Here is a 117905-nt window from a genome sequence, read left to right as displayed (position 1 = left end):
TTGTTGAGACAGGGTTTCTCTGTGTAGCTGTCTGTCCTGAAACTCACTCTATAGACCATGTTAGCTTCAAACTCAGACATCTGTCTGCCTGTATCTCCCAATTCCTTGGATTAAAGGTCTGCACCACCACATATGGCCCCAGTGTATCTCTTAATGAATAGGACTACAATCACTGCCATACAATCTTCGGGTCTTCCAGTTTCCCTTGAAAATTTTGTTGAGGAAATTGAGTCATTTATCCAATTGAAGTTCTGACTATGGATCTTACATGTTACATCTTCCCTTTCATCTCAGTTTATTCAAACTGGAACCAAATATGTATTAGTTCTTAACCAGAGAACCCAGATATAAACTAGACCAACAAAACACACTTTCCAGGGCTGGAGAGATGTCTCAGTGGTTAAAAACATTTGCTACTCTTTCAGAGACCTGAATTTGGATCCTAGCACCCACACCAGTTCTAAAGTGCCTGTATCTCCAGCTCCAGTGGCTCTGACCACCTCTTCTGGGAGAGGGAGAGTCAGTTTTGTTTGTTTGTTCGTTTTAGAGATGAGGGTCCTGAGAGGGTACCCAGGTTCCAGACAATGATCCTATACCCATGCACAACTAGGCAACATTAGGTGAATTCTGTAAGTTTTTACAGGTTTTCATTTATTATTTTTATTTTCAAGAGGAGTTGAAACAAAAATTTAAGGGTGGTTTTCTTTTCAATGGGTTCTGTAAAAAAGAACTCACAAAATTCAAAGGGAAAGTGGGGGGCATGTATGGGAAGAATTAGAGGAAGGGGAACAGGGGGTGGATTTATCAAAGTACATTATATGTATATATGACATTCTCAAACACAAATTAAGAGGAATATGTTAATGCATGCCTATAATACTAATACTCAGTTAGTGGAGATAGGAAGATCAAGTTATCCTCAGCTGAATAGGGAGTTTCGGGCAAGCCTGGATGACATAAGATGCTGTATCAAAAAAGCAACAGAAAGAGAAGAAAAAGATTCACACATACACACACACACAAATTAGAACAAGTAGAAAATTTAAAACTGAGCATAAGCTGGGCCTGGATGCACAGGCTGGTAACCCCAGTCACTCAGGAAGCTAATGGTAAAAGGACTGGATCTAGATCTGACTGGCCACTCATTGAGGATAATACTAAATATTTTAAGAAACAAATGTGTTAACAAAGAAAAGATACATGATTAATTTTAATTTCTAGCTAAAAATATTTCTTTAAGAAATTAAGGAAATCAGTTTGACTATGTCTGGCTACATCTTTTTCTTATAAGTGTGATAGCAGCGATCTTTTTGTTTGTTTGTTTGTTTTTGGTTTTTTGAGACAGGGTTTCTCTGTGTAGCCCTGGCTGTCCTGGAACTCACTCTGTAGACCAGGCTGGCCTCAAACTCAGAAATCCGCCTGCCTCTGCCTCCCAAGTGCTGGGATTAAAGGAGTGCGCCACCACCACCAGGCGATAGCAGCAATCTTAAATTTCCTAGCTTTTTAAGTGACTGTATTTCCAGTAGGGGAAGAAATATCTGAGGCCTGTCTCCTTTAGGTGTTCTCATAGTTACCCTGTTACACATTAAATAACTTAATATTGCTGGACACACTTGATCAAAAGGAGTCACCAAGAAAACTGATTAATCTCAAATTAATGTAAAGACTCACGAAGAGACAATTTTTTCCCTTGCCAGGTACATATACAGCTCTAGATTTATAAGTTTATAAGTTCATTCTTGCCTTAAGTAGTCATTAACTGCACAATATTTTGTGTTCCATTTATGCTGTCTTTCTATATATTTTGGCACATTTTTATAAAGTATTATACAAACCTACAATAACAGAATACCTTACATAAATTTTGAATAATGTTCTACTAATAAAATTAGTGTAGAATATCAATAAATATTATTTATCTTCTGATGATTAGGACTTACAAATTTATTATATATCATTATTATAATCCAAATACTTTAGAAAGGAACAGAGATATAAAAAGTAAATATGTTTATGGCATTAAGAAATATTTCCCCAGACTGAAGGCTCTGAGGTTAGGAAGACTACTCTTCTAGACGTCCGGAGTTCAGTTGCCAGAAACCACATGCTAGGTTCACAACCATCTGTAATGGGATCTGAGGCCGTCTTCTGGTGTGTCTGACGACAGCTACAGTGTACACAGATACATGAACTAAACTAAATAAATCTTTTTAAAAAGGAAAAAAAATTAAGAAAATGTGTCATGTAATACTGACTTGTATTTGAAAAACAAAAGAGAAATATTTCCCCCAAACAAGAGAAAACAGTGACAACACTCAGATTAACATAGCTTAATTAATATCAAATCACTATTGTTCTTCACACCATGTGTCTATAAAAAAAGAAAATGAGGACTAGTGGGGAAGACAGAAACGGAAACCTACCTGTAAGGCAGAATGGCATATAAGGTAAATAAATATAAAGTGGACATTTTAGTAGTATCTGGAAGAAATACATCCTAAAATATATTAGGGTTACCTTAAAATAAACTAGACCAGAACTTCAGACATACCTGCATATGAGCTATAACCAAAACGGAATGAAGCCTTTACTGATTTTTAACAAACAGGCCAAATGACCGTGTAGAAAGGTCTTCCATTTAAAGAAATGTGTCTTGGTTGTTTTGTGAGACTCTGAAAACCACTGCAAAATGCAGACTGTGGTTTTGTTTACCACTCGTACACTGGAGCTGAATACAATGCCTGACATTTAGTAGGCATTCTGCAAATATTGCCAAATAAATGAATAAGGAAGCAACATCTGTGTTTCCCTTTGGGGAATGAGAAAAATCTGACAGAAAGCTGTTTCATTTCTATTCCATAAATGATGTGTTTCAGTCACCTACTGCCGAATAACATGTTCTCCTAAAATTCAAGACAACTTCCATATTTTATTATAGTGGGGTTTCTATGAGTCAGGATGAGCTGCTGAAATGGGTACTCTGCTTCAGGATTTCTCACAAGGCTGCCATCATCTGTAGGCTTCACTGGTAAGTATCCACTTCGAAGCTTACTCACCTGACAGCTGCCGTGGTTCTGTTCTCCACAAGATGTTCCCACAAGCTTCCTTCAGCCCTCTGCCCATGTGACCTTCTCCTCAGAGTATCACAGCATAGGAAATTGCTGTATCAATGAGCAACAGAGAGGAAAGGCCAAAGTGCCAACAGTAACAGAATAAGGAATACAACAGTCACGGCTTTCCTCCCATAATCTAATCACAGAGTCACAACCAAAAGGTGATGACTTTTGCTGTTTTGTTGCAGACATAGGTTCTGTAGCCCAGGTTGGCCTGGAACTCAAGACAGTATGTGACTTGTACCAATTTCCCTGTCTCAGCCTCCCAAGTATAGGATTACAAGGTAGGTGTGTGTGTGTGTGTGTGTGTGTGTGTGTGTGTGTGTGTGATTATATAGTCACCAGGTCCAACACACATCCCAGGGAAGAAGAGTATAGAAAGCCATTAATTGTCCTAATCTTTTGGAAAACACACTAGAAGCTGCACAGGAGAAATGTATAGTGGATGTGTTGGGTTGAACATGGATTTAAAAAATGCACAGAAGCTAAACTAGGGAAATAGAACTGGTAACAGGCAGATGATGGACTGAGCAACCTCCTGTGTTTTCTGGACTTTGTTCTACTTCTTGATGTCAGTCACCTGCTCCTGGATCACTGGATCAGTAACATTCAGACCACCTGCGGATTTGTTTAAGAGTGGTGTGGTTCCTTCCACAGACTCACTGAATCAGCATTGGTGTTTTACAAAGAGCAAACAGCTTTAGTGAACATTGAACCAGAAGGGATGAAAGAAAGAAGGCTCCAAATAGCATTTACTCTAATTATGGAATTATCCTTTTCTGCATTAGAATCACCTGAAGCTTTGAACAGGGAAGTTCTCTCCTGTGTGTGCTATAGCACTGTTTAAAGGGCTCAAGAAATGAAAATAACCTGTGTCTATCAGTGAATGAATAAAGAAAATGTAGTGCACACACATAATGGGACACTATATAGCCATAAAAGAATGAAGTCCTGTCATTTGCAGCAGCAAATACAGAGAACACAATGTCAAGGGAAATAGATCAGGCACAGACAGACAGGTATCACAAGGCTTCATGAACTGGATGTGAAATTTAATGTTTAATAGGATGATTGTTACTAGAAGTGGGAGAAAGTTGGGAGGCACAGCATGCCAAAGACTTGATCATAGAACTAAGATAGGAATACATTCTGGTATGCTCAGTAGAATGGCTATGGATAATAATATATTGTACATTTCAGAAAGGTAGAAAAAAAAGGACTTGGTGTTTATCATAAAAATGTTTGATTCATATATATTTACCCCAATTTAAACATTTATAATGTATACAGGTATCAAACCATAACAAGGTACTCTATAAATATGTACAATTTTATCAGTAAATTTCAATTAATTCTCGGAATGTAGCTGAGTTGGTAGAGCACTTGCTTACCATGCATGAAACCCCGAGTTCCCTCTGCAGCATTCAGGAGGTAGGGGCAAGTGTTCAAGGCCAACTGGGGCTACTTGAGACCCTTTCTCAAATAAAAATAAAATGTGGTGTCCAAAGATAACAAAGTAAATGACATAGTGCTGAATCATAACCAACATTCAAGGAACCAGGGGCTCAGGAGATGGTTCATTGAGCAAAGTGTTTACCCTGTGAGTGTTAAGACCTGAGTTTAGGTCCCCAGTGCCCATATAAAAGTTAGGTGTGGTAGCATATACATATAATCCTATGACTGGGGAGGGTAGAAACAGGCAGACTCCTGGAACTTTCTGGCTAGTTGGTCTAGCTATAAAATGGAACTCCAGATTCAATGAGAGGCCCTGCCTCTAAAACTAAGGTGGATCCTGGCACTGAGAAGGTGGAGACAGGCTGAACTCCCTGAGTTTGAGGCCAGCCAGGGCCATAAGGTGAGACACTGCCTCAAAATAAATAAAAATAAACAAGGTGGACAGAGGAGAAGCTAGCATCAACTTCTGGCCTCCACATTCGTATATGCATTATCACATGTACCTCACTGACTCATACATGGGAACACACATGTAGACACTCTACATGCACACACACACACACACACACACACAGGAGAGGGGAAGAACCAGTATTTTCTAAAAGATTCCTATATAATTCTGAGTTTGGAACAGGGCTATCCCATAAGCTGTTGTCTGCCTGTGCAAGGATATGTTCCTCTAGCTGGGCTGCCATGTCTGGCCTCACAGAGACTTGGAAGTGCCAGGGTGGGGGAGGTATGCAGTCCCCCCCCCCACTCAGAAGAGAAGGGGGAAGTATTGTGGGAGGGGTGACAGGGGGAGTAAGCAGGATGTAAAGTGAATAAATAAAAAAATAAATTAAAAAAATAATTCTGAGTTCAGGGGGGAGAGAGAAGCACTGTTCCGGTGGTTCTCAAATTTAAATATGCATCAGAATAATCTCGAAGGCTTATTACATCTTATGCGTGCTAGGTTGGTGTTCTACCAGTTCAGCTAACATACATTATTAGGGTTTGATTCCCAACACTAGATTTAAAAACTCAGTCCTAGAATTTATTACTCAGTAGGTCTGGGATAGAGCCCGAGCATCTGAGCCTCTCACAAGTTCTAAAGTGATTCTGAGTTTGCTAGTCCATAGGCTTGTGTGTGTGTGCATATCTTAGTGTGGAGGTATATATATGCGTGTGGATATAAGTGTTTACATATGGGTGAAGACGCCAGAAGTTGATGCTGTGTGTTCTCCTCAATCATTCTCTTATTATCTTGTTTTCTGAAGACGGGGTCTCTCACTGAATGTGTAAGTCGTCGATTCAGTTAGACTATCTGGTCCATCTGTCTGTCTGTCTGTCTGTCTGTCTGTCTCTCTCTCTCTCTCTCTCTCTCTCACACACACACACACACACACACACACACACACACACACAGTTCTGAGATGAGAGTTCTGTGCAGTTGGGCTGGATTTTTAAAATGTGATTTTAGAGGCTTGACCTCAGATCTCCATAACTGTCAAGCACCTTACCGTGCTGCGTCTTCAAGGCCAACAATTTCAACTCTTGGTCTAGGCAGACGAAAATTGACCATTCCCCCTCCCCCCAAAAACACCCCCAAATATGTTGAGGAGCCTGAGAATAAAGCTTTTTTGGATTTTGAATGGGCTATGTTTGTGTTACTCATAGGTTTGTAGCAGACCACTTTGTCTAGTTGTAAATGAGAGAAAAGGGGTTTCCTTGTTAACTACAGCTGTTTACTTGGCCAAACAACACCAGCATCAAACAGGAATTTTTAACTGGGGTAGAGAGATAACAACTAAGATGGCTGTTTAGATGAACTGACACAGTGTGAACCCCTCCCCCAAATACCTGTTTATACCCAGGGGAAAGGCTACACTCAGAATGAAAATAAAGGCAAAGACTCATGGCTGCACACAATGCTGAGAAAAAAGAACTGTCAGGGGCTCAGACGTAGACAAAACATTTATACCACTTGTTTAACGCTAACAGAACATTGTAAAAAAAAAAAGGGGGGGGGGAAGAACGTAAGAGCTGGAAGAGAGGGAGAGGAGCTGCAAAATAGCATTCTCTAAGCAGGATACATACATGGGAACCACAAACTCACAGCAGCTGTACATCTGGTGCAGGGTCCACAAAAGTGAGGCTCTCATAACAGTGAGCTAGGGACCCAAAGGGGTCAACAATAGATTCTGGGAGGAGGGGAACATGGTATCAAATAGTGTACCCACTTGTGAGTCTACCAGTCTCTGATGGTTGGTTCCAAACTCAGGATTCCACAGACAGTCCTGATTAAATTTCCCACGGGACACAAAAGAACAAAACAAAAAGGGAGATTTACAGAAGGTGCTGGTAAGGCCCAGAGAAAACTGGGAGAGTGTGGGACCAAAAATACAGAGTACATGTATCAACAGGTAAAAGAATAAAGTTTCCTAACAGAAAGAAAAAACAAAACAACAACAACAACAAAAGAGAAATTCTTAAGCCAGCCCTAAACCTACTGGCAACTCCAAGGCTGGCCTACCATGCTGCTGTAATAAGTCTTCTGGAATTACAATGTACTCTTTAAGATTATAAACCACCATAGTGGACAATCTATGAAATCCCTGCGAACTCTAAGCTGTATCACTTAACTGGTAATAATACACAAAGGGGAAAAATTCTCCATTTTCTTTTATGTTCCTATTTAATCTTAATGAAATTCTTCATAATCAAATCTTCACCAGTTGGGGTAATTTTCACAAGGAAATTCTGTGTGTGATGTGCACGCATGTATGTGTACACATGTAATAGAAGGGATGCGTGTGCTTCTGAATGCTTGTATGAACGTCTCAGTTTCTATCAGCTATCTTCCTTGATTGCTCTCCTCTTCATTTACTGAGGCAGGGTGTCTTGTTGAGCCCCTAAACTCACTGGTTCTAGCATCCCACCTCTATTTCCCTAGTTACAGTCTTTATGCTTTCACGACAAGCACCTTATCCACTGAGCCATCTCCCCAGCCCATGAAAAGAGAACTCTTGGGATCTGGAGGCACAGTAACTTGGAGTTACTGTGAACTAGTATTCCCTTCCTCCTGCCTGGGGACTTGAATCATTATAGGGCTTTTAACAAAGTATTGAGGAAAACAACCAGAATTTATTTCTGGATAAAAACAATAGACATACTTTACACGAGGGTCAAGGGCCTGGGGCTATAGCTCAGTTGGTAGAGTGCTTGCCTAGCATGCATGATAGTCTGGGTGCTGTTCCTGGTACTGCGTGAATCAGGTGTGTTGGCACATGCTTATAAGCCCAGTGCTTAGAGGTGAGGTGGAGGCAGGAAGAACAGAAGCTCAAGGGTAGCGTGCACTCAGAGACCTTGTCTTCAAAAGAGAGAAGAAAAGGTGAGAGAGGCCAGAGGCCAGGATACCACCAGAATGCCTCAAGTAATAAAAAGTAACCATTTTAGAGCAGTGCCAAGAAGAGACAGAATTATTTTTGAAATTAGTAACAATAGTCATGGTTTTTATTTCAAATCCTTGACATCAGGATTTATTCATGTATATGCATGTATATATACATATGTATACATATATGTATATATACATACACATATATGTATAGATATACATATATACACACATACACAGATATAACAGAAGTATACTTATCATTTAAAAATGCTTTAGAGCTCACTCTGTAGACCAGGCTGCCCTTGAATTCACAGAGGTGTATGCCACCCAAGTGATGGGATTAAAGGAACCACTATGCCCAGCATTGTGGAACTTCTTAGATCCTATGCTTTCCAAAACAAAAAGTAGTCTAATATGTCTGGTGCCTACCATAAGGACAATACAGCTATGCAGTACCTTAAGAAAAGAAACACACACATGCATGTTTTACTTAGTATCTAACTCACATTTATTAAAAATGAAAGGTTACAGACAGCAAGAATAAGACTGCCTTCTTCATTAAACAAGCTTAATTAATCTACCGTTGACTAATAAATGAACATATTTACTCACACAAAACATTTTTAAGTCTTGCCAATCTGTAAAACTAACAACAACAAAAAAGGCTAAGAGTTTTTCCCAAAGAAAAGAATCACCGATGTCCCTCTAGTGGCAAGAAATAACATTGTTGATCAAGAAACACCAAAACCCAAGGGAAAACAAAAACAAAAACAAATGCCCCTACACATACAAAACCCAGAATGGCACCTGAATCTATACATACAACTGATCATAGACATTTCTTTTCTGGAACCTTAGCTTTAAAAGATTCCACAGCAGAATCTTTTAAGGAAAATAGATCATTTTTGTCAACAAAAATTTGACCTAATTTTCACTAACTGTGTAAATGATAATTTCTCTAGAAATCTGATCTCTTTAGAAAAAAAGTTTTGCTCGTGACTTTTGGGAAACTGAGACCCTCACAAAACAAGTTTATAGAGCGTAATCAAACTGTGAGCCAAAGAAAATGGCAATTCTCTGTTAGTAGCAAATATTCTGGGATGGAAGTTTGAAAGGAGCTGTTTCAGAGTAGAAAGTTATAAGCAGCAGTGAAAGAGATACACTTAGGATAGTATGAGTACCTAATTCTTAATAACTAAAATGACTCTTTTAATTCTGATACTAGGTTAAAAAAAAACAGCTCCATCACAGCCAGCTTCAGTTACAACCACACAACCTCATTTAGATACACACCTGCTAAAATATTTTCATGTGCAAAAAGGAACTCAAAATAAAAACCAATTGTGTTATAACTATTGTTATCCCCTCACACAGCTTCAAGAAAAAACAGCCAGTTTTTATATACACTGTAGTAGGTACAGAATGTACAGAAGACTGTCATATATACAAAAGTGCATTAATTTAGAATACATTTAGCAGGAATATAGGAAAAAAAGTCCTGGTTGACAATCTGATACTTTTACAGTATCTACGACTACTTGTAGATTCTCCAAGCCAGTCAACTTCCTACTTGCTTTGGTTATATTGATTCTACAGAACTACTTTTTGAAAAGAAGGGAGTGGAAAGTCCCACAATTTACAACTCTTAACCATCTATGAGGTGTTTTATGTATATTTGTGATTATTATTAACTTCTTTTGGTAACAGTCCTATTAAATTGCCAACACAAAGATTTATGTATTTTTTTAATCTAAACAGGAAATTAAATTCACCCACTACAGGAAGAGACACTATCAGTCCCATTTTCCAAAAGCCTTGAAATCTCAATGTAAACACAAGAGATCAGCTTCAATTTAAGAACAAGCAACTTCTCAGAGCAAGCCATGGCTGTCCTTCTAAACAATTCAGCCAGCTTAAGTATGTACCTGTCATCTGTACATGGTCACTCCACATTTACATTGATTGACATAGTCAAAACAGATATTAGTTAATTAAGCCATTCTTCCCTTTTCCATCCCATCCAACACTACAAAAAAAGAACACAGATTTCCACAAGTTCCATTTGCCACAAAAATGTAATAAAAGAAACCTGACTAAAAAGAAAAATTGCTAAATACTGAGATTAGAAAAGATCACACTGATTTTTCTGAGTTTGGCATGAATGTCAAAATAAAATGCAATTTGCCATTGTCTGGTTTAGGCTAAAACATCAATAACCTCAATTCAAAAAATATTTGGGCAGTGAGACACAAACAAATTTTAGCATTTAAGAGATGGAAACTTAATTGTAGTGAGCCAGCTTGTATCTTAGAGCTTCCTTTGTCTTAACAGTCAGATACAGGAATTGCCAGAGTTTGTTCTAAGTCTCATAGAGAACACAAATTGTTTTTCAGAAACCAAATTCAAATATTTCAAGGTCTATCTTCCAAATTATATACTTACAGAAGAAATACCTAGCTCAAAATACCTCAAAAGGCTTCTTACTTAATAATGTTCAAATGTGAGATAAAATTCATCTCACTTTACCAAGCCTAAATCTACTACAAATCTATCATAATCGATTTTTGCTCAAAAAGATGGAATCTATCTCTAATGTAAATTAGTTGAATGTCAGTGCATTCAACATCAACACTGCTATGGAACACAAATGAACTATACTATCAGCAACCAAAATTAACTTTATCCTCCATCAATTCCCAAGAAGAATTCTTGAAGACAGTGCTAAGAGGTAATTTGTTAAAGCAAGGAGAATAGGGCACCCAACGATTACACAAATGAATCCAAAGAATCCTTAAAGTTAACGGAAGAAACACCTTTCTATATAATCTTGGCTCTTCAAGTGTTTTTGTACAGACCCCAAAAATTTTCTTTCCTGGTAAACTCATCTAGTTTAAAAAGATATATTCCCCAGGTACATCTGGGTCCCAAATACCAGGGAAGCTAAGGAGAAAGGATCACAAGTTCCAGACCAGCCTGGGCAACAAAACAAGTTCAAGGCTAGCCTAGAATGTGTAAGGAGACCTTGTTTCAAAAAGAAAAGGGAAATAAAGAGTATCCTAGCTTCAGATTTTTTTCAGTGGGACAAATATTTTAAGCAAAATTTTATGTAAATGCAAGGCCCTTCATTAATCTGGTGTATCAAAACTAGTTTTAAGCAAATGAATCTAAGATCTGAAGGTTTTTATTTTGTTTATACTCTATTACTACTGATTGATAAGTTTTACTAATATCCAAACACCATGAGCATATGAACCAAATAACATTCTGATTATTTGATTTTGACAAAACCTGATATAGACGCAAATGACAAAGTGCACCACCTTTAAGGCACATGAGGCTACAGAGAAGCCATGAACAAAAAGTCTGCTAAGAGAACCCAGAACAAAAAGACTGACATAGTTTATGTTGTGACATTTTTGGCTTAAATATGAAGATATATAATAAATTTTACAATGCTTAAAGCTCATCAGAATCTGGATACCTTTATACAATAGTTTTATATAATTTTTCCTTTTTGAGGGTATTTACTTTTTAAAAGCTAGAAAAAATGAGATGACCCACACTATAGGTCATTTTTTTATAAATCAGTTTCTGGAACTTAATTCAGAAATGTCTAACCTACCCAAACAACAGAGAAAGTCAACTAAACTGTCACTATCTACCAAAGAATGAAGAAAAAGTGTCATTTGACTTTAAGTTCTTGGTAAGATAGAATGAACTAGCCCTTTACAAATTACTACATTCTAAAACAACACCTTCCTTTAATCATTTGCAAAACTGTATAAAAATACATGCCATTTTGCTTAATTCATTGTTCACACTTCTAAAAGCTGTAATAAGGACTGACATACGCTTACAAGATCTCTAATAAAACGTCTCTGGATAAATCTATAAAGAGAAGACTTATTCACTCCACTGTCAGTTATGGACAGAAGATAACCAAAACTGGAACAAAATCTGGACTTCTGTTCATTCATTTATCCATACATATTTATAATGTACTTTGATCATATACACCGACTGTTTTTGCTCCCCTTTTCACCAGAGCCTTTCCTCTTCCCAAACAGTATCTCCTTCTAGTTTCATGTGGTGCATTTTATTGAATCTATATTCCACTTGTAAAAAATGCAATGTTTGTGTTTCTGAATCTGACTTCCTTTGCTTAACATGATCTCTGTCTAGTTCCATCTCTTTTCTTGCAAGTGACATAATTCCAGACTCCATTATGGCTGAATACAACATCTCTGCTATCTATATATGTTACATTTTCTTTATCTATCTAGCTGCTAATGGGCATCCATTTATTGGCTATTGGGAGCAGTACTGTAGACATGGAAGGGCACACATAAATCCCTGTCATATGCTGAGTTCATTTACTTTCAGCATATACCAAAGAATGGCATAGCTCCATCATAAGACAGTTCCATTTGTATTTTTTTAAAAAAGAACTCCTATACTGATTTCCACTGACATAGCCAGTTTATACTATCATTAGCAGTATATACATATTCCTTTCAGCCATTGCAACTGGAGTAGGATAGACTCAACACTTTTGATTTGGGTTTCCCTGGTTTTCCTTTTAATTAACTGATTAGGTATGTTTTCCACTGAAAAGGAAAAAAAAAAGATGCTGACTTGAAGTTGTTTTAAATATACCTCATGGAGATACCAGATTTAATAAATCACTACCTATTTCAAACAATTCTCTCTGAAATATCTACACAAAACATCCTAACAGATAACAGAGCACAGATAACAAAGAGACGAAGAGACTTTTGCCCTTTTGCGATAGTTTGTTTTGGAGGGAAGGAGAAAGATTTTAATCTCTCTCCCTTTCTCTCTTAGATCATAAACAACTCTAGGAGTTCCACTATTTGTTTTTCCTTTTCAATGAAAACAGTATTTTCAATCTCCACCAAGTCGACACCTCACATTCCAGTTCTAACATACAGAGTGAATCTGGACTTACAGAAAATGTCACGACATACTTCTATAAATACTCAAACCTTTATAGACATTAAAATCTGCCCATGGCACTTTGGTAAACTTATTTAATAGTGACTTAAGTTAAATCTAAGTTAAGAAGATTACATGATTTTTGGGAGAGAGACATTAGTTTTAAATTATATCCTGAACCAAGTTTTGGATTTTCTTTTACTGAGCATCAACAAATAAATAGTTTGCAAGTGGGTGATGAATAAATGTTGCCCTGTATCTCGATGTGGATGTGGCCCACCTTCCTTAGAGAATAGGAGGAACATGTGGATTATTTCCTCTGTGGGATTTTGCTATGACTAAGGGAAGGTAGAGAGTTTAGATGTATTTGTTTCTCTTCTTTTTCTATTTCTGTACTTAGAAGGGAAAAAGGAGCACATTCTTTAAGTATTCTAGGATCTGACCCCAAGATCTCTTTGGTCTCTCTAAACTAGGATGGAGTACCAAAGGAGGTAGGAGGAAAGTCAGAAATACTACTTTAACTGAAAGCACACATATTCATGTTTTTTTTTTTTTTTTTTTATCTTCGTAGCACTTTAAATTCTGATCTTAGTAGGCATTCAAAAGTTACAGTCAGACCACAGGCCTCAGCAATGCTGCAAGGTACTAATTTTTACCCTCAGTTTCAATTCTTTAGCCTTCAAAGAAAAAAAATAAAATTTAAAAATTTTAAATGTATACAAAATTTGAGTAGCACTATGTAGCCCAGACTGGCTTTGAACTTACAATCCCACCTCAGCCTCCTGAGTGCTAGAATTAAAGGCATGTGACAACATACCAGGATTAAATCTTCACTTTTCAATTCAGTAAAATTTAAGCCTTTATAGCAACTAAAAATTAAGAATTTTAAGTTGCTAATCTTTTTGAAGAACTAAAGTTAGATAATGTTGAAACCCTATTAACCTCTGAACTCTGTAGCCTTTTCAAAAGATTACACAGTTTGCTTTCTAAATGCAAGAGTAAAAGTGAAAATCATGAAAGTCAGAAAACAAGTTGATTGTCAGTAGTCTTAGTTTGTATCCTCTCCAGCTCATGTCAATGCTCAGACACATAGAAGAAAAGGAATCACGCTATTTCTAAGTTCATGATAAGGAATTCTTTGAAAGCATGATTAAAGAAACTCCATGATTTCACATTTAGACTTGAGAGTCCTACTAGGCACCAACAAAGGTGTGGGTTTTTTTGTTTTTGTTTTTGTCTTACAGAATACTGCTTTGTATATCCGCAGCAGTCTCTAAAGTTTGTTGAACTCCAAGTGGTCTATCAGTTAATTTGAAGCATTAACCTGTCCACATGTCAAACATGTAAAATTGGAGATGTACATTTAAAATTTTTGATAGATAAATGTTCTAGTTTGGAGATTACTTAAGGAGCCTAAAATTTAAGGATACAATGGGAAACTTTAATTGGTATCATTGCCTAACTGGATTCTCCACTTGAAACTTAATCAACACACAGCGTTAAGTTTAAAATTTCACTAATGTAGCATTATTTTCTCAGTAGTTATCACTTGCAGAAATGATTCTCACTTGACATAAAGTAGAGAAAAAAACAAACCCACATCTAATTGGAAAAGATTAGGGCCCTACTTTATACCTTTGCATTAGTAATTAATGAAAAAATAACTAAACCTAATGAAGGCACTATTGTAAACAGCAATGCATACCTTATGTGCACCCTCACCTCAAAAAAGATTTGCTCCTAGGAACTAAGAATTATACTATGGCCCTTTTGAAAAAGTAAACTAAAAAAAAAAAAAAAAAAAAAGTATCATTAATAAGAGAACTGAATTACGGACCCTAAATATATACTGACAAAATAAACTACTTGTCATCAGTACTTTGAAATCTTCCAAACTGTAAATGCAGTAGTCTTTAAAAAGCCTACTTAATCACCATAAAGTTAAAGTAGTTAAGACATTTACCAGTGGTCCTTAAGTGAGAATGTACATGAGAATAATCTGGCATTAGTTAAAACACAGTGCTGCTCCAAATCCACACTGCCTGTGGGTCTGGAATGGGGCCCAAACACAATTCTAAGGTCTTTTAAGGTGATGCTGAAAGCTGCAGATGCTGGCGCTAATTTCTGAGAACCACTGGCCTAAATTATTAATGGTATATCAGTACAACCCTAACCAAAATTTTGGTCAAGATGTATGTAAACTAATGAAGAGAGAATAATGCTTCGAAAGAACACAGATTAATTCACCCTATTACATCAGAACGTCAACATCTGCTTCATGGTCTTCCTCAGTCACTTTCAAGGAGAGCACCTCTTCATTGAGGAAGAGCCCACTGAGCCTCTCCTTCCGAGCCTGCCTTTGCTCCTTCAGCTGCCTCTTGCGGAAGGCCTTCTGCTGTAGTTTTCGCTGCTTGGATCGCTTCTGTTAAAGAGACAAAGGAAAGGTCAATGAAGTTTAGACATTGCTGTATGCATCCCAGAGTTGGTGGATCTAATTCGCTACTTTCGAAATTTTAAGTTGTTCAAATTTCTCTACAGAGTGATTCTCACACCAATAAGTAAGCCATTGGCTTAAATGTTTTTTAAAAAAAAAAAAAACTTAAGATTCTATTTTTAGGGCATTAGAGTAGTTACTCTTTTGGCTAGGAAGGGCTGATGATTGGTTATTTGGGCTAGCTATAGGTAACAAGATACTCTGAAAAATGTATTTTTAAATAGAATTATGGTATACTGGTATTAACATAGCAAAAATAAAATACTAGAACACAAAACTAAATATAAAATGCAGAAAACATTGCCTAAATTCCTAATGCTCATGCTTTCAAGGTACCTTTTACCCCACAGAACTAAAAAATTTCCTGGTGGCTGTGAAAGAATCGTGCCTTCATAATATTAGGCAACTGCTATCTTAAAAGCCTGTTAGGAACCCAGTGGCTATTCAATCTTCATCACTGCTAAACCTAAACCAAAAGAGAGCTGCCACATAGCCAGTGAAATCCCTTGGCAACTAATAAGGATGCCTTTGCTTCTTCCATTTTGACACAAACAAAACAAAACAAAATAAAAAATAGTCAAACAAAATGAAGCAAAGTGGGGGAGGAATCATTGTGTATCTTCTGATCACTAATAGGTTCCCAAAGAGATTCTCCTTTTATCTTTAAATTGCTCTAGTCTGTGCCATTGCAAGGAACCATACATACTCCCATGCTAAGCCACGTAACTATTCCATGTACACTTTGACTTTCTTTTACAAGTGCTCAACAATGAGTTTCAACTATGGAAGATGAGAACAGAATTATATAAAGCCTTATTATAGTTTTTGATTAGTCAAGGAACAGTTAAGATTGAAACATCAAGAAATCACTAAATACACACACACACACACACACACACACACACACACACACGCACGCACCCCAAAGGCCTACACAACAGTTTTAGGATCCAATAAACAGAAGTTTAAGCCAAGGAGTACTGATGCTAATAGTGAAAGGTAAAGTTTTGTATTAATTAGACATTTTACTTTTGAATCCCGAATCCGCTCTGCTGCACTTGCAGATAAGTTGCTGTCACTGTGTGCTCGACTCATGTTGGCACTGGAGTTTGAAGCAGAATTTCCAACACTGGACCCACTGCTGCTTGCAGAACTGACCATGCTGGCACTGCTGCTGCTGGCGCTGGCACCGCTCACTCCACTGGTGCTCGCACAGCTAAAGTTGCTTCTCTTCCAGGCCTCCCTTGTAGGCCGCTGACGAAGGCTATGCTCCTTGATATAGTTTCTGACCTTGGGACACACAGGCAAGCACTGGTGAATATTGCACCTTGATATTCTACCCTCAAGATGCTACGCCCAAAGTGCTTTAAATGTATAAGAGATATCTAAATATAGAAATAAATACAAAGTCAGATACATTAATTCTGCCCAGTCTAAGCTTAATATTAGATTCAAGGCCAGTCTGGGCTATAGACTAAGACTTTGAAAACAATACCCAAAAGATGAGCAGAGGGGAACAGCATGAAGGAAGGGAAGGGAAGAAAGGAAAAACTAAAAAATTAGCAGTATTCAAAACTCTGGCAAGCACATAGACCTATATTTTAAAATTATAAAATATTATGTAGCAAATGCTACTGGCTTTCAGAATTTGAATTTTAAGAACACTGAAATGAAAACAACGAAAATAAAACAGATGTGGTTATACATTTTCAAATGTTTCCACTAAAGATTTAAGTAAATTTATGATTCTGTCTCTCATGAGCGTGCATTTCCCCCTTAATTTTAGTGAGGGGCACAATGGTGCCTGATTTTAAATGCACTACATCAACTTTCCATACTAGAGAAAACTAGCTGAAAGGAGAAAAACTATTCCTGCTGTGAGAAATGAGAGACTTTTCACCAATGCTAAACACAAGACACCAAAAAGAGAGAATTTAAAACATTTCTATTAGTGCCAAGCAGGGGTGTAGTAAAAATGATGAGAAATGTACATCTCAAAGCACCTGCCCAGGCTTAGTTATTCCAGCAGTGTGGCTCTTGTTGAGTAGGGCTTGGGAGTTTCCTGTAGGAGTTCATGTACTCTAGGCTGGCCTTGAAGTCCCTAACTGGTCGAGGAACTTTTCATCCTTCCAGCTCTGAGTCCCAAGTGCTAGAATTACAGGTGTCTGTTACCACTCCAGGTTGTAGTTAGTACTCTTCACTGACCAGAACAGTATTACTATTTGAGACACACAAAACATCTTAAAACTATATGTTCTCAAATACTATTGTCATTTTTTTTTCTTGGCAGTACTAGGGGCTGAATTCAGGGCTCTGTGCTTGCTACAGTGTGCCACTGAGCTACACACATCTTAGCTCAGCAACATTTTTTTTGCTAATGTTACATTTCCCAGCAGTGATTCTAGCCTTGACAGCCTTTGAGTACACATATGATTACGTAAGCCTACACTTTATAAGCTGTTGGTATCTTCAGTAAATAAACTATATTTACTTTACATACCTGCTTCAGTTTTTCATCTGTGAGACAGTTAAGTTCAATAATAAACTCACTGTCTGTAGGGGAGATCTGAGCAGAAGGATCAATGATTTTAATAATGTCAAGTTGCTCCCGAAGGCCCATCTCAGTACTGACTTTACGGCTCAGATACTCAATATATTCCACCTATGTGAAGAAGCACAATAAACAATGTCAGTTTGAAAACCTGACCTTTGCTATGTGAATTGTGACACGTTTTAGGCCTTAGAAGAATTGTTTTGCCCAAGGCTCCACTAACAAATCAACCACTGTCTAAACAAGAAAGCTGACTGTTCCTTAAGGATCATTGCTAAGACGTCATAATTTCACTTGTTACCTGGAAAAAAAGTTGAAGCTCAATTTTAGATTTATTAACCAATTCACTGGCTACAAAGAGGTAATAAAGGGGGGCCTCACATCCTCTCTACATGTAAGTTCTTTTCCACATACACTTTTAATTAAGAATGTCAACATCTAACGATGTCAACAAATTTACCTGCTCATCATTTGTCATTGCACTCCAAGCAAGCTCATCTAGATTCCGGTGCTTGTTTTTCTTTTTAGAAACCAGGCAAGGTGAACTTGGAATACTGGGTATAACGTCAGAAAGTACATCGCTTCCACTGGCAATGTCACTGCCTGGTAACTTATAAAAGGAAGAAAGACTGAGGTTAAGAAAATTAAACATGGCAAACTGCATTTTAAATATGGTATCACATTTTATACATCAATTAAAAGTTACTTTACGCAAGCATAGTTGGTACACATGCCTGTAATACTCAGAAAGTAGAGCAAGGATGACCAGTAGTTTAAGGACAGCCAGAGTAAAATAATCAACCTCAGGTCACCCTCAGTATAGAAGATTACATGTCAAAAATAAAATACAAGATGAAGGGCAAATAAATATATAATTGGAGGATCTTTAAGGTAAGAGTAATACTGAGATACCCAAATCCTGCTGGGAGAGAGCTGGTCTCCCAGGAGTGCACACACACACCTGTGAGCACAGGTAAAACCACCGCTTCTCCTCCAAGGGTCCAGCCTGGAACCCTCAGGGCACAGAAACCAAGGAGCAGCCTGGAACAGGATCCTTTCAGTTTCCACCTGCACCCAGAGCTAACCTTGTACTACAGCTCTCCGTATCCAAATCCCACCAGGAGTGAGCTGGTCTCTCAGGAATGCTGACACACCCAAGTTGAACAGGTGAGACCACCAATTCTGCTCAAATTCCTGGCCCAAGAGGGACCCACACAAAGCTATCAGGACACAGGAACCAAGGAAGAGCCTGGGGCAGGATCCTTCCTGTTTCCGTCTGAGCCCCAGAGCTGACCCTGTACCACAGCTCTCCACACCCAAATTCCTCCCAGAGAAAACTGGTCTTCCCGGAGTGCTGACACACAGACTTACTTCTGTACGTGACAAACAACAGAGACAGCAAGACCAGCAAATACCAGAGATAACCAGATGGCAAGAGGCAAGGGCAAAAATATAAGCAACAGAAACCAAGGCTACTTGGTATCATCAGAACCCAGTTCTTCCACCACAGCAAAGCCTGGATATCCCATCACACTGGAAAAGCAAAACTCTGAGTTAAAATCACAACTCATGATAATGATAATAGAAGATTTTAAGAAGGACATAAATAACTCCCTTAAAAAAATACAGGAGAACACAGGTAAACAGGTCAAAGCCCTTAAAGAGGAAACACAAAAATACCTTAAAGAATTACAGGAAAACACAACCAAACAGGTTGAAGGAATTAAATAAAACCATCCAGGATCTAAAAATAGAAATAGAAACAATAAAGATATCATAAAGGGAGATAACCCCGGAAATAAAAAAAAAAAAAAAAAAAAAAAAACCTAGGAAAGAGATCAGGAGTCACAGACACAAGCATCACCAACCAACAGAATACAAGAGATAGAAGAGAGAAGAATCTCAGGCATAGAAGATACCACAGAAAACATTGACACAACAGTCAAAGAAAATGCTAAATGCAAAAGCTCTTAATCCAAAACACCCAGGAAATCCAGCACACAATAAGAAGACCAAACCTAAGGATAATAGGTATCAGATGAGAGGGAAGATTCCCAACTTAAAGGTCCAGTAAATATCTTCAACAAAATTACAGAAGAAAACTTCCCTAACCTAAAGAAAAAGATGCCCCAAAAACATGCAAGAAGCCTACAGAACTCCAAATAGATTGGACCAGAAATAAAATTCCTCCGGTCACATAATAGTCAAAAGACCAAATGCACATAACAAAGAAAGAATATTAAAAGCAGTAAGGAAAAAAAAAGTCAAGTAATATATAAAGGCAGACCTATAAGAATTATACCAGACTTCTCACCAGAGACTGTAAAAGCCAGATGATCCTGGATAGATGTCATACAGACCCTAAGAGAACACAAATGCCAGTCCAGGCTACTATACCCAGCAAAACTCTCAATTACCATAGATGGAGAAACCAAGATATTCCATGACAAAAATAAATTTATACAATATCTTTCCACAAATCCAGCCCTACAAAGGATAATAGATAAAAAATTCCAACACAAGGAGGGAAACTACAACCTAGAAAAAGTGAGAAAGTAATCTTCCAACAAACCAAAAGAAGATAGCTACACAAACATAATTCCACATCTAATTTAAAAAATAACAGGAAGCAACAATCACTTTTCCTTAATATCTCTTAACATCAATGGACTCAATTCTCCAATAAAAAGACATGACTATCAGACTGGATACATAAACAGGACCCAGAATTTTGCTGCATACAGGAAATGCACCTCAGTGACAAAGAGAGACACTACCCCAGAGTCTAGCAGTTCCTCAGAAAACTGGACATAGCATTACCTGAGGACCCAGCTATAACACTCCTGGGCATATACCCAGAAGATGCTCCAACATATAACAAGGACATATGCTCCACTATGTTCATAGCAGCCCTATTTATAATAGCCAGAAGCTGGAAAGAACCCAGATGTCCCTCATCAGAGAAATGGATTCAGAAAATTTAGTACATTTACATAATGGAGTACTATTCAGCTATTAAAAACAATGACTTCGTGAAATCCATAGGCAAATGGGTGGATCTAGAAAATATCATCCTGAGTGAGGTAACCCAGTCACAAAAGAACACACATGGTATATACTCACTGATAAGTGGATATTAGGCAAAGAGCATGGAATACCCATGATACAACTCAAGGACCACATGAAGCTCAAGAGGAAGAAAGACCAAAGAGTGGAAGCTTCAGTCCTACTTAGAAGGGGGAACAAAATAATCAAGGGAAGTAGAGGGTAGGAGGAACTTGGCAGAAAGAGGGGGAGGGGGAAAAGAGGAGACAAATCAGGTATGGGAGGAGATATACACAGGGTCAGGAAATTGAACAAAGGTGTGTAACAATAGGGGATGGGGAACTGGGGGTAGCAACAAGAAAGCCCAGATGCTAGGAAAGCAAGAGGCTCCCAGGACCCCACACGGATGACATTAGCTAAAATACTCCACTAAGGGGAGGAAGAACCTGAAGAGACCATATCATGTAGAGACCATGCATGAAAATGAACTTTCTAAAAAGCATGAATAATAACTAACAATTACTAAAATGCTAGTCTAAGTTTCAATAATCACTAAGGTTTTGAATTTATAGCCACAGTATTATCAGGCCCTAGGACACGAATAAGCAGGAGTTAGGGATGTCTACCACAGGAGACCTGAATGATCTGCCACTTACTGATGTTATTCAAGACAGAATTCTATGAATTCTTCTTCTCTAGCATATAGTAACAATATAAGAACAACTGAACAGGCAGTGGTAGTGCACGCCTTTAATCCCAGCACTTGGGAGGCAGAGGCAGGCAGATTTCTGAGTTCGAGGCCAGAGTGGTCTACAGAGTGGGTTCCAGGACAGCCAGGGCTACACAGAGAAACCCTGTCTTGAGAAACCAAAAAAAAAAAAAAAAAAAAAAAAAAAAAAAAAAAAAAAAAAAAAGAAAGAAAGAACGAACAACTTAAGTTATTTAAAATGTGCTGTTAATATAAAGCAAAAACTCAAGACAGAAATATTAGAAAAGGAAAGGACAAAATAGAAGACAATGTATAGACAAAGGAGAAAAAACTACATCTAAAACACAGAAAAATGAGATCATATCAGAAAGTGAGACAGATATCAAGAATATATCGCCTCTAAAAAAGAGTGGTTTATACAGCTTTATTAATATATACCTAATAAACAAAACTATACAATACGTGGATCGTTTGATATATTTGAACATGTACATACATTCACCCATGAAACCAAAACAGTCACATCAAGGTTATAGGCACATAAATATCCTCCAAAAATTGTTAATTTAATGTAGGATTCTAAGATACACACCAAGAAAAAGGGAAAATCTTTTCTTAGCAAATTTCAAAGGATATTTTCATGATGACAAGCTATGCCAATTTTCCTTTTTGGTTCTCTAGAATTTGCAACTATATTTGATTTGATGATTTCAAGGCCTTGAAAATTTCCAAAACAAGCAGAGTTTTAGTACTAAACACCATTGCTTTCCTATGCATTTGAATTCTAATACATGCATAGCACTGTAATAGGTATAGGGAATTCAACAGAGTGGAAATCATGATCACTGCATGAAAATGTTATACTTTGGAAGGTAACACAATACCATCCATGTACCACAACATAGCATGTGCTGGATGTTAAAAACAGAGACAGACAGATCCTTGGGGCTCACTGGCCAGTCAGCCTGTTTAACTGAAGAACTTCAGGTCAATAAGGGACCCTTTCTCAAAGGGTAAGGTGGATGGTATTCCTGAGTATAACACCTGAGATTGGCCTCTGAATTCTACATGCAGGTGCGCGCGCGCACACACACACACACACACACACACACACACACACACACACACATTAAAATTAGCATGAACACACACAAACAAACATATACTAAAAATACCTATACTTGGGCTGGAGAGACCTGGGCTTGATTCTTAGCATCTACATGATGATTTGCAACCATCTGGAACTCCAGTTCCAGGGGATCTGATGCTCTTGTGTGGGCACCAAACATGAACATGGTAAACAGATTTACATGCAAAACATTCATAAACATAAACTAAATGAATCTAAAAGTATAAAAATACCTATACTTTCAAAAGTTAAGAAAAGTTTCTTTTAATATCTGGAGACTATCTGTTTCGGGGGAAAGCTATATGATATGCACTTAATTTCACCTTTGCTTTGCTTTTTTGTGAGAGATAAGGTAATACAAAAAAGTAATGAATAGTAGTTTTGGTAATTTTTTAGGGGAAGTTAAAAACAGCCTAGAATTAATTGATCGATTGATTGATTGATTGATTGATTGATTTTTGTACACAAAATATCACGCTATGTGTACGGAAATGTGGAGCTCTCAATATATAGCCCAGGCTGCCTTGTCCCTCCTGCCTCACCCTCCCAAGTACTGTAGGTACAGGGATGTGGCATCATACTTGGCTATCTTATGAAGCAGATTCTTGAGCAAAAAAAAGTGGTTGATGTCACCAACTTCAAAGGAGACTCAGAAGCTTACAAAACACAAGTGACACTTAGTAAAATGCACTGTCTTTTTTCTGTCTTTTTCCATTCTTTGTCATGGTTTCTGATCACTAAAAAGGTAGTAAAAGCCCTTAAAGAATGTGTCCTATGTTGCGAAATTGATTGGCTTATTTTTTTTCTTAACAAGGAAGTATTTAATGACGTCAGCGAGAAAGAAAAGACGTTTGGGAAAGAAAAATAATTTAGTAAAATCACAGATTGCAAGAACACAGGATGAGGTTAAGAAAAGAACGTAAGCTTTTCGCCAAGATGGCGCCGAAAGCGAAGAAGGAAGCTCCTGCCCCTCCCAAAGCCGAAGCCAAGGCGAAGGCTTTGAAAGCTAAGAAGGCAGTGCTGAAAGGTGTCCACAGCCACAAAAAGAAGTTCCGAACGTCACCCACCTTCCGTCCCAAGACACTGTGGCTCCGGAGGCAGCCAAAATATCCTCGGAAAAGTGCGCCCAGGAGAAACAAGCTTGACCACTATGCTATCATCAAATTCCCGCTGACCACTGAGTCAGCCATGAAGAAAATAGAGGACAACAACAGGCTTGTGTTCATTGTGGATGTCAAGGCCAACAAGCAGCAGATCAAACAGGCCGTGAAGAAACGCTATGGCATTGATGTGGTCAAAGTCAATACCCTGCTAAGAAGGCGTGTGTTCGCTTGGCTCCTGATTATGATGCTCTGGATGTTGCCAACAAAATTGGGATCATCTAAGCTGAGTCCAGATGACTAATTCTAAACATACACTTTTTTTTTCACCATAAAAAAAAAAAAAAAAACAACAAAAAAAAAAAAACCGACATACGCCAGGCGGTGGTGGCGCACGCCTTTAATCCCAGCACTTGGGAGGCAGAGGCAGGCGGATTTCTGAGTTCGAGGCCAGCCTGGTCTACAGAGTGAGTTCCAGGACAGCCAGGGCTACACAGAGAAACCCTGTCTCGAAACCGCCCCCCCCCCCCCAAAAAAAAACCCGACATAAATAATAAAAAAGGACACCATAGCATGCTTTTAATCCTGGCACTTGGGAGACAGAGGTGCCAAGGCATACAGACAGAAGCAGAGGCAGAAGGATCTCTGTGATTTCAAGGCTAAGATGGTCTTCATAGGAAGCTCCAGGACAGTCAGTACTATGTACAGAGATCCTATCGATCAACAGACAGACAGATAGACAGACACAATAAATAAGAAAGAAGGAAGTAAAGAAAATCAGCACTGAGGATGTGAACAATAGGAGAACTAGAAGCACTCCTGTGGCATGTTAGGAATAGACACAAAACATTTTCTAAGTGACAGAACTTAATGCAACAAAGAACGAACAAAGATGGAACTGGGCATGAAGCTTTTGTTGTAATCTCACAGACACTCTGATACGCATAAACAGAAAAAAATGGGTGAGAAAGTTTTGAAGGAAGAAAATAATTTATAAATTGTTTAGGAACATTCATTGCTTTCTACTTACTGACTTCTCATGCAGAAGTAACTTCCTTGAGAGTCTGCTTCTAGGACTTACACAGCACAATGGACTGTACCCCCAAAATATAAAAAAAATAAACCCTTAAGAAGAAAAAGACCAATTTGATAACTAAATGGTTACCAAGGAGTCAAATATTAAGAGTATTGGAAAATAATTCATGATCACATAAGCCACCCAGGATGATATACTTAGGTTTTCAAGTGTTAACCACGTCTAGCTTAACACATTCATTCCCACAAATAATGCTATCCAAAGAAATTCATATAAGTAGTGACCAAATTCAAAATTGAACACAAGTGCAATGTTTTCAAATATGCCAGGCAATCTGGCCTTTAATGTAGTATGAAATAAGACTGCAATATGGATACAGACAACAGGGAAATGGGAGTGTGTGCAAATATTCTTTGAATAGACAACATTCATTATTCACTATGCTATAAAACATGCCACAAATGCTCATGGACTTTGTCCATGGAACCATTATAATTTGAAGTAACATCACGGATCAAGGACTCGGCATCAGATAATGGGTTACCATGGAATAACAAGGTCATTCAGGTAAAAATGCCAAGTAGTCAACTGAACAGAAGGGGCTACAATAGCAGTTATACAGCCCAATTAACTGTATTAGCGCCTATATATTAGGCCAACAAGTTCCCACTTTATAATTGATAGAGTATTTCAGAATTAAAAAGTACTTAATGAGTCCTATATTTTTTGTAGACTGTATTCAATTATCTTTCTACCATAATCAGTAGCTGTGACACATGGAGAGAATTAAATCAAACCTCTGTCATATTTTCTGCACGATACAGCAGAATTCTGTGAGTAACCTTCATTTCTACAAGAGCTGATGTGTAACTTCAGATTGCACTTCTAGATTTAAAGTGTGACAGCAGAATTACTCACTCTTTGAACATTCTCTAAGCTTTCCTGCTCAACAACAGAGATAGTTTCTCAAAGTATGACTCGTCGAATATAACTTTCCAAAGAATAGATGAACCACTTATGTTACCAAAACATTTGCTCAACAGTTTAAACAGATGCAGATTTTCAGCCTGACAGTTAATGATGTTTAACCTCTAGGTACAATGATTTTGCTCTGTTAATCCTAACAATAATTTGCAATCATCATCATCTTGCATGATTTTCTTAATATTAGTTGATACTTAATAATAATTAATATTAATAATATCTCACAAAGATAAGGAAGCATTTCCTAACATATTTAAATGTTAAATATCTGTGGAACAGATTACCTATACTCCAACATAACTAGTAAATCTGGCTGTAGAGATGGCTCAGCAGCTAAGAGTCCTTGTTGCTCTTACAAGTGGATTTCTGGAAAAAAGAACAGTAGCTACTCTAAAAGGCAAAATCTTAATCTTTGGAGGAAGTAGCATCTTAGCATTTGCAGTGCTTTAGTCATTAAATGCATACGTAATAAGTCAGGAAACACTTCTCTCTTTGAGAACATTTCATAGTATTGTCATTTGACTTATAAAACCTTTGGTCATCTACATAACACCTTTATGATCACATATATCCCTGGTATTAGATGGGCTACAACTTATGAAAGTGCTTACCTTGTTTACATTTGCTTGCTTGCTTATTTCTTTCTTTATTTGATCTGTTGGGAGGACAAGGTCTCATTATGTAATCCTGGCTGGTATGAAACTCACTGTCTAGAGCAGGCTGATCTTGAACTCACAGAGATCCACTTATCTATCTTGGCACCCTAAGTGCTGAGATTAAATACATGTGCCACCATGGCTAAATCTTTCTAAGAGACCCATATAGCTCTGATAACCGAGCCTAAAATGCTTGAATCTTGTTTGTTAAATTGACTGGATAAGGAATCGAGTAAAAGGCAAGTCCCTAGGCACTCTTGTGAGAGAATTTCTTTATTGGACAATTTAAAGTGGTAAGAGCCACCCTATATGTAAAAGAAAGAAAAAATTTAAAAGCTAGAAGGAAGCTTTCTTTTAACCTCTGGACTTTACTTTTACTGGCAACTTAATTTGCTCTGTTGCGGTTGCTGCTGCCCTGTTCCTTTGATGATATCAGAAGCCAGTTTTGGGCTTCCAACATGGGCTTAAGACTAGTGGCTCTGTACAAACTCTCCAGACCTGCAGCACTGGATTGAAACTACTGAGACATCTAGCTTAATACACTGGGCAACTACAAGGTTTTCAGCCTCCCCATTTTGAGACGACTACTGTTGGACTACCCAGACTATACCATGTAAGCCAATCTAATAAGTCTCCATTTAATATGTACTTATTCTTTCAGTTCTGTTCTTCCAGCAAACCCTGACAGACACAAGAAAATTAGAGACTGGTGTCCCTTACAGCTATGAATATAAATGTAAAATTCCTTAACAAAATACTGTAAAACTATACTCCCAATTAATTTAAAGGGATTAAGTAATATGAAACATTAGGGCTTATTTCAGAAATATAAAGGTAGTTAAACATAAAAATAATCAATGTAATAGTATCAAGTCTATTAATAGATCAACTTTAATCATTCTATTAACAGAATGAAGAAATCATCTAACATTTCAATAAAATAGAAAAGGTTTGACAAAACCACTTTTGTGAAAAAAGAATATACTGACTAAACTAGCAATAAAATTAAAATTTCTGGTGATATAATTGGTGTCAGAGCCTCGTTCATACTTCTTCTCCAGACCTCCCATCGATCCATGTTGATGGCCCAGGAGGAAGAAAGTGAGGCTAAGTGCCTGGCCATCATGATGATGAAAAAGTGAGAGAAGTACCTTTACCAAAAGGTCATGTTTGGCAAGCGGTGCAAAATCCGAGAGGCCAACAAGCTCACAGAGAAGAGGAAAGCTGTGAGGTCTGAGAAAAAGGCCAAGAGGACAAGGCCTGTGTGAGCTCCAGTCGTCCCTCACTGAGATCTGAACTTGGCAGAAGCAAGCTAGTGAGGCACACATCCACACCAGTCAGCACTCCCATACTTTTAGTGGTGTGTGGCCAGCCCCGTCCTCCCGTGAGGTTCAAGCCAGTGTCCGGGCAAAGAGGCCTCTACCCAACGCAGTTCTTAATCCAGGAGTCCATCCGACATCCTCATTTTCCTTGGCTTTCCACAGCCTCCTAATAGTGGGGAGCTTTTGTTATTAAATTGGATCTTTGCAAAAAAATAAATAAATAAATAATAAAAAAATGAAAATTTCTGTTTGATATATAGCATTTGCTTTAAAAAGTCTACTTTTATCATTATATTAAATGGCAAAAGACTGAAAGTACTCTTCCTAAGAACAGGGGGGAAAAAGATAAGCTTTCCCCAATGTTATCACCTTTTCTACCTTTTTTTAGGTAGGAGGATACCTAGAGTCTCACCCAGGATCCCATCCAGGGTCTACCCCAGTCTGGCTTCCAACTGCCTCGGTGTCCTGAGTGATGGGGTGATAAGCATGCATCATCATTACTAGGCCACTTCAAAACTTTTACAATTAAAACACTTTAATGATCTAGGTAGAACGAGTAAGCAAGAAATAGACTGAAAGGAAAGAGAAAACCATTCACTGATAGCATGATCTTAAATAATGGGAAAGACAGATGAATCCACATAGAAGGGGAAACGCAAAGCTAACAAACAAGTTCAGCTGTATAATACAAACTCAATATTAAAATGGCTGCATTGTATATTGCTTTATACATAGCAGTGAGAAATCTGAAAAATTAAGAATACCACATCCAAAGGAAAATAAAAATTTATAACAAATTTAACCAAAAAAAATTTTAAGATTTGGATACTGAAAACTGTAAAACATCATTGAAAAAAATGAATAAAAACAGTCCTACCTTCATGAATTGGATTATTTAAATTAAGACAGTGATTACAGGCTTAGTGTAATCTCTATTAAAATCTTAACTGCCCTAGCTTGTAGAAATAGAAAAACTGATCCTAAAATGTGTATGGAATTGCAAGGGACCCCCAAAATCCAAGTAATCTTAATAAAGAGCAACAACACTGGTTGGGTGTTAAGATGCAAGCCTCAAATCACAGCAATTGAGAGGCAGAGGTAGGGGGATCTAGTTCAAAACCAGCCTGATCTACATAGTGAGTTCTAGATCAGCCAGGACTACATAGAGAGACCTTGTCTGAAAAATACCAAACCAAACCAAAGAACAATAACATGGAAGAACACACACTTCCTAATTTCAAAACATACTATGAAACCACAATGAAAACAGTGTTGTGCAAGCATAAGAACAGATATTGACATTAAGCGAATAGAATTGTGAGTCCAAAATAAACAATAAACAAACTTGGCAACACCATACCATGAGAAACAAAATAAAGTTTTTAGCAAATGATGCTGAATTTAAAAAAAAAAAACTAGAACTTGGGACTGAAAAGATGGCTCAGCAGTTAGAACACTGGCTGTTCTTCCAAAAGACCCAGGTTCAATTCCCAGCACCCACATAGCAGCTCACAACTGTTTGTAATTCTAGTTGCAGGGGATCTAACAGTCTCACACAGGCATACATGCAGGCCAAACACCAATATACATAAAATTTTTAAAAAATCCTAAAAGTCAATATTTAGAGGAATGAATTTGTATAATACAGGGCATTTACTGAAAAACTACTAATATTACACTCAATGGAAAACTTTGTTCTCCAAGTAGGAAAAAAGATAGACTTTCACCAGTTTCACTTTTTGAGGCAGAGGGAACCATATGCAAAAAATGAAAAAAAAAAATCAAAATCCATCAAAGACCTACTTATAAGAATTAAATCTCTAAAACTCTAAGAAGGAACAGGTAAACAGGTAAAGCCAGTAAAGCACATGCATAGGACTTATCTACATTGATCATCATTTGCTGAACTTAGTAGCAGAAGCCTAAAAAACTAGAACTGACTGAAGAAGGTCCTGAGTTCAAGGTCAGCCTGTGCAATGTGGAAAGATCCTGTCTAAATAAATAATTTTATCAAAGGGTGTTATCAAATTAAAAAACACAATTAAGTAAAAAGACAATTCATAATAGGGAAATTTAATAAATTGTATATTTAGTAAGAAAAATATAGAACAAGGATTTACAATTACTCAGACATCAATAAAAGTGGGCAAAGGACTTAGACAGGTCTTTCTCTAAAGATAATGATGTAAGCAATGAAAAGATACTCAACATTAGTCACCAGAGAAATGTAAATCAAAACCAAAATATGACACCACCTCGCTATGATGGCTAAAGTAAAAAACATGAACATCACGTATAGACAAAGGAGAAACTGAAATCAGCTACAGAAAGGAATAAAGGACTGTTACATGCTACAATATAAATGAACCTTGAAAACAGTGCAACAATTAAGAGGCCAGACACAAGAGCCATATATAATTATGTAAGCCCATTTATACACGAAGAAAGGCAAACTGAAAGTTGATAAAATAGCTCAGTCAAGCCCAATAATTTAGGTTTGATCCTAGGGAAACACATACTTGAAGAAGAGAACACACTTTTAACAAGTTGCACTCTGACCTCCACGTGGATACTATGGCATGTGCACTTGCATACACACAACCACTAAATAAAAAAACACTGTTCTTTGCATTCACCTGTGTACAACCACTAAATAAAAAAACACTGTTCTTTGCATTCACCTGTGTTTCTCATCCTCTCTTTCAGGTGATCTCCCTGATCCCTGTTTAGTGCCCTGCTGGACGGAACAATTTTTCTTCTATAAAACCTCTTAATTCAGTGTAGCACTCTTTTTTTCACTTGGTTTTAATTAATTAGTTTATATCTCAAACACTATTCTCCCATTCCCCACCTCATAGAGTCCTTCTCCACATCCCCCCTTCTCTTCCTCTGAGAGAGTGAGGCCCTCCCCTGGTTATCCCCACCCACCCTGGAACATCAAAGTCTCTGCAGGATTAGGCATATCCATGCCTAGCATTCTTGATAGTACATATATACACAAAACTGAAGCCAACTTAAAAATATTATGATGGGTGCAACTCTGAAGAATGAGATATTCCATTATCTGAAAAAATTTGTACAGGCAAATATTGAATGAAATATGATCCTATTTGTATATGAACATACACCTGTATCTGTAAAAAATACTTCATAGTGGTACCCAGAGTAGGACTGAGACTTCTAATTTATAGCATCCTCTGTTATGTGATAGTTTAATAAAAAAGTTTTAAATCAAATAAATACTATCTGAGCCCCTTTTGAAAATACAAGTTCACATATGTAGATGACTTTCAAAATAGCAGGGATTCAAGTTTATGTGTTGAATAAAACATATGGTCTATGCAAGGGAAGCTTCTTTTAATATTATTTTTGTCTATAATCACAAAATGGATAGCACGATGAAGTGGCATATCTTTTCTGAAATACTATACTCATTATAATGTAGCCTTTTCAAACAACTTGTTCTCAAGATATTTTACATATTATATATGCCACAAGAAAAAAAATTATTGTGGGGAGAAAAACATCTGCATACAAAAATAATACCAAATGACAAACTCTACAGTATATCCTGATAAGAACCAAAAATTACATAACTATGGTAGAAATGGTTTATTATATTTGATATCTAACCTAATCCTGATATGTATCTTCTAAGCACGTGAATGTTATCAATTATGAAGTATGGAGTAAAAATTTACATAGAAAGTATTATTTAATACTTGACAATTTACAAAAGGATAACTGTAGTATCAGAGGCCTAAAAGGCATATTAGCAAAAATACAGAATACATAGTCCATCTACTTACTTCCTAACTGTACAACATGCTTTCAAAAAGTATAAAAAGAAAACTTTACTTCCTCAAGACTCCAAGATGCCATCAGTCATATGACCAAGAAAGGCCATGAATGTTAAGCTGGGAGAGCTGCCATGCTGGATAGTGATGCAGGATTTCATTCCCGACACCATTTCAGATTGGTTATGAGCAGGACTACACAAAGAATGTCAACACAAGCAAAGGGAGCATTGCTGGTGCTAATGGCTCACTTATTTACATTCCAGCTGTCTGGAGTTAACAACTTATATATGTTTCTTACAAGGAACTCAAATACTGATAACATAAGTGCTACTGAAAAGGAACCCAAACAGAAGGCACTCTGCACGCCTTAACATGACTTCCTGCCTAGTTCACAACCATAAAGAATTCAATTCAGACTGATTCTTTTCATAGCCCAACTGAAGAACCAATGCCTGGTAAGAGGTGAGTGGCCTATCTAAGGAAAAAAAATTAAATAAAAACTCAAGAGGTAGAAGTGAAAAATTGGAACAAGAATTTATACCTTTACTTATATAATGATGTTAGGAAGAAGCAGGGAAAACTTACCTGCCACTTTTACTTATATAGTAGTAATGATGATGGGTGTGTGTGTGTGTGGGGGGGGAGGGAACCTTACCTGCCACTCAAATTCACTATCCGACCAATCCCAGTACGTGCTGATAGAAGAGGAGACATCACTGCAGACACTTCCCTCAGGGAACAAGTCAAAAGAAGTGAAGTCTTGATCATCTAACAGAGAATAGCAATCATCTTGATCTCCAACAGAAACGGATGAGAACAGCTCTTCACTGCATTCTGAGCTTGCGACACTTGTACCACACGAAGTGAGGTTCCACCTTCAAAACCACCAGAGAAATCACATAAGAAATCACAGAACTCACACAATTTGAAGACATTAACAAAACCCACTTACTATACTTGCAACAAAGATGAGGGTAGTGGAGTTACTTCTTAGAGCCTTTACCCTTTAAAGAAATATACTAAGGGCCGGAAAGATGGCTCAGGTACTGTGAGGACAGCCTGACAACTCATATGGAAAACTTCACACATATAGAAAACTCTCAGCATGCAGCAGTTATTACTATTACTAAAAATGAGGTGATCCATTTCAGACCAGAAAAAAAGGAATACAAAGTAGACATATAAGTTCAAGTGCCTCTTAATTTTTGAAAATTAGTTATTTATTTGCTTTACATCTCAACTGTAGTTCTCCCCCCATCTACTCGTCCTCCTTTTCTCTTCTAAAGGAGAAAGGTGACTCTTTAATTTAAATGATTCCTTCTTTTGCTGTGTGTGCCTCATGTGTGCAGGTGTCCACGGATGGCAGAAGACGGTGGCAGATACCTGGAACTAGAGTTATAGGCCACTGTGAGCCGCCTGAGCTAACTGACATGGGTCCTGGGAACTGAACTCAGGTTCTCTGGAAGAGTAGCAAGTTCTCTCAAGCACTGACCCATTTCTCTGGCCCTTTAAATAACTTTTATCAACGATAAATAAGCCCACCATAAAGATGTAGGAATAAGAAATGAATGAAGGGCTGGAGTGATGGCTCAGAGGTTAAGAGCACTATCTGCTCTTCCAGAGGTCCTGAGTTTAATTCACAGCAACTGCGTGGTGGCTCACAGCCATCTGTAATGAGATCTGGTCCTCTTTTGGCCTGCAGGCGTACATGCAAGTACAACACTGTATACATAATAAATAAATCTAAAAAAATAAAAGAAATGAGTGAAGAAGATTAACATATTAAGTGCACTATCTGGCAATACCTACTACATGGCTTCTTGGTACTTTTTCCACATGTGTACATATATTTTAGTATCCTGCTTTCACTTATCACTCACTATATACTGAACATTTAAGTAAAAGATAAATATCTTTTCTGACATGTTTGGGGACTGGACGTGGTTTTAACGTTTTAACAGTTTCGACTTTCAGTAATATCTTTGTGTGTATATATATAAACATATATGTGCATATATATACAATATATATACACACACGTGTGTGTGTGTGTAAGTGTGTGTGTGTGTGTGTGTGTGTGTATGTTGGAGATGAAACCTAAGTCTAAATATAAAACCAATTTATATGGGACTGCTCTTGCAGTGGACCAGCTTCAATTGCCAACACCCACATAGCAGTTCATAATCATCTTTAACTCCTTCCAGAGAGTCCAGCACATTCTTTCGGCCTTTGCAGGCATCAGGTATCAGGCATGCCCATGGTACACAAACAGACATGAATGCAATACAAAACAGCCGCATACATAAAAATAAACAAACTAATTTATTTTTACATGCACCCTATACACATAACCTGAATGTCATCCTATGAACTATATATTTATTATGTCCAGTGTGTGTGCATGTGTTTAAGTCACGGGACAACTTGCAGGAGTTGGTTCTCTCCTTCCACCATGTGGGTCCGTGGGACAGAATTCAGATCATCAGACTTGGCTGGTGGTAAGTGCCTCTATCTGTGGAGCCACATACAGTAGCTTTCAGTTTTTCAAGACAGGGATTCTCTGTGTAGCTCTGGCCCTCCTGCAACTCACTCTGTAGACCAGGATGGCCTTGAATTCAGATATCTACCTGCTTCAGTTTCCAAGTGCTGAGATTAAAGTCATGAGCTACCGCCACCCCGAAGAATATAAAGTATTTTCAATGCACCTGTATTTTGACTACATCCTATCACATGAAGTCAGAATGGAATTTTCCACATGAGGGATAATGATGGTGTTCAAAAAAGTTCTAGATTTTGGATTGTTCCATAAATTAAGTTAAATCTGTTTACTGTATGAAGGCATTTCAATTTCATATAGTAGTTAATTGACTGGATACATTGTGATTTATTTACAATATTATCTCAATAATAAATATATAGACTGCTTTCCCTGTTTTTATAGTATTTAAATGCGCTCACCCCCCACCCCCCCCCCCCTCTCTCTCTCTCTCTCTCTCTCTCTCTCTCTGTGTGTGTGTGTGTTTGGCAGTAGAACAAACGCTTGAACCTACAAACTCACAGAATCCAGAAAAACATTCTATCACTGAGTTCTACTCCTGGCTGTCTTTTTACATTTTTATTTTAAGGATGGATTTCACTAAGTTTCACAGACTGGACAGAACTCCCACTGTAGCCCAGGAAGATCTTAAGTTTTTGTTTAATTTGTTTAAAAATGTGCATCTGGCCAGGTATGGTGAAGCACCTGGGAAGCAGATGCAGGTGGATCTCTGTGGATTCAAGCCTAGCCTGGTATACACAACAATTTCGACACTGCTTCAGAACAAAGAAAAAATATGTTTTGGCTATTTTTCTATTACTTGTGCTAATGTTTCATTACTATTTTGTGTATATTCCAGACACTCAAGGATATATAACATTTTGTCACTAGTATACATTACAGGAGGGGTTTGGGGGGCAGGGTAAGTGTATCTTGTCATATAGTGATCTTTTTCCTTTTGTAAATTTCCACTAGTTTCATATCATTGATCATTAAGATCCCACATAAATTCAAGTTGCCTTGACAGTAACATAGGAAACTAATCCTTAAAATAATAATTAGTATTTCCAATACTAATAAGCTCTTGGAATAATGACTTCCTGAAGAAAAGTCTATTATTAGGTTGTTCCTCATCTTTCATTAAATCCAGCTTTTCTTGAATTATATAACTTTGAACAATTCCTCATCTGTTTTGTACAGCTATCCTTAAATATAATAGCCTATGACTTACAAAAGTTAGGAACTAAAAATTGCATTGTATATTATCCTTTGAACTGAAGGTAAAGTATTTTAAAGCTGAACTGAAACACAAATGCTAATTTAGTTCCACAAAATAAAAGAGCAGATGTCAATAAACTTTCAGAAACATAGAACTCATCTAAGAATTCTAGAACACTTTTTTGTGTATGTGTATGTTTGTGGGAGGGGATTCATGTATGTGCATATGTGTGTTTACACCAGAATAATACCTTCTCAGGTACCATCCACTTTTGTTTTGAGACAGGCTCGCAATGGCTAGAATTTACTGAGTAGGCTAGGTTGACTGGCCAGAGAGTCCCAGGAATCTATACGTGTTCCTCTCCCTAGCATTGGGATTACAAGTGCATGCTGTGAAACCAATTCTGAGGACTGAACTCTGCCAGTTCTTTCCCAACTAAGCTATTTCCCCAGACCCTAGAACATTTTCTAGTATTACTTAGTTTCATCATATGGTTACTAGGTTGATAATATCCTCATTAGAAAAAAAAAAAATACTAGGGCTGGGGAAATAACTCTTGTTTGTAAGGTACCTGGAGTGGCAATGTGATCACCTGAGTTTTAGCTCCAGCACTCATGTAAGAAAGACTGACATAACAGTGTGAGGAAATACTTCCTGTGACGGGCAGGTGGAGACAGGAGGATCCTGTCTTGCTGGTCAGCTGCTCTAACCAGATCAGTGTGCTCTAGGCTCAATGAAAGATCCTGTCTCAAACTTCAAAATAATTTAAGTTAGGGGCTGGAGAGATGGCTCAGTGGTTGCTCTTCCAGCAGACCCAGGTTCAGTTCCTAGCACACACATGGCAGCTCACAACCATCTGTAGCTCCAGTTCCAGGGGTTCTGGTACTTTCTTCTGGTCATCCCGAGTACTTACTACATGTATGTGGTACAGACACACATGTAGGCAAAACACATACACAGAAAATAAATAAACATTTTAAAAATAAAAATAAGGTGGGGAATAACTGAGACCCTTGACATGAATCCTTGCGTACACATGAACATGTACACACATGCATGAACAAATACAGACTAATAATAGTAAACAACCCAGCAGAATTAACCAAATTACCAAGTTTTCAATAAAGGTTCTAAATAGCAATAAGAAATTGTGTCCCGAGTGCAGCAGTAGACTGGGCAAACTATTTTTTTTTTTTTTGTCTTCAAATTCCGAGTGACTCCATACCACTCTCTACCTTTATTCATTAGCCATTTAACAATTATTCTTAATCACTAACATCTAGGTGCCAACTGTTATCTTCAGTGCGGGGAGAAGCTGCAACTAATTTTTTTTTTTTAAATTAGAATTGGTTTTCAGCTTGCAAAACTCCTGTGAAAACATGTTTGCCTCCCTGTGAAGTGATGACACTCTTCACAGAAAGCCTGTCCCACTTAAGAACCTAACAGTCAATCACTGACAAGAGTCAGGCATTTGTGTGCTTTTGCACTCTGTCGATGTTCCTCTGGTTTTCAGGTTTGTGAGTATATAGCAAGGCTTGGATACTCTCAGATGCAGCTGCCTTTTGGCTCAGCAGCAAGTGAACAGAATTCACAGCTGAAACAAAAAACTTGGCCAAACAGAAAACTAATACCTTTTCCTGTCAAAGATTTTAAAATTCTATGTATGTATATCTAGTCTAACTTACAAACACAATTTGTATTATCTTTAACCAATGCAGAAAAAGCAATGGATAAAATTACTTTTATCCATTTCTAGCATGTGATACTAAGTTCATCCTTTGGACTCCATAATTCCCCTTCTAGAATCTACTTCCTTCCTCAAATAGAAATTTTGAAACTAAAAAAAAATGTATTAAAATATGTACAAATAATATTATTTTTAAAAGATAAAGTAAATGAAAGTAAATGTCCTAAAGCATGAAGAAGAATAACCACTATATGTCAACAATGGCATTTTCAAACCACTTATCAAAAACGAAAGAGCTGGGCTGGGGAGGTGGCTCAATGGTTCAAACATTTGCAACAGAAGCCCAAGGGCCAGCATCTGAATCCCAGAAGCCATGAAACAATGCAAGTGAGCATCACTGTCCACCTGAAACTCCAAAATTCTGAAAGCTGAGACAGGAGATCCCCAGGACAAGCTGGTTAGACAAACTTAGCTGAATGGGAAACCCCTGGCTTCAACTGAGATCCTGATTGAATGAACAAGGTGGAAAGCAGACAAAACAACCAGCAACATCACTTGTGCCCACCCACACAAACAGGTACCACAGCACATGAACATACTCATGAGAAAAAGAACAGGAAAGCACAGAGCAACATAATTATAGTAAATGGTTCGGAAGTAATACATATAGTCTGGCCCTGTTTCATTATATAGATTGAACATCTTTCATCTAAAAATCCAGAATTTACAGTGTTCCTAATTCCAAAACTTATTGCAGGCAAGCTTTATACAGAAAAGAGTAAAAAATTCCACCCTGACCTGGAATGATGGAATACAGCCAAGATACAGGTCTACTAAAAATGTTATATAAAATTTGCTTCAAGCTATGTCTACAATACACATGTGAAACATGAATTTAGGATTAGACTTGGATCACATTTCATTATGTGTATGTGAATACTGCAATCAAAAGTATATAAATCTGAGATACATTTGATTCCAAGTATTTCAGATAAGCAATCCCCAACCTGTATTACTATATAGAAAAAAAAAAAAAACACCATGGCAAAAGCAAAATAAAACAAAATCAAAAAGCGTTGACCGTGTTCTCTCTGAGAAAAGAGAATGGTCTTTGTGACTTTTAAAAGTGCCTTCTATTTTCCATAAGGAGCTTTTGCAATAAAAATGTAAGATTCTTGTAGACTGTTCTGATGGTTTTGAACTGTCAGTGAATGTTCAGTTTGTGTTCAGCACTGAATCATTCAACTTTACAAACCTTTACATTTTAAAATAATTATGTATAGTTGTTTTCCTGGCATGTGTATCTGAGCACCATGTGTTATCTGGTGCCCATGGAGGCAGCAGAAGGGGGTAGATCCTTTGGAAATGAAGTTACAGATGATTGTGAACTTCCATGTGAGTGCTGGGGAAAGAATTCTGGAATTCTGGTCCTCTGGAAGAGCAGCCAGTGCTCTTAACTTCCATCTCTCCAGCCCAAGGCCTTACATTTTAGTCCACTCAGGCTGCCAAACATCAAAATTCTAACTACAATCATAAAATTACTTATAAAGGAGACTTACAAAACTTTGAGAGAAAAATGTTGCTAAAAGTCTCAATAGTTATGGTGATTGACTTTAACAATTTAACAATTGTTCAAATGTTAGTTAAAAAACAGTAAAGCCAACAGCATTTTTCCCAAGGCTATTCCAGAGTATATATGGACTACGGACTTAGTTATTTTCATAAGTTACACAGTGGGTTCCAGGCCAGCTCAGACTACAGCGCAAAACACTGTCAAATGTAAAATTACAAAATGTTCAAATTCAGAAAAAAGTTAGGTCTGGTAGTGTGGGTAGTATTCAGGAAGCAGAGATAGAAGGATCAACAGAAGTCCCAAACCAGCTTGGTATTCCAGGCCAGTTAGGATCATATAAGACAACTCTGAATTGACAAACAAGAACAACAACAAAAAATATGAGGCTATTGAGATGGTCCAAGGTTAAAGTGCTTGATATACAAGCCTGAAGAACCTCCAATTGCATGCCTGCCACAGAAAATCTGTAAGTGGTACAAAAAGCACAGAATTGGAACTGTGACTGTAACTTGGTGGTTGAGTATATTCCATAAATATCTTTATCCCTTTCAGTGAAAAGAGAAAACCAAAGATATAAAATAAGTAATAATTTTGTGGTAAGTGGTGACTGAACATGTGGCAATGAAATTTCACAACTTAGCTAGGCCTGGGCTCTGTGGTACACATTTGCAATTCCAACTGCTCAGAAGCTGTAGAAAGGAGTACACTTCATGGCTAGCCTGGGCTAACTCAGCAAAATCCTGTAAGATCAAAATAAAAATATGACAAGGGGTATACAATAGTAGTATTGGCACTCTAGAACAATCTCTAGTTCTGTAAAAACAGATCACCCAACTAACTGATGTCTCCAATACCTCATTTCACATCCTGCCAAACAGGTGTGGAAAATAAGGTAATGTCCTCACCTATACACTTTTCAGAATAGTTTATGTCGATGTACATATTCTCTTGAAAGATAAAAGGACCAACTATCTGGTAATCTATATTATCCTCTTTTATCTCATATTTTGGTTTTAAGAGTTACCAATATTATTAGGAAGGAAGCAAAAGATAGAAGGGTAGGTCAACAAAATCTCTGTTTAACAATGGAAAAACCTTATCAAAAGAAAATGTCATAAATACATTGAAAAGCATATGAATTTAACACTGACATTTTGCTTGTACGTCAACTCATTTTTGACTTACTAAAATATATTCTCCTTTCCCAACATTCCAGACAAGCCTAATCACATCATACAATATATTCACAGGAAAGGGTAAGTATTTCTAGGATGGAGTCTAGAAACTTAACACAGACCAGTTTCAAACACCTGGGCTCTAGTGATCCTGCCACTTTGGCACCCCAAGTAATACAAACCATATGTGTACGCTGCTGCAACTACCTGGACAGTGAGTTCCTTAATAAGGGTATTTACTAGTGATCGAATTTATTTTCCCTCAAATCTCGACTGCTGGCATGGTAACCTATGTCACAGATGAGATTCATCCTAGGAGGACATTAGTACAGGTGCTGTGACTCCCCAAGTTAATGACATTGTAGATACAGCCTGGTGTCTGATAAATGAAAAGGCACAAGACTGTCATCCTCACAAGGAAGGCCCTTATCAAGGGTATTATTTAAACAGTCTGGACATTTTCTTATCCGGTAACAATCAGGAACCAAAATAAAGATAAATCAAATATCTAACCACTGACAAACTTTCTAGATGCAATAAAATTTATGATGACTACATCTTAGGTATAATTTTCATGCTTAACTATTAATATGTGATTTACAGACTGCTGTATGACTTGGCTGATGTGAAGAAGTGATGCATACCACACCAAAATAAAAGAACTCCCCAAATTAAACTGTGCCAAACAAAATATAGGTCTTCTCCCTGAAAAGAATCTGCAGCAAGCCCATGATCTCCCCAAACACCATCTTGCAGAAGGACAAGAAGTCAGAACATTACAGAAGGTGCAACGATTTCAAAAGAGAGACAAGCCATGTATGATGGCTCATACTGGGGAAGTAGGATCTCGATAAATCTAGGGCTGTATAGTGAAGTCCAGACCAGCCTGCTGCTACATAACAATACACCTTTCTTTAAAAAAAAGAAAAAGAAAAAGAAAGAAAAGAAAAGATTTAGTGATACATTCCTGTAATCTCAACACCTGTAGACACCAGGCTGTATCTACAATATCATTAACGCAGGCAATCACAGCACCCGTACACCAATGTCCTCTCAGGATGAATCTCATCTGTGACTATCTCAAACCTCTGGCCAAATACACATTAAATAATAATAATAATAATAATAATAATAATAATAATAATAATAATAATAATAGTAGTAGTAGCAGCAGCAGCAGCAGCAGCAGCAGTAGTAGAGCATGGCAGTGCACGCCTTTAATCCCAGCCTTTGGGAGGCAGAGGCAGGTGGATCTCTGTGAGTTCCAGGGCAGCCTGGTCTACAAAGAGGTCCAAGACAGCCAGGGCTGTTATATAGAGAAAACTTGTCTCAAAAAATATCAATAACAACAACAACAAGAACAACAATAAATTTAAAACAAGATGGTCTAAGACAAAAACATCATCAATTGTACATCTGTTACCAAGTCCTCTTCCTTTATTTTTGGACGGAAAGGGAGGTTTGAAATGAAACAGCCAATCCAGGTTTGGCAGCTCTTGCAATAGCACTCAGAACACCAGGACAGAATTGTCTCAAGTTAACAGCCCAGCCTTGGTTATACAGTGACTTCCAGACAAGCCTAGACTACAGAATGAGACCCTGTCTGAAGTAAACAAAAACAAGTAAGTAAATAAACACACAGTAGGTAGGAGAAATAATGTTTGAGTTCAGAAAACTGAAAAATCAGCCTAGACCTTAAAAGAGTCTTTAGGGCTAAAAACAGAGAACAACTTCTACAAGAAAAAAAAAAAAATCCCTGGATGCTGAGAACAGAATGTGGGTCCTCTGTGAAAACAGTATACTTACATACTCTTAACCACAGAGCCATCACTCTAGCCCTTCATCCTCCCAGCCAATCTCTTACCCTTAATCACCAGATTTTGGCAGTGCTTAGCCCCCAACCTCTCAACCAGCTGATTACCCACAATCAATCACAGGAGATAGCAAATTCTGAAATTATCTCAATTTACTGGGTATGTAATTTTGTCTCATGCTTCAAATGTCAAATACCTTAAGCACACTTCAATTTTGTGTGCACGTTCATTACTTCATGGGCTAAGGATGCTTCTCTTAGTTTAAGAAAGTGCCCTGACCACTGATAACATTAGATCCTTTAGAGGAAATCCAAATTTTATCTCTGGCTTCAGGAGAGCAATCTATGTCTGCAAGGCCTTTACCTGACTAGGTATTATGGATTTCATACTTGGTCTTTCTCTCTGGGCCCCAGTTTCTTCAGTTTGCCATGAAAATTGGGAATTTTGTACGAAAGTCATTGTCACTTCATTGTAAAATGTGTTGCTCTGGTATTCAGAATAATTATTTAGCTATAGCATTTTATTTCCAAAACTATAAATTTACCTTTTAAAATGGCACTATATATGTAAATGCATAGGTTACACAGTAAAGAGAGACTGTTTTAAGGTTAGGAGGGGAATATATCCAAAAATATGGAAGGATATGACCAAACTCACATAGCAAACTTGGACTAGAAACCAGAACTAGATTCCTTATTTCGATTATCCTTAGATGAACCCTTTTCCTCATCTCTTATCCATTCTCTACCAGTGTGTGTTGAGAAGTTGGAAATATGTCTTCATGGTTAAGAGCATATAATGTTCTTGCAGCCAACCCAAATTCTGTTTCCAGCATCCACATCCAGCCTGTTCACAACCACCTGTAACTCCATTTCCAGGGAGTCTGATGTCTCTGGCCTCCATAGACACTTGCACTCTCATGCACATACCCACCCCTGATTTGCACACAATTTAAAACAAAGTATTTTTAAAAGTTGAGGCTATATTGAAAATCCCTGTCGCATCGCCCATGTTAGGTATACCATTTAAATGCTCGCATGACAGAATTCTCCAGAACACTGCCTTCCAATAAAATAATTTAGATGAACACCTTTAAGAAAATATTTGTATAAATCAGTCCACTGTAAACTTGCTCTACGTCCCTCATCAGGGATGCAAGGTGGGTGGTATGCTATAGGAAGGACTCTTCCAGAGTTAACATTTTGGGATACCCTACAGAAGGAAGGCAATGTGTTATAAAGAAGGAGGGATGGCTAGTTTATAGGGTAAGCATATATAGTTCAGTTGGTAGAAGGTTTATCTAGCATGTGTGATTTCAAGCTATGTGCTGAAAAAAATTCTGGTTTCAAGCTATAGTGCTGAAAAAAATTGTAAATTTTAACTGATTAAAATACAGTAAGCTTAGTTGAACATCACTAATGTCTGTAATCCCAACACTTGGAGGCAGAGGCTGGAGGACCAGGAGGAGTTCAAGGTCATCCTCACTGCATAAGCAGTTTTGCTGATGGTCTAACCTATGAGAAATATTGGTCTCAAAGCAACAATGGGGAAAAGAAAGACTTAATTTTTTGGGTACAGTCTGGTTTAGGGTGAGGTTAAAATTGAGAAAGAGGAGGTTCGAGCTTGAAAAGTGCTCTCATAAGATCCACTGATCGATTTGGGGCTCTCTCAAATAATATACTCTGTAGTGTACTGGAAATGAAAGGGGTTCAACTTTTGCAGATGAATCTAAAAAACAAGAGTTGGGGTTTAGGGTTCTCAGCTTACCCATGGGGGCAGGGGTCACGAAGAGGTAAAAGGAGACAATCTGGATGGGAAGAATTACTAGAGTGTAAAAAGGAAAGGGGGAGAAGAAAGAAGGTGCAGGGAAGCTGATCTTAAGAAAAATCAGAGGGCAGGGGGTGAAAACAGGGAGGAGCTGGGAGAGCCTTGGTCAAAGAAAGATGGGGGAGGGGGCAGCCCGCAGCTCAGGCTTGCACGAGGGACCAGGAGCTCCCAGCAGGAGCGCAACCTGGCGTCCTCCTGTCCAGCCAGGCAGTGGCAAGTCTGCCCCTGCTCTGGGAAGAGCTCCTTTACCTGTTGGTGTGGAACCGGTGGAGCGGATCCGTGCGATGGCAGGAGGAAAGCTGGCAGCCGAAGTCGCTGATGTCCAGGCAGCCAGGTTCCTCGCTGGGGCAGGTGCCCACCCCGCGAGGGGCTCCTAGGAGAGGGAAGGGCTCCTCTGGGGTTAAAAACTTCTCATAGGAAGTGATGGCCGACGCCTCGTCGGACATGGTGGAAGATGGGCCGGCTTGTGCTCACTGGCTGCAGATGGGCTACTCGGGCGCTCGCCCCTTCCCCCACGCTAACCTGGCCGCGGAGGCCGCCGCCCCCGGGTGTGCCCACCGCAGCCGCCCGAGGAGGGGAGGGCTCTGCACAAAGGTCGCTGCGAGGCCGCAGCAGCCCACCAACCACACAGTCCGCTCCCCTGAAATCTCGGAAGCCGCCGCCACCGCCGCCAAGCCCGACGAGTCACTGCGGCGCCGCCGCCCGGCCCGGCCGCCCCGCCCACTGCGCTCACTGCCCGCTGCGGCTTCGGTCCGCCCCGCGGCCGCTGCCAGCTCCAGGTCCACCCGGAACCGCTGCCCTTGCCCCCTGCCGGAGTGGAGGAGGAACTGACTGTCGGTGGCTGAAGCCCAGGGCGACCCAACCGGCCGGTGCTCTACGCGGTCCCGGATTCCGGGATGCTTGAAGGGCCCACGCCTCAGCCAAGCCGACGTCGTCCTCCTCTTCCTCTTCCCTCTCCTCCTCCTCCACCTCCTCCTAATCCTTGTACTTCCCACTCGCACGCTAGAATGGAACGATGGCCAAACTACAACTGTAGCCCTTAGGACTAGAGACTTAGCCAAGGTCACACTGAGGGAATATATGAAAAACGAATCCCAGGTGCCCTTGAACACGCGGGACCACCCTGTCTCGATTCTACTTGTACTGAGCTCCTGCAGTAGGTGTGCCCAGCCAAAGCAACGAGTTGTAAGAGAAATGGACCATGGAGTGAGGAAGGAAAAAAAAATCCCGCCTCACTTTTAAGTCACCTCGCTTCAAAAAACCCTGATAAAGCATCTAGGCTGCTCAGAGCTGCTGAGATGTAATGTTCTTTTGTATTCTGAGCTTTCTTTCCGTCTTGTACTCTGTTTGGAATGTCCTGCCATTCTCCTCGGTTAATCCTTAAATCCCCAGCTCAAGCGCTATCTTCTTGGTGAAGCCTTTCCTATCTCCCAAAGGAGACTTATGTACTATTCCTGCTGTTAGGTCCTGCAACCCTGCTTCCGTTGATATTATGGAACTTAACTGTTTGACTTAAATCAACTTCCTAGGTATCACATGGAGCTCTTTGCTCCTAGCACTTCACTTTTTATCTGTTCTAGACAAGTGATTTCAAATCTTGGAGGCCTGTTTTTAATATTCAGCTTTTAAAAAGCCTTTATATCCCTAGAATAATTCTGATTAATCTTGAGGGCAGGATCCCAAATTCCTTATATAAAATATATAAATATATAACTTGCGTATAATCTACACACATTCTTCAAAATAAATCATCTCTAGGGTGCATAAATGCTATGAAAAGTTATGGTCATTTGTTTGAAGAATAACAAAACCTTGCATGTTTTAAATGTATAATGGGAATTGAACCTAGGCCTTTGGGCATGCCTCAGCTGTTCAACCTTACATAGCTACACACTCAGCCGTTTCTCTCACCAGTATTTCCCCCACTCCTGCCAAAATGATTATGCCTAAGGATGTGGATTCCGGAAATACAGATAGCCACCTCTACATTCTGGATGTAGGTATTTAGATACCTATCAGATGTAGTTCTTTTATTTAGATTGTAAAAAAAAAATGCATCGAGAATGTGGCTCTGGGACTAGAGAGATGGCTCAGCCATTAAAGGCTAGGCTCACAATCAAAAATATAAGAGAATGTGGCTCTGAAAATTATCATTCCTTAAGATCTAATTGGGTTGACCAATTTAAAAACTGTACAAACAATGTTTTACATCATTGTCCCCAGTGTACCTCTATCTGGGATTAATGAGGCTGAATGAGCCAAAGCTTACACAAAAGGAAGGTGTGATGGTTTGTAGGTGCTTGGCCCAGAGAGTGGCACTATTTGGAGCTGTGGCCTTGTTGGAGTAGGTGTGTTACTGAGGGGGTGGGCTTTAAGACCCTGCTCCTAGCTGTCTGGAATTGAGTCTTCCACTAGCAGCCTTCAGATGAAGATGTTGAACTCTCAGCTCTGCCTACACCATGCCTGCCTGAATGATAATGGACTGAACCCCTGAACCTGTAAGCCAGCCCCCAATTAAATGTCGTCCTTATAAGAGTTGCCTTGGTCATGGTGTCTGTTCACCGCAGTAAAACCCTAACTAAGACAGATTGTTTGCAGTATATTTGAAAATAAGTGGTGATAAAGTGGAGGCCTCGCATGATCCCATAGGCAGAATGCTGAGGCTCAAGAGCATATGCTGGCAAATAACTAGTATGTTTACATTTCCCAGGGAAGTTTTATTTCAGCAAATATCATGAGCCATATTAATTTTTAAAAGAATCCTGTACTCGGTTTGTAAATTTACTTTCATATTGAATTTGTATAAGAACAAGAGTGTGTAGGTAGGTAGTTTTTTGTTCTCAGTTCCTCCTGTGGATTGTAGATTTTGCCTAAATTAAAGAAGAAAGTATTAATAACTCAGGGTGGAAAGCCAGGCATGGTGACTCATGCTGGCAATCACTGCACTCAAGAGGATGAGACAAGAGGATTGCCAAAAGTTGAAGTCAAACCTGGGCTGTACTGTAAGGCCCTGTATATAAAATAAAATAACCTGGTGTAATCATTCCATATCTTCACTCGTTCAAGGTGTCACAATGATGTATCAGCTTCTCATCCACAGTTATTTAGACCTCCATGTTTTGAGTATTACTTAAGTCTGTATTCAGATTTCTTTGTACTTCTTACTGTATGACAACTGGAACAATGGATAGAACAATGAATGTGATGGGAAACCACACATCTAAAACTGCAAATCAGACAGTGATAGAAGGAATGCTGCTCAAAGCAAGGGACTTGCTTGGTTAGGTTCCATGCCCAGTCTGAAGTTTGCAGAAGTAGCTGTGAGGTAATTAACCAAACTGCCCTAGGTAAAGTGTAGTCTCCAGGGATTAAACACTACTTCTGCTCCCCTTTCCTCTCGCCCCTCCTTCCAAAGCAGTCCACATTCTCCCTCTAAAAAGTAATCTCATATCCTGAAATGACTATTCTGAACCAAGGGCCTTTTTGATTTTACAGCCTTCTAGGGGAGGAAGTCTTGAGTTAATGTAAACAACTTCCACAAATCTGCAAACTAAAGACAACAGCAATTTACCTTCATGTAGTTCTGGAGGCTGAAAGTCCGAGGTCTAGCAAGGCCATGCTCATTCCAGTGTTGCTAGAGAAGAAATGGCCTCTTGTCTCTTAGTTTCTGGTGGCTGCACATAGCTTCCAGCACATGTGACTTCATCTTTACATTTCATCTTAGTTTTCACAATATTTCCCCTTGTGAATGTTTGTCAGATTTCCATCTGCCTCACGTCTGTAACCACATTGTTACTAGGCTTCACAGGCATAGTCATATAATTCAGTCCAAGGTCCTCCAATCAAAATTCATAACAAATCTGTTATTTGGCCATTCTACAGTGATAGTCACAAGTTCCACATATTAAGAAGTAGATATATCTTTTGAGAGAGCTGTTATTCAACCTATCACAGAGCATGGTTTAAATCACTTTTATTCTCTGAACCATGACATGTAGAGCATGTTTACTTAGGAGTTCTCTTATTGGGTATAAAATTAAGAGGGCTGCAGAGACAAAAATATGGACCCACAATTTTGGTTAAGTGGTTAGGGTTTCAGGTGATTTGTTTTGTTGTTACTGTGGTTTGAACCCAGTGCCTTGCACATACTAGGCAAGTGTTCTACCATTGAGCTACATATCTAGCCCAGGCTTCAGTTACTAAATCAGAGTTCCTCCTTTATTTTCAATGTCTTGCATTATCTATTTTTTTCTTATAAAACAAATAGTAACAAATGAATAATTTTAGAGACAATTCCAATGATAGAGGTAATTTAACATGCTTTGATAAAATAACTATAAGGACAATAATTCATTTAATTGCCAATGAAGACTTAAAAGCCAGAGGCAGGATGATTATGATTCAAGGGCATTGTTGGCTACATGTGGAATGTTAGGCCAGCCTGGTCTAAGTGACTCTTTGGCTCAAAAAGATGTAATTTTATTATAATTTCAAAAAATAGCCGGGCAGTGGTGGCACATGCTTTTAATCCCAGCACTTGGGAGGCAGAGGCAGGCAGATTTCTGAGTTTGAGGCCAGCCTGGTCTACAAAGTGAGTTCCAGGACAGCCAGGGCTACACAGAGAAACCCTGTCTCGAAAAAAAAAAAAAAAAAAAAAAAAAAAAGAAAGAAAGAAAGAAAGAAAAAGAAAAAAAAGAAAAAAAAGAAAAACCAAAAAAATAAAAAAGCAAAATAAAAAAATGAAACCCTCCTCTTGTTTGTCTTTTGTTGGAGTTTGAACTTTGGGACCTGCCTATGTTATACTATCCTTCTAACACTGAGGAAAATTCCCAGCCCTCAATTTTATCACATATATAATTTTTTTTTGGGGGGGAGGTTTCCAGACAGGGTTTTTCTCTGTGTCGCCCTGGCTGTCCTGGAACTAACTCTGTAGACCAGGCTGGCCTCGAACTCAGAAATCCGCCTGTCTCTGCCTCCCAAGTGCTAGGATTAAAGGCGTGTGCCACCACTGCCCGGCCACATATATTTTTAAAAGTGACTTTGAGATACTCTTGATAATTAAGTTGCAAAAACTGGCCTTAAATTTCTCTTTATTCTAAGCCACAGCCTCTTATCTTCCTGCCTCAGCCTCCCAAGTTGCTGGAATAGAGTACAACAGTTACAGATGCATATAAACATTAGAACATGAACTATAACACAAAGTACAGTCACATACTATGCCACAGGTACATCAAATATATAAGAAATAGCAGTAACATGAACCAAAGAAATTTAGTTATTCTCCAGCAGGTCCAACAAAAATCTTTACTCTAATAAAATATTCCAACATTGCTGTGGATACCTAATTGAAAACCAGTGACCTAAAATATACTAGAATAAAATGAATAAAATATTGTGACCAAGTATTTTTTATTAATAGCCAAAACTGAAATTATGATTGATAACACACTACTGTGGTTGCCTAGTGTCATCAGGCAAAGTACAACCAGGACTCAGACAAACTGTGAAATCACTAGCTATTTTCCACAGACAATTTCTGAACATTTTAATATACATTTAATATAAGAAGTGCTGACCCTTTCCTGACATCTTTTTTTTGATTGATTGAAACTTTCTATGCTATTGTCAACAGAAACATCACCTGAATACAATTACTTTCAGTACCTCTATTTTGATAAAGTAAAATAATAAGTCTCTTATTTTCATCTATGAGCCTCAGAAAATATCAAAATGGTTATTACATGTAAATCTCCATCTTAGAAGGTATTCCACTTCACACTTATAAATCACTCTTGGCAAGAAAAGCTGTCAGGAAACTTGAAGGATTAAGATAGTGTGATGGGGGTTGGAGAGATGGGTCAGCGGTTAAGAGCACTGACTGCTCTTCCAGAGGTCCTGAGTTCAATTCCCAGCAACCATGTAGTGGCTCACAACCATCTCTAATGGTATCCAATGCCCTGTTCTGGTGTGTCTGAAGACAGTTACAGTGTACTCATATACATAAAATAGATAATTCTTTAAAAAAAGATAGTGTGATGGTTTGTATATGCTTGGCCCAGAGAATGGCACTATTAAGAGGTGTGGTCTCATTGGAATAGGTGTGTCACTGGGGGTGTGGACTTTAAGACTCTCCTCCTAGCTGCCTGGAAGTCAGTATTCTGCTAGCAGCCTACAGATGAAGATGTAGAACTCTCAGCTCCTCCTGTACCATGCCTGCCTGGATGCTGCCATGTTCCCACCTTGATGATAATGGACTGAATCTCTGAACCTGTAAGCCAGTCCCTATTAAATTTTGTCCTTATAAGAGTTGCCTTGGTCGGTCACGATATCTGTTCACAGCAGTGAAACCCTAACTACGGCAGATAGTAAGGAAAAACAAGTGTTAGGTACTTATTGGAAAATAACAGAAAAATATTTAAAACAAAATAGAAGATTTTATTATGATCAAGAACCATATCTTTTTCATAAATGAGAAAAAATATTAGAACTACTCTGAGAAGGATTTTTAAAAATTCCAACATTCCAGGTAAGTACTATTTTTAAAATTTAATCATATTTTCATCGCATGAAAACTGTTCATTTCAGTTACCAAAACAAAAGAAATCTCTTCATAATCTGATTTTGGGAGTGAGGATGCAAATGTTCTGTAACAAAAAAGACTAGAGAATGAATTTAGCTCAGTGGTAGAGCAGTTGCTACCATGTGTGATGCCTTATTTTTAATTTCCCCCATAGCTGACCAAACAAATATGTCTTGCTATATAGCCTAGGATAGCCTGAAACTGATGATTCTCCCACAGCTTTGTGCTCATAGATTACTGTGGATTATAGACCTATGCCCAGTATATGTGGCCTAGGATGTGTGTGTGTATGTATGTGTATGTATTTGTAGTGTTTTGCTTTTGCTTTTTTGAGATGGGTTCCTAAATAGTCTTAGCTAGCCATGAACTTACTACAAAGATGAATCTACAGACTGTTATTATAAAAATTACTAAAATATTGACTACAGACAGAGCTGGACAGTCTCTTGGTATGCTGCTAAATAAGCATTGTGACCTATCCTATATAGTCTATAAAGAATGGAGGAGTGAGGTGAGGATCTTGCACTTTTATTCCTAGTAGCCTGAGGTAAACTATGCAGTATTGAGGTCTGCATGGTCGAAGGAAAGTTGGTAGGTGTTAGTGAACACTGTTATTTTACTCCTACCCTAGGTAACCAGCTTTCATGAAATAGATGGTTCTTTATTAGTGACTATCCTTGTGTTTAAAAGAGAACAAAGGTTCCTGACCTGAATGTATACTGATACAATTTGTGTGTGTGTGGGAGGTTGGAGGGCAGCAATTTAGAATACTTTATGCCATTTTTCTTTATGAAATTTGAGAAGTACAGTGTATACCTGAATTTTTCTGTATTTAAGTGCACCTCCACTCCTTTGTTCCACTTTACTCCCTTTTAAAAAAAAGATTTATTTACTTTATGACTTTATGTATGTGAGAACATTGTCACTATCTTCAGACACACCAGAAGAGGACATCAGAACCCATTGCAGATGGTTGTGAACCACCATGTGGTTGCCGGGAATTGAACTCGTGACCTCTAGAAGAGCAGTTGGTGCTCTTAACCTCTGAGCCAACTCTCCAGTCCCACTTTATTTCCTTAAGACAGGGTGGTCTCTCACTGAGCCTAGATGTTGAGGTGATAGGTTTACCAGATTTTTACATGAGCTGGGGATTCGAACTCGGGTCCTCATGCTTTTTTGCAGCAAGCTCTCTTATGGATTGACCCATCTCCACAGCCACACCTAAGCTTATTTTTACTCAGGTATAGGCTCCAATTATTCTTGATTAGTGGTAATTTTCAGAACATTAACTTCTTTGCTAGCTGAGTAAAATGACTTTTCAAACCTGCTGTTTAAAAAATCAACAGGATTAGCTGGCAATATAACTCAGTGGAAGAATACTAGTCTACCATGCTGGAAAACACAAAATCAATTTCATTCATGGAAAAATATACAAACAAAATCCCCACTGTCTTAGTTAGGGCTTTACTGCTGTGAACAGACACCATGACCAAGGCAACTCTTGTAAGGACAACATTTAATTGGGGCTGGCTTACAGGTTCAGAGGTTCAGTTCATTATCATCAAGGGAGGGACATGGCAGCATCTAGGCAGGCATGGTGCAGGAGGAGCTTCGAGTTCTACATCTTCATCTGAAGGCTGCTGGCAGAATACTGGCTTCCAGACAGCTAGGATGAGAGTCTTATAGCCCACACTCACAATGACACACCTAATCGAACAGGGCCACATCTAATTGTGCCACTCCCTGGGCAGAGCATATACAAACCATCACAATCACCAAAAAATTTTTTTCAAAAGAAGGAGAGCAAGGAACAACATATTAAACTACCACCAAAGTGTTGTTATTAAGCAAAAATTGTTTTTTTTTGCACTGCCGTGTTCTCTGCTCCATAACTCCTCCAATCACCATTATTATTTTTATTATTCATAGGCAACTCTTAGATGAGACTGTAATCTCAGCAATTTTCAGGAAATGTAATTTCCAGGTCTTGGACAGATGGCTCATCAGTTAACAGCTCCTGTTGCTCTTGTAGAAGACCCGGGTTTGGTTCCCAGCACTCACAAGCTGTCTCACAAACACCTAAAAAGTCCTTTTCTGGACTCTCTGGTCTGGAGGCACATAGGTGGTCCAAATGTACACATGTAAGCAAAACACACACATAGAAAATACAATCTGTTTGTTTTTTAATTATGGGGCTGGAGGGATGTCTCAGTGGTTAAAAGTACTGGCTGCTCTTCCAGAGGACCTGAGTTCAATTCCCAGCACCTACATGGTGGCAAACTCACTTCATGAGCTTCAGCACTCTCTTCTAGCCTCTGTGGACAACTGACACCCACTAGGTGTACAGACATAAATTCAAGCAAGAGACCTAAAATATAAAGTGATCTTAAAGGTTAAAAAAAAAAAACAAATTTAAAATAATTATATCTATTAAGCAGTATATCAACCGCTTACTTTTGTGCTACAAAATGCTTCTCTTTTCACTAGCACATTAGCAGTAGGTGCTGCTAGTATACTCATTCTACAATAGAGAAAACCAGTGGAATACTTGCTTAAACTATCAAATTGAGAAAATGAATTTCAACTTCAGAATAATTGGTAACTTGTGAGTCAACCTAATGAGAATTAACAAGAAAGGGGCAGGCCAGGCATGTTTTTTCTGTTTTAGCATAAAAGATGCCTGGTTGTATCGAGTTGGCCTGCTAACACCTGGCAACTCTCGTGGGGGTTCAAGCCGGGAATGAAAGTTGGAGGGGGGTAAGGAAGACCACACAACGCTTTGCAGTACGGCGTCCTGGGTGGTCCCGGAAAGAGACTAAGAGCTTCTGGGGGCGGCGACCTTCGCAGAGGCTTCTGGGATCGGGCCCGGTGTGGCTACTGCCGCTAGTGTTGCCGATGCTCCCGGAGGCCATACGGCTGGGCCGGTCAGCAGCAGGGAAGAGGACAAAGCGGGATGTCGCGGCCGGTCTTTCCGGCTCAAGGTTAGAGACCTCCAGCTGCCAAAGGCACAAAGAGATGGGAACTGAAGTGAGGAGATTGGGGATTCAGGGGATGGATGAGAACGGACCGAACTCCCGGCGACTGTTGATGACGCCACAGCGGGTCGGGTCGCTGTTTCCGGTGTGCCGGCCTCTGGGTTTGTTTTGTTCTGTTGTTTTAGGTTAGGAATCAGAGAGATGCAAGGATGGACGCTAAAAGATGAAGCAAAGATAAGAACTGGGCAAGAAACTGTTGCCGACCAGTACTCACACATCTAGATCGTGTTCGTATGAAACTATCTGGGCCCTTTGGTTTCAGATTCATTCTGTCTCTGTTGGGATGGTTATTTTGAGTTACAAATTAACAAATGCTGCTGCTCTTGTGTTCAGTGGATTCCATAATCCGCTGTGAGCCGAGTGGGGGATGGGGGAGGTAGGCTTTATTTTTACAATTCACACTCTAACAATTCATTTACATTTGAATTGGAAGAGTTAGAGCACAAAGAGTTAGCGACCTGGAGATTGCCCCGAGGAAAGAGTTGGCAGAGTGCTCTCTATGATGGGATGTTTTTCACATCTTTTAGACAGAAAATAAAGCAAACTTTTCCTTCAAGCCTTTTTTCCTCAGGGCTTTTAGCTCCTGGTGCAGCTATTTGGCCAAATGGGGAGTAAGGCCAAAGAAGTTTATTGCTGGTGAGAGAATTTGCTATTCAGGAGCAGGACCCCTTTTGGAAAATCTATTAACCTGAGGTCAGAATCCACTGTTGGACTTGGATCCTGTCTGTAATCTGGTTAGGACATCATAGCACTCTGAGCATTTGAAATTCTTCTGTGCTAGTTCTTTGTTTAATAAGCCAAGTTAATTGACAGCGTGTAATCCCAAACTCCAAAACCTTAAGCAAACTTTTTTTTTTTTTTAAAGATTTTGAACGGCCAGACATCTTGATGCTTTATTAATGAGAGAAGCAAGAATGAAGCGGGTTGCTGCTTCTTATGTTCTTCAAGGCATTCAGTTTCTCTAAGGGACTTGTTTAGACACAGACTGCTGCTTTGCTAATAAGAGTTCTTTCATCCCTGTGTGTGTGTGTGTGTGTGTGTGTGTGTGTGTGTGATGTTTCCTAGAATTTAAATTTCTAACAATTTGCAGGAAACAGCACAGGCCATGGGACTATCCTTGGAAAACTGTTGAGCTCCCATTCCTAGCCAACCTGTGTTTCACGTGTGTATCAGCATAGTTATGAATGTGGCCCAGCACATTTTCTAGACCACAACTTTATGCCACAGTGCCACACATTTGAACACAGCCTGCAACAGAGGTGACATATAAACTCGAAAGTGTTACTGGAGCCCTTCAGTTCTAATTCCAAGTAGTGTTCCTGCTGACAAGGATTAAAATGCTCCCTCACATTAGCAAGAAAAATATTTATGTATACAGGACCGAATTTCGTCACAGCTTTAATTAAAACTGAAGAAAGACCTTCTCAGTCTGTCCTCACCTTGACAATAGCAGTGTTACAGATTATAGAAAAGATGATGCAAATATCAGGAACTATATGTCCATAGGTTGACTTTTAGACTCAGGTTCCAAGAACTGGGTAATGGGTCTTCTTCCCTGTATCAAGTCCCAGGTACCAGGGACTTTGGGTTGATCCATTCCCACTACCCATGTGGTATTATGGGAGTCCTAATTCCTGGGGACCCATACCAGTGGGGAACTGTAGGAAGCCCAGAACACTCCCAAATGGATTTTATTTATATGTGACATGAAAAAAATGTGTGTTTGGTCATGTATACTGATACCTGTGTGTTAAAAGAGTCAACCTTGTGTCATTCCTTAAGCACTATCCACCTTCATTTTGTTTGGTTGGTTTTTGAGACGGGGTCTTATTATGTAGCTCTGTCTGGTCTCAAACTTAAAATGATCTGCCTGTCTCTGCCTCTGCTTTAGGCAGGGACTAAAGGTGTGCATCTCCACATCCTGGTTCACCTTGTTTTTTTGAGATAGGGTCTCCTACAGGCATGGGAGTTCATCAGTTAAGCTAGGCTGGCTATCCAGGAAGTTCCAGGGATTTGTATATTTCTGCCCCTAAGTGGTAAGACCAGTGCACACACTGTAGTTTTAGGTAAGTTCTAAGGGTTGAACTCAGGTCTTCTTGCCTGTGTGGCAAGCACTGAGTGCTCTATCTCCACTGCATAAAAGAAACAGCTTATCATTACTAGAGACTGGTATCATATGCACTTGGGAAGCAGAGAAAGGAAGATCAATTTAAAGGCAAAGGAGACCTTGCCTGAAACAAAAACAAACAAACAAAAAATACAAATAAATCAACTATTTATACTTCTATCAATAGTGATACTGCTAACTATAGCAGAGACCAGTAGAGGACACTCTTAAACCTGAAAAGAAAGTCTTTGTTGCCACTTGGCAGCTGCACCAGGCACTTTCCCAAATCATGCAGCCCTGAACCTTACAGCCCTTTTGTCTTTTATGTACAAAAACCACATCCTGGTTGTCACACTTAGGATATCAAGAAACAGAAATACAGAAGCCAAAAAACAGGCTTATTACATTTTGGGATTTTCTTGGAACTACAGACTTAGATCTTTGATGGATGAGGTCTCTTTGTTCCCACTTTGGCAGGTGTTAGGGCCTACTTGTTGGGTTTGAAGGTCAGAATGATGCCTCTAATATGGTTTCAATTATGCTAAGGTCTGGGGGCCTGTTAGAAGTCTATTGAGGTTTTCTAGTCATTTCGAATTTTTTTCTCTACTGTATATAGAATTGAGTTCCTTAGACTGTTATCAAACCTCTTAGTAGGTATATTTCAACTTTCTTCCTCTCTGGATGTTGTGTCTATATTGTTTTCTTTGCTGTGCAAACGTGCCTTAATTTGGAATAATCCTGTTTATCTATGATGACTTTTGTTGCTTTGGGGTTCATATCCAAACATCTTTGTAGACAATGTCATGCTGTTTTCTTCTTTATTGGCTAATTGTTTTAGAGGAGTGGGGCTCTAACAAACCTAATGGCTTTGCAGTGTTTAGGCCTGTAATCTCATCACTTGGGCCTATAAGGTGGAAAGGCAACTGTGGGTTTGACAGCAGGCAGGGATACATGCTGACTTTCTACCTAAAAATAAAACAACAACAACAAAAAGCACAAACATAATATAATAGCGAGGATTCTATAGCAGAAACTAATATTATGGAACATCTCTGCTGTTTAGGTATATGATGAAAGTCAAGCAAAAAAAAAAAAAAAAAAAAAAAAGCTGCAGTGCCAGGGTTAATACATTGAACATAGCACACTGAAAGTGGGGGTTGAATCAGCAGCTAAAATGGCTCACAATATACTACTGCTCACTGAAGAGGAAAATTAATTCCTACTTCAGTGATGATACAAGTGTACCTCAAACACAGATGTAGGGAAATATTAACAAATAAAAATAGGGCAGGCCAGGCATGTTTATGTTTAAGCATAAAAGATGCCTGGATTCAGGAACCATTTGCCTAAGAACCCCACAAGGTCAAACCAAGATTGGAGGTCAGAACAGGCTAGGAATGTGTGATGTGAATTCCTGGCTCTGTATCAGGTGTAAGCTTCCAGTTGATTAGCAGCCTTCCCTGAGGGCTTTGGGCTGAGACAATGAGACCACAGCTGGCAGAAGAAAGGCTCTGGCGAGGCACACCCAGATACAAGAGTGCAGAGACCTGGGAGCTGAAGTCAGAGGTGACTACAAGGACGAAAGGGAAGAGTTGAGACCAGTGGTGCAGTCTCATAAGGTGGCAGCATATCAATGTTTCTGGTGTGTTGATGAGATTGGAGCATTTTCAGGTTAGTATTGGTGAGCGGCTAGCAGGGTCTAAGGGAGGGCAGCAGTGGACAGAGTAAGGGAAGATCCGCAAATCAGTAAGTGCTGGCCAGAATACACATATTTGTGTTGTGTTTAGATAGAATGAATTTAGTGCCTTGGTTTCCGAGTGCCAGACTGGCTGCTCTTGTGAGTGCTGTGTTTGAAGCTCTGGATGAGCCAAAGGAGTAACACTTTATTTTTGCTTTTTGAAGCCTACCAGTTGCCATCTGCTTTGTAGCAAGACATAAGAAAAATGATTTGGAGCACGATGCATATTGTGTCAGGAAGATTTATTCTGGAGGAGTCTGGAACAGGAACTTCAGTGTGAAGCATAAACATATTTTGGGATTAAAATAAGTAAAACTTTCCTTTAATCATATTCTGACAAATTTAGGTTTCTCTGTACCAACTTGAACTGACAGGGTGAAACTTTTGGCTCAAAACAACTTAACTCTGGCCTACATAATAGCAGGACCCCTGTGGAAGAATCTTATTTTATTTGATGATAGGATAGTGTTTCCTATTTCGTGTAGAGCCTCTACTCTCTAGTCAGGAAAGCAAAACAGGAACTCAGGGATGAGCTTAGCTTACATGAAAGTTTGAAGTCATTCACATTTTTTCAAATTTGCAACTCTGAACTGTATGCCTGCCCCAAACTCTAATCACAAATTATTTTTGAATAATTCCACCCCTCCTTTGGTTCACCAGAGAAACAACTGTAGTTCAAGCTATCTTGAGTTAGTGTTTCTCAAATTTTTCTGTGCCTCCAAACCAACAGTACAAAATGCTGGGTTGGTCAGTTGTAGTGTAGGTACCTGAATGTTAATTGCAAGTAAATTTTCTGGAAACGCCACTACTGTTATGATTTATTATACAGAGCTGACATTGGGGAACCTGAAAGTGTTACTAGTCCACAGCCATAAGGCCTGGACTAGATGAGGATGGTCTTCCACTTAACATAAATAAATTTCTAAAACCACATTATGTGTGTGTGTGTGTGTGTGTATATATATATATATATATATATATATATATATATATATATAGAGAGAGAGAGAGAGAGAGAGAGAGAGAGAGAAACATGACGTTTTTAAAAGTTGTTTTAAAAATTACACGTGTTGGTGTTTGTGTCTCTGTGTGGGTATGTACACATGACTACCAGCACCCTTAGAGGTCAGAGGGGTCAGATCCTTTGAGCTAAAGTTATAGGCAGTTGTGAACTACCTGATGGGGGTGATGGAAGCTAAACTCAGGTCCTTTGGAAGGTCAGCAAGTGTTCTTAACTGCTGAGCCATTTCTTCAGCTCCTATGAATTTTAATGTACCTATATTTTTGGCAGAATCTGGGGAACCAGAAGTTCTTAGTTTGTCTCACATTTTCCTCAGTGGTGTTAAAAGAGAAAAAAAGGAAATACAATTCAAGAAATGGGCATTTGTGGAATAAGCTGTGGATTCACTAATCAGAACTAGGAAATTAGTATTGCTCCTGGTGTCAGGGGAAAAGGGCTATTGGCTGTGGTTCATTTGCACTCCGAGGATGACATTTTCTTTAGTAATCCTGATTCCTAGTTCCTCTTATACAGGACCTCTCTGTAGGGAAGGCTAGTCAGATATGAATGATAGCCCACTAGAGAGAGAGAGGAAGGCATTTAAATATATTTTGTTTTCATAATGCACAGAAACTTTTGACTTTTTTTAAAACTATTTTCTTGTACATTGAAAAGTTGTGTATGTATCTGGGGTCACAGTATGATATGTGCACCATATGAAATGATGAAATCAAGAGAACTAACTTATTTGACACCTAAAATACTGGGTGGTTTCTCCTATTAACATTTGAAATGTTTCTTTAGCAATTTTGAAACATGTAGCACCCTGTTGCTGTTAGTAATCCCCATCCATTGGGGTAGTCTCAAAAATTCCTCCTGTCTAATTGAAGATTCAGCCTTGATTACCATCTTTTCTTTCTCCTTAATCTCTTCCATTCTCCATACCCTGCAGGTACATCATTCAGCTCTGCTACCACGAATATGATTGGCTTAGAGAAGATTGAAATTTTGTCCTTCTGTGCAGGCCTGGCTCTTTTCACTTCATACTTGTTTCCTGTATGCTGTTGCAAATGGAAGAGTTTCCTTCCTTTGCTGTGGCAGGGTAAGTGCATATGTGCAGACATGTGTCTGCATGGGATCCCTTTTATTGTAGGCACATATGCATTGCTTGTTTTGTATGGTGGTTTCCTCCAAATGGAAACATGTCCAGGAGGGTGTGGGAAGTCTCGTGGGCAGCAAATGTCTAGGAGAACAGAAAATTGAGAGATTCTTTGAGGGCCTCCCTAGCTGTATGAAAAGGAGTACACAACTGCTAGGTGTGGAGACTGGGAAACCCAACTTCACAGAGGTGAGATGCTCGGAGGATCAAGCTACCTGCAAGCTGGAAAGCACTCCAGGGTTAGTAGCAGCTTTTGTGACCATCAGCCGTGTTGAGGTGGGCTTTGGTGATGGAGCTGCTTTTGAGTCACTTCTCCTCCTTGTAAGTACCTCCTTACCCATGGTGCTGTTAGTGGCACCAGTAAAAACTGGTTCAAGAAGTCTGACTTCGGTGCAGTGGTTACTTTAGACTGTTGTAAGTTCCCTTTCTGAGGTGGCTAGACATGTGGTTGTGTCTCCTTAGTAAAAAACTCTGGCTGTATAAAGTAAAAGTCTCCCACATTGTACTTCAGGCCATATATACAATTTTGTTCTTTAGATACAGTCTCTCATTGATCTGGAACCCTTCCTTCGTGAAGGCATGACCCCAAGGGATCTGCCCATCTTTACCTCACTAGCCCTGGGCCAATATTTTTAAAAAGATTTGTTTTATTTTATATATATGAATGTTCTGTGCACTGTATGCATGCCTGGAGGAGGAGAGTTTCAGAGTTACAGACAGTTGAGAGCCACCATGTGCTCTGTACTGCTGAAGAACCTCTCCAGCCTCATGGGCAGCATTTCTTTGTGTGTGTGTCCCAGTGGGTGTCCACTCTACAGGTAGTGGGACCTGGGAGAATGGAACCAATAAACGAGGCAGACCAAAGTCTCATGCAATAGCTAACTTTATTCAGAGCCTCAAACAATTTATGCTCTAAGGGTTAAGAAGGGACATGAGTAAAGTTCTCATGAGTTCAAATGTTTACAATCACAACTGCAAGCCACATGCAGCAACGCGTGTTTTCCATAGAGGCATATAAAGGATAGTTTAAACATTTAATTAGATAATAGCTGCAAGTACTAATGAGTAATCTAATATAAACTCAGCCCTATCTGCTACACCTGGGAGGAGCATGCACCCACATTCCAAGAACATTTTGTTTTCTTGGAGTGTTCTCACTAGCACTCAGAATTCTCCTCACATGACTGCATTCCTGGTCTCTGTTGAGACGTACGTGTGCATGCGCGTGTGCATGTATGTGTGCACGCACCCCCCCCATGCACCATATGGAGGTCAGAGATTGCTTTTGGGTATCTTCAATATCATATTTTTGAGACAGAATCACACACCGAATAAGGAGGTCATGATTCACTTAGTCTGATTGGCCGGTGCCCCCTAGAGCTTCTGTTGTTCTGTTTCTCCAAGGGTGGGATTACAAGTTACCACTCCAGGAGTTTTGTGTGGATTTTGCGGGTTGGATTTAGATGCTTACAGAGAAGCACTTTACAGATTGAGACCTTGCCATAGTCACCTGGCCCAGTCTTTTGAAGTTGGGTTCTGGGGAGAGCATTAAGTTCCTTGTTTTTGCAGTGCAGTCGTTTTATGGCCTTTATCACTTCAGCAACAGAGCAAACCAGTCTCAGAATTTACTTCTTTTTTGAAGGCTATCAGGTGTTCTTCATCCATCAGGTGACAAATGATTAATTTTACCATTTTTATAATGCTTAAGTCAGTATCAACATGTATCCCTTCTCTTCCAGTTACCAATTTCATATTCTTTGCATATAAAGAATTCCATGCTAGGGACATAGCCCAGTGATAGAACTCCTACCTGGCATGTGCCTGGATTCAGATTCTGTTCATAAAAAGCTCAATGAAAGTGAGGTTTACATACATGTAATGTAGTCACCTTTTCCTTTATTTTAGTTTTTTTTAAAATAACATAATTAGTAAGGGAAGTTCTAATTTCCCCTATAATCTACATGAGTTTTCTAGTCCATAAATTCTCCAACACTTATCTGTGTCTCTGAATTTTTTTTTTCTCTCTCAAACTCTTCAGCTACCCCATCTACACCTATCCAGAGGAGTTTTCATTTGATGGAGCTCCATAAGTTGGTGTATGCACTTACTCCTTTTGGAGTAAGGTCAAAACAACTCCTTAAAATGACAAGTGATCTATAATTTTCTGGCTCTGTTTATGTCTAGCATTTTTACATTGTTTGTCTTATGTAACAGAGTGAATTTGTTCATGTTGTTCATTATTGTATGTTTCAGATTGGAGTGCTAACGTGGTCTTTCTAAGTTAAGAAGTGATTTTCTGCCAATATGGATTTCTTTAGTGCTTTGTGCTCAAGGTGAAGAACACAAAATACCTGGTTTGTATTAAAATCCCCTGTGAGTTTCTGTTTACAGTAGAACTAATAGTTGTACTTACCCCATCATTGAGAACAAAGGGTGTTGTCTACTTTCCGGTACTAAGCTATATGTAAAGTAAGAATCAGAAAGATGGCATAGTTGGCCCAGAAACTGTATTAGGAGTCAGTATTTAGAAAGCCGTGTAGGGAGTTTTTTCAGCCCTGCTAAAGCTCTCCCCTCCATAGAAGACAAAATCACTGTAAGAAGTCAAAAGCAGATCAGAAGTATTACTGTGGCCAACCTTCATTTAAAGCCCTCCTTTTAGAGACTGGTTCTTAATAGTCTCCTGGAAAATAACAAATAATTACATCTGCCTTTTATACCCCCTCGCCAAGCTGAAAATGGTCAGAACAAATTATCAATTAAGCTGCCTTCTTTTCAGGCTGCCTTCCAGATCATTGTCCAGGCAAGTTATAAAACAAAGGAAAGCCCAGATCAAACAGACACACAACAAATAAAAGCAAAGAAATCCATGGAACCAGGCACAGTGGTACAGTAATCAAAACACTCAGAAGGAGCAGGTCTCCCCATTCCTTACCTAACAGTTCCCAGTTCAGTGAGGAGCACGTGGTGCTAATATGTAAAATTTAAAATAAAATAAATGAGACAGCATAAAAAGAGAAAAGCCAGGTAGTCGACAAAAAGCCAAAGAAATTAAAAAGGGCTGCAATGGCATGTGCCTGTTGTCTCAGTACTTGGACCCTGTTTCAAGTCCAGCCTAGGCTAAAGAGTGAATTTTAGGGTTGCTAGAGCTACACAGTGAGTTGCTATATAGCAAATACTCTCCTTCTCCCAGTTCACATGCTTACTTAGGGACAGATTGGCCAATCAGTTCCAGAATCTGTGGTTTACTATATGTGTGCTTACAAGGTATGCTGCAAAAATCTGGTAGTAACCTGGAGAAGCTCCTGACTTAGATAGGAATCTTGCTGTTTACATTGTCCTGATTGTCATTTCATTAAACAGAGGCAGTCAGAACACAAAGAGTAAGAATAAATATGTTACTTATTATTTAGATGGTTACTTATTAAATATGTTACTTATTCTTTTGTTCTACCTAGATCCCAAACTTGGTAACAATGAGAGTGACCTCAAGGACTGCTGTTCTGGCACTTGGTGCTTAGCATTGGCTGCTGTGGCAGGTGGAAGAGGACGCACCAGTTCTTGGGTACCTAGTTTGCTATCCTACAAGTGCTATATAGCTCTCAAGTGGTCAAAGAAAGTGGGATTCTTTGTCTCTTGGTTCCAGCTGGCTTAATTAAATAAGCATATGTATTGGGGTTCCTCAGTCTTTAAAAAAAATGATGTGTATGATCATGTGCATGCTATGGCATACTGGTAGAGGTCAGAGGACAGGTTGGTGGACTTGATTATTTTTTTCTTCATCACAAGTCCTGGGGCTCGAATTTAGGTTGTCAGGTTGAGCCACATCACGGCCTTCTGCAGAATCTACTGCAGTTCTTTTGTAGGCTCACTATGTTGGGATTCCTTAACCTGTAACTCAGGCCCATATCATAGCTCTTGACAGAGGGTCTGATTCCTTTGGCTGTAAGTTTTTCACTAGAACTTGCCTTTCTGGCTTTTTCTAGGCCTTTGTATTTCCTCAGCATTAACTCTTCGCCCTGTCTTATTTCTCATTCTGCAGCCTCACTTCCTGCTCTGGCCATTCTGGAGCTCTTCACCTTCTTCATTTTCAGCTGTTAACAGCTAGCCATCCTTCTTGGCCTCACAGCTTCCACTTAGATGCACTTGTTCATCACTCTTGCTGCTGCTTTGTGTTATCAGCTCAGCCTGTACTACAAAATTGAGGTAAGAACAGACCACTTGAGAGAAGTTGGTTATTAGACCTGATGTTACCACATCATAAGAAAGCATAGGAGAATTTATCTAAGCTCTCAACCTTTCTAATTCTGAGACCCTTTAATACAGTTCCTCAAGTTGTGGTGACCCCCCAGCCATATAATTATTTTCATGGCTACTGAATAAGTAATTTGCTACTGTTTGAATTGGAATGTAAATATGTAAATATACAGGATATCTGATATGTGACTGCAAAGGGGTTGTGACCCACAGGTTGAGAACTGCTGATGTAAACCAACTAGTGAGACCAAACAACCTGTTTACACATACAAAGCCATTGAGGCTTGTGTTTTGGACCATTCATCACCAGAACTTAAAACAAGTGACAGAAGTCCCCTTTCTTCATCATCAAGGGAAGGACACTCCTTGTAGTCTAGGTAGAAGTACTTTCAGGGTCATCTAAGATTCACTATGGCTTATGATAGCAAAACAACTGGTAAAGTTTCAGACAACTCTGGGTACATTCAGGATAAGGGGAAATCAACTGGAACTATCATATAATTTTCTTAAGGGATCCCTAGAATGTTCCAAAGGTCTGTTGCTGGCATAAGAGCAGTCCAGCTATGTGACTGACAGTCCTTTTGTTCAAGATAATCAAGGCAGCAAGAGAGAGTTGAACAGTTGACAATTAGAGAGTTTCATTACCCTATCTTATTTGCAGGAAAGTTAAAATCAGAGACTCCTCCCACTGTAAACTTAATAATTTATCATGAATATTGATAGTGACATTTCCAGTGATTAACATGTTTTTTAGTCAGAGGCTAGAAAACCTACTAAGGACCACCAGACTACCTCGGTAACAAGGTCTAGCACTGTTCCGTGAAATCCTGATTCAACAGGTTTTAAAAACAGAATCAAGACAAAAATATCCTCCAGGAAAATTTCCTCCAGGCTTTGAGTATTCCTAGTTTTATACCAATGTGCAGCCACTTGGGAGAACTGAGCAGCATATAAGCCCAAACTAGTTTTTTGTTTGTTTGGTTGGTTGAAGGTGTTTCCCACATCATGGAAAAATTTAAGTAAGGAACTCTGCCTTACCCAGCCACCAAGGTCTCTCAAAGGTGCAGCCTGTGATACTGAGTTAGGTCAACACAATACAGAAAATGACAGATGGATTTGACAGTGTTACACACTGCATAGAAAACTTTTTACTTTGATTTGTATCTCCATGAATATTAACAAATTCAATATGTTGATGAGGTTCAATTTAATGTTATGTTACACGTATAGAATGTGGATTTGTCGATGTGGGCAGTGAGATTCAGCCCAGATATTTGATTATGCCATTGAAAACTATTTCAGGATGAGCTTTAATGAAGCGTGCTAGAGAGCTTTTGAAGTAGGAATACTGATTTAGCACGTAGGGTTAATTTAATGGGGGCATTCAAAGGAGCCATATATGCAGAAACTGCCCAGAGGATATCATTTATGAGTTCCAGGACTAAGCAGCATTTAAAAGCTAGGTATAAAATTAAATGAGAAAAAAATATGAGCTGGTTTTCTTTTTTTACTGAAATAAATTTCTTTTTCAAATGTAATTGTTAAAAGTGTTTTTGTCAGTTGTACTAGTCTGGATTCACAGCAACAAGTACTAATATAGTTAAATTCAAAATCACAACCAATAAGGCTTTAGGTAACCAGTTCATTTGTTGTTTTTAACCAAACTTGTTTGAGCTGTCTTTGGGAAATGGGACATTATCTCTGCAGGCAGCTTATATTTCCTCACTGTGCTGAGGTTTCTTATTCTTCGGTTCTGGGATGAAGTGCTTCTTCCCTCATCATCTCCATCCTTTTCTCTGATTTTTAAGCTTGCCTCAGAATGATTCAGTCAAGCAAATTAATATAACCATTATCTGACATATTTAGTTTATGTGATATGAACATTAGAAATATACTCACAGTAATTTTCAAAACTCAATACTCTCTTATAACCATAGTGATTATACTGGTAAGAGATCTCAAAAATCATTCCTTTGGTGCTAGAGAGATGGCTCAGCAGTTAAAACATTGGATGCTCTTGCAGAGGATCCAGGTTCAATTTCCCAGTTTCCATAATGGAGCTCACAACTGTGTAATTCCTGTTACAGGTGATCCAGTGCCCTCTCTTAGCCTCTTCAGGTACCAGGTACACATGTGGTGCACAAACTTACAGGCAGTCAGAGCACTTACACACACAAAATAATTAAGCGAAAGTGATTGTTAAAACTCATTTCTCCTATCTAATTGAAACTTTTCATATTTTGATCACAGCTCTCTACCCTCCCACCTCCACCTTCTACTTCCCAATCACCACTGCTCTAGTAATGGATTTAAATTTCACAAAGGTAAGAACATGCAGTATTTGCATTTCTCTAAAAGCCTGGCTTGTTTCACTTCATATAGGAAGTATCTGTAAATGTTGTACCTTGTGTCAAGTCATTTTTCCTTTGAGACACAGTCCCACTATGTAGTCCTGAAATGACCTGAAATTGGCTGTAGCGACCAGGTTTGCCTATAACTCACAGATAGCCTTCTGCATCTGCTTCCCAAGTGCTGGGATTAAAGTCCTGTGCAGCCACACCCTGCTTTGTCTCAGCTCTAGAAGCAGAGACTTTGAGTTCAAAACAAGTAGAAAGTTTTACACCACTGTGTTTCAGACTTCTTAATTAATTAATTTTTTAAAATTTAAAAAATTTTTAAGTCAATTAATTAAATTTAATTTAAAAAAATATAAACAAGTGGGAGAGTGTATTTAACAATTACCAAAATGTTGGGGGTTAAATGAAAAGTGAATGTGTAAGCACTGTTCCATTGTCAACAGCTCCTAGATTAACTCTAGTCATTTATTATTTACTCCAACAATGCATGTTCTGTGAGATAATACTGTCATTTTCATGAATTATAATTTCTAGTTCAGTCTATTGCTTCTTTTCTTGTTAGCACATTAGAGGTATATATTGCTAGTATGCCCATGCTCCAGAAGAAGAAGCAATGCAATGGCAGGCTTCAAAGTTTTGCTTAAGATGTCTGGCCCTGTGTTTCAGCATGCAGGGAGATTTAGGTATGAGACACAAAAATGGGAAACAGTAGAATGTTACAGATTCAAGATGAACACATCAGAAACGACAGATTGAAAGTCAGGGTTGGTTCAGCAGCTTAAATGAATCACAGTAAACTGTTCCTACAAGAAAATTACTTCTTATGTCAGAATGGTGAGCTTCCAAATCAGCCTAGAACACAAATTGGTGGAAGGTTCAACAGATGAAAAAGGGACAGGCCCAGCTCTTGTTTTAGCATAAAAGATTCCAAGTACAAGAACAAGTTGGCCAATGCCTTAGCCCTATAGCCAATTCCAGGTCATTTCAATGCCCTGGAACTCCCAGGGATCCTGGCTAGAGTTTGGAGATGGCTGGAGAATCAGAAGGTGGCTCCCTCAAGCTGTGTCTGAAGCAGACTTCTAGCTACATCTCTGGAAGGGACCAGAGGCTACAGAAGATAAGATCAGGAAGGAGATCAGAGGCCTTTTTCTTTCTGTCAAGGCCAGATTGAGAAGGGACCACTGAATAGAAGAAGTAAGAGATGGGCCTAACTCTAGGCAACCTCCTGTGGGGGATACATCACTGTTTTTGGTTCTTGGATACAAAGCATCACTCAATTGTTCTTGATGAGAGAAGGGTGGCACACTGTTGAAGGGAGCATTGAGAAGGTTGTTGTACATACTCTGGGGATCCCGTTCCGATGACTTTTATGCAGTGTTCTAGGCCATTGGTTTCAGATTTCCACTACTGGTGGGAAGATTCTTCTGAGTGCCAAGCCTATGCTGAGTGTTGCATTTGAGACTCTGGCTGAGTAGAGGAAATAAAGCTTTATTTTCTCTCCCTTTACAGCCTGCTAGTTGCCATCTAATTTAGAGCTCAGGAGCTGACAAAGTTTAGAGGGTAATCTCTCTTCTGTTAGAAAAACCTACTGCAGACACCAAACTGCCCAGGAATGGGTCTGAGTGGACTCATTGCTGTGGTGCTTAAAGATACTTCAAGGAGGGTTTGGGGAGATAGCTTGTTATAGAAATAATATGCCTTTACAGTGAAGAATATCACCCTGCACACTTAAGAGATTAATAAGGGAAAAGCTCCTTACTGGAAAAGTCTGGCCAGCTGTTGCTACTTCCCAAAGAAGAACAAGCCTCCAGTAGAAGATTTCCTAACTTATATACATCTTAGGCTTACTCATTTTACAGTCTCTCTTATCCTTAAATTTCTTTCACATCCAGGACCCAGCTTATACTTTGAAAAATTTAAGAGGAAGGAGCCTGAAAGTCTGGCCAGGGTGATTCACACAGCAAAGATTTCACCAGAGTTGTTTTTCAGAATGCTAGTGTCCTTTTTGAATAGTTGTTATCTGTGTTCAGCTTGCCCACCTGGCTGAATCACACTTTTCCTGATAAGGCCACAGGGGATGTAATTACAGCCCAGGGCTTAATGACAGCTTCGACCGTGTGGCTGTGCAGGGACACCCTCAAGATACATTCTTTGGGGCTGGACCTTATTGGCTGATTCGTCCTGATAAACAGAATGGACATCCTAGCAGGGTAACTGCTTATCTCAGTCAGGCCTGGTGAGAAGACTACTCATCTCTGAGGTATTTTGGAGGAATCTGTCCCTGAGCTAAGTTCTGCTTTCTGTGACTTAATGTCTCCTAAATAAATCGGTTACTGAGTCCTTTATAACACCGAGTCTATTACTTTGAATTTCTTCTGCATCAGTCTCCTGGGTAAGAATTGTTGTGCAAATATGAGGACCTTAGTTTAAAACCCTAGCACCCAACAGGAAGATCCATGGAGACTTGCTGTCAGCCAGCCCAGCCCAGCCCCAGGTTTAGTGAGACACTCCATCTCAAGAGAATAATGTCCAGGGTGAAGAGCAGGACATTCTAAATCCCCCTCTGACCTCCATGAACAGCTGCCCCCTACCCCTACATAAATGGAGTTTATGTTCAGAATCTTTTTAAAAACTTTGTGTTGGGGTAGGGGCCAGAGACATTAAATCACAGAAAACAGAACTTACTTAGCTCAGGGACGGATTCCTCCAAAATACCTCAGAGATGAGTAGTCTTCTCACCAGGCCTGACTGAGATAAGCAAAGTTACCCTGCTAGGATGTCCGTTCTGTTTATCAGGACGAATCAGCCAGTAAGGTCCAGCCCCAAAGAATGTCCCTTGAGGGTGTCCCTGCACACAGCCACACGGTCACAGCTGTGGTTAAGTCCTGAGCTGTAATTACGTTCCCTGTGGGAAGGAAGACCTCCTGGAAGTAGGGTGGGTGGAGGGAAGTAAGGTGGGTAGGGTGAAGCTGGAAGAAAGATTCAAAGCCCTCGTTGGTAGAAGAGTTCCACAGAGCTGTCAAGCCCCAAACATTCTAAGACTTGAATTGAAACACTGGTCACTGGTCGATGTCAAGGTCTAAGTAGTGCCAATACATAGGCCCGATGAAAAGCTGCACCACAAGCTGCTGCCAAGAGCTAAGGAATTCCTTGTTTCCCAGGTTCAAACAAAAGTGGTACCATGTGCAGAGTAAAGGTCCTGATACCTCCCGTCTTTAACACTAGACATAGCACTTCCTAGCTAGGCCACTAGAGGGAGCGCTTCTCCCTAGCAAGGTGGAACTGGTTCCAAGCCATCTAGAGTTCACTGCAAATCAAAATTCTCCCAAGTTTGCTTTATCTCCTCACATAGACAGTCTATGGGAGTAGGTGTGCATTAGGCAGAAGACTAGTACAGAGAGGAGAGATCAGCACCTGAGGAAATGGGAAATTGCTCACCCTGTTACAAGCTGACACAACAGCAAAAGGTCCACCCCACACTAAAACTGTCCTAACTGAGGCTGTGCCTTCAGAAGCCAGAGCAATCACCTAGAATCACTGTGTAGCTTCCTCAGTGCATCTGTAGAATGTGCAGAATAGCAGTTCTGGTATATAGGTAGCCTACCAGGCTTAAGCCATCAAGTTTCCTGTAAAGGCAAGTGGGAAACACAGAAGAAAAGGAGTTCAACAACTTCCAGTTAAAGAGTCAGTGGTCTTGCCTCTGATGTCTTTGCTTATCGAAGGGAAATGAACATCAGAAGGAGTGCTCATAATCAGAGCTTACACAGCCTGGTGTGATAACACACACCCCTCAGCCCAGAACTCCTGGGACTGAGGCAATAGATTCATGAACTCTTAAACAGACAGGGGAGATATGGAATTTCTCCATCAGTATCATTTATGAGCAATTCTTCATATGTCTATTGACCATATGTATGTATGTCTTTGTTCAAGAAATGTCTGTTGAAGTCTATTCATTATTAAGTTGGGTCATTATTTTATTGTAACTCAGTTCTCTGTTTGTTTGAGACAGGGTTTCTCTGTGTAGCCCTGACTATCCTGGAACTCACTCTGTAGACCAGGCTGGCCTCGAACTCAGAAATCTGCCTGCCTCTGCCTCCCAAGTGCTGGGGATTAAAGGCAGGCACTACTGCCACCTAGTGGAACCAAGTTCTTTATAGTTTTTTTTTTTTTTTTTTTTTTTTTTTTTTTTTTAGCACTAGCCTTTTATTTGACGTGTGTCTTGTAGAAGCTTCCTTGTGACCCCGAGGTTGTCTCCTTTCTCAGTTCTCTTGGTTGTTTGTTTATGCTACTCCTTGTCTCCTTGTTGCATTTTTGGTTAAATATCCCTCTCAAATTACTTGTACAGCCCAATGTCAATTTTTTTTCTTCAGTACTTTTTTAGGTCTCTTTTTCAGTTGTTGGTGTTTTGTTTGACTGTACTAAAACGGGATTGTTCCTGTTGTCCTTTAGTGTATGCTTTAATGGTGGAACAAAGATGATCTTAAATTAAACAAAGGAGTTTTCCTTCAAGTTTGCCTAAAACCATACACATTTAAAATGACAAGATTACCCATTTCCAATGAAAATCCCTATCTGAGTTACAATGGGACTCTTGTTCCCACTTGTGTCATCAGTAACATGGAAGGGATGTTTCTAATTTCTGGTAAATTATGTCAAAAATACATTTGTGACAATACTTGACAGAGAAAGATTAATTGTAAGATAAATTATCACCAGAAGTTATAGTCAGTTTTTTTTTTTTTTTTTTTTTTTTTTAATCAGGGCCACAGAATCAGAAATGCAATTGCAGCAGATATTTCAGGTCTCCTTTCACAGATTAGCCATAGTTTCTAAAGGAGGCAACCCACAGTTACACCCATCTTTTGAAACCCTCCCACCAACCTGAAAATGATCAGGACACCTTTCATTAATTAGAGATCCCAGTAGGCTCCTTGCCAGATCTCTCCCCAGATTAAAAAACAAATTAAATCTAGCCTCGGGACACAAATACTCATAAAATAAAAACAGAACATCCAAACTGGCCTGGGGAGATCTGTTTTGTCTTTGTCCAGGGGCCAGGAAGATGCTAAGATTAGAGCCATGCTTTAAGAACTAAAAACCCTTCCAGAAAGGCCAGGTTGGGAGTGAAAAGTCTCTGTAGAAGAGCCCTGGTATTTAACACTAGGCTAAAGACTTATTTTCCTGCTCAGGTAACTGGGGGCTCCTGGGACCTATGGCTAAATCTTCATGTGTGTAGTTCCTGATTTTTTGCTTCATCTTTTTAAAATGCTGTATAGATGACTTGTATTTAACTTAGGGTCTCATGCCTTCTAGGTAAGCACTCTCCCACTGAGCTGTACCTTCAACCCTTTTGAGTAATCTTTTCTGGAAGTTACAACACAGCTAAGGGCGAGTCAGAGGCACTCCTCTGACTGGCCAAAATTCTCCTCAGCTCTGGCCAAAATTCTATATAGATTAATTTGCCTGTTTTATAAAGATGGATTTTTGTATTAATAATACATGCAAGCATTTAGGCCCAAAGCCAGGCCTTATAGCTGGAGGATCTATCAGCTGGGTGGACAATGAGTTGGAGGTTTTAGAATTCTAGGGTGTGCGATAACCTCATTACAAGCCAGTCCATAGGACAGACACACACATACACACACACACCCCTCTTGAAAGGTAATCAAATGCTCATTGTGAGAGATCTCCCATTTCCTCAGGTGCTGCTCTCTCCTTTCTGCACTAGTCCTCTGCCTAATGCACAACTACTCCCATAGACTGCCTATGTGAGGAGATAAAGCAAACTTGGGAGAATTTTTGACTTTGCAGCACTTTTACTTAAAATTGGCTGTGAGGTAGGAATGATTGTGTCTTTTTTTTTTTTTTTTTTTTTTTGCACTTCAGGAAAAAAAAATCTTCATTTTTTCCTTAGCATAATTTCCTTAACCACCCCCTCCCTCATTTCATAGTAGCATTTCATTTTATAATTTAACCTGTCAAGTGAGTATAAAGTGATCCTACATTTCCAGTCATGTGACATGAAAACAGAAATGTGAATTCTTTTTGAAGTTAGTTTTCATCTTCTGTAACATCTAATTCTTCATCATCTTCATCTTCTACTTGTTGATCCTTCCTTGTTCGACAGGTGGCTATCTGTCCAGTTCCAGATGTGCACTTAGTTGACAATGATCTCTGAAGAGGTGACTTTGAATTTGCTCTTACAATATCTAAACGAGATGGATAATCTGATAGATTACAGAGAATTTCGGAAAACCTCTAGGTCTTCATCCTCATCAATTTTTTGTATATTTTGGTAGGCAGCAGTGAAGACCTCTAAAGCTTTGCCATGAAATAACATTTCAATTGTGATAAACTCAGATAATATGTTCTTTATGTCCTTTATTTTCTGCTTTTCAAAATTGTCAATAGTTTCCTCCAAATGACGACTTGTGCAGGTAGCATCAATTGTGGCTCTCTGTAATTCAGTTTCAGCCTGCGAAATTACATGTCGATCAGATGGGTTTCGTTGGCCTGTCCTTTCTAACTGAGATAGCTGTTTGGCTTCTCGATTCCTTGCTGTTAACGTTGCTTTGAGATCATCTCGTTTCATCTTTACAATGGTCCCATAAGCTTTCAAAGGTTCAACTACTTTGGCTTCAAGTCTTTCAACCTCTGCCTGGCGGTAATCTTGAAGTTTGGCAAACTCATCGGCAAAGTCTTTCAGACCCTGCTTTAAATTCGGGGTCTCGGTAGAAGCATACATGTTGATTTCTTTCACCAGGAGGTCGGCTTTGTCTCGAAGCCTGGCAGTTTTCCGTACATAAGCAGCAAAGATTTGGCAAAGCTCTCCAAAATGCTTCTCCACATTTGTGACAGCATCCTGCAGTTGTTTTGTTTGAGCATCTCTGCGGCTTCCCGGGCTCTGTACTGCGGCGGGGCCCGGCCCAGCTCAGGGGAAACGGTCTGCCGGGAGACTTTCTCGGCCTCGCACTCGCCGCAACCCGGTGGATGGGCTGCAGAGAGCCACGGGGATCGTGCGGCCTCCTCCCGTCCCAGCCCACTTCCAGGCTCTCGGGCCCGCTCCCCTCGCCCACCCGGCCCTCTCCCCGGAATGATTGTGTCTTATGGAAAGAGTCTCAGGAACATATTTTAAATTTTTGTTAGTCACAGTGCTTTTTTACTAGAAATTACAAGGGTGTGTTTGCTTTATTTATAATCATTACTTGAGAGGAAAATATCGTATTTCTAATAACATATATGGAAATTCCATTCTCTTAATGTGATAGAATTCATGTGTGTGTGTGTGTGTGTGTAGCACATTCTCTCTGTGTGTGTGTGTATGTGTGTGTGTGTAACACATTCTCTGTGTGTGTGTAGCACATTCTCTGTGTGTGTGTGTGTATGTGTGTGTGTAGCACATTCTCTGTGTGTGTGTGTATGTGTGTGTGTGTGTAGCACATTCTCTGTGTGTGTGTGTGTGTGTGTGTGTGTGTGTGTGTGTGTAGCACATTCTCTCTGTGTGTGTGTGTGTTGGAGGCAGGATCTTTCAATGTAGCCAGACTGGCCTGTAGTCACTGTATCCCTGATTCTGCCTTTCCAGTGCTGGAATTATACTACCATACTTGACTTCAGTTCACTTTTAAATTATTTTATAATTTGTATATGTCAGTAGCTTTTATGGGTGCTTCATTATCTCTGTTAATAAGAATAGATTCCTAGTACATTGTTGGATTATTTAGTTAGTAAGCACTCAAAGATATCAGCTATAGAATACTTATAGAATACCACTACCAATAGACCTCGTGATGATAAGCCACACAGTGTCTCCTGTTTCATTCATTGTAAAAGTACATGTCAGTTTCTAACCTTACAGAGATTTATAATTGTGCTTTCTTCTTTTTCAGGAAGATATCCAGTGGTGTCAACATGTAGTTTCCACAGTGTATAAGGTTTTCGAGAGTGACCAGGGGATGGAAGTATTAGACTAAGGAATGGTAAAAAGCCACGTATATCAGTGTTTCTATTATTTAATTGCTTTCTTGATTATTAGATTATTTTAAGCGTGTGTGTGCGCGCGTGCCTGCATGTGTCTGCCTGCCTGCATGTGTCTGTGCTCGAGCTCACAGTGCTAGTAGATTGGCCCAGCCCATAGTGCCTGTTAGGCAAGTATGTCATTACCAATATATCTCTCCAACTCAATCATTGCTGTTTGGGGAAGGTTATTATTCTGCCATTTGGAAAGCACCTATGCAGTAAAGCACCTAGGCTTTATTCTATTTAGGGTATAATCAATTTGTATATGAATTATTAATCTTAGTATGTGTGGATGTTGAGTCAGAACTTCTTGGCAGTGTTCAGAATAAGATAATGTTGCTCGTTCTCAGATTTCTGATGGGGTTGAAAGACTACATATAGTCTCATAGCCAAAGCAGGCTATTTAACATTGAGAACATGTATATATTTGAGAAGATAGTTCTCAGATAGTATACAAGCTAAACCAGGACAAAACATATGGATTTATAAGTCTTTTAAGTTAGGATAGATGACAGAGTGTTCTAATTGTCAAAGATGATAGACTGGATATTAGGTGTATCTTATACTTTATAAATTACAAAAATGGTGATAAAAAATAGGAAAGCAAACTGAAAAAAAAGCACAGTGTGGTTTCTTCTTATATCTTGCTGAGGCTAAACTGTGTGCTCGTGAGCAGCTATTGGATGAGTACCATTGACACAGAGTAAGACCATGTGTTTTGTTCCTAACACATGATTTCTTTATCCATGGGCATGTAAGTACAGCTGAGTCATCCCATAAACCCCGCAGATAAACAATTTCCACTGTCAATTATAAGTATTATTTTTGATCCCCAGGAAACTGTAAGATATAAGGAAGAATGTGACTAACTTAAATGCCTCATTTAACATTTCACTCAGAGGCTTTGTGCCCTTCCAGAATTTTCTATGTATGGCCAGAGTTCTCAGAATAAAATGTATAGACACTGAATGAAATAATGCTAAGTAGCCACCAGGTGGCGAAATTGCATATGGATTTAAGCAGCACAGGCAAACCAGCCTCTTTCCAGCCTAGACGCCATGTTTATGTCTGTATCTGGTTTTCTGTCAGGGCTACAAAAGGTCAAGTGGTGATTTTATTCTCTTTGTTTCCTTGGTTTTAGAACACTTTTATTCCTGTCCAAGGCTGCTGTGGGAGCTGTATGCTGTTGTACCTGCTGTGCCATTACCAGGTAGAAGAGAGAAATGATGCACAGAGTGCTTCTAGCTCTTCAGCTGTTAGGATTCTAGTTCTCACATCACTGATTGTCCCTGGATTTGCCACTGTAGGAATAGACTTGAAAGATGAGGAAAAATCAAAACTAACATATTTTGAGATACCAGATACACTAATTAGAAATAGAGTGTTATCACTTACTTTAATTACTATAAAATATGAGACCTTGAAAGATTAATTTGTTGTTTTGTCTATCACTTTAATTTAGCTGTTATTTACTAGACATTTCCAGTATCATTTCAAGTATAACTGCTCTAGGTCCTCAGCCCTGTATTATTTTCAGGCAACTTGAAGGTAACATTCATTTTAGAATATTTTCTTCCATACTGTTAGAAGATGTAGACATTTAAAATGGCAATACTGATAGGAAACTTAAAATTCACAATATTATGCTCAACTACCTGGCCAGTGTTCAGACTTACTTGGTTGTGTCATTTAAAAAAAAGTTGGCATTTGATTTATTTAAATCACTGTCCAGACAAGATTTATAAGTTGGATTCACTTGAAGTTTGAATTGTGAGACATTTTATGTAGAAGAAAACAGAGTAAAATACTCCACTGAATCAGTTAGTCCTCCTGTTTAGGAAGTCATAATCTTTGTCTTCAAGAAGGTCTGTCTTGTGTTCCTATAATGCTTTATGAGCATATCCATCACAAACCTTGTGTTATTAGTGTGTGTTTATGCATGAGTCCTCACAGATTGTTGGAAACTTCATTTAAAGACAGAGAGCAGTTCATCTTCAACACTGCACTTCTTATACCTAGCACAGTTACTGGTACATAGAAGGAAGAAGCATACTTTTCTTGAATTTGGGAAATGTTTATAGCATGGCTATCCCATGATAAGGTTTTCCTTGGAGGTAGATAAAGGATGCTAGTTGTTTTAGAAATATGGAAGATTGGAAGCAGGGAGGAGCCTGTTGCAGAAGGTCAGAACTAGAGTGATGGCAGTGAATATTAAGAAAAGACCGAATGGAGAGTTACTGACAGGGCAATTTGCACAATTTGGGAACCTTTTCTCTGTGGAGATGAAAAGCTTCAGGCTTGGGTAATAGTGACGCCCCTTGAAGAATGCAAGCAAGACAGAGAAGCAGGTTTGAGGTAGGGGAAGTCAGTTTCTTTTGGGCCATGCTAAAGTCGACATGACTGCTAGGAAATTTTCATTTATCAGGATTTGGGAGATCAAAACTTAAGAGAGAAGTCGGGAGTGAAAATCGGGGCATTTTAACCACATAGATGGGGCTTAAAATTATCCTCTGTCATTCACAGACACAATATGGAGTGAAACAGGAAGTGAGACTTTAAGAAGCCCTTATATTTATCAAGTAATTGAAGAATGAGAAGCCCAAGAGGAAGATGGAAAAGGAATAGTCATAGAAATTGGAGGAAAATCAAGATACTGTGGTACATTGCAGCCAAAGAAGAGGCTTTGGGAAAGAACAAACTACGAGTGTGGCACTTTACAGTCAGTCAGGGAGGTGATGGTAAGAACAAGTCCCATGTGGCTGAGATGTACAGTGTTGTGGCAGGAGGTGAGCCTAGAGGTCCTGATCCAAAATGAGCTTGGTTTTCAGGTTAAAGGACTCTGGGCTATGTTTTGTAGATAGTGGAGAATCATCAGTGGTTTTCAGACAGGGATGACCTAGTCAGAGCAAGGTTTTACAAAGGTTTTACATGCTGGGGTGGCATAGTGGATCCTATAAAAGAATGGTAATGAAGACAGAAGTCATAAAAATGAAGTGAGGGACCCTTGGGTTGTGGGGAGAGGTACCATCTTTGAAGATCCTTAGCAGATAAAATTGACAAACCCTAAAAGGTATAGTAAAAAGTCAGTGCACCGTATCATGAGCATATTAATAACCATGTGAATTATCTTGTCAAATCGTCACAGCAAACTAAAGAGATAGATAAGCATCATTAATGTCACTTTGCTCATGGTAAAACAGGAACATAGAAATAAAGACATTGATGAATAGGCCAGTAATTGAAAGAACCCTATGTATGAAACTCTGGTGGTTTGGCTAGCTGCTCCAATAGAGTAAAACTATGACCTTCCACAAGTACTGTGTTACTGACTTTATCTTCAGCCCTGTTTTATTTATTCTCTTATTTTTAGAAAAGATCTCACTGACTACCATAGTCTGACCTTGAATTTGTTCTGTAACTAAGCCAGCCTTCAGCTTGCTATCCTCCTGCCTCAGTCCTCTAAGTAGCTGGAATTAGTGGGCTATGCTTCTAGGTCTGGCTGTAGCATCCATTCCTTCTGCCCTGATTAGCTGTGGGAAGTGAGAATGGCATGAGTTAGCAGGTTAGGTATAAGGTGCCAGATATCCAAATCACAATGAGTCGAACAGAATGGAAATTTATTTCTTAAGAGTTTATTGTCTCATCCATCATCTCCACAGTGTGATATTTGTCCTCAGGATACTAGAAACAACTGCAGCATGCACATTCACACTGTAAGCATCAAAATGCAGCACGGGGCAAGAGAACAGCATGGGGGATAGCTAGATGTCTCTGCTGTAAAAAATAATTCAGGACTGTGATGTTACATGCCTGGAGTATGTAATTGCCACCAATTAAAGTTGAAAATACAGGAAACCTTTTAGACTTGTGTGTACATAGGTAGAGGTAGGGCACAACTTATGGGAATCAGTTCTTTCTCATTATCATCACAGTGTGTTCTTCCACCACGTGGATCCTGGAGTTTGAAGTCTAGTGGTCAGGCTTAGGGTCATACCTTGCCACCCTGAGCTATCTCTTGGACTGGAAATCAGAGTCCCATTGTTTGTTGTACTACCACTGTCCTGTCCAGCCATGCAATTCTAGTGGTGTTTTCCAATCACAGTGTCTTGTCTCCCTAGCCATAGTTATTTGATTGGTTAATGTTGGCTATGCCATCTAGGTCAGACCTTTCGAATTCTTTTTTATTGTCTTTCTCTGGTTTAATAGGAAAAAAAATAGTGTGTTCTAGTTTGTATTAGGCACCTAAATAATCTCAACCTCCCTCCCCCACCTCTCACTTACTTTTGTGTGGCCCAGCTATGGGGTGTATGTTTGGAAATTTCTGGTGGCCTTTTTACAGCCATAGGAAGGAAACTTGTCTAAAAGAATATCCTTTTCGGCTGAGCAACTGAAAGCTTCCCATTGGTGTTCAAATCTCCAGTCTTGCTTGTACTTTAGTCCCATCCACCTATGATGGATTACCTATAAGACCTCCAATAGAGTCTTTCTTTTGCCTGAGTTTAACTTGTGTTTTTGTCACTTGCAGTCAACAAAGTTATGATTAAAGCTCTATTCTAAAGAACAGTTTTGGAATCAGTGTAGATGTGTTTAGCATTTATGTGTCAGAAGGGTCATAATAAATAGTAACTAGAAGCAAGAAGACAATTTGCAGAACTACCTGAAATAGTCTACCTGAAAACTGACAACCACAAGACCTACAACATCAGAGGCTGCTGTAGCCCTGGCTAGGTTTGCTTTGTCCTCTTCTAGATAGTTAGACAGCTACCTGCATCTTCAGACTGGTCGTCTCTATATGGTTGCAGGATTATTATTTACTATTCAGATAAGCATATTTCCCTCTATACCTTTTGGCATAGTTACAAAGCTGCTTAAAAATCTGTGTCTGCTAATCTGGCATGTTGGTCTCCTTGTGATCAGTCTTTTTGAGTGCCTTTGTTTTTCAATACCAGTTGCAGTTTCCTGTTTCCTGTGTAAATCAATCATTCTGGCTTGTCTCATGGATATTGTCTAAGACTGTTTGAAACGGATACCCTTATGTCTGTAGGAAGAGCCTTGATATTTGTTTATGTTTTAGTAGGGAGTCAAGTAGACTGAACTCAGACACCACACTCCACTTCTGTGAAATACAACTGCAAGTGAGTTCCCTTAGCTTTATCTGGGCTATATAGAGATGGTACTTATGTGTGCATAATTCAGGGGTCAGCAAGAAACCTGGGTGGTTTCTCTGCAGAATTTGTGTCCTCCCTATCAGGCTCCCTCCATCCTAGGATTTTACCTTCCATACTTCTCAGCTTGTATGAAAACCCTGAACTCTGCTCTCCGATCTTCAGGTCAGTAAGGTCCAGTTTAAGGCACCAGTCAGAAATGTGACTTAGGACTATGTTGTGGCTAAAATGCCTTAAAAGAGGGGGCACCGTGCAGTTCTGACCTTTTCTTTGAAGTGCCGCTTTTCTGTCACTTTCTTACTGCTTTAGGTTACTTGTCAATACTTGCAAGTAGCTTTTTATTTTTATTTTTAAAAAATACTTTTCTCCAGAGTATACATTTGTTGTATCTGAACAAACGTCAATTTCATAGGAGCTGCTTGGGCACTGAGTGGAAATCAACCTGTGTGGGCTGTGTTATATAATTTGAGCACACACAGCATGCATACTCTGGAGGCACAGCAAAAATATATACCCAGTGAGCTGACTGGTTTTATGTCAACTTGACCCAAAGCTAGAGTCATCAGAGAGGAGGGAGCCTCAATTGAGAAAATGCGTCCATCAGATCGAGCTGTACTCCATTTTCTTAATTAGTGATTGACGGACCCAGCCCTGGGCTGGTGGTCATTTTGTTCTATAAGAAAGCAGGCTGAGTAAGCCATGGGGAATAAGCCAGCAAAGCAGCACCTTTCTATGGTCTCTGCATCAGCTCCTGCCAGGTTCCTGCCCTGTTGTAGAGTTCTTGTCCTGAGTTCCTTCAGTGATGAACAGTGATATGTACATGTAAGCCAAATAAACCCTTTCTCCCCACATGCTTTTTGGTCATAGTATCATCACAAAAATAGCTGCCCTTACTAAGACATCTGGCATCTGCATGTTTGATTCAGCTAATGTGACTTGATACAGACAGGGTTTATAACCATGTAAGGTAAAGGTGATGATATTTTCAGTTGGCATACTTGGAGGAATGAGAAGCTTGATAGTTGTCCATTTGGGGGCTCCCATGAATTCAGATTGCCTCATCATAAACAGGTAAATGTCCACAGCAGGTAATCTAATACCTCTTCCGTGAGGACCTTCAAGGATCAAGTATCCCCTACCCTAATATCTCTGAATTTTTAAAAGCAAAGTTAAATTAGCTGTAGTAAACTGTAATTTCTGTGCAGCTGTAGGTCAGATGGACAGAGCAAGACTCCCACACAACCCTCTGCCAGATTGGTGTCTCTGATAGAAGGAGGAGATAAATAAACAAGTTATTTAAAAGCTTAAATAGGCATGAGTGACATAACATATAGGGGAAGGAATGTTAAGAAGGAAACCCAAAGTTCTTTGGGCACACCAACATGACATAAATATAGGATTAAAAAGATAAGAAAAAAACAAGTTTAAGGAAGAAGATATTTCAGTTTTGGCCCTGTTTGAAATATCTTTGAAGCATCTAGGTAAATGCATAGGAATTTGGAAAACTGGAGAGAATTCTGGAATAGGGAGCTACATTGAAGAATGCACAGCAGAGAAGTGGTAGATGCAGCCGTGGCTATGAATGAGATAGAATGTGCCAAGTGAGAAGAGAATTGATGAGAGAGCCTGGTTAGAGGGGAGAGAGTACCAAGTAGGCCAGTTTGGGAAATTGTGAAGTAGCTATAAAAGTAAAAGGGGAATTAGAAAAGGTAGTATGTAGAAGTAAAGGAGACGTTCAACCCAGTGGTGTTCAGTAGCTATAAAAGCAAGCATTATACACAGAACATATCAGATCTGACAGCAAAAGGTTTATCTTCATCTCACGTTTGTAGTTGGAGTGCAGTGTCCAGGAGCACAATTTTTCGACAGCTTACAGAATTTATAGGGGTGGTAAACTGCATCATATAGCCCCTGCTAACCATTCTTCCCAGTAGCCATCCCCCTGTGTGGTCTCTTGCTCTCAAATTTGGTGGGTTCTATAAGTATTTTTAACTGATAGTATGTATGGAAGTGATGCTGCTTGTTTACAGATAAGTGTAGCTCACATCTCTCATCAAAAAGCCTTTTAGCCAAGTGTGGTGGTGCATTTCTTTAATCCCAGCACTTGGGAGGCAAAGGCAGGTGAATCTCTATTAGCCTAAGCAAGTCATGTCTACCTATTGAATTCCAGGCCAACTAGCCCTACATAATGAGACCCTGTCTATACAGGCACGTGTGTGTGCACATATATACAAATAAGTAAATAAAAAGAAGCTTCCTTTTTACAACAGATAAAGTTTAATATAGAGACCCACAACTGGCCAGAATGTAAAGAGTAAGTGATTGTGGGATGCCCAACTCCAACTGATATATCTGGAATGGAACCCTACACCTAAGGCTAAGGGAAAAATCACAGAATAGAGGAGATAGGAAGTAAGAACCATAGGAACAGGGTATCTGTTATTTTATAGTGTCCCATACACATGTGTACACGACAGAGGAAAATATATCCATGAGCTCTCAGCAATGTTTGCCTGAACAAGACCAGCATAATGGCAGCACCGGTTGACATGCCACCATGAATAGGGGAAATTCCACATGGTCCCACCCCTAGATCACAAGCTGCAAGTGACAATGGCTGCTAAGATAGGGTGAATCTGTTTCCTCTAGGGATGAGCTTTTACAGAGGTTGTAACTAATTAAAGGAGAGGCTGTGTTTTGGGGAGGGGAACAGGGAGAAGAGAGAAAGGAGACAGATATAATATGCTTGGTAGGAATTAATTGGTTTCCCAAGAGTGGTTGACATGTTCCTTATCAGGATTGCTTAGAAGCCAGGAAGTAATTGGTATCTCTGCCTGTGGGTTAGCAACTAGACTCCTAGCCATTTTTGTACATAAAGCCATACCTCCACAGAGTTGAGCTGGTCTGGGCTCTGTGGGCTTTCAGAATGATAGAGGCTTTAAGTTGGGTTGTAGTAGATAACTAACATTAAAAAGGCCTTGACTTATAATCTGGAGACTTCCACATACATGCTAATGAGGAAAAATGTGTCAAAGGAAAGTAGAAAAGCAACTCAGTATAACAATAAATCTCTGTAAAAATCATCGATTATGGAAATTTGTAATCACGCATAAAATTACACAGACCAACACAGTGAACCTATGTGTATTACTAATTTCTTAAAGAATACAAAATATGATGTGGATGCTAAGATCTGTAAACTCAATACCAGGGTGGGTGAGGCAGGATAATTGCAGTGCCAGCCTGGACTACAAGGTGAGTTTCAGGCTAGCCTAAGACACAGGAAGAACCTGTTTATAAAAATTTTCAAAAGGTGCTTGCTTCAGCAGCACATAGACTAAAAATTCAAAGAAGAAATAATTAGCAATTTTTGCTCATAATTTTAAAGGTACATATTTTATTATACTAGAGTTGATCCTCATTTAATAATTTCCTATTTATAACCTGGACTATTTGCTAAAATTTATCAGTACTTCTGTAGTTAGTACTTGCAGTACTTTTATGATCATTCATGGACCTGCACAGAGGGCCAGGCACTAGATGTTCCCAGCTAAGGTTGAATAGAGAACACACTGCTTTTATCATATCTGTTACCACACTGTAACTGTCCTTTTCATGGTCATTTAATGTTACTTTTTTGCCTCTTTTGTTAGTGACTTCACTGTTTAAAGTAGCCACTAACAAAAATGCCAATGCCAGAAAAGATGTGGTGTGTCTTAAAGGGACCATATATGTATTATATAAGCTTCATTTTGGCATGAGCTATAATGCTATTGGCTATGATATTGGAGGTAATGAATCTTGTAATCTAGAAAAAGAAAGAAGAAAGTTGGCAGCCTGTGCATGATGCTGATCAGAAAAATGATGAAATAAGATTTTATTTTGGGGTGTGTGTGATGTATGTATGCGTGTCGATGGGTATGAAAAAGCATGCCATTTGTATGTGAGAGTATCTGTCTCTGTCTGTCTGTCTGTCTGTCTGTCTCTCTCTCTCTCTCTCTCTGTAGGTGTGTAGGTCAGAGGTTGACATTGGGTGATTTTTTAGTTACTTAGTTACTATTCTATTGCTGTGAAGAGACACCAGGAACAAGGCAACTTATAAAATAAAGGGGGGCTCACTTACAGTTTCAAAAGGTGAGCTCATAGCCATCATGGTGGGGAGCATGGCAGCAGGCAGGCATGGCACAGAGCAGTAGCTGAGAGTTTACATATTATCCATAAGAAGCAGGGAAAAAGAGGAGGGAAGGGGACCAGGCATGGGTTTTTGAAATCTCAGTGCCCACCCCCAGTGACACACCTTCTCCATCAAAGTCACACTTCCTAGTTCTCCCCAAAACTCTTCCACTGACTGGGAATCAAGCATTCAGATAATATGAGCCTGTGGGGACTATTCTCATTCGAGCCGTCATATTCTCCATCTTAGTTTTTGAGAGGAACTCTCAGTGAGTCTGCAACTCTCCAGTTGAGCCTCAGTGAGCCTCCTATCTCTGCCTTCATAGAGCTCTGAGATTGTAAGTGCATGCCTCTGTATTGATTCTTTTACATGAGTCCCAAGGGTTGCAACATCCATTTTACTGACTGAAGTGTCACCCCAACCTCAATGCAAGTCTAATTTGAATTTCTTTCATTCTAAGGATAATGAAAAAATTTTTTTGAGACAGGGTTTTCCTGTGTGTAGTTCTGGCTAACCTGGAATTCAACTCTGTAGACCAGGCTAGCTTCAAACTCACAGAGATCCACCTGCCTCTGCCTCCTGAATGCTAGGATATAAAAGGCAAGAATATTGAACTTTTAAATTAAATAGTTTTTAAATTTTGTTGATTATTTGTATATTTGTATATTATTTGCCTGAGTTTGTATATGCATATGCATTGCATACATATGGAGGTAAGAGGGTAACTTAATGGAATCAATTCTCTCCTAACTTGGGTCCTAGACATTGAGTTCAGATCATTAGGCTTGGTAGCAAGTGCTTTGATCTGCTGAGCCATCTTGCTGGCCTCTTGATTTAGTTTTCAAATTAACATATAAAGTTACAATTTTCATTAGGGCATTTTAGAACAGCTTGATTTCTTTGATATTCCCTGACCAATCTTCTCCCTCATCCCCACCTTGTGCCCTCTGCCCAGTCCTCCATTTCTAATTCTCATGTGTTACGTATCCTATTATCCCCTCATCTTCCTTCCTTCAAACCTTTTCTCATCCGTGGTTTCTTTTTAAAGTGTTATTATCATATATTACTTACGCATAGTAATGGATTTCAGTATGACCATTTTCATACATGTCTATAATGTGTTTACTGTTACCTTCTTTCACCCTACTCCCACACCTGCTCATCCCCTTCCTTCCTAACTAGCTGCCTTTCCACTTTCATATGTAAGTCAATGCTATCCATTAGGGTTCTTTATAGGAGCATTGGTGAGTGTTTATTTGCAGGAGCATGAGTACCTTGCCAGTGGCTACATGACTGAAAAAAAATCTCTTCTTCCTCCATTAATATTAATTACATATAAATCCTCAGGGAAGGTTAGAGCCATGGTCCTGTCCCACAAAAATGTTCTTTCTTCTTTTGGTAGTCATCTATTCAATTAATTTGCCTTATATTTCTGGAGTTTGGTTTTTGGAGCTCTTTGTAGATTCTTGTTAATCAATCTCCTCTTGTATGTATAGCTGGCAACACCCTATAGGCTGTCTCTGTACAGTTTTTCCTTTGTTCTGCAAAAGCTTTATAATTTCATGGCATCTCACTTGTGGATTTTTGGGATTATTTCCTGTGATAGTTGAAACCCTTTTAAAAAACTTCTTGCCTGTGCCTAATCTTGGAAAACAAAAACTCGAGAACAGTAAACACATTATTATATGAGCTATAGTGATAACTTCTGTGTTTCCCTGGGCTTCATCTTCCTCAGCTACAACTCCAACTTCTCCCCATATACTACATAACTGTTTGCTCTACCACGCTGAGCCACTCCTGATGCAACAGGCAAGAAGCTTACCCTCTTGGAATTTATGGACTCTTGAAATATCTCCCCTGTGTTTTTCTCTAGTACTTTCAGAATTTGATCCAAGCTGAACTAATTTTTGTCCAGTGTGAGAGACACAACTATAGTTTCTTTCATTTAGTTTTCTCAGCACTCTAGTGTATGATTTTTCCACCTTTGTTGAAAATCAAGTGGTTGTAGCTGCATGGGTTTATTTATGGGTCCTTTCTTCTAGTCCACATTGGTGTTATGCTGTTTTTGTTTCTGTGACCTTGTAGCATAATTTGAGATTAGCTATTGGGGTACTTCCAGCACTATCCTTTCTGCTCAAGATTGCTTTGGCTAATTCAAGGTCTTTGGTACTTCCATTGAAAGTTTAGGATTTTTTTTCCTAAAACCTTCTCTGTGGAGAACATTGTTGGAATTTTTATGGGAATTGTATGGACTCTGTGCAGAAGAGTAATACTTTTAAAACACCAATATGTTGTTATATATTTTCAAATATGTTCTCCCATTCTATAGCTTCTGTTTTTGTTCTGAGTCTTTTATAAAACAAGTTTTAATTTTGTTTAGTTCTAAGTTTTTTTTTTAAATGTATGTGTGCTATATGGCTTTATTTTGCCAGTGCCAGAGAACTTGAGTGAAGCTGACTTCAAAAGTAATAGACAAAAAATGATGGAAGTTTATTCAGCAGAGGGAATTTTAAGACAAGATAGCATTCAGGCTGGGATTCTATTATAGTGAGAAGGAACAACAGGTGAAGCACAAAGATAAGAAAAATGTACAGTTTGGCAAGGAAAAGAGCCTAAACCAAGAATGTCATCTCAGTGGAGCCTTAACTCCAGAATGGATGCACAGGGAAACAGTTCCCTAGGGTCAACATTAAAGGCACACAAAGGCCACTGACACCGTGATCTAATTGGACCAGGTTATATCTCAAGGTAAAAGCAGAATTCTGCATAATCATTCACTGGGGATCTGCTTTTTTCAGGCATAGAAGAAGCAAGTGAGATCGAGTCACGAAGATTTGTTCCAAGGCTACACAAAGCCTGTGAATCCAGGTACTGGGTATAATTGTTGGAGTCCCTGGACAAAGACCCAGAAAAGCCATTGCATGGAACTGGGAAGATGAAGCCCAAGTTACAGTGGAGAGACCAGGATATTGGAGATTCTAGACTTGTGCTTATCCACTGAGGAAAGCCGCAAGAACACAGTGGAACAAGCCCAAGACAGAAGTCACATGTGCTGTAGATGGCAGAACTGGAGTGTTGCTACTACCCAAATTTAGACCTCAGATAATCCATCCTATCATACATGCTACATGCTAACCATGGAGCTATAGGATTTGGTGTTAGTTGTAACTGGGATTTTGTTTTGCTTTAATCCAGCCTTTCCTTGCTGTTCTCCCATTATTTCCCATTTAGGATGGGGATGTTTCTTCTTTTTTTGTATATTAGAAGTCTTCAACTTGTATTTTGATTTCATAGGTTCTCAAAATTAAGAAATGGTCTGGAGCTTCAGAAGAGACTTTGAATTTTTTAGCAGAGCTGTAACTAGACTATGAGAGCTTTTAGAGAGAGACTAAATACATTCTGAGATGAACATGAAACTTTAGGAACCAGGGTAGAGTACTAAGGTGACATGTTTGGTGTCGGGTTGGCAGGAAGTGGAATTATAATGATTAGTTTTTATTGCCAATTTAACAGGATTTAGAATCACCTAGGAGACAGCTCTGTGCTTGTATGTAAGTGCAGATCTATACAGATTTACCTTAGAAGGGAAATTTTCCTTTAAATAAATGTTGTGACATCCTATGAACTGGAGTCCCAGACAGAATAAAAAGGAGAACTGAGAGGAGTACCAGTATCATCTCTTTATACTTCCTTCTGCCGCTTAATGAATAATCAGCTGAGTGTATTTCTGTTTGTCTGTTTATGGGTTCTCCGTTCATTTCTGGGTTGTGTCTTATGCTACCCCAGTAGCAAATCTCAATAGCCTTTGTCTGTATAATAAACTTTAATATCTGATAGAGTGATTATCCCTAGTTTATTCATTCAAAGGTGTTTTGGCTATTCTCATTACTTTTCCTTATATGTTCTAGAATAAGCTTGGATATGTTTATGAGAAATCTTGGCAAGATTTTAATACTATGTTAAACTACATATACATATATAGTTATATGAAACTCATTTTGAGAAAAAATAACACTTTATGTTACATGCTTTCTTTTGAGACATGTTCTAAGTAAGAAGTAAGCTGTCCTCTTTTAAAATTTTTTTTACTTATTTATTTTCCATCCTGCTCATGACCCCTCTAGTCGCCCCCTCCCACAATCCTTCCTTCATCTCCCCTCCCCTTCTCCTTTGAGCTCATGGGCTCCCCCATTCCCTTACCCTGGCACATCAAGTCTCTGTGAGACTAGGCACATCCTCTCCCACTGAGGCCAGACAAGGCAGTTCAACTAAAAGAACATATTCTACAGACAGGGAATAGCTTTTGGGATAGCCCCCTCCCGTTCTAGTTGTTTAGGACTCACATGAAGATAAAGCTACAAATCTACTACATATATGCCTGGAGAACTAGGTTCAGACCATGTATGTTTTTTGGTTGGTGGTTCAGTCTCTGAGAGCCCCAAGTACCCAGGTTAGTTGACTCTGTTGGTCTTCCTGTGGAGTTCCTATCCCCCATTGGGACCTGATTTCCTTCCTTCTATTTTCCCATAAGAGTCCCCAAGCTCCATCCACTGTTTGATTGTGGGTGTTTGCATCTGTCTGAGTCAGCTGCTGGGTGGAGCCTCTCAGAGGACAGTTATGCTAGACTCCTGTCTGCAAACATAACAGAGTATCATTAATAGTGTTAGGGATTGGTGCTTGCCCATGGGATGGGTCTTAAGTTGGGCCAGTTATTGGCTGGCCATTCCCTCAGTCTCTGCTTTATCTCCTGTGCCTGCATTTTTTGTAGACAGGATAAATTTTGGGTCAAAAGTTTTCACAGGCAGTTTTTTAAAAATGGTATCAGGGAGGTGCCCAAAAATCAGTGGGGATACCTTAGCTGTGACTCACAGCATTGGGGATATGGAACCTGAAGAGGCCACCTCCTGTAGCCAGGCAGGAACCCACCCATAAAACTTTCAACCCCAAATTTATCCTGTCTACAAGAAATGCAGGACAGGGGATAGAACACAGACTGTCTTTGATATGCTATGTAACCCAGGGTGACCTTGAGCTCATGGCAAAGCTGTCTCACTTTCCTGAGTGATGGAATTATAGGTGCATGCCACCATGCTATACAAAAACAGGGTGCAAGTGTGGCATCTTGGCCTTCATTTTGCATCTGTCTCTTTTACTTTCAAGTTACTGAATATTCTAATCAATGGACAATATATGTATCTTCATTAAAATTGTTGCTTATGTACTTTCATCAAGGTTTTACTAAGTAACTTCATCTTAGAATAGAGCAAATCTGCTTGGTCTGGGAATGCTACAGCCTTTCCTTTTGCTCCATGACCCACATGATAGAAAAACAGACCCAACTCACGCAAGCTGTACTTTGACCCACATGCAAACGGTGGTATGAAGGTGTGCACACATTTCCAAATTGGTTCATAGAAGCAGTGACCTTTCCCTGAGTGTCTGTCTTGGATATATATGGCCATGAAAAACTTTCTGATTCCCTTTTACCTCTATTAGATTATAAGACCCTCCTCATTCCAAAGGGATCCATACTGCTCAGAGAAGCCAAGAGGAATCTGAACAACACAGGCATTGCTGGGTTTTCTCAACAGGGCAGGCAATCTATGTCTAAAACACTCATTAGACATGTAATAATAAAATGCAGAGACAGATTTAGTCAATGTGACCATATTGGGAAGATACTGGGACAGATATCCCCAAGTCCATCTTTTGGGTACCCACATGAGCTTTAGGTTTATATAGTGGATGACTGGGGCAAGGGGCAGGACATGTATGTAATTAAGCTGGCCTCCTCTGAGTGTGGCCTAGTTTATCATATCACCTTAGTCCCAGTGTGTGAAGATCACACTTCTTCAGGGTGATCTGATGAAGTACTTAATGCTGTAATTGCTTGAGAGAGTCAATCTGGCTCACTGAAATTGATTATTTCTACACTAGCATACAGCTGTGCTGTCATAGAGACTTGCCCTTATCTGAAGGACTGGCTTTCCGGTGAGATTCTGGTGACTGTAGGTTTAGGGCATTGATTTACTCTATGCATTTAGCCTTGAAAAGGAGTGCAAGAGTCGAGGCACCCCTTAAGTGATTGACATACATGCCTATGTGCAGAGGTAAACAGGTAACTGGAAGGAAAAAGGGACAAACATAAAATGAAGGCAGAAATGCCAGGCTTTCTACTCATACATATTTCTCTTCTTTCATTTTTATTTTTATTATTTTGGGGCAGGGTTTCTCCATGTTGCCCTGGCAGTCCTGGAACTCTGTATAGCAGGCTGAGCTCATAAGAGAGCCACCTGCCTCTTGCTTTCAGAGTGCTGGGATTAAAGTGTATACCCGATATACCCAGTTTGTACATATTTCTTTGTTTTTAAATATGTTCTTTTAACTTTATTCAAACAATATATTTGTTAACCAATATCTCAGAAGTATTTAACATATTCCAAAAATAAATTTCATGCTATCAAAAGGTGATGTTCACTTTAATCCTGTTTGCCTTCATGCCACTGTTGTGAGCCTTCATTCTGTGCCACATAGACAAACAGGGCCAGAACCACGTGAACAGCAACAATTGCAGCATAAAAATAATGTCTTTATTAGAAATTCCAAGGGCACCTTCAAATATGTAAGATTTAGTTATAAAATACAGCTAGATAGGAACTGTGATCCTTAAAGCTGTAAAGAACAGGAGTGTCTTCAAGGTTGAAGCTAGAGATAAAGAATTTTCTTTTCATTTCTAAACTCTGGAGGCTGCATCATATTCAGGGCTGCTTTATCAAAGAACTCCATGGTGTGGCCTTGAGGGTAGCAGCAGGCACTGGATAATTGGCAGGGCTTAGCAGCCACTAGGAGGGTAACAGTACTAAGCCAGCCATCACACAGAAAGTCTGTACGTATTTTTTCTTGAATAAAGGAAAATTCAGTGTCCCACAAAGTAAAATAGAAATGATCAGCTTTGCATCATGTTTGGTGAAATGAAAATTCGCACACTTCCAGGTTTGTATAGCTGAAAGGGTGGGGAAGGAAGAAAGGATGAGTTACAGAGCAGCTTTTCCAATCAGCAGTTCACCCTGGACTTCCGAGGTAACCGTAATGAGGATGGCCGTGTGGATATAGCATGTATTTCTTCTCAAAGCTAGCTACTTTCTAAGGGAACCTGTAAATCTGGGGAACTCCCCCCCCCCAAACAGAGCAGCCCAGGCAGAAATGATCTTATAATCTGGGAATCAGGATAGATTTGAAAGTTGTAGAGAACAAATAAGAGCTATAAATCCGAAAGAACGTTGAGGACCATGTGACTTTGTAGGCCTGAGTGTCCTAGTCAGGAAGAGGTAGGGGAGGTGCCCGTTCTGACTCTTGAGATATGGATGTGACTGCCAAGTGCCCAGAATTCTTGCAGAAAGATGCAAGAAATACCCCTCCCCCTGGCAAGCTCTTTCCCAGGAATGCAAAGCTTTCTACTCTCCTGGCCTTGAAACTGAAGGAGGCTGAGGCTTTGGGACAACACGTGAAGTGCTGGGAGCAGGGGAGATGGTCACTGGCAGAACAAAAGGGTGAGCCTCCTCCATCACCAAGAAAGGAGTGTGGCTTCAATAAAGGAGGGGGTGCAAAATGACCTTGTGGGGGTAGGGATGGAACAGGACAGGAGGCTGGGGCCAGGCAGGGCCAAGAAGGGTGATTCTAGGAGAAGCACTGAAGGCCAGTTGTGAGTGCAGAATCCCAGGGAAGGCTGTATAGCTTGATGTAGCACCTGGCCTCTACTTCTGTCCCCGACAAGCCAGCTACCACTGCTGTACACCCCCTTCTCAGACAGACCTGTGCAAACCCTATTGGGGTAAAATGAGTCAGACTACAGAGGTATCTCAGCAGTCAAGAACACTTTATGCCCTTGGAGACCTAGATTTTTTGCACAATACCTACCCATATGGTGACTTACAAACTCTGGGTACAGGGGATCTGATCCCATCTTCTGGCCTCTGTAGGCTTATAATACATGCAGGCAAAAAGTCCTATACTTCAAATAAAAATAAGTCTTTTACAAATGCTTCATATCCTTAGATCAGCATTCATTTACAGTCTGCTGTCAGCCTTATATGCAGTCATTCTCCATCAGGTTTTTCAGTAAAAGGCTAATATACCCACAAGAAGACAGATACCAGAAGTCAGCTTCAGCTTCTGCTCTCAGGCCAAGGGTGAGGCAGAAGACACGTAGGGATGCCTCCTCTTTTGGGCCATGGTCAGACTTCTCAAGCTATGTTTGAGGACACTGAGACATTAACTATTTGGTGCAGATGGCTGTGTGAACTAGGGGGCAGGCCAGTAGCTATAACAAGTGTTGAAGAGATATGTCACTCATTTCAACTTCCCTTCTTACCTTTAAAGAAAACACTCCTCCTGTAGTTGTTACAATTAGTTTCACTTTTTATTTGTTTTCACCAAAGATATAGTATGCATGACATTAGATGGTTATATATTCATTTATTTAGAAGTCCACAATATATACTGCCTGATGAAAAAATACATAATATAGAACAGCACTTATATGTGATCACTTTTATCAATACATAAATACCTAGGCACACAGGTACAGGGAAGTATACAGGATATTCACCAAAGGGCTGACAAGGATTGTATCAGGGGGAGATTTTCAGGTAATGTGCACTTTAGTTTTTTTCTTTTTAACTTCATTTGGAAGGTTCAAGAAGATACCACTTCACAGATAGATTAAAATCACCAGAGAACGACACACAGAGGAACAACCATTAAGCAGTTAATGGAATGAGCAAGGAATGATGTGGGTCCATGCCTCTCTGTTACATGGTATCCCAGTTTGCTTTTTCTTCTCCAAAGAAAAGCTTGTTTTAAATGAATTCCTTATGTTAGAAGCCCACCCCATCTCTTTTTCCTCTAGAATTAGCTTCTGAGGAGACTTAAACATTGATCTGGGGCTGAGTCTCACACCTTAGTATGGTACAGAGGGTCTTGGTCTCTCCATATGAGTCAGCTCCTGCAGAGTGACTATCAGATTCTCAAAAACCTGGCCCTTGTTGCTGGTATTGTCACAGGTTTCTTTGGCGTGGCCCTCTTCACCACAATGAGGACAGCGGATTGGGTACTTTCGCTTTCTGGTTCTACCTAGATCCCCAGGTCCATTATTCCTTTGCCCAGAACCACTGCTAGTGGAAGGAGACTCCTCATCCAAGTCATCAGAGGATTCAATAACTAGCATTTCTTCCTGACTACTGGCTGTGCCTCTCAGGGATGAGGGACCTGGGGATAAGAGTGGAGGGTCCTCAGGCTCCACCAGAATCACATCTTCATCTGAGTCATCCTGGGAATCATCTATCTCTATCACGTTACAGTCAGCACTGCCTATCACTATAGGCAGGGAGCCCTGAAAGACGACAGGGCTGGCAGCTCTCTCCATTACAGTCTCAGATCTTCTGGGCCTCTTATTTCTAAGGAAAGTCTCATTCCAATCCTCTTCCTCCCTGATCATCCTGATTAACTCCAGGAAGTCAGGAAGGCATTCCTGCTCAGTATGCGCATGCATTTGGAGAAGCCCCTTAAGCTTGATGCGCAGCTCCCTACTCAGCTCAGCCCCTACAAGGAGCTGGTGCAGGCGAGTCCTGTTCGCCTCACTCTGAGGAAGGACCCCTGCCTGGATAGCATTCTGCAGCTGCACCTCTAAACGAATCGCGTACAGAGATGGTTTCTCTCCCTGTGCCTGCAGGGTGCTTAAAAATTTGCCATGTGCTGTCATACTGCTCTCTGACTCCCCAAATAGCAACTTCATTGCCCGCAAAAATTCTGCCACATTTAGATTGGGATTGTCAGCCTGGAACAAACGCATAGCCTCCCGGGCAGGGCCCCTAAGGGTTCTCATCAGGCGTTTGATCTTTTCCTCTTCAGGCATAGGCCAATCTGGTAGGACCTCATGGACTTGGCTTAGCCAGTTCTCAAAGGTTTCTTCCCCGGGGCCTAGCTCTGCCCTCCCAGAGAACGACTGTATATTTCTCTCTGCAATGTTGGCTATCAAAGGACCAAGACTCCTCCCCAGGGCCCTCAGCATGGAATGGGCAAAAGGCATAAAAGCTGCATTCTGCCGGCGACTGTTACCCATTCTAGCAAGGAGGCTAGCCATGTCTGACAATAATTGGATATCTGAATACAAGACGCTTGGACTTGCTGCAAACAAAAACAGTCCAATCTGCAGAAACCTCCAAAGAAACGTTCCCCGGCAGTCTCTTCCTTGCGTTTGGGTAGGAACTGTAAAACAAAACAAACAAACAAACAAAAAATCAACAACACAATGGACTTGGAAACAAGCTTCTAATCTCCAGTCTTGAATATTTGCCCACTACGCAGCAGGAAATTGCCACATCACAACCTTGAGGAGCAATAGTTTCTCTGTGCTATTGGGGCCTTTGTCAGTCGCATCTCCTCCCTCCCTACTGCACCCCACCTCACTGCCTGTTCTCCAGGAGAGGCAACAACTGTTGCTTGGAATTCTAGCTGCAACAGCCTTTGGAGCCCCTACTAGGCTCTCAAATAGGGGGCAATAGAATAAACCTTACAGAATTATGTTACTAAGGTTTAAAATATATTAGGTAGCAAGTCCCTCCTTCCCCCCCCCCGCCCTCTGCCCCTCCCCCCTTTCTAGGATTCTTACCAGGGCTCAGAAACTGGCCTCCACCTTAATTTCAAGCCTAGCCTCTGCAACAGGTGCTTTCCGTAATAGTTCTTGTCCAGGTAGGGCTGGTCTCTGATCGCAGGCTCTCTGATCCAGGTGCTCTGGGCCTCTAGTCTAGACTGCGCCACAGCAAAAGGAAGGGAGGACAAGGGTCTGAGACGTCAGCAGTCTCATGGTTCCTTCACAGGCGCCATTGTCGCCAGGAGGAAAAACCCTACCTTCAGAATAAAAGCCAAAAGAGCCCACCCCTCCCCCAATCCATTTCACCCGGGGAAAACAGCGGCCTACCAGCTCTGCAATCAGTCACACAGAATTCGCTTTTGAAACCGGCTTTGATGAGCTGCTATGGAGAAAAAAAGAAGAGAAATTGGATACCCTCCCACCCCATATTTCTGTTCCGGAAGAGATGAGAGAAAGGGGGCTTCAGGACAAACGAATTGTGAATCATTCTCATTGTCCTTTGCTAGCTTCCTGAAAAAAAAAAAATGTCCCCTCTCCAATCTAGGCAAATCCTAGGTAGCATCCAGCTGAAACTCACCTCATACCACCATATAGCCCAACCGCTAGGGTGTTCACTTCCTTACCTCGACGTTGCCAATTCTGAAGCCCAAAATATTAAGGTTTCATCCTCCCATCTCTGCATTATGTGGTTGCACCCCCTTTCTTTACCTTCGTAGATGGGCAGAGGATGCTCAGGGGCTGCTGCGAAGAGCTGTCTCACCTCTTAGGCCTTGCAGAAGAAAGGATGGCGCTTCAGCCTCTGAGCTGTCTGGGCTAGGCTCTTTGCAGGGTTGCCCAAGCAGGGGTAGCAGAGTCGCAGCTGCGGTTTCCAAGGCAGCTACAGCTGCCCCCACCCTCAATTTCAGCCTGCAGAGCAGCAGCGGCTGCTTTTAGCCTCTGCCCATTCAGACAAAAGAGAGTGACGAAGGTAGTGGCGTGGCCAATCAGCAGCGCGCAGGGGCGGCCTCCCTGCAAAGCCTGGTCCAGGATGCTAATGCCTGCCGGAGGGGGGGGAACCTGCTAGAGGGGGCTGCGGCAGACTGGCGCGGGAGCGGGCGCGGCGTCAAGTGCAGCTTGGACTCACGGACCTGGCCCTTTTACATTTCATTCGTGAGTTTGCAGCTTCCCCTCTCTTCCCTTCTTCCTATCGCCTTCCGCTTTGGCTCCCCTTCGATGCTTTGCGACCAGATGCCTTAAACACGAGGTGGGACCGAAACCAAGTGAACAATGAGAGTTCTTCACCTTTGTATAGGGGGGAAGGGGATAGCATTTGCTGAGCTCTGTGTGGCCAGCGCGCTTGCACGGACATCTCATGTATTCTTCTCATCAGTCTTGCGCTAAAAACGTAGCAGTGTACCCATTTAACAGAGAGGGGGATGTAAGCACCTAGGCAGTGTGGGTAGGAAGCACAAAATTAACAGCTCTCACCCCAGCCCTGGCATCTAGCCTCAAGGGTTACACCCTTTAAACACCCCCTTTGTAGTGTCAGATTAAGGGTTAGTGGAGAAAAGCCAAAATGAGGATGAGAGGACCAATATAGGGCTACATAAAATTAATGACCAAGAACTGACGTCACTTACAGATGAGAAAACTGAGCCACCAGGAGCTAGGCATCCTGTCCTGTGTCATGCAGCAAAGAAGCTAATAGCGTCGGATTTTGCACCTCCGTCAGCTGTTCTGTTGATGCCAGCGTTTTCCTCTGTGTTGATGCCAACATTTTGCCCTGTGTTGGGCTACCCAGAGAGAGCATTTTCACTCGTACATACATAGCCACAAACCATCTCAGCAGCTTTGCTAATATAATGCTTGTGCTGATGAGAGGAGTGGGGAGAGATGGGAAAGAAGAGAAAGGCAACCTTCATGATATGCACTATACCAAGGAGGAAACTGAGGCACGTTTTCTGCTCCCAGTTTTACACTAAAATAAACCACCTGTTTATAAAAATAGCAGCATTTCTGTGTGACCCCCAAAGGAAATCGGACTCAGAGATGACTTGCCTAAAATTACAGGGTGAAGCTAGAGCCATCAATCCAGAATTCATGTTACAGACTAAAGTATGGGCACCCAGCTGGCTACCACAGAATCGTTGTTGAGGGCTTGTTAGAAATGCACATTGCTGGGCTCCAGCTCTGGAGATTTGGCCTTATTGCAGACTGCGGATGAGCAATGTCATTTGCATTTTCCCTGTTGCTATCACTGATTCTGGGTTGTAGAGAAGCTGTGAACCACTGTTCTAAACACCATAGCATGCTGAAGACTATCAGTAAGTGGCTCTGCCACTTAAATGTTTGTCCATAGCCTATGTGTCATGAAACTTAATTCCAGAGCAGAAGTTCCTACCTTAAGTCCTTCTTGAAACTGCATGCAAAGAATTTGACCACTTTTCCCTGATTCCATAGCTCTCTAAATTTTCAGATGGGCCTGTGGCCTCCAAACAGTTAAGAATCATTCACTGCCCTACCGTCTTCGTAACAGCTTCCTCTTTCAACACCTGCTTGAGGACGTAAGTGTGAGAAACAAAACATTTGACCTAACCCCCACACCACAGCTCTCTGCTGCTGATATAGCTCTTTCATTTCCTGGCTCAAGGCTAGGTTGCTAGGTTGCCCTTCTGTGAGCTCTTCAGGGGACTTCTCCTTTGCTGGATTTGGCATCACTGGCCCCAGGAAGGAGCAACTCCATGGAAACGGCATGCAAGGCTGTCCAAAGCGAATGGGCCGTGAAGCCAGAGGGGAGAAAACCTGCTCCATTTTTCCTGCTTCTGGTTCTTAGACAGCAGGTGACACTTGTCACATGTAGATGGTAGCTAGGAGGCCCCTGTAGGGTTTGCACTGGACTCTTGATGCTTGGAAGCACAGGAACCATTTGAAACCCTGCAATTGCCATTGGCTTTGTCTTCAACCTGCTAAGGTATTTCACCTATTCCTGTCTGCCTTCTTATTTACAACTGTAGTGATTAGAATTACATAAGCAATCCAAATTTGGAAGGCAGCACCTTCTCTATTGATGTTGTAGTCTTTCTCTTGGGGGTGGAACGGTGGGGGTAAAGTAGAGAGCATTGGAGGTACATAGGAGACAGGCAGTTCACCTGGCAGAGTTAGGGCTGGTACTGCGAATACCTGGTAGATTTCCTTCATATCTTGCTCTGCTCCTAGTATCATGTTAAACAACAACCTCATAGCAGACCCTTGTTCTGTGTTTCCACTGGCTTCATCACCAAAGTAGATGTTCTCTGTTGGACTGGGTGGGTAAGATCCAGGAACTAATCAGGACTTGAGAGTTCTGATTAAAAAAAAATAATGAGAAGAATGGATTGGGTATAGGTTCAGAGGTTGAGGCAAGAATGTTTTAGAGCAAAGGTACTAGTGAAATCCTTTGGGATGCAGAACATCTCTTATCTCTGGCCACGTGGATGGGAGTATGCACCAAAGGATAGTTCTAATGAGGCCACATTTTTGGATTTTGACAAATGAACCTTAAAAGCTTGAGGGTGAGGAGGTAAAGCTTTCAGACGAAATAATAGTGGCTCCTTTTGGCAGCAGGCTCCTCTGTGCCAGGAACTTTCCATTGGTTATCTTGTTTAAACACGGCAGCCCTGCTGACACAGGCAGTGTGCACCATTTTTTCAGCAGAGAAAATTGAGTTTCAAGGAGGTGAAGTGGCTTGCATAAGGCTGGACTACTTGAAAGTGGAGCCACTGGGATGCTAGCCCAGGGCTGCCCAACTCCAGAACCCATGAGTACTTTCCATTTCCATTTTGAGGGGAAAGTGGTAAATGTATCTTGCAGGGCTGCAGATGCAGTTCAGCAGAAGAGTATCTTCTTAGTATGTAAATACTAACCCTCATTTTGATCCCTAGCGCTGAAGATGGGGAAAAACCAGGATAAAAGAAAGCATCCTAATAGAAGATCCTAATACAGTCAGAGTGTGTTAGTTTTGTCATAATTTGAGGTTTGCTGCTTCCACTTCATTTTAAAAACTGAAACTTACAGCACAGGCTCTTCATGTTCTTGATTACATGCAATCTTCATGAAAATCACTTTAAAAATAGTGCTCCACGGGGGGGTGAGATGGCTGCTGGTAAGGGTGACTGCTACTAAGCCTGATGACTGGAGCTCAGTCTGAGAACCTATGGGGTGGAAGAAGAGAATCCAGGGCCCCAATTGTTCTCTGCTCTTCACAAGCGTGTGGTACCGCCCCCTCCACCAAAATAAGAAAGAGATATAAATTAAAACAGTAATGATATTTAGGTTCAAAGGGTTGGAAAGAATTGGCCAAGGTCATAAAGCCAGGGAATGGCAGAGCAGAATAGGGTTGTCTGACTACAAAGTTCTCTATGACATACATAAGTGGGGACAATAAACGTGGCCCTCTTTATGACTCTTTGTGTTAGCCTCTGCTCTGTTTTTTTTTTTTTTTTTGTGGGGGAGGGAGAGGGAGGGGGTTAGGATGGTTGGGTTTTTTGTTGTTTTGTTTTTCTAAACCATCTACAAGGCTGGCACCACAGGCTGTTCTGTCTTCACAGACTATATATTCCTGAAGATCAGTCAGGACCAGATGAAGTGCCTTGCAGAAATACATCTGGTGTTCTTATGGGGACCAGGGAAGGTCTTTCTTCTATGGGTGTGAAGGCCAAGCACAATATTCTAGGACAGTGTTTTTCAACCTTCCTTTGCTGTGACCCCTTAATGCAGTTCCCCATGTTATGGTGGCCCCAACCCATAAACTTATTATTTTTATTTCTGCTTTATAACTGAAAAATTGTCACTGTTATGGATTGTAATGTAAATATCTGATATTCAGATTATCTTAGGTGACCTGTGCCCTTTAACCCAAAAAGGGGTTGTGACCCACAGGTTGAGAACCAGTCTTCTAGAAGCACATATCCCTGCCAACAATAATTTTTGTCCTTTAGGTCTCTTCCTCAGTATAAAACACCTATTTCCTCCACTTATTCCCCCTAACAAGGGGTGACTTATTTAAGGCTGGTGCTGCCTCTTTCCTGAGAACATTTTTATTAACACATATTAATGGCATATGTTAGGGCACTGGGAAGTTTTGAAAAATCTTGTGCTGAGAGTGACTCCTGACTTTTGAAGATCTCTAGCATTTGAATGGCATTCGATGTGATGTTGCCTTATATGAATACAGCATCATATCAAACCATCCTTCTTTTACCCCCTACCGTCCCAATCCCTAACAATTACTCTTCTGCTTACAAGTCTACAATTTTTATGATTCCAATTTATAAAAGCATGCTATATTTGACATCCTGTTCCTGATTAATTCCACTTAGCATAGCATCATCAAGTTTCTTGCATCCTGCTGTAGATGACAGGGTTTGCTCTTTTTTTGTGGCAGAATAATACTCTGTTTACTAATCTACACACCAAATGTTTATTATCCATTCATTTGTTTATGGGTACTTAGACTGATTCTACAATAATGACTGTGGATAATGTGGCAACAAACTAGGACAATTCAGATGTCTCTTTGGTAAGCCCTTTGAATTTTTTCCAGGTATATACTCAGGAGTAGACTAGCTGAACCATCTACTTTATTATTTTTTTTCTTTCCTGAGGACCCTTAATATTTGTGGTGTCTGTGCTAACTTACATTTCCATAAACAGTATATAATGGATGTGTTTTCTCCACATTCTTGCCAGCATTGAGTTTTCCTTGTCCTGGGTACAATAAATTGCCCTTATTTATCTTCTTTGACCATGTTATTTTTATTTTGTTTTCCATTGTGAGTGAGTCCATTGTTGAACTGTCTACCCTACTAAATTCCCACATCCTTGACGACAGGTAGCAAATCCTATCCATCTTTAGCTCCATAGTGATTTGCCCATGACTTAAAAGATGATTGGTATGTGCTTTTTAATTGACCAAAGGACTGGCTGAGAATCTCTCCAAATGAACAGATAGATACAGGGCTGATTCATGTCCACCCATGATACCTGTGTTCACTAGACTAGCCATGGAAGTCTTAGTTCCCATACACTCATTTGATTAGGTTTGTAGACATGGGAGACAGATCATAGGGTTTAAATGATGATTATTCAAGGCAGTCTCCAAGTTCCTTCTCCATCCCATACTTTGACATTAATGTTAGGGTACCAGGTTCTCCTGGAGGGTTATGTTGAGCCTTTGAATTCATAAAAGAAAGCTCTTTCCTGGCTCCCATAGGAACAGTGGATATGTTCCAGCATGCCACTTCATCTGGTTCTAGCTGGTCTTTGGGAACATGTACTCTGTGAAGACAGATAATGATGTTGGGAACAATCTCTTTGGATACTTTTAAAACATACAGTTGCCAAGTTATAGGCTTTCAACAACTTTATCTCATGTTGCTATTAATCTTTATATTAGCCTTTTGTGTTATAGACCTTATTGTTACCACTTTAGAGCTGAAGAATGTGTGAGATATCAACCTTCCTGCCCTCCTCCCAGATCACACAGCTAAGTAAGCAGTGAAGGCAGAATTCAGTTCTGGATCTATTCCCTAAAGCATCTTAAGAGAAAAATTTACAAGAGAAACATGACCTTCCTTCCCTGGGTAAAATACAAGTAATTAGACTTAAAAGATGATATGTGAGATATTTTAAGTATGATGCTTCTTAATTACTCTTCACTTTTAATCTCTCAAAATTATTGACATAAATGGTAGAAGGAATTTGTGGTACAAAAGTGCAATGTCATTTTCAACCACAGGTACAAAATCTCTCACATCTGAGCCCTGTGACAGAGTACAGTTTAGGGGATGCTGACAGAACAAACAGGTCTCCTTGCCTGATAATTTTATAACTCAAGTAAAAGAGTCTCCAAGAAGTCATTAAAATTTTAAAGTCCTATAAAATGTTGATAACAGAACCAGAGCTTACAATGTGGGTGTGCCAAACCATTTTCCTTCTACTAAGTCAGACTGTCTTTTGGAGTAATATACACATCTTTATAAAAATGAGAGCAGGAACTGGAATGTTACTGAAGTCAGGGTTAGATGAAGTGAAAACCTTTTATCTCATCGCTTGTCCTTATTAAGGCCAAGGTGAGATTTGGAAGGGAGAGATGTAGAATGTTTCAGGCTTCTGTCGCTTTAGAGGTCTGACTGACCTAGGCAGGAAGAGGTAAGGGAGGAACCCCATTTGGCTCTTGAGATAAGGAAGTGACTGCCAGGTGCTCAGAATTATTCTACATGGATGTTAGAAATGCCCCCTTGAACCTTCGACCCTGGCAAGTTCTCAGCCAAAGGATCATGGGAACGCAGGGCCTTCTACTCCCCTTCTGGCTTTGAAGGTGAAGGAGGCTGAGGCTTTAGGACAACATGAAGTGCTGGGAGCAGGGGAGATGGTCATGGGCAGAACAAAAGGGTGAGCCCCCCCCCATCTCTATGAAATGAGTGTGGCTTCAGCAAAAGGGGTGTAAAATGACATTGTGGGGGTAGGGATGGAACAGGACAGGAGGCTGGGGCCAGGCAGGGTCAAGAAGGGTGATTCTAGGAGAAGCACTGAAGGCCAGTTGTGAGTGCAGAATCCCAGGGAAGGCTGTATGGCCTGCATGTAGTACCTAGTCTCTGTGCTGGGCCCTCAGCCTGGTTGGCCTGTTGTCCTATTAAGTGAGCCATAACCACAGACCACAGTGTTCTAGGTTCTGTGTGAAACTTGCTGTCCGCAATTGTGGCTAGACTTCCTGTTTCTGTCTTCCGTCTTGATTAGCATGTGCTCTCATCATCCTTGTTTGTACCTGACCAGCCATGTGCTTCCTTTCTCTGACATGACAGGTGCCACTGCTGCATGCCCTCTCTTCTCAGACCTATGCAACCCCTCCCTCGCCTTCTCCCTCCCTCCCTCTCTCCACCCTTCCTTCCTTCCTCCCTCCCTCCCTTTCTTCCTTCTTGACAGGGTTTCACTATGTTGCTCAGGCAACTTTTGAAATTCAGATTCAAGTGATCTCTTACCCTAGCCTCCCAAGTAGCTCAAAGCACAGGTCTGTGCTACCACATCTAGCTCTTGTTTCTTTCTTGATTGTAAGTTTCCCTCTTGTGTCTTGGCCCCCAAATTGCATCCAATACTACTGCTTCATGTCTTAAGATTCTTTAAGTATGTGTGTGTGTGTGTGGGGGGGGGGGGTTGTCTTATGTTTTCCCACTTGGCCTTGAACTTGGTAAGTAGTTGAGGGTGGTCTTGAACTTGTCTTTACTTCCCAATGATGGGTTACATATATGCACCATTGCACACAGTTTATATGATAGGGCTTAAACACAGGGCTTCATGAACACTAGGAAAGTAGTCTGTCAACTGAGCTACATGCCTTGATGGTGCTGTTTTGAATCTTACATATGTGCAACATTACTTGTGATTCTGGTATGCAGTGAGTAGTAGCCAGGCACCTTGATAAACAGCCTTCTGTGGCTAAAACAAACAGTAAGAATAAAGAATGATCTTGGGCCAAATGTCAGTAGAGAACAAAATGAGAAACCCTGCTGTATTCTGTTTTTTTGTTTTGTTTTGTTTTTCGAGACAGGGTTTCTCTGTGTAGCCCAGGCTGTCCTAGAACTCACTCTGTAGACCAGGCTGGCCTCGAACTCAGAAATTCTCTTGATCTGCCTCCTAAGTGCTGGGACTAAAGGCGTGCACCACCACCGCCCGGCTAACCCTGCTGTATTTTGTAGCTCTACAGGTAAAAGGTAAAGCTTGAAAATTGCCAGGTGCTGAGCGTCGTGGCATGGAGGAACTTCCAGAAGCAGCTGCTCTTCCCTTCCTTAAGTTATGGAGGAGTAGGGAGTTATGAGACAGCTATAGTTTAGGCAGGAAGCTACAGAGGTAGATGGGAGGAAGTTCTCACCCCCCCAAATTTACAACTGACTTTGAAAGAAAGCTTCTCGCTGCAACTTTTTACTACTACCTTAAAAACGTTTTGGTGGGGAGAGGGCTGAATCAGTAAAGGGCTTGTTCTGTAAGCATGAGAATCCAAGCCTAGATCAATAGCATCCACATAAAATGCCAGGCATGTAATCCTAGACCAGGGAAAGCAATAATGGGAGGACCTCTGGAACTCTCTGGTCAGCTGTTTTTGCCAAATTAGTGAGCTCCAGGTTCAGTGAGATACTCTATTTCCAAAAATAAGTTGGAGACCTGTAGAAGACAAGCAGTATATATTTCTATCTTCTACTAGTATACACATCCATGCACATGTGTGCACATGCATACAAACACACGCACACATACGCACACATGTGTGTACACCTGCACACACACACACACACACACACACACACACACACACCTGCACAAACATGCACTCACACATACCCATGAACACTAACATAAACATATACCACACACACACCAAAAAAATTGCGGGGTGGAGGCTGTGAATCTGATTGTAGATTTGCTTGGCACACAAGGCCTAGGATCAACTCATAGCATGGCAAAATGTAGTTTGGGAAAGAGAGAAACAACTTACTTGTTCAGTGGGTAATAAGATCTAAAGCAACAGCTCAGCAGAAGACCAAGGTTCTATTCCTAGCCTCATATCAAGGTGACTCAAACTACCTGTAACTCCAGGAGATCCAGTGTCTTCTTTAGCCCCTGTGGGCGTACTCATACATGCATGCAGGAACATTTTGAAAATGCTAAGCTTTGCAGTTAAGAATTGAAGGTAGTAGGTTTCCTCGTTTCTATGATTATTAATCATAATTCTTTGAATGTTTGAATTTTACTGTGTCACCAAAGTACCACATACTATCAGGGGAAATAAATTAAAATTTTAATTTAAGGTTGATAAGTTCTTAGTTCCCTAAGGGCATGTCTGTTTTAGAAACCGTCAAAAGTGTTTCCTGATTCCCAAGTTTCGCAGACCAAACTTGGAAAACCCATGTGAAGACATTTAAATGGTTGGCCTAACTTCTTGTCTCCTCTTGCTAGCTTCATCCATCTGTGTCCAGTTGTGTTCAGCATGGAGGAGCAGAACAACTCTGCTGGAAAGGAGCTTCAACACAGGACCCGAGCAGAAGTTCCAGGAAAGAAAAGCTGGCAGTCACAGGCCTACACCCTTGGGGCAATTTCCAACTTTATGTCTACTTTCCTGACCTTTCCTATCTATAAGGTTGTGTTCCGGCAGCAGATCCACGCTGTGGCAGTGTCAGAGGCTGTGAGGCAGCTTTGGCTCGAAGGCCCTCAGTACTTCTACCGGGGCATCTACCCTCCTCTTCTCTCCAAGACTCTACAAGGGACTCTGCTGTTTGGCACTTATGATAATTTGCTGTGCTTTCTCTCCCCGGTTGGGCCACACTCTCTCGGACAGCGCTGGACTGCAGGACTCATGTCAGGTGTAGTAGAAGCTGTAGCACTGAGCCCCTTTGAAAGAGTACAGAATGTGCTTCAGGATGCTCGAAAGCAAGCTTGCTTCCCTAGCACCTTCAGCATTCTCAAGGAATTCAATTCTTACGGGCTTTGGGGGAGACTGTCGCTGGGTTATTATCGAGGTTTCTGGCCGGTCCTTGCCAGAAACAGCCTGGGAAGTGCTCTGTATTTCTCCTTCAAGGATCCTATCCAGGATGGCTTGGCAAGGCAGGGCCTGCCCCATTGGGTTCCTGCTTTGGTGTCTGGTAGTGTCAATGGAACAATCACCTGCCTGATTCTGTATCCTCTGATTGTGCTAGTTGCCAATATGCAGTCTCATATTGGCTGGCAGAGAATGCCAAGCCTGTGGGCCTCTGCACAAGATGTGTGGGACACTCGAGGTAGAAAAGTCCTGCTGATTTATAGAGGAGGATCCCTGATCGTCCTCAGGTCCAGTGTGACCTGGGGCCTCACAACTGCTATCCATGACTTCTTGCAGAGAAAGGCTCACACCAAGAAAGAGATGAAAGACTGACTGAAGATGTGTGGCTATGGCATCCATAGTCTAAATCTTTCCTTGTTGGTTGTGTATAGTATATTTCTTTGGCTTGGTTACCTAAATCAACCATTATCTGTAAACTGGTACTGCATGGGAGAAGCTCCTAACTTTTCACCTGTTAGTCACAGACAAAGCCTACCAGGATTCCTTGGTCAAAGAAAGTCTCCCGAGTCTATACACAGCTTCAGTAGCCTCAGAACCTGGAGCCTTTAAATATAAGCCTTTAAATAAGCTGTAGCCCAGATTAAATGTCATTCCTTCAAGGATTTTTTTTTTAAGTAAGAGGAAACTTTAAAAAGAAGACTCTATGTAGTACTGTAAGTCTGGGATCCTTCTATATGTCCTTCTGACCAAACCGAGTGGAACTCTAAGTTCAATGAACTGTACTAGACTTTGGGGACAACTTCAGAGATGCCTATATTTTACTGACATTTCTCACTGCCTCTACCACAGCCATTCTCGCTTCAAGCTATGGGTCCCATTTTCAGGGTCTCTGTTCTGATTACAAATCTTAGATTGGGCTCACCTCCACCCATCAGATACCACAAGAACTGATGATGCTGGACATAGGGCTGAGAAAACATTTGGTGCCTGGATAGAAGGAAAAAAAGGCTTTGAAGCAAGAAATTTAATTAATTTAATTATATACCAAATAGAGAAAAATAAGTGGTTTGGTGTTATCAGACACACACACACACACACACACACACACATATATATATATATATATATATATATATATATATGATTATATTGCCTACAAACCATTTAAGTTTCTATAAGATAAACCTGGAACTAGCATGAGCATATCTCTTCATAATTAATCACTAATTCTGTTGATGTAGACAGCTATATAGTATAATGAATGGTCTTAGCCTGCCATTCAGAGCCATTGTCAATATGGATCCCATATAACTTTCTACATATTATTATCCCACATGCATGGTCTGCATAAGCCAGCCAAATGCAGTGCGCTTCACTCCCCAAATATTTTATGAACTTACCCAAGGCCATACTCTGCCCCACACCGTTCTCTCCACTTGTACTGACCTCCTCCACAATAAAAGGCCTGCAATTTACAAAAGTCCAGCTTTGATGCCACTGTCTGTATGGAGCCCCTTCTCTATCACCCCCCCCCCAGAAAAAAAAAACCTGAAGGTGACATTAATTTTGTGATATCCTTTTTAGCAGCTCATCAACATGCACTGATCCCATTATGACACTGGTCCCATGTGGTACTGATGTTGTTGCTGTTCTTCAATACCTCCTACTAGTCTGCAAACTTCTTGAAAGCAGGGATTCTTATATGCATTTTTAAATCCTCCATTGTGCCTAGGTGCTCAGTAAAGTTGGTGAATTATCGAATTGATTATCAAGCTGTGATATAGTCTCTTTCCTCAGGGTGCTATCCCTATTACATGAAGATAATGTTACTGACCCATTGTCAACAACACACATGCCTTTGGGATGTGTTTGTTTTCTTTTAATAGTGGATTTAGTTTTGTGCTAATTATGATGCCAATGAAATAACAATGATAATAAAATTATGTTAAACCACAATATTTAGTGAGTTTGTAATATTTACAGCATGCTTGCACTCATGACGACTTCGGCACCCAAACCGCATAAACAGAATCGCACTGCACACATGCACACTGCACACTTACTCTTTTTAGCTCTAGAATTTTGAGTATTCCCAAGATGGCATGTGCTGCAGTTCTTGCTTCATATATGATACCATGGTAAATTCCTCTATCTACACCTCCTCACCGAGCCAAAATTGTCCTTTATAATGACCCATTTGTCTAGGGATGAGAATTCATCACCGAATGCTGCAGGAATTAAAGTCAGGATTGTAGGCCATAAGAATACTAGTATTTATTTGCCGAGAAGGTCAATAGAAAATGGTCCTCCAGAAGAGCTGCAGATGAACTTCCAAATAGTAGGTTTGAGTGGGCTGGGACAGTGTTGTTATCCTTTCTTACCTGTAGAGTGAACATCTATGCGTTATAGATAGAAAACATTTGGTGGGGATTGCATATGTACTGAACATGTGCAGCTCTTTTGTTATACATTCGAACAACACAGTATAACGATCAATTGCAGAGCACTTAAGCTTGTATTAGATTTTATAAATAGACTAGAAACAATTTAAAATATATGGGACAGAGCAGGGCATAGTGTGACATATCTGTAATCTCCTTCCTGGGGATATGAGGGTAGGAGGATCAGGAGTGCAAGGCCACCCTAGGCTACATCGTTCCAGGACAGACTGGGCCGCATGAGATCGTGACTCAATTCTTTCTCCCTCCCCACAAAATGAAAAAAAAATAAACCTAAATAGAAATAAAACAATAAAATGTATTTGGTGGGAAGTTTCATGCCAATACAATTATACAATTTTTTTTTTGAAAATATGGGACTTCAGAAGTGACTGGTTTTGGTTTTCCCAGAGATCCTGGAACCAAATCTCCATGGATCCTGATGGATACCAATGCTTGCCCATTCAAGGAAGTACAATACATATTTAGACAAAGAGAGGAAAATTAGAACAGCAGCTAGTTATGCATATGTCTAACTTCCAAGAGAAAATATTTTTCACAAAATGTTTAACAAACTAAAGAGAAATAATCAGCACACCCCCCATGTTTTTATCCAATAGATGCACTTATCTCCAAGTACACAGTGAATTCACAGTTGTCACTTTGTCAATCTGTAACCCCTTCTTCATTCTATTTAGAAACAAATGTGAGATTATGGAAAAATTTTATGCATAATGCTCATATGCATGCATTCTGTCTATACACAGAGAAAAATTTCTTCCTAGACAGAAAACTGCACACACACACACACACACACACACACACACACACTTCCTTTTGAGACAGAGTTTCTCTGTGTAGGACTTACTGTATAGATCAGGCTGGCAACCAGGCAGTGGTAGTGCATGCTTTTAATCATAGCACTCAGGAGGCAAAGGCAGATGGATCTCTGAATTAGAGGCCAACCTGGTCTACAGAGTGAGTTCCAGTACAACCAGGGCTACAGAGAGAAATTCTGTCCAAAAAAACAACAAACAAACAAACAAAAAATAGACCAGGCTGGCTTTGAACTCAGAGATCCACCTGCTTCCACCTCCTAAGTGCTTGGAGTAAAGGCTGCACCACAATGTTTGGCCAATAATTCATTTTCAATGTTTATAGATATGCTATTCATATATTTAAGTTTTTATAAAAGACAATCTTTTATCTCTCTGATAATTCTATAGGGCCATTGCTCAGTGGTAGAGGCCTTATCTAGAATCCTTAAAGACATCCCCCACACCACAAAACAAATAATGCATAAAATGAGGTTGTTAGCAAATAGTTTTTTTTACCCAGAGTTTCTAGTCCAGGACAGCCTTGAACTCTATAATGACAAGGATGACCTTACACTTCTGGTCTTCCTGCCTGCTGCCTCCAACTCTCAGATTATAGGGTTGCAGGTGTGCACCCTCATGGCCCATTTGTGTGGCACTGGAGCTCAAACCCAGACAGAGCCTTGCATACGCTTGGCAAGCACCTTTAATTGAGCAACAGCTCCAGCCCTGCTTGCAAAATATTATAAAAGGAAAATTCACATGACATGTTTTATGACTAATTTGTGGTAGTTGTTTAAATTTACACTAGTTGCTTTACACGTAAGTTTTAAATGTATGTGTTGAAATTTGAAGTTATGGAATTATGAAGATTTACAACCAAAGTATGGCATAATTTAAGTTGGATCACATAAAAACCTACAGGAGCCGGGTGGTGGTGGCGCACACTTTTAATCCCAGCACTTGGGAGGCAGAGGCAGGTGGATTTCTGAGTTCGAGGCCAGCCTGGTCTACAGAGTGAGTTCCAGGACAGCCAGGGCTACACAGAGAAACCCTGTCTCAAAAAAAAAAAACCTACAGGATGTTGTAAAATCACATATAGACCTATTATTTTTGTCCACTTCAATCTTCTGAGCAAAAATAACACTACAATTATTGTCCTGTTGATTTAAATGTCAGCATTAATATTTCATTTTATGATGATGATCTAGTCATTTTTGTGATATTTGAAATATTACTTTCAGGACTTGAGATCAACAAAATGAGCTAAAAACACCTATATTGGTTTAAAGACATCCTAAATCTAGAGTTTAACACCATCACATAAAAATAAGGCAAAAGTATACACAATATGATTCAGCCATAAAGAACTACATCTGTACATACAGGATTCTGTGGGATAGTTTTCTAAGAATGCAATTTCTGGTTTGCTGGGTGTGCAGACTTTCAATTTAACTGAATGCTGCGTAACATTTTACGCAGCACACACAAATTACCCTTAGAAGCCATGTTCAACAGTTCCTGTTGCTCCACCTGCAGGCCAACAGTTGGTAATGTTAGTTACCTAACATTATTTTTTTTAACCCAGTGGCAGTAAAATGAAGTCTCCTGCTCTGATTTTCCTGATTGTTAATAATGTCGAGCATATTCCCACATGCCTGTTGGACAGCAGGATCTCTTCTTTTGTTAATCATTTATTCAAGACCTTTGCCAGTTTTCCTGTTGAATGGTGTCAGTTTTTCAAATTTATTATGGGAGTTTATTCGTTCTAACTTCAATCTTTTGTCTGTTCTCCTTACAGTAAGTGTCTGTGGGTTTTCTGAGGAGAAATCATTCTTTGAATATATAGCCTTAGTTTTTCCTTTCACATTTATTTCTCCAAATATATTTGGAATTAATTTAGTGTAAAATGTGAGGATGGAGACTGGAGATAGAGTGCTTTCCAAGCATGTGCAAGGCCTTAGGTTCAACCCTAGCATGTAAACCCTATGAGGCTAGATGCTCACTTTCATATTTTCTCAATAAATATCCATTTGTTGACAAGCCCTTTCTCTCCATATTCATTTTTGACAAAATTCTATCAAATATGAAGCATTTGTATATCCTTGAGTCAATGATAGAGCTGCTGTGTTCCACTGTTTTCCATGTCTAAGTTTGTGTCATCATACCATTGCTTTATATTGTATCTTCAAAAGGAAGTCTTGGCTCAGGTGGGAAAAAGATGGAGGGAGACAGTACTGGAATCGGGGTGGGGACCTCTCTGGGACAAGCTAGAAACCTAGGGCAATGGAAACTCCTGGGAATCTATGAGGGTGACTCTAGCTAAGACTCCTAGAAGTGGGGGATTTGGAGCCTGAACTGGTCATGTCCTGTAACCAGGTGAGACTTCCAATGGAGGGACTGAGACACCAACCCAGCCACAAAACTTTATACCTACAATTTGTCCTGCCTACAAGATGTGCAGGGGTAAAAGATGGAGCCAATATATGCATGGGAGTAGGGCCATCTGCTGGAATCTGAGTAGCCTCTCAGAGACCTCATCTTTGAAGAAACTGGCTCTCCCTTTCCAAACAACCATCAACTGTCAGTAATTCTCAGCTAGGGGCAGAACTTCTCCATGCTGGGATATTGTCAGATTTGATTTTCATCAGGTTATGTACCTGTAATCACATATGTTCAGAAAACACTGTAGTAATCCACTACCTCTAGCTCTTAAAATTCTTTCTGCTCCTCTTCTGGGACAATCCCTAAGCCTTGGGAGGAGGTAAATTCAGTCTACATAGTTTTCATCTTCTGTTTCTTGTGCATCAAACAAGTACTAGGTAAAAAGCAGTGTCAGCAAATTGTTTTGTGGTTATTCTAAACTAACTGTGCTCTTGGTCGATGGCACAAAAAGCCTAAAATGTCACATGATTACATAGGCCATGTCCAGGAGTGGATGGCCCTGAACCACATCTGCACTATGAGCTAGCCAGAGGTTAGAACAGAGGTTACTGAGCATAGGTTCAAAACCACTGGTCATTACAGTATGGTCCCTTCCCAAGGGTATAAAAAAAAAAAAAAAAAAAAAAAAAACAAGAATGCAGGGTACAACTCATTCAGTTTGGCTCCCAAAGCCCAGATATTAAAATCTAACTGGGTAAGATGTAGCTGTTCAATGTGAGGCTCCTAAATTGGCAGAGGAATGAATGTATTTGTAAAGATGGTATTGTGGACCCCAGGAGTAGAGCTGTGGAAGAGAAGGGGACTGAACCTTGCCAATAATTCATCCCTTAGCCATCAGCATTTTTTTTTTAAATTGTGACTTGGAAAAGCCCTGCTATAGGTGGGCTGCAGGTAAACTGAACAGAGACAACCACCCAGAAAACTAGACCTGGGGAAGGGGCGTGGCAAGCCAGGATTTGTCCAATCAGAGAGGCCTGTGTAAGGATTACGTTAGCCCGTTTGTTCAATCATAGAGGGGATGGGCGGGATATAGGGGCGGGACCCGTTGAAGAGTTTATCAGTTTGCTGCGGCACCCGAGACCACCACCCTGATCTAGAGGTAGCTGCGGACTTAATTGCTGGCCTGATAAGAGCCTTGGAGCGGGCAGGTGAGAGCGAGTGGCCCTCGCGGGGCCAGGCACGGTGGCGACTGCTGGCGTGTGCGCTAGCGTTTTCCTGTTTTCAGGCAGACCGAGCTCTGTCTGCTCACCGGAGTTCTCAGAGGCTTTGTTTCTAGGCGGTGCAGAGCGCGGTCCTGGTGGTGGTGGTGGTGGGGTCCCCACCTTGGGAGGTTCAGAGGGACCAGCGGCTCCAAGGAGTTAGTGAAGGCTGGAAGTAGGGTTTGGGCGGGTGGGACAGGGCCTTCGAGTGTTTGCTCTCGCCCCTCTGCCCCGCCCTGTGGTTACAAATGTGAGAATCCCAGTTTTCCTGGCTTTGAGCGTGGGCTGTTCACTCGGTAAAAGAGGGCCTTAGGGTATCCTTAATTGAATGGAGATGTGTTTGGACTGTGTGTAAGCTTCGGGGATAATGATTCTCCAGTGTACTTTGGTCAATAGATTGTGTCCTACCCCACTGGGGTAACAAAGAATTTCGCCTTCTGATCTTTGGGATCTTTTCCTATTGTCCCATTCCGATACACTTGTGAAATTTAGAAAATACCAGGGATTTCGCCATGTGTACCTTTGTATCATGCCAATTAATAGTGAAAACTGGGGAAGTAGAACTTAACTCTATTTGGCTTACTTCAGTCTGCTAAAGTTCTGAGTCTGAGCCTGTTTAGCTTTTTTGTCCCTTATATGTTTACTAAGGCTACAAGAAGATATTGTGTGAAACTTGTAATCCCCTTTCATTCTTATTATAATGCACTTAATATACCAACTTTCATCATTCAATTAGAAGCAGTACAGTGTTGTATGACCCTTTTTTTTTATGTGATGCTCACCACCATTCCTAAATACTCTAAAAGTAATTGGCTAGAAGGTGAAGATGCTCAGATAGTCCCTTTCGTCTTCTCTTAAAGAGCCATCCCTAGTCAAATCTAGTCCTTTATTTGCTCTTCTATTCCTATCTGCTATTGCTTGTCACTTCTATTTTACCTTTCTATTTTAAGGTGAGCCCCACCCCTACACCTCCACTGCCGGTTTCTAGAGTATCTTGCTTTCTAGAGCATCTTTGTCTGCTGTCATTTACTACCACCAGAAATGGGCTAAAGTCTTGTAATCAGAGTACTCTAAGAAAAACATGACCTCCTAAGAATCGTTGTTTTCCTATTGAAAAACAGCATGCAAAATATTCACTGATAATAAATGAATGTTTTTACTGTGACTCTTAATCTGATCATAGTTCTAGTGGGTAACTTTTTTTTTTGGTTTTTCTTTTAGTCAAGATGAGTGACAAACCAGACTTATCTGAAGTTGAAACATTTGACAAATCAAAGTTGAAGAAAACTAATACTGAAGAAAAAAATACTCTCCCATCAAAAGAAAGTAAGTAATGGGGGTTTCTAGTAGTGAAAGTTGGTATAGTCAGTTAACAAACTTATGTTCTTTTAAGTTTTTCACAAAGTACATAATAATGTCCTACCATACTTAACAGTTCAAAATATCCACGAGCTGATTTTGTTATCGGGGATATGTAAGTGGTTCCTGCATAACAAACAGCAGTGGTATAAAGAAACAAAAGCTATTTTCTGTTGAAAATTACAAAAATCACATTAAAATTAATCTTGGAATGATGGACAAAAAACCTGATGTACACTTGTAATCATGTGGTGTTTTTCTGCCTTTGACAAGTTTGTGTGTGATCTTGTCCCCCTAATGAACTCTGCTCATGTTTCTGATCTTTTGTAAATGGAGTAAGTTCAGAGTTTGAATACACTTGATGTTCCCAGACTCAGGGGATTATTGTTATTTCCCATATTTTCATCTTCCTGGAAAATTTCCAAAAATCATTCACAAATGCTGTGCCATGCTTTGCTTTCTGTACATCAAAATTATCTGAGAGTTCCAAAACCAGGCAAAATATTTTTAAAGTATAAAATGGTTTTAGAGTAAAAGTTTTCTTATTGGACTGTGATAGATATAGTGGAACAATGAATTTCATTTACCATTTAGTCTCAAATAGTGGCAGCAGCATACATCTACCTTAAATGGAATATAAAACCTATAGTTGATTCAGATTCTATTAAAATGGATATTAAAATGGTTGCTATGTACTCACATAACACTTTGTGGGGATTTACTTAGTATTCTCAATTTAAAGCACATAGGATAACCATTTGAAGATTTAGCACAGAATTCTTTTTAATGGCACTGAGTTTCAAACCCCAGGCCTTAGTTCACAATAGCCAAGTCCTATAAAAACTCTAGGAAGACACTAAACATATTAGAAAAATTCTCTGCTAATGATATTTTTGTTTCTTTTTTTTTTATCCCTAGCTATCCAGCAAGAGAAAGAATACAATCAAAGATCATAAAATGAGTCTCCTTTCAAGAGCAGCTTCAACATTGCCTGACAGCCTTGGCTTTAGGCTTGTTTCTGTAAACCTATGTGATATGTAGAAATTTTAGGCAGTTCCTACCCTGGCTGAAAGATCAGCATTTGCTACCAATCATTAAATTTGTTTTCTGCTGCTCACTGGTGTGTAACTTTCATTGTCAATACTCTTTTGTTGGCCTTGGTGCACGTGGGTTTTTTTCACTTGCTACAAGGCAAGGCAATTTTAACATACAGTGGGTGACTCAATGGCGTCATCATCTTTGTGACATTGCGTGCTTTTGCAGCTCCTTGGGTTTCTTTTCATCTGTATTTTAACATTAAATTAAGTATAGTCACAAGCTTCCTATGGTACTAATGCCTTCATTTTCAAATGAAGGAATGGCAACATAGGATCTCTATAGGATAGGAAAATATCACCTTGCTTCCTTAAAAGTGTTTCTCAACTTAATGGAAACACCCAAACCTGGAGTTGGATGGGGAGGGAACAGAAGACACTTGATAAAACATACCATAATTAAAGACAACAGAATTTAATATCTACTGATGACTTACATTACTTGATATCTGTTCTGGTCCTTGCACTGAATAGAGTTTACTGTATTCACTGAACATTTTGATTTCTTTAGTGAACCTAAGTGCTGCTGGTTTAAATGTGTATCTCCCAGTTCATATACATCTTTTTAGCTCCCAATGTTTGGCTAATTTAGTTCCTTTGGGAGCCATTCTTATAAGGTTAGTAGAAGTTAAATAAGGTTCTAAAAGAAGCTTCTAAAAAGAGAGAAAAAGCAGGACAGAAATGGGGAGGAGGGGCTTCCACTACCCAGTAATAACCATCTAGACTATGTTCTTAATTTACACAACTTCTTTTTAAAAGGTTATGTATTTGTGACCCAAAATGTTAACTTGCTTTTTTCTTTCTAAGGACTTATACGAACTTATATCCTTAAATTGTCACAACTGAAAATAAAGCAACAACAGAACAAATAATAACAAACCCAAACAACAAGCCCTTTCTCCTTGGGACTGAATTCTCAGAAAGCTAATTACTGGTTCAGGTTATACCACTTTCATGTAAATATGAGCTGATAGCCTAGGGGCTGGTGGGACTTGGGTTACTCTGCCCCAGTGATGAATAGTTTCAGATCACAAAACTTCATATAGAAAAGTATAGAGTACTGCTCAAGTTATAAGGGTCTTTGAAAGGCCAATGTATTAAAAGATTGATGGGCAGTCTGTATCATTATTCTGAAGCTGTGAGACCTTTAGAAGATGCAGGCTTGTAGAAGTAGTTTAGGAATTAAGAGTGTGTCCTTGCCACACCAGGCTCCTGTCAGCAAGCACCTCTTGGCATCAGCAATAGTGACTGGCTTGGTGTCTGCAGAAAGGATGGATTCCCTGGTGGGGTAGTTCACAGATGGCCCTTCCTTCAGTCTCTGCTCCACTCTTTGTTCCTGTACTTTTTGTCCCTGTCTTTCCCTTAGACAGGAACATTTCTGTATTAAAAAGTTTGAAATGTGTGGGTGGCCCCATCCCTCAACCAGGGGGTGTGCCTATCTACTGGAGGTGGTCGCCACAGGTTCTGTCTCCCCTTTGCTGTGCATTAGGCTAAAGTCATCCAGGTTGGGTCCTGGGACCCTCTCACTTTGCTGGTGTCTGAGATCCTCTAGTGGATACCCCTAGTTCCCCACCCCCTAACTGCTTTATATTTTTATTCAATTTCCTGACCCCTCTGTACCTCTCTCCTGTCCCCTCCAGTACCTTATACTGCTCCCTTATTTCCTCCCCCTCCTTTCTCCCTCCCAGGTCTCCCCTGCCTTAACCTCCCTAGATCATCCTGTTCTCCACTCAATGTAGGAGTGAGGCATCCACACTTTGGTCTTCCTTCTTCTTGACCTTCATATGATCTGAGTTGTATCATAGGTATTCCGAGCTTTTTTCCTAATATCCACTTATCAGTGAGTACACACCATGTGTGTTCTTTTGTGTCTGGGTTACATCACTCAGCGATGATATTTTCTAGTTCCATCCATAGGAAGAACAGTATCAGCTAACTGGACCACCCAGTGCTCCCAGGGACTAGACTACCAACCAAGGAGTGTACAGGGAGAGATCCATGGCTGCAGATACATATGTAGAGCAGGTGGCCTTGTCTGACATCAATGGGAGGGGAGGCCCTTGGTCCTGTGGAGGTTTGATGCCCCAGTGTAGGGAGATGCTGGAGCAGTGGGGCTACAAAGGGTGGGTGGAGAAGCACTCTCATAGAGGCAAAGGGGAAGGGGAAGAATATGAATGTGGGATGGAAGGTTTGTAGAGGGGTAACCAGGAAGTAGGATATCATTTGAGATGTAAACGAATGGAGTAATTTATTAAAAAATAAAAGAATGTGTCCTTGAAAGGCACATTAGGACCTGGGTCACTCCCTGTCACTTATTTGCACTCTATTGTTTTAGTAGCCACTCTAGAATGACCAGCTTTCACCATATATTCCTACCATGATATATTGCCTTGGTACAGGCTTTAGGACAGCAGAACTGAGTTTTCTTTATTATTTCTATTTCCATTTTTAGGTTTTGAACAGTTTTATTCATTTCCTTCACCTGTTTGGCTGTATTTTCTGTATTTCTTTAAGGAACACATTTATTTCGTCTTTAAAGGCTTCTAATATCTTCATAAGATTAGATTTAAGATCATTTTCTTGTGCTTTAGATGTGTTAGGAGAGCTGGGCTTGCTATAGTAGGATAGCCGGCCTCTGGTGGTGCTATAATAGCCCGGCTCTTGTTGATGGCATTCTTACACTGGCCTTTAGCCATCTGGGTTTTGCAGTTATTGTAGGTTCAAATGCTGATTTCTGAGTTTATCTTTGCTGGATGGGTGGTTTTTGTATCCCCCACCCTTAGTTTCTGTTTCCTCTCTGTTGTCTGGCCTTAATGCCTTAGGTTTCTGGTGACTATTGAATCTTCAGTTCCAACAGAGTGTCTCTCCTGGGATTTTTGTGGCCTGTGTGGCCTCTGGATTCTTGGGTGCTAACTTTGCCTCTGGGGTCCCTAGTACCAGCACAATCTGGGGTCCTTGGTGCCAGAGTGGTCTCTGGGAATGCAGACAGAGTTATGGGCCAGAAAATGGAGCACAGGGGACGGGGTTCAGTTTACCACTTTTGGGTTGCTTTATGGGGACTTGACAGAACAAGTAGATTTTTCAAAGGAGAATTTGAGTTCCACAGGTGTGCTGTGCATATATATGCCTGCACTTCCACATATATACAAATCTCTCTCTCTCTCTCTCTCTCTCTCTCTCTCTCTCTCTCTCTCTCTCCTCTCTCTCTCTCTCTCTCTCTCTCTCTCTCACACACACACACACACACACAGGGGGGGGTGACAGAGGGAGAGAGAGGGAGAGAAAGAGAAACAGAGAGAGGGAGAGAGAGAGAGAGAGAGAGAGAGAGAGAGAGAGAGAGAGAACACTATCATGGCTAATTGATCTGAGTCTTTGAAGGCACAACCTCAGTCATTCTCTTTGCGTACTACATGAGAGGGCCCAGCTAGCTGACTGGTAATGCAGACAAGTATATACCCAGGGCCTCTGGATTCCATTAGAAATATGCTGATCAGGTCAGTGAGATACAGTTTAAAACAGGATGAATTATTTTTGCAATACAATAATTTCTGATTTGAAAGATAAAAAGACCAAATAGGCCATTGAGATTATGGGTTTGGGGTATTTATAGACAAATTCTATTCAGGAATCAAAGCTGAGATGTGTACATCTTATACAATACCAATAAAGGTTATTTTTCTTTCCAAAAAGCTCAAAGTGTGGCATTAGTAAGATGATATCGTCCAGAGACCCCTTTGCTCTCTGAGATATTTTAAACATTTCCTGTTTTTTCATTTTAAGTATTTATTTTATTTATTCATTGTGTGTGTGTGTGTGTGTGTGTGTGTGTGTGTGTGTGTGTGTAAGAAGAAACATACACTGGTGACTGTGAGTATGTGTTTCTGTGTGCACATGCAGAGGCCAGAGAGGACATTGGATTCCTTAAAACTTGGGCTACAGGCATTTGCAGAACACCTAGCAGTTAGGTGGGTGCCAAAATCCACAATCTGGTCCTCATGATTGTGCAGCAAGTGCTTTTAACAACTGAGAGATCTCTTCAACCCCTTAAACTTCTTTGTTAAAGGAACCAGGATGATTTTAGGCCTCAAGATATTCTATGGTGACTAGTCAGCCTGTTGCAGAGCAGAAGGACCAATCAATCACATTAAGCACCTACTAGTAGCTGGCAACCTTGTTGCAAGATATACTATGCAGTCAGATGTTAAGGGCT

General features: G+C 40.1%; 4 protein-coding genes and 3 pseudogenes across 18 annotated transcripts; 3 read left to right on the top strand and 4 right to left on the bottom strand.

The window, feature by feature from the left end:
* Positions 1–13464: 13464 nt before the first annotated feature.
* Fam199x (family with sequence similarity 199, X-linked) lies at positions 13465–44309 on the bottom strand. Its single transcript, XM_034485275.2, has 6 exons — positions 43810–44309; positions 32385–32604; positions 18409–18558; positions 17898–18059; positions 16427–16687; positions 13465–15325 (listed from the first exon to the last, which is right to left on the bottom strand). The coding sequence occupies exons 1-6, from the start codon at positions 44004–44006 to the stop codon at positions 15155–15157; spliced, it is 1161 nt and encodes a 386-aa protein (XP_034341166.1). The 5' UTR covers positions 44007–44309; the 3' UTR covers positions 13465–15154.
* LOC117694393 (large ribosomal subunit protein uL23 pseudogene) lies at positions 23762–24216 on the top strand (annotated as a pseudogene).
* An 8680-nt stretch (positions 44310–52989) lies between the features above and the next one.
* Positions 52990–106301, top strand: Slc25a53 (solute carrier family 25 member 53). 13 transcript variants are annotated; one of them, XM_076918549.1, is made up of 10 exons: positions 52990–53121; positions 58973–59122; positions 61433–61533; positions 62635–62741; positions 63219–63382; positions 65684–65757; positions 73680–73769; positions 74951–75019; positions 76333–76547; positions 103766–106301. In XM_076918549.1, the coding sequence occupies exon 10, from the start codon at positions 103797–103799 to the stop codon at positions 104715–104717; it is 921 nt and encodes a 306-aa protein (XP_076774664.1). In that variant the 5' UTR covers positions 52990–53121; positions 58973–59122; positions 61433–61533; positions 62635–62741; positions 63219–63382; positions 65684–65757; positions 73680–73769; positions 74951–75019; positions 76333–76547; positions 103766–103796; the 3' UTR covers positions 104718–106301. The 13 variants fall into 13 exon arrangements, 11 of the variants coding, with proteins under 11 accessions (XP_076774664.1, XP_076774666.1, XP_076774668.1 ...); XM_076918551.1 differs by lacking the exon at positions 52990–53121 and adding an exon at positions 53236–53276; XM_076918553.1 differs by lacking the exon at positions 52990–53121 and adding an exon at positions 53237–53402 and having other exon boundaries at positions 61433–61512.
* On the bottom strand, positions 71675–73978 carry LOC117695058 (CBY1-interacting BAR domain-containing protein 1 pseudogene; annotated as a pseudogene).
* On the bottom strand, positions 89628–89934 carry LOC117694744 (vacuolar ATPase assembly integral membrane protein VMA21 pseudogene; annotated as a pseudogene).
* On the bottom strand, positions 91543–94753 carry Zcchc18 (zinc finger CCHC-type containing 18). Of its 3 annotated transcripts, none has more exons than XM_034485716.2 (4): positions 94508–94753; positions 94127–94181; positions 93818–93957; positions 91543–93414 (listed from the first exon to the last, which is right to left on the bottom strand). In XM_034485716.2, the coding sequence occupies exon 4, from the start codon at positions 93287–93289 to the stop codon at positions 92108–92110; it is 1182 nt and encodes a 393-aa protein (XP_034341607.1). In that variant the 5' UTR covers positions 93290–93414; positions 93818–93957; positions 94127–94181; positions 94508–94753; the 3' UTR covers positions 91543–92107. The 3 variants fall into 3 exon arrangements, with proteins under 3 accessions (XP_034341607.1, XP_034341606.1, XP_034341608.1); XM_034485715.2 differs by having other exon boundaries at positions 94560–94744; XM_034485717.2 differs by having other exon boundaries at positions 94127–94178; positions 94560–94718.
* Positions 106302–111065: 4764 nt separating the features above from the next.
* LOC117694668 (thymosin beta-15A) lies at positions 111066–113718 on the top strand. The gene is made up of 3 exons (XM_034485643.2): positions 111066–111191; positions 112464–112568; positions 113520–113718. Exons 2-3 carry the CDS (start codon positions 112469–112471, stop codon positions 113555–113557), a joined length of 138 nt encoding a protein of 45 aa, XP_034341534.1. The 5' UTR covers positions 111066–111191; positions 112464–112468; the 3' UTR covers positions 113558–113718.
* Positions 113719–117905: the final 4187 nt, after the last annotated feature.

This window comes from Arvicanthis niloticus, chromosome X (genome assembly GCF_011762505.2).
Source record: "Arvicanthis niloticus isolate mArvNil1 chromosome X, mArvNil1.pat.X, whole genome shotgun sequence".
NCBI classification, from domain to species: Eukaryota; Metazoa; Chordata; class Mammalia; order Rodentia; family Muridae; genus Arvicanthis; species Arvicanthis niloticus.
Note: the sequence above shows the minus strand (reverse complement) of the source record. Positions and strands in the feature narration are given on the sequence as shown.

Bases quoted from the DNA above. Each gene is read 5' to 3' on its own strand.
- Fam199x (XM_034485275.2), bottom strand. From the start codon at position 44,006: ATGTCCGACGAGGCGTCGGCCATCACTTCCTATGAGAAGTTTTTAACC. The intron at 18,559-32,384 runs GTAAGGTTCCCT...TCCTTTTATAAG, and splicing joins ATAGTGAATTTGAGTGGCAG to TTACCAGGCAGTGACATTGC. The intron at 18,060-18,408 runs GTAAATTTGTTG...TTCTTCACATAG, and splicing joins CAATGACAAATGATGAGCAG to GTGGAATATATTGAGTATCT.
- Zcchc18 (XM_034485716.2), bottom strand. From the start codon at position 93,289: ATGGCTAGCCTCCTTGCTAGAATGGGTAACAGTCGCCGGCAGAATGCA.
- Slc25a53 (XM_076918549.1), top strand. From the start codon at position 103,797: ATGGAGGAGCAGAACAACTCTGCTGGAAAGGAGCTTCAACACAGGACC.
- LOC117694668 (XM_034485643.2), top strand. From the start codon at position 112,469: ATGAGTGACAAACCAGACTTATCTGAAGTTGAAACATTTGACAAATCA. The intron at 112,569-113,519 runs GTAAGTAATGGG...TTTTATCCCTAG, and splicing joins TACTCTCCCATCAAAAGAAA to CTATCCAGCAAGAGAAAGAA.